Below are 138,941 nucleotides of genomic sequence, written 5' to 3'. Positions count from 1 at the left end.
GGGAGATCTACGGAGATCAACTACGGAGATCAGTGCCACCATCAAGGACTTGAAGATGCAGGGGTGGTGATTCCCACCACATCCCTGTTCAACTCTCCCATTTGGCCTGTGCAGAAGACAGAGGGATCTTGGAGAATGATAGTGGATTATCATAAGCTTAACCAAGTGGTGACTCCAGTTGCAGCTGCTGTACCAGATGTGCTTTCATTGTTTAAGCAAATTAGCACATCTCCTGATACCAAGTATGCAGCCATTGACTTGGCAAATGCCTTTTTTCTCCATTCCTGTCCATAAGGCCCACCAGAAGCAAGTTGCCTTCAGCTGGCAAGGCCAGCAATATACCTTTACTGTCCTCCCTCAGGGCTGTATCAACTCTCTGGCTTTGTGTCGTAATCTTATTTGGAGAGCCCTTGATTGCTTTCTGTTTCTGCAAGATACCACACTGGTACATGACGTTGATGACATGCTGATTGGATCCAGTGAGTAAGAAGTAGCAAACACTCTGGACTTATTGGTGAGACATTTACATGCCAGAGGATGGGAAATAAATCCAACTAAAATTCAGGGACCTTCTACCTTGGTAAAATTTTTAGGGGTTCAGTGGTGTGGGGCCTATCGAGATATTCCTTCTAAAGTGAAGGATACGTAGCTGCATTTGGCCCCTCTTACAGCCAAGGAAGAGGCACACTGCCTAGTGGGTCTATTTGGATTTTGGAGGCAACATATTCCTCATTTGGGTGTGTCACTCTGACCCATTTATCGAGTGACCTGAAAGGCTGCCAGTTTTGAGTGGGGTCCAGAACAAGAGAAGGCTCTGCAACAGGTCCAGACTGCTATGCAAACTGCTCTGCCACCTGGGCCATATGACCCAGCAGATCCAATGGTGCTTGAGGTGTCAGTGGCAGATAGGGATGCTGTTTGGAGCCTCTGGCAGGCCCCCATAGGTGAATCACAACAGAGGCCTCTAGGATTTTGGAGCAAGGCCCCGCCATCTTCTGCAGATAACTACTGTCCTTTTGAGAGTCGGCTCTTGGCCTGTTACTAGGCCAAGAGCCTAGTAAACATGTGGAAACTGGATGTTTGACTATGGGTCATCAAGTCACCATGTGACCTGAACTGCCAATCACGAACTGAGTGCTTTCGGACCCATCTAGCCATAAAGTGGGTTGTGCACAGCAGCATTCCATCATCAAATTGAAGTGGTATATACGTGATTAGGCTCGAGAAGGTCCTGAAGGCACAGTAAGTTACACAAGGAAGTCGTTCAAATGCCCATGGTTTCCACTCCTGCCACCCTGCCTTCTCTCCCCCAGCCTGCACTGATGGCCTCATGAGGAGTTTCCTATGGTCAGTTGACAGAGGAAGAGAAGATTAGGGCCTGCTTCACAGACAGTTCTGCATGATATGCAGACACCACCAGAAAGTGGACATCTACAGCACTACAGCCCCTTTCTAGGACATCCCTGAAGGACAGTGGTGAAGGGAAATCTTCCCAGTGGGCAGAACTTCGAGCAGTGCCCCTGGTTGTGCACTTTCCGTGGACGGAGAAATGGCCAGATGTGCGATTATATACTGATTCATGGGCTGTAGCCAATGGTTTGGCTGGATGGTCAGGGACTTGGAAGAAGCATGATTGGAAAATTGATGACAAAGAAATTTGGGGAAGAGGTATATGGGTAGACCTCCCTAGTGGTCAAAAACTGTCAAGATTTTTGTATCCCATGTGAGTGCTCACCAACAGGTGATCTCAGCAAAGGAGAATTTTAATAATCAAGTGGATAGGATGACCTGTTCTGTGGACACCAGCCTCTTTCTCCAGCCACCCCTGTCATCATCCAGTGGGCTCATGAACAAAGTGGCCATGGTGGCAGGGATTTGGGTTATGTATGGGCTCAGCAACATGGACTTCCACTCACCACGGCTGACCTGGTTATGGCCACTGCTGAGTGCCCAATTTGCCAGCAGCAGAGACCAATACTGAGCCCTCGATATGGCACTATTCCTCAGGGTGATCAGCCAGCTACCTGGTGGCAGGTTGATTACATTGGACGTCTTCCCTTATGGAAAGGGCAGAGGTTTATCCTCACTGGAATAGATATTTACTCCAGAAATGGGTTTGCCATTGCATGCAATGGAGAAAGCATTGCATGCAATGCTTCTGCCAAGACTACCATCCATGGACTCATGGAATGCCTTATCCACTTATCTGTGTCATGGTATTCCACACAGCATTGCCTCTGACCAAGGCACTCACTTAACAGCTAAAGGAGTGTGGCAGTGAGCTCATGCTCATGAAATTCACTGGTCTTACCATGTTCTCCATCATACTAAAGCAGCTAGGTTGATAGAATGGTAGAATGGCCTTTTGAAGTCACAATTGCAATGCCAACTAGGTGACAATACTTTGCAGGGCTGGGGCAAAGTTCTCCAGAAGGCCATGTATGCTCTGAGTCAGAATCTAATACATGATACTGTTTCTCCCATAGCCAGGTTTCACCAGTCCAGGAATCAAGGGGTGGAAGTAGAAGTGGCACCACTCACCATCACCCCTAATGATCCACTAGCAAAATTTTTGCTTCCAGTTCCTGCAGTGTTACATTCTGCTGGCCTAGAGGTCTTAGTTCCAGAGGGAGGAATGCTGCCACCAGCAGACACAACAATGATTCCATTAAACCGGAAGTTAAGATTGCCACCTGGACACTTTGGGCTCCTCCTATCTTTAAGTCAACAGGCTAAGAAGGGAGTTACAGTGTTGGCTGAGGTGATTGACTCGAACTATCAAGATGAAATCAGTCTACTACTCCACAATGCAGATAAGAAAGAGTATGTATGGAATACAGGAGATCCATTAGGGTGTCTCTTAGTATTACCACCCTGTGAGTAAAGTCAATGGGAAACTACAACAACCCAATCCAGGGAAGATTGCAAATGGCCCAGACCCTTCAGGAATGAAGGTTTGGGTCACTCCACCAGGAAAAAAGCCACGACCTGCTGTGGTGCTTGCTGAAGGCAAGGCAAAGGGAATACAGAATAGGTAGTAGAAGAAGGTAGTCATCAATACCAGTTATGATCACGTGACCAGCTGCAGAAATAAGGACTGTAACTGTCATGAGTATTTCCTCCTTTTGTTAAAAACATGTTTGTACACACTTGCACTAAGAAAATATAATTTTATTTCCTTTTTCCTTTATCAACGTGACATAAGATTTATTCACTTCATATCAACATTTAAGTATTGCTAACTTTATTTAACAGTATTTGGGTTGGGGATTGGTGTGTTTCCAGTTGTACAAAGGATAGCTGTATTGTGCTAGGTGTAATTATAACCTTATTATTATCTTTATCTGAAAATTATGTATGATCTCAGGAGATGCATATGGGTTCAAGTCAACAAGGGGTGGACTTGTGATGGTTAATACTGAGTGTCAACTTGATTGTATTGACGGATGCAAAGTATTGGTCCTGGGTGTGTCTGTGAGGGTGTTGCCAAAGGAGATTAACATTTGAGTCAGTGGGCTGGGAAAGGGAGACCCACCCTTAATCTGGGTGGGCATCATCTAATCAGCTGCCAGCATGGCTACAATATAAAGTAGGCAGAAAAACGTGAAAAGACTAGACTGGCCTAGCCTCCCAGCCCACATCTTTGTCTTGTGTTGGATGCTTGCTGCCCTCAAACATTGGACTCCATGTTCTTCAGTTTTAGGACTTGGATTGGCTTTCCTTGCTCCTTGGCTTGTAGACGGACTACTGTGGGACCTTGTGATTGTGTGAGTTAATATTCCTTAATAAGCTCCCATATCTATATATCTATACATATATATATATATATAGATAGATATATATATACACACACACATAAATAAATATATATATATAAAATCCTATTAGTTCTGTCCCTCTAGAGAACCCTGACTAATACAGGGATAGAATGCAATAGCAGCCTATTTTCAGCTGGCACAGAATTTTGAGTTCATTTTTGAACCAAGCACAGGTTTTTCCTCCTAATTTAGCTAGGATGCTCCCCATAAGGCTATGAGTGTAAACTGAGGGAGACATTTCAATGCATCACAAATAGGTGACATGGGGGTCTAGTTCATCTCTTTGTGTAACTTACTTGTGTCTTCAAGACTTGTCATAATCCAGTTCCAAAGTATCACTTCCATTGAATGATGGATTGCTGTTTAGTCCAATTGAGTCTATGACTTGGTGAGTCTGACTAAATATCTACCTTATGATAGGAAGCTCCAGTTTCTTGGTCACTTGATGTTTTGTGGTCTGGCACTTAGTTTCCTTTAGGGTTTAGTAGTGTGTCAGGAGTTGCTTTTCAAATAATGTAGTTTCTTTGCTGCAGATGGTATGATCTTGCTCCAGAACTGAGAGATCTACACTGTGACTCTCTAGGTATGACATATCAGAGACTCTTTACAACATTTTAATTAACCATGGCAAACTCTAGCACCATGGTATTTGCCAGGTCATATATCCCAGGTGACAAGGCTGCTTATACCGCAGCCTGACTCCATCTCTTGACAGGAGGAACTGCAAAGTATTGCGGTCATTTTTGCAGTCTGTCACAGAGGTCTTTATGTATTAAACAACACCTTTTGTTATTCCTTTGTAAATAAACTGGTTGAGTAATACAAAACTCTTGAATTAATGGTATGGAATCAGAAAATTGCTAAGCAACTCATTTGGTGAAATTTGCCCTAATGGAAGGAACTTTACCACAAGGGGGGTCTGTAAAAGCAAAAACCAACACTCTACCTTACTTCTAATGCCCAAGTATTTCCCCATGGCATAGTCAGGGGATTGATTCCAGAAATAAACCAAAATGTAACAGGGGCATCCTATCTAATTGTGATACCAAACTAATAAAACTGTCAATATTCCTGCAAACCTAGACTTCAAAACAAAACAAAAATGATTTTGTCTCTTAATTTTACTCTGCTGATATCTCAATATATGTTATAACCTTTGTGAACATGATGGTCATGTGAGAAAGTTGCTGTGTTCTCAGTTTGAACAGACTCATTTAAGCCTGGTGATCTTGGTAATTTTATGGCATTTTTTCCTTTAAATGCTCACTGTGTAGGTTTGACGAATCAATTCTTCTGAGGTCTGACTTTCTCGCACCCTACAAAGAAACTTATTTATTTTTTAAATGCATTTATTTCTGAATCTTCCTTTGTCACTCCTATTGGCCATTTGTATTTCTTCTTTTGTGCAGCGCCTTCAAGGTATCTGCCATATTGTGAGTGATTTTCAGTTCTTTTGATATTCTGAATACTGGTTTTTAATTGGTTATGTGTGTTGCAAATATCTCCCCCCACCATGTGGCTTTTAATTTTTTCCACAAATTTTTATGGTGCCTTTTGATGAACAGTGGTTCTTAATTTAAAGGTGTCACATTTATTAATCTTTCTTCATGGTCAGTGTTTTTTGTATCTTGTATAAGAAATAATTCTTTACTCCATGGTCATGAAGATATTTCCTTATAACCGGCGTCTTATTGATGAGAATTTACATTTTTTTAAATGGTGCTTTACTATTACAAACAGTTGCTGCAGGGCCTTGTTATATATATTTTGGCATACTTGGCATGTTTTCTGAAAGAATATCTGTATAGAATAAACCAGCAGAGAAATTACTAGGTAGGATGTTATTTTAAATGTTGATAGTCACTGAAAAATTGGCTTTCAAAAGATATCGAACATGTCTTTCATTCAAGATACTTATCATACTGTATTACAATTATTGGTTAATCTGTTCATCCACCTATGAAGAGATAATCATAGCTTCCCATATGGTTCTGGATGCTGAAAAAAACAAAGCAAGTCTGTTCTTTAACATGGTTGTAATTGGGTTGAATTCATCAACTGCACAGGAGAAAAACAGCAGAGATTGTGAAAAATGTTGCCTGGACATGGCTTAAGATCTAGAACTTGGATGTTGAGATCGGACTGCAGCAAAGAATGTTTCTCCTTCAAGGAAATAATATACAATGACTTCAAAAGAAGTATTCTAATACGTTTTGAGATAAACAAAGGTTGGATCAGTAAACCTAAAGATGACTAGAAAAGATGGCAAATTGTACTCTGATGGTGATTTTTTTAGCTTTTTTAGATTTTTAACAGAATATATTGTTATATGAAAAAATGGGCTCCAAAATATGTGCCCAATTGTGAAGATAATGAGATTTCCCTCTTCGGTTTGCTTGTTTTTTTCTTATTTTTCTACAATGAAAATAACTTGCCTTAATAATAATAATATATTGCTAATGTTTATATCAGATAGGCTAATTGGTTTTAGAAGTGTATATTCTGGGGTCAATATTAGACAATAACAATACTGTATACAAACTTTTATCTTTATTTCTTTTGTTTTATTTTGAGACAGGGTCTCACTTTGTTGCCCAGGCTAGAGTACAGTGGTGAAATCATGGCTCACTGCAACCTCGACATCCCAGGCTCAGGTGATCCCCTCCACCTCACCCTCCTGAGAAGCTGGCACTACAGGTGTGTAGCACCATGCCTGGCTAGTTTTTATTTTTTTTGTAAAGAATGGGTCTCGCTATGTTGCCCATGTTGGTCTTGAACTCCTGGCTCCAGTCATCCACCCATATCAGCCTCCCAAAGTGTTGGGATTACAGGTGTGAGCCACTGAGCCTGGCCAGATTTTTATACTATTAAAGCTTTATGATTGAGTGTGTTGTTTTATAAATTAAGTTTAAAATTTTTTTTGAGATAACTTATGAAATTGAATAGATCCACATGCAATTGTAAGAAATAATAATAGAGATCCTCTATACCATTTACCCAGTTCCTGCAGTGGTAACATCCTGAGAAATGATAGTACCACATCACAACCAGGATATTGACATTGATACAATCCATCTATCTTACTCAGATTTCTCCAATTTTACTTGTGCTAATTTGTGAGGGTGTGCAAGTCAAGATGTATGTATAATTCTATCCAATTTAATCATATGTGTGAGTCTCTACCACCATAGTCAAGACACAAAACAATTTCATTACCAGAGTATTCCTTGTATTGCCTTTACAAAACCATGCCTACCTCCCTAACTCTGGACAATCACTAATCTACTTTTCATTTCTCAATTTTTATCTTTTCAAAAGTGTTATATAAATGGAACTATACAGCATGCAACCTTTTGGGATTGGCTTTTTTGATTCAGCATTATTCCCCAGAAATTCATTCAAGTTGTTGCCTCTATTGATATTTTATTCTATCTTTTGCTGAGTAGTATTCTGTGGTATGAATGTACCACTATTTGTTTAACTGTTCACCCACTGAAGGACATTAGGGTTTGTATTCATCTCCTATTATAGCTGTAATAATTTACCATAAATGTAGTGGCTTGAAACAACTCAAATGTGTTATCTTGTAGTTTAGAGGTTAGAAGTCCTAAAATCAAGGTGTTGGCCAGCTGTCTTCCTTCTGCAGGCTCTAGGGGAAAATCTGTTTCTTTGCCATTTCCAGTTTCTAAAGGCTGCTGCATTCCTAGGCTTGTGGCCCCTTTAACCTTTGCAGTCAGCAGTATAGCATCTTCAAAACTCTCTCTCTGACCTCTGCTTCTGACATCACATCTTTTTTTCTGACTTTGACTCTCTTTCCTCCCTCTAGGATACTTGGTATTACATTGAGCCCACCAGGATAATCCAGAATAATCCCCTGTCTCAATATGCTTGATTTAATCACATTTTTTAGCCATGTATGGTAAAATATTCACAGGTTCCATGGATTAGAGTGTGCTCATTTTTGGGAGGCCATTATTCTGTTCATTACAGGATTGTTTCCAGATGTTGGCTATGTGAGTACAGATACTACAAACTTTTATACAGGTTTGTGTGTGTGAACATCTTTATTTCTCTGGGATAAATACCCAGAAGTATAATTACTGGGTTGTATAGTAATTGCTTATTTTGTTGTATAAGAAACTGCCAATCCGTTTTCCAGAGTGGCTGTAATAGTTTATATTCCCACCACAATGTATGAGTGATCCAATATCTCTGCATCCATGCCAGCATTTGATGTTGTCACTATTATTTATTTTAGCCAGTCTGATAGGTGTGTAGTGATATCTCATTGTGGTTTTAATTTCCATTTTGTTATTGACTCATGATGTTGTTGACAGTTGTTGTGATACTTTGGTTCTTGTCTTCTTAGTTTAAAAAATTTAAATAAGAGATGCATAACAAAGGAGATGGAGCATAGAGTAATTTATTGTAAAGGGAAAAGAATATTTTGAAAGTTAAGTGCAGAATAGACAGTACACCCTGAGAGAGAGATAATTCAGAGTGGTCTGCTTATAAGGATGAGACAGTGAAGACTGGCACTAGGAAGACTCTCTTTATGGGAGTATTACATGGTTATTTATAAGGAGTGGAAAGAGGTGTTATTAGTAAGCATGTTCTGGGTGGTCCTATGGGTGTACATGCACAGTAGCTGTGCATACTTGTTCATACATCGCACGTCTCATCAGCATCTGAAATCTACACCCGGGGTGTGCTTTTTACTGTGATAATGAAAGAAGGGTCAGTTTGAGAAAGGTAAAATCGAAGTGTGCATGCACTCTACAGGGGAAATTTCTTGCTGAAGATAGCTTTGCTTGAATGAGCTCAATTACAATGCGAATGCTGAGGTTTATGGCGTTGATTGTGGAAAGGTCATCACGGCTGCTGCGTCCCGAGGACATGGTCTATCTATCCTGCCTCAATGTTGAACATCTTTTCATGTGGGTGTTGATTTTCAAAAAGGTAGCAGTATCGTCTCTAACGCAGTGGTTAGTAATGTTAAGTGCAACATGCATGTTAAAGAGTTTTAAATTTTATTGCAGACAAATAAGGGAGGGAGACTCTGGTAAAGTCCTGGCCTGGAGGAAGCTCTGCCGTAGAGTAGTGGACGCGTCTTTGTAGGAACAAAGGGCTGGACCGCTGCCACTCTGAGGCCAGGGACCTAGGCCAGGAGACACTGAATGCCAGGGAGGTGCCAGATGAGGTGGAGGGACCTGAGTCCACGGAGAGCTGCGAAGAGAGGACTCATCTGAGTCAGGACTGCACGGCGCGACCCCGCCTAGGCCCCGCCCCTCGGACGGTCGGGTGTCCCGGCCCCTCCCCCTCGTCCCTCGCGGGCGCTCCAGGCTCCAGCCAGAACGCATGGCAGGCGTGGAAACCGCTGCGAGGCGGCGCCACCACGGAGGCTGAGGTTGCCGGCAGTATCCATGGCGTCCCAGGGCGGCAGCTCCCTCGGGCTCCTGGCCTGGCTCTTGCTTCTTCAGCCATGGCTCGACGAGGCCCGGGCGGGCAGGGCGGGTGCGCAGGGAGGCATAGCACTGTTCTTCCCCTCCGCTCTCCCCTCAGGGCCAGGTGGCCAGGACCCCGGAGCGAGCAGATGGGAGCCGCCACCTGTAGGGGCTCCAGGATCCCAAGCGGCCGGTCAGTCCAGACGGAAGACAGTGACCCCCGCTCCGGTGTTATTTCCCTCAGGTGAGTCTGATTTCTTACCAGGCTCTGGCAATTCCACACACCATCATCAACATGGACCAACGGGACAGTAGCATTAAACGTCAGGTGACGCTTCTGGGCCATGCCCAGCCGCAGAGAACTGGCCTGGTTTGAGGGGGAGGGGACCTGCCCTAGAGGAGGAGGGGCTCAGGGGACACGATCTGTCCAGGGGCGGAGCGGCTCCCTGAGACCTGGGAGGATACAGCCATTTTCCGAAGAGCCTCAGGGGATGCAGGCCTTGCTTTGAGGGTTCTGAGGCTCATGGTGAAGGTGCTACAGCAGCGTTACTTTTAGTCCCTTCCTTTCATTGACCTGCCCCAGCCTGCGGCAAGCGGTTTGCAAGGATAATTGGAGGATTGCGGAGCCCAGATAGGAAGTGGCCCTGGCAGGTGAGCCTGCAGACCAGCAACAGACACATCTGCGGAGGCTCCCTTATTGCCAGGCGCTGGGTGCTTACTGCCGCCCACTGCATCTCTAGGTGAGTGTTTGGGGCTCAGAGCTTGGGCCCTGATCAGGCTGCGGGAACTGGAGCCAGTCTGTCCCCCTTCCTCAACCTCCTCTTCCTCATCTGTAAAAGGGGGTGACAGCCCCATAGTTTTTATCCAGTCTGGGTGAGACCTGATGATTAGCATTTCTAACAAGTTTCTAGGTGCTGCTGCTGCCGCAGCTGATCTGGAGACCACCGGCTAAAGTGGTCAGGGGTCCTGGAGGGATGTGGTTTGGAGAGAGGGAGGTAGCTGCTGGCTGGCATAGGAAGATGGTACCAGGTGGGAAGCACCTGGAAGGTGTGGAAGCAGAGTGTAGACCCTGGAGGATCTTTCTGCAGTCATCTGGAATACAGAGTGAAGCTGGGAGACACAAATGTGCATCATCGCTCCGAAACAGCACTTGTAGTCCCAGTTCGTGACATCGTTATCCACCGATATTTTATGTCTTCTGGAATAATTGAAAATGACATTGCCCTTGCTCTGCTTCACTTCCCTGTGAATTACTCCACGCACATCCAGCCTGTGTGCCTCCCTGAACAGGCTTTCATGGTACAAGCTGATACGAAGTGCTGGGTGACAGGATGGGGCAAAGTGAATGAAACAGGTGAGACTATGAAGCAAGACTACAGCAGCCCCAGACCAGGGAAAATGTTGCTTGGTGCCCTGGGGTTGATCTACAAGCTAAAGGGAGGGACAGGGAGGCAGATTTTTTTTAGTAAGTCAGGGAGGAGGGTGCAGTAGATGCTGCCAGGGAATAATTTTAACAACGGGTCTATGAAATTCTTTTGGTTTGTCAGGACCTGGGGATTTGGGTGCCAGGCATGGTGGGTTCTCTCTCGGGTGGATTTTAACTCTGGGGGTGATGAGCTAGCTGTCTGCCCTTTTAAGGTGTCCCTCCCAGGAAGTACCTACCTTGATAGATAAGGAGCTTCCTGTGTATGAGAAGAGGCCAGAGACCTGTCAGTGAGGTGTAGGGCCTCCTACCCTTGGGGAGAGGCTGGATTTGGTACCTTCGGGCCATTACCTGTCTGACAGTCTGTGATCCTGCTCTAGAAAGTATAGATGCTTTACTGATGTACAGGATACTGTGTCACTATTAGTACTACTATTCAGAGTGACAGATGCTTGGTTTTGGTTTCTCAGGGTGGTAATGCCTTGCCTTCCCTTTCCTGTCTGTTCTTATTTCCCCTGTTTTTGTTTGGATCTTATGTCCTTGTCTCCCCATGTCAACATTGGGCCTCATATCTTCCTTTGTCAAATGGGACAATATCCAATGCCTAAGAGGGTGTCTGTGTGTGAACACACGGTATTGAGACCCAGAGTGGGTAAGGGGTTCTCCTGTCCTGTCCCACTTATGCAGACCCACTCAGTTGTAAATTGTCTCTCTGCAGATTCATCAAAAAAGATAGTAACTGAGCTTCAGGAGGCTGAACTAAGCATTATGCTTCATGAGAAATGTAATAAGGTATTCAAGGAAAAGATGAGAATTAGGAATGAAATGGTCAAGAAGGGGACCGTCTGTGGCTATAATGACCAAGGGAAGGATTCCTGTCAGGTCAGTTCATGGGCCTCTTGCTACCTCAGCACTGTAGTTGTCTCCTTAAAGCTTCCTCATCCCCAGCCAGTAGGGCCTGGGTTATCTCCTAGCCTCTCCGTTACCCTTATTCATGGTAATGGGACATGAGGACAAGCCACCAAGGCTCTCCTGGGCAGCCTACCTGATCCTTCAGGAGAGAGCAGCTGACACAGCCTGGAGTGGGCGGAGGGGTGAATCAGGCAGGTCCCACCAACGATACATGCTCCATGTCTTGAGCCCCTTCTGTGTGGCAGGCAGTGTACTCAGGTAAGCACCTGACTCATCATTGTCTCAGAGTAGGCACGATTTCATTATGTATATTCTGTTTTTTGGAACACACCTTTTTAGTAGGTACATGATTTTGGTTTATTGGAAATTGTCAATTCTCAGATCTCATATTGACAGATACCCAAGGCTAGGGAGGGTCTTAGGGGTTCCTGGGGAAGCCCCCTGAGTGCCTAGCTCTGCAGCCCATTGCAGTGCAATTAGCCTGCTCTGATGTGGATGCTATTTCTTTCCTACAGTGACTATCTTTCTTTTTCCAGGGAGATTCTGGGGGGCCCCTGGTCTGTGAATTAAATGGCACATGGTTCCAGGTGGGAATTGTGAGCTGGGGCATTGGCTGCAGTAACAAAGGATATCCTGGAGTTTACACAGAAGTTAGTTTCTACAAGAAATGGATTATTGATCGCTTGAGACAAGCTTCCTGTCTGAATTCAGCAGACTCCCTCATCCTAGTCCTGTGTCTGATGATGCCCCTGGGCATCCTGGTGACCCGGTGATTGGATCCCATTCTACTTTCCCTGTTTCTGAGTCTCACACTTAGGTATCTCCTCTGACCAACCTCCCACTCCTTCTGAATGCCTTTTCCACAAATCCCAGTTGGAATCCACGGGCCCTCTGGAGATCCATACAATAGAGCATGGCAGGGAGACTGGGCCTTGGAAAGTACCCCTGCCTTGTGCTCTGGTCACCTGCCTCAGCCATGCCTGCACCAGGGCTGTGCTCTGGCTGGTGGGAAGGAGGGAGTGAACTGATTGCAGCTAGAGGGCCACCCGCCCTGCCAGGTGGGCCACGGTGACTCATCAATATCTGGGGGAACATCTATCAAAGAAGAAACATCATCAACGGTGAAGCAAGCGTTCAACGTGGTTCTGGTGTCAGGGCTCCCACCTGAGACTTTGAGAAACTAACCAGCTGGGTGATTGCTCAGAGAGTGAAGGAGGCGTTACCAGGTCCCTGCAGAGGTGTGAGGCCTGGGACTTCCACTGTGGCTCCACTGTCTGGGGCTGGAAGAAGATCCCCTGCAGCCCAGTGTGGATCCATCTGCGAGTGGACAGCCTCTGCCACACCAGCTCTCTTGGGGCAACCCATTCTTGCACCTCTTTCCTCAGTGCCCTAGTGGCCACTTTCAGGGACACTACAAGTTGTGTTGGGTCTGTTACGGAGTGTGGAGTTTTCAGAAATCAACTAAATAAATGTTTGGAGAGTCTCCTCTGTTTCTGAAGCTCTGCTCACTGGGGTGTGAGGTTGTATGTAACATACTCTATAAAGAATTGGCTTCCCATTTATTAGGAAGATATTCATGGTTTTTATTAAACTCTGGCAGAGCCAGGGATGAGGAGTTTTCTGCGCTCATTAAGTCTGACAGGTGGCTTTACCCAGTGGGTTCTGCTGCTGGTTTTTTTTTTTTTTTTTTGCCATCGGCCTCTCTGTAGCTGGGAATGTGGCACTTGAGTTTAACAAACCCTGCATCAGGAGCATCAAGAGGGACAGAGACTGAGGTGTGGCACACTCAGACATCTTCCTGCTTCTCCTTGCTGCCCTATAACAAGTGTGGGAGGGAGGGAGAGAGAGAGGGGGAGAGAGAAAGAGAGAGAGAGAGAGAGAGAGAGAGAGAGAGAACCTGCTGCCTGAGGGAGCTGGGGCTCAGTGGGTGAAAACACTCTGCTTTTCAAACTCCACCTGGTTACAGCTAAACCCAGCAAGTTCTAGGTCATGACCTACAGAAATGCCCGTGAAGAAGAGTTGGATGCCCAGGACTTGCCACCTATTTCTGTTACTTGCATCTTTCTTTCAGAACAGACTGACCCTTTTCCATGTTCCATCTGCTGGGAATGCCAGTATGGCTTCTCATTTCCTTCTTTCTTCTTCCTCATCAGTTCAGCCCCAATATATGCATTACCCCTTTCCACAAACCACTCCTGTGGACTCTGCTGGGCTGTGTAATGTAATGTGCCTTCTTCTGGGCTCCCTGGACTCTGCAGTCTCTGTGCCTGTTAATTTCTCTGTTTCCACTGGTTGACATGTTGTTCTTCATGGCTGTGGGACTCTGTCTAATCTTTCCTTATCTTCCATCCTCCAGCTCCAGGCTTGAAACAGAGCAGGAGTTTAGGAACTATTTGGTGAGTGAGTGAGTGAATGAATAGATAATTAGGTGCTCATATATTCTCTATTGCCTTACTCTTTTCTCTCACTGCCCTTTCACTTCATTGCTTTGTCCCCTTTTTGCTTTCCAAGTTGCCTTCATCATGGGGAAAAAACACAACTGGGTAGGCCAGGGTTACAGCCGCTGCAGTGGAGAAAGTCCCAGGCTCCAGGAAGTTTATGGTTCCGGATGGGGTGCCCTTTGGTCTGCCAATATTAGAGCATGTTTCTTGTTACAGGAGAATAGAAATTCCATTCAAGCATCTTGGCTACTGAGGAATAGCCTCAGGCTACCAGAAAAGATGGGCATGGCCCCCCAGGGAACAAAACATCAAGTGCCAAGTAAACATTAGTTGATTTTACTCTTTCCAACAAATACTTGTGCATTATCTTTTATGAATCAGGCACTGGACTTCATCCACAGATAAGATGTAGATGGCAGGTGGGGGACAGAGGTGGTCATTACAAGGACTCCTAGGTAAGGAGCTTGGTGGCTGGGTAGAACCTGAAAGAGATAGATGACACAGGGAGAGGAGTTGTTGACTGGCAGGCACTCAGTTTTACTAAAAATGCGAGACTTGAACAAAAAGGAAGTAAAAACAAACAACAAAAATCTCTATGGGTTTCTAGTCATAAGGGGCAAGTGACATAGAGCGCAATAAACATTTTTAGTGGTCTTGAAATACCATTTGCCGACTGGCCATGGTGGTTCACGCCTGTAATCCCAGCACTTTGGGAGGCCGAGGTTGGTGGATCACCTGAGGTCAGGAGTTCGAGACCAGCCTGGCCAACATTGTGAAACCCTGTCTCTACTAAAAATATAAAAAAATTAGCCAGGCGTGGTGGCGGGTGCCTGTGATTCCAGCTACTTGGGAGGCTGAGGCATGAGAATCTCTTGAACCTGGGAGGCGGAGGTTGCAGTGAGTTGAGACTGCTCCATTGCACTGCAGCCTGGGCCACAAGAACAAAACTCCATCCCCCGCCCCCCACCAAAAAAAGAACAACAACAACAACAACAAAAAAGGAAATACCATTTGCCACCAAAAGAAACCAGGGCTTCTTGGAGAAATGGCTTGAAAAATTTACAGGTATGAAACAGGAAAAGTATAAAATAAGCCTGAAATTTCTTGTCATACTAGATAGCAAGGAAACTATCGTGTCAACAGGACGCAGAACCAATCAGAAGAGGCACCCTGTGTTCTGACATGTGGCGTACCTGCTAGATCCCATTGCAGAGAAATCACAGCCATCCCTCAGCTTCTGAAGATACTGATTCACAGCTGCACCCCTCACAAAATGGGCAGTCAGTCACAGGGAACTGATTCCCTCAGGATTAAGTCTCTTCACAGGGGTATTCCATAGCAAATAATTGCTATGCAGAGATATAAAGGCCCAGCCTTCTTCCCTCTATTTGGGACAACTTGGAAAGTCCTCTTGCAGGATCAGCTGAGATGTTAGTTGCAACGGCCTTCTGTGAGCAGTTCTCCTATGAGCACTCCTCAACAAACCACTGGACAGAATTCTCTCTCAGAGTCTGTTCTGGGAACCCAATCTAAGCCACCCTGCCTGGCAAAAGATGTCTTTGGTGAGTTTTGGGATTCTATTGCTGTGTAACAATCACCCCCTACTCAGTGGCCTAAAACAACACATTGTATTACGGTCAATTCTCATTATTCAAGCATTCAGACTTGCAAATTCACCTACTTGCTGAAATTTATTTTAACCCCCAAATCACTCGGAGTGATTTGTGGACATGCACAGGGCAGTGGAAAAATTTGAGTTTTCTGATGCCTATGTTCCTAGCTGAGGCTGTACAATGTGCTATTTTGTCTGCTTTCATCTCTCTTACTGTAAACAAGCGTCTTTTTTGTCATCTCTTAACTGTCACTTTTAATAAAACATTTTTTGTGCTTGTTGTTGGTTATTTTGCTGTTTAAAAGGGGCTTGGTACTTCCACTTGTGTGCTTTCACAAACTTTGAATCAGTTGTGTAACCTTTCAAGTTTGAGCTCCTTGTAAGAAAGGCAGTAGTTGAAAAACATGTAAGCTGCCAACAGCGTAGAAACCCTGAGAGTGCTCCCTTTCTTCACTTTGACATACTTGTAATACCAGTAGTGGCTGTGTTGAAATGCCCCAACGGTGCCTTTAGGGATGAAATCTCACATCAGTATCCAGCGTGTCATCCCTCTATTTTGACATCCATGAGTACAGTTCTTTCCCTAAACTGGTAGAACTGACACCATCTAGGAGTCTTGGATGTCCACTGTCCTAATGTTTTTGTTATGATTAGCCTGGAGTTACGGGTTTTGGGGGAAAATACCACAGAGATGAAGTACCCTCCTTGTCACATCATATCAGGAGGTTACATGCTATCAACATGGCATCACTGGTGATCTCAACTTTCATCTTTGATTAAGATTATATTTGCTAGGTTTCTGTACTTTAAAGTTACATTTATATATATAAAAACTCTTTCAATATCCAATTGTTTGGAAACAAGTTACTAAGTCTTGCCAACACCGGAGTGGGGAAATTAGACCTTTCAGCAGACAGAGCTAGGATATATATACTAACCCAAGTATACACACATACATATTATCATTTCTGTATTTATCTATATACAGTCATGTGCTGCTTAATGATGCGGGTACATTCTGAAGAATGCATCGTTAGGCAATTTAGTCATTATATAAGCATCATAGTGTACTTTCACAAACCTACTACATACCTAGGCTATCTGGTGTAACCTATGGCTCCTAGGCTGCAAATCTGTGCAGCATATTACTGTACTGAATACTGTAGGCAATTATAACACAATGGTAAGTATTTGTATATTTAAACTTATCTAAGTATAGAAAAGGTACAGTAAAATATGATATAAAAGATAAAAAATGGAAAACCTGTATAGGGCACTTACCATGAATGGAGCTTGCAGGACTGGAAGTTGCTATGGGTGAGTCAGTGGTGGGTGAATGTGAAGGCTGAGGACATTACTGTACACTCTTGTAGACTTTGTAAACACTGTACATTTAGGCTATACTAAATATATAAAAATATTTTCTTCAGTAATAAATTAACCGTAGCTTACTGTACCTTTTTTTTTTGAGACAGGGTCTTGCTCTGTCGTCTAGGCTGGAGTGCAGTGGCGCGATCTCGGCTCACTGCAACTACTGCTTCCTGAGTTCAAGCGATTCCCCTACCTCAGCCCTTAAGTAGCTGGGATTACAGGCACCTGCCATCATGGCTGGCTAATTTTTCTAATTTTAGTAGAGACGCAGTTTCACCATGTTGGCCAGGCTGGTCTCGAACTTCTGACCTTAGGTGATCCACTCATCTCGGCCTCCCAAAGTGTTGGGATTACAGGCATGAGCCACTGTGCCTGGCAAGCTTACTGTAACTTTTTAACTTTGTACACTTTTAAATTTTTAAAAACTTGATTCTTTTGTAATAACACTTGGCTTAAAACACAAACCCATTGTACAGCTATACAAAAATATTTTCTTTCTTTACATCATTATTCTATAAACTTTTTTCTATTTTAAAAATTATTCATTTACTTTAAATTTATTTTTCTTTTTTATCTTTTTTGGACAGGGTCTTACTCTGTCACTCAGGCTGGAGTGCCATGGTGCCATCTTGGCTCACTGCAGCCTCCACCTCCCAGGCTCAAGCGATCTTCCCACCTCAGCCTCTCAATTCCTGGAACCACACAGGTGCCGCCACTGTGCCTAGCTAACTTTTTTGTATTTTTTTGTAGAGACGGGGTTTAGCCATGTTGCCCAGGCTGGTCTCAAACTCATGGGCTTATGTGAACCACCCGCCTCAGCCTCCCAAAGTGTTGGACTACAGGCGTGAGCCACCACACCTGGCTAACTTCTTTATTAGTTTTTAAGCTTTGTTGTTGTTGTTGTTAAAAACTAAGACACAAACACACACATTAGCCTAGGTCTACGCAGGGTCAAGATCATCAATATCACTGTCTTCTCCCTCCACATTTTGTTCCACTGGGGCAATAACAGGCATGGAACCATCACCTACGATGACAACGCCTTCTTCTAGACACCTCCTGAAGGACCTAACTGAAACTGTTTTACAGTTACCTTAAAAAAATAAGTAGGAGTATGCTCTAAAATAATGATTAAAAGTATAGTATTGTAAATACATAGACCAGTAACATCATTGTTTATTATCAATATCAAGTATTAAGTACGGTACACAATTGTATGAAATATATATATTTATATATATAATATATAATATATATAATATCTATCTATCTATCTATCTATCTATCTATCTATCTATCTATCTATAGAGAGAGAGAGAGAGAGAGAGAGAGACGGAGTCTTGCTCTGTTGCCCAGGCTGGAGTGCAGTGGCGCGATCTTGGCTCACTACAAGCTCCACCTCCCAGGTTCACGCCATTCTCCTGCCTCAGCCTCCCAAGTAGCTGGGACTACAGGCGCCCGCCCAGCTGAGATTTTGTATTTTTAGTAGAGACCGGGTTTCACCATGTTAGCTAGGATGGTCTCGATCTCCTGACCTCGTGATCTGCCTGCCTCGGCCTCCCAAAGTGCTGGGATTACAGGCGTGAGCCACTGCACCTGGCCTGTATGAACTATATTTATAATGACTGGCAGTGCAGTAGTGTTTTTTTAATTTTTAATTTTTAATTATACTTTAAGTTCTGGGATACATGTGCAGAACATGCAGGTTTCTATAGGTATACATGTGCCACGGTGTTTTGCTGCACCCATCAACTAGTCATCTAGATTAGGTACTTGTCCCAATGTTATCCCTCCCCTTGCTCCCAACCCCCCGACAGGCCCTGGTGTGTGATGTTCCCCTCCCTGTGCCCATATGTCCTCATTGTTCAACTCTCACTTATGAGTGAGAACATGCAGTGTTTGGTTTTCTGTTGCTGCGTTAGTTTCCTGAGAATGATGGTTTCCAGTTTCATCTATGTCCCTGCAAAGGACATGAACTCATCATTTTTTATGGCTGCATGGTATTCCATGGTGTATATGTGCTACATTTTCTTTATCCAGTATATCATTGATGGGCATTTGGGTTGGTTCCAAGTCTTTGCTATTGTGAACAGTGCTGCAATAAACATATGTGTGCATGTGTCTTTACAGTAGAATGATTTACAATCCTTGGGGTATATACCCAGTAATGGGATTGCTGGGTCAAACGGTATTTCTGGTTCTAGATCCTTGAGGAATTGCCTCAATGTCTTCCACAATAGTTGAACTAATTTACACTCCCACCAACAGTGTAAAAGTGTTCCTAATTCACCACATCCTCTCTAGCATCTGTTGTTTCCTGACTTTTTAATGATCACCATTCTAACTGATGTGAGATGGTATCCCATTGTGGTTTTGATTTCTATTTCTCTAATGACCAGTGATGATGAGCTTTTTAAATATGTTTGTTGGCTGCATAAATGTCTTCTTTTGAAAAGTGTCTGTTCTATCCTTTGCCCACTTTTTGATGGGATTGTTTGTTTTTTTCTTGTAAATTTGTTTAAGTTCCTTGTAGATTCTGGATATTAGCCCTTTGTCAGCTGGGTAGATTGCAAACATTTTCTCTCATTCTGTAGGTTGCCTGTTCACTCTGATGATAGTTTCTTTTGCTGTGCAGAAGCTCTTTAGTTTAATTAGATCCCATTTGTCAATTTTGGCTTTTGTTACAATTGCTTTTGATGTTTTAATCATGAAATCTTTGCCCATGCCTATGTCTTGAATGGTATTGCCTAGGTTTTCTCCTGGAGTTTTTATGGTTTTAGGTCTTACATTTAAGTTTTTAATCCATCTTGAGTTAATTTTTGTATAAAGTATAAGCAAGCGGTGCAGTTTCAGTTTTTTGCATATGGCTAGCCAGTTTTCCCAACACCATTTGTTAAATAGGGAATCCTTTCTCCATTGCTTGTTTGTGTCAGGTTTGTCAAAGATCAGATGGTTGTAGATGTGTGGCATTATTTCTGAGGCCTCTGTTCTGTTCCATTGGTCTATATATCTGTTTTGGTACCAGTACCATGCTGTTTTGGTTACTGTAGCCTTGTAGTATTGTTTGAAGTCAGGTGGTGTGATGCCTCCAGCTTTGTTCTTTTTGCTTAGGATTGTCTTGGCTATATGGGCTCTTTTTCGGCTCCATATGAAATTTAAAGTAGTTTTTTCTAATTCTGTGAAGAAATTCATGGTAGCTTGATGGGAATAGCATCGAATCTATAAATTACTTTGGGCAGTATGGCCATTTTTGTTATATTGATTCTTCCTATCCATGAGCATGGAATGTTTTTCCATTTGTTTGTGTCCTCTCTGATTTCCCTGAGCAGCGGTTTGCAGTCCTCTTTGCAGAAGTCCTTCACATCCCTTGTAAGTTGCATTCCCAGGTATTTTATTTTCTCTGTAGCAGTTGTGAATGGGAGTTCACTCATGATTTGGCTTTCTGTTTGTCTATTATTGGTGTATAGGAATGCTTGTGATTTTTGCATATTAATTTTGTATCCAGAGATTTTGCTGAAGTTGCTTATCAGGTTAAGGAGTTTTGGGGCTGAGATGATGGGGTTTTCTAAATATACAATCATGTCACCTGCAAACAGAGACAATTTGACTTCCTCTCTTCCTACTTGAATACACTTTATTTCTTTCTCTTGCCTGATTGCCCTGGCAAAAACTTCCAATACCATGTTGAATAGGAGTGGTGAGAGAAGGCATCCTTGTCTTATGCCAGTTTTCAAAGGGAATGCTTCTAGCTTTTGCCCATTCAGTATGATATTGACTGTTGGTTTGTCATAAATAGCTTTTATTATTTTGAGATATGTTCCATAATACCTAGTTTATTGAATGTTTTTAGCATGAAGGGATGTTGAATTTTATCGAAGGCCTTTTCTGCATCTATTGAGATAATTATGTGGTTTTTGTCATTGATTCTGTTTATGTGATGGATTACGTTTATTGATTTGCATATGTTGAACCAGCCTTGCATCCCAGGGATGAAGCCAACTTGATTGTGGTGGATAATATTTTATTGTGCTGCTGGATTTGGTTTGCCAGTATTTTATTTAGGATTTTCACATCGACGTTCATCAGTGATATTGGCCTGAAATTTTCTTTTTTGTTGTGTCGTTGCCAGGTTTTGGTATCAGGATGATGCTGGCCTCATAAAATGAGTTAGGGTGGAGTCCTTCTTTTTCTATTGTTTGGAATAGTTTCAGAAAGAATGGTACCAGCTCCTCTTTGTACATGTGGTAGAATTCAACTGTGAATCCATCTGGTCCTGGGCTTTTCTTGTATTAATTACTGCCTTAATTTCAGAACTTGTTATTGGTTTATTCAGGGATTTGACCTCTTCCTGGTTTAGTCTTGGGAAGGTGTGTGTGTCCAGGAATTTATCCATTTCTTCTAGATTTTCTAGTTTATTTGCATAGAGGTGTTTATGTGGAATCAGTGGTGACAATCCATTTATTATTTTTTATTGTGTGTATTTGATTCTTCTCTATTTTCTTCTTTATTAGTCTGGCTAGTGGTCTATCTATTCTGTTAATCTTTTCAAAAAACCAGCTCCTGGATTCATTGAGTTTTTGAAGAATTTTTCATGTCTCTATCTCCTTCAGTTCTGCTCTGATCTTAGTTGTTTCTTGTCTTCTGCTAGCTTTTGAATTTGTTTGCTCTTGCTTCTCTAGTTCTTTTAATTGTGATGTTAGGGTGTTGATTTTAGATCTTTCCCCGCTTTCTCATGTGGGCATTTTAGTGCTTTGAATTTCCCTCTAAACACTGCTTTAGCTGTGTCCCAGACATTCTGGTACATTGTGTCTTTGTTCTCATTGGTTTTAAAGAACTTATTTATTTCTGCCTTAATTTCGTTATGTACCTAGTAGTCATTCAGGAGCAGGTGGTTCAGTTTCCATGTGGTTGTGTAGTTTTGAGTGAGTTTCTTAATCCTAAGTTCTAATTTGATTGCACTGTGGTCTGAGAGACTGTTATGATTTCCATTCTTTTGCATTTGCTGAGGAGTGTCTTACTTCCAATTATATGGTCAATTTTAGAATAAGTGCTATCTGGTGCTGAGAAGAATGTATATTTTGTTGATTTGGGGTGGAGAGTTCTGTTGATGTCTATTATGTCTGCTTGGTCCAGAGCTGAGTTCAAGTCCTCAATATCCTTGTTAATTTTCTGTCTCATTAATCTGTCTAATATTGACAGTGGGGTGTTAAAGTCTCCCACTATTATTGTGTGGGAGTCTAAATCTCTTTGTAGGTCTCTAAGAACTTGCTTTATGAATCTGGGTGCTCCTGTATTGGGTGCATATATATTTAGGATAGTTAGCTCTTCTTGTTGCATTGATCCCTTTACCATTATGTAATGCCCTTCTTTGTCTTTTTTGATCTTTGTTGGTTTAAAGTCTGTTTTATCAGGGACTAGGATTGCGACCCTTGCTTTATTTTGCTTTCTATTTTCTTGGTAAATATTCTTCCATCCCTTTATTTTGAGCCTATGTATGTCTTTGCACATGAGATGGGTCTCCTGAATACAGCACACCAATGGGTCTTGATTCTTTATCCAATTTGCCAGTCTGTGTCTTTTAATTGGGGCATTTAGCCCATTTACATTTAAGATTAATATTGGTTATGTATGAATTTGATCCTGTCATTATGATGCCAGCTGGTTATTTTGCCCATTAGTTGATGCAGTTTCTTCATAGTGTTCATAGTCTTTACATTTTGGCATGTTTTTGCAGTGGCTGGTACCGGTTTTTCCTTTGCATATTTAGTGCTTCCTTCAGGAGCTCTTGTAAGGCAGGCCTGGTGGTGACAAAATCCCTCAGCATTTGCTTGTCTGTGAAGGATTTTATTTCTCCTTAGCTTATGAAGCTTAGTTTGTCTGGATATGAAATTCCGGGTTGAAAATTATTTTCTTTAAGAATGTTGAACATTGGCCCCGACTCTCTTCTGGCTTGTAGGGTTTCTGCCGAGAGATCCACTGTTAGTTTGATGGACTTCCCTTTGTGGGTAACCTGACCTTTCTCTCTGGCTGCCCTTAAGGTTTTTTCCTTCATTTCAACCTTGGTGAATCTGAAGATCATGTGTCTTGGGGTTCTTCTTCTCAAGGAGTGTCTTTGTGGTGTTGTCTGTATTTCCTGAATTTGAATGTTGGCCTGTCTTGCTAGGTTGGGGAAATTCTCCTTGATAATATCCTAAAGTGTGTTTTCCAAGTGGTTCCATTCTCCCCGTCACTTTCAAGTACACCAATCAAATGTAGGTTTGGTCTTTTTACATAGTCCCGTTTTTCTTGGAGGCTTTGTTCGTTCCTTTTCATTCTTTTCTCTCTAATCTTGTCTTCACACTTTATTTCATTAAGCTGATCTTCAATCTCTGATATCCTTTCTTCTGCTTGATCGATTCAGCTATTGAAACTTGTGTATGCTTCACGAAGTTCTCATGCAGTGTTTTTCAGCTCCATCAGGTGATTTATGTTCTTCTCTGAACTGGTTATTCTAGTTAGCAGTTCCTGTAACCTTTTTTCAAGGTTCTTAGCTTCCTTGCATTGGATTGGAACATGCTCCTTTAGCTTGGAGGAGTTTGTTATTACCCACCTTCTGAAGCCTACTTCTGTCAATTTGTCAAACTCATTCTCCATCCAGTTTTGTTCCCTTGCTGGCGAGGAGTTGTGATCCTTTGGAGGAGAAGAGGCATTGTGGTTTTTGGAACTTTCAGCCTTTTTGTGTTGGTTTTTCCTCATCTTTGTGGATTTATCTACCGTTGGTCTTTGATGTTGGTGACCTTCGGATAGGGTTTTTGAGTGGGCATCCTTTTTGTTGATGTTGATGCTATTGCTTTCTCTTTGTTAGTTTTCCTTCTAACAGTCAGGCCTCTCTTCTGCTGGTCTGCTGGAGTTTGCTGGAAGTCCACTCTAGACCCTGTTTGCCAGGTATCACCAGCGGAGACTGCAGAACAGCAAAGATTGTTGTCTGCTTTTTCCTCTGGAAGCTTCATCCCAGAGGGTCAGCCACCACAGGCCAGCCAGAGCTCTCCTGTATGAGGTGTCTGTTGACCCCTGCTGGGAGGTGACTCCCAGTCAGGAGGCATGGGGGTCAGGGACCCACTTGAGGAGGCAGTCTGTCCATTAACAGAGCTCAAGAGCTGTGCTGGGAGATCTGCTGCTCTCAGAGCTGGCAGGCAGGAATGTTTACGTCTGCTGAAGCTGGCAGCGCAGTAGTTTTGCTTGCACCAGCATTAACATGAACGGGTGAGTTATGCATTGTGCTATGATATTATGATGGCTGTGACATCACTAGGCAATAGGAATTTTTCAGCTCTATTATAATTTTATGGGATCACTGTCACATATATGGTCCATCCTTGACCAAATGGTTGCTCTGCGGTATATGACAGTATTCATTTTTTCTACTCCATTGTACATGTAAAGCAGTTTCAGAATTGTAACCAGCACCTCTGTGAGAAAAACTTTACAAACTAGTGTTAACTCTGTAGAGATTCTAGTCACATACCATTTTTCCTAAGTTCCTTAAGTCAGTTACCTTTTCCCACATCCTCTTCCATAAGATTATGTTAACATTTTTAATATAGTTAGATTATTTCATCACAGTCTGTATTTCAGACCAGAACCTCCTGACTTCTTGGTTGAATTTTAAAATGTTCCCACTTTCAAATTTGCTCCTTGTGGATGTACAGTTCTACATGTAGAGCCTGTGTATCAAACACTCTGCACCATGTAGCATAGTGTTATCACTCTAAAAATTTCCCTATGCCATCCTTTTTCATAGTCAACCACACATAGCCACCAACCCCTGGAAACTACTGACCTGTTTTTCATTTCTATCTTTTAAAAATTAGTAGCCTCTATATTTGGGCAGTTTTAGTTTTTCAGAAAAAAATGAGTGAAAGTACACGGTTCACATATATTCTTTTAATCTCCCCATCCACTTTCCCCTTTTATTAACATCTTGCATTAGTGTGGTACATTTGTTACGATTGATGAGTGAATATTGACATATTGTTGACTAAGCTCTTAAATTAGAGTTTGCTCTTTGTGTGGTATATTCTATAACTTCAGATATATGTATAATAAAATGTATCCACAATTAGAGTATCATGTTGTGTAGTTTCACTGCCTTAAAAATACCCTCTCTTCCCTAACCATCTCACCTTCCCTCTTCCCCACTCCCCGAATCCTGACAACAACTGATCTTTTTTATTGTCTTCATAGTTTCGCCCTTTCCAGAATGTCATATGGTAGGAATCATGCAGTATGTAGCCTTTTCAGATTGGTATCTTTAACTTAGCAATGTGCATTTAAAGTTCCTCCATGTCTTTCCATGGTTTGGTAGCTCTTTTTAAAATTGCTGAATAATATTCCATTGTATGGCTATCCTACAGTTTGCTTACTTATTTACCTATTGAAGTATATCTTGGTTGCTTCTAAGTTTTGTCAATTATTAATAAAAATGCTATAAACATTTGTAGGTTTTTGTTTGGACATAAGCTTCCAACTCACCTGATTAAAAAGACTGAGTGCAATTGCCAGATCATATGGCAAAATATGTTTAGTTTTATAAGAAACTGCCAAACTGTCTTCCAAAGTGGTTATACCAGTTTGTGTTCACACCATTAATAAATGAAGCTTCCTGCTGTTCTACATCTTTGACAGTATTTGGTGTTGTATTTTGGATTTTAGCCATTCTAATAGGTGTATAGTGGTATCTCATTATTGTTTTAATTTGCATTTCTCTGATGATATATGATATGGAGTATCTTTTCATATATTTATTTTCTATTTATGCATTTTCCTTGGTGAGGTGTGTGTTCAGATCTTTTGCCTGTTTTGAAATCTATTTGAAAATTGTAAATCTAATTGTTTTCTTATTGTTGAGTTTTAAGAGTTCTTTGTATATTTTGGATGCCAGTCCTTTATCAGATATGTGCTTTGCAAATATTTTTTTCAAGTCTATGGCTTCTTGTCTTTTCATTCTCTCAACAAGGTCTTCTGCAGAGCAAACATTTTTCATTTTAATGAGATCCAACTTACCATATTTTTTTTCTTTCATGGGGTCTTGCTTTTGGTGTCTCTAAAAAGCACTGTCAAACTAAAGGTCCCTAGATTTTTTCCTATGTTATCTTCTAGGAGTTTTATAATTTTGTATCTATGATACATTTTGAGTTAATTTTTGTGAAAGATGCAAGGTCTGTGACTGAATTCTGTCCTCCCCCATATTCTCCTTGTGTTGGCACGTGGATATGCAGTTGTTCCAGCACTATTTATTGAAAAGACTATCCTTTCTTACTTGAATTGCCTTTGTTCCTTTGTTAAAAATCTGTTGATTATATTATTTGTATGGGTCTATTTCTGGGCTTACTATTCTGCTCTATTGATCTATTTTCTATCCATTCACCAGCATCACACTGTCTTGATTAATGTAGCTTTGTAGTAAGTTTTGAAGTTGAGTGGTATTGATCCTGACTTTGATCTCCTTCAATATCGTGTTGGACATTCTGGGTCTTGTGACTCTCCATATAAATTTTAGAATCAGTTTGCCACTACAAAATAACTTGCTAGGATTTTGGTCGGAATTGCATCAAATCTGTAGGTCATGTTGGGAAGAACTGACTTCTTGACAATGTACAATTCATACATGTACATGGAGCATCTCTCTCTGTTTTTAGATCTTTGTTTTTAACATGTATTTCTTTCATCAAAGTTTTGTAGTTTTCCTTATATGCATCTTGTAGATATTGTGTTAGATGTATACTTAAGTATTTGATTTTTGAAGGGTGCTAATGTAAAAGGCATTACATTTTCAATTTCAAATTTTGGCCAGGCACAGTGGCTCACACCTGTAATCCCAGCACTTTGGGAGGCCGAGGTGGGCAGATTGCCCGAGGTCAGGAGTTTGAGACCAGCTGGGCCAACATGGTGAAACCCTGTCTCCTGAGGCAGGAGAATCACTTGAACCCAGGAGGCAGAGGTTGCAGTGAGCCAAGATTGCGCCATTGCACTCCAGCCTGGGCAACAAGAGTCAGACTCCATCTCAAAAAAAAAAAAAAAAAAAAAAAAAAAAAAATTCCAATTCCAATTGTTTATGGCTGGTATAAGAGAAAGAAATTGACTTTAAAAAAAATTCTTTTTAAAAATTTTTTGGGTCTTTTTTCAGGCCCAAAGAGACACAAGTATGACTTTTGTTTATTAGCCTTGTAGCCTGCAACCTTGTTATAGTCACTTACTACTTCCAGGAGCTTTTTTGTTGATATTTTGGGATTTTCATTACAGATATTCATGGCATCTGTGAACAAAGACAGGTTTATTTCTTCCTTCCCAATTTGTGTATTTTTCATGTCATTTCTTTTCTTATTGCATTTACCGGGACTCCCAGAGGGATGTTTAATAGGAATGCTGAGAGTGGACCTCTTTGACTTATTCTTGATCTTAGTGGGAAAGCATCTAGTTTGTCACCATTGAATATGATGTTTGCTGTAGGTCTTTTAAAAAATAGATGTTCCTTATCAAGTTGAATAAGATCTCTTCTATTCCCCGCTTTCTGAGAGACTTTTAAAATCATAAATGAATATTGGATTTTGTCAAATGAGTTTCCTACATCTAGTAACATAACTATGAGATTTTTCTTCTTTAGCCTGTCAATGTGATGGATTACATTAACTGATTTTCTGATTTTTCATATCTGGGATAAATCTCACTTAGTCATGGTGTATAATCTTTGTCCACATTATTATATTATGTTTGCTAATATCTGTTGATTATTTTTGCATCTATGTTCATGAGAGATATTGGTCTGTAGTTTTCCTTTCTTATAATGTCTTTGGTTTGGATATTAGGGTAATGCTGGCCTCACAGAATGAGTTAGGGAGTATTCCCTCTGTTTCTATTTTCTAGGAGAGATTATACCAATTACAGTTGGTATAATTTCTTCCTTAAGTATTTGGTAAAATTATCTTATTAACCCATCTGGGCCTGATGCTATTTTGGAAGTTTATTACTTTTTTATTAAATTTATTTAATAGAGCTATGGCTAAAATACGATTTGTTCTCACCGAAACTCATGTTGAGGCTTGGTTGAGGCTGCCCAATATGGCAGTGTTGGGAGGTGGTTCCTTTAAGAGGTGATTAGGTCATTAAGATGGATTGATGTGTTTCGCCTAACACTGTGTTAGTTCTCTTGGGAATGGATTAGCTCCCATGAGAGTAGGTTGTTATAAAGCGCGGTTGCCTCTCATGTTTTGCCTTCTTTGCACACTCCTGCTTCTCCACCATATTATGATTCACATGAGGCCCTCACAGAGGCTGTCCAGATGGGGCTGCCCAATCTTGGACCTTCTAGCCTCCAGAATTGTAAGCTAAATAAACCTCTTTCCTTTATACATTACCCAGTCTCAGATATTTTGTCATAGCAACAGAAAATGGATTAAGACAGGAAATTAGTACTGAGACTGGAGTGTTACTATACAGATACCTGAAAATGTGAAAGCAGCTTTGAAACTGGGTAATGGGTTGTAGCTGGAAGAATTCAGAGGAACAGGCTAGAAAAAGCCTGTATTCCCATGAATGGAGTATTAAGGGTGATTTTGGTGAGGGTCCAGTAAATGGGAAATGAGACTAAGGAAAGTTGGGAACTTTCTAGATATTGGTTAAGTGTCATGACCAGAATGCTGATAGACATATGACCAGTAAAAGCCATTCTGATGAGTTCTTTGATAGAAATGTAGAATAGTTTACTGGAAACTTGAGTAAAGGCCACCCTGGTTATACAGTAGCCAAGAACTTGGCTGCATTGTGTCCATGGCCTTTAGCTTTGTGGAAGGCTGAATGTAAGAGTGATGAAACAGCAATCTCAGAGAAGACATTTCTAAGCAGCAAAGGACTTATTTTTGACTTCTAATAGTTATTAGGTATTATGTATTCTGGATATGAAGTCTCAAAAACAGTGAGGCCTCCAATTTTGTTATTCTTTTTCAAAATCGTTTTGGTTGTTCTGAGTCCCTTGTGTTTCTTTTCTTTTCTTTTTTTTCTTTTTGCTCTCAGGTTTATTGAGAGATAACTGACAAAAAAAATTGTATATATCCAAGGTGTACAACCTAATGATTTGATATACATATAAATTGTAAAATGAATGCCACAATCAAATTAATTAACATATCTATACACATAATTACCATTTTGGGTATGTGTGTAGTGACAACTCTCTTAGTAAATTTTAAGTGAACAATAGAGTATTATTAACTATAGTCCCCATGCTGTACATTAGATCTACAGAGCTTATAAATCTTAGAACTGAAATTTTAACCAACATCTTCTCATTTATCTGGGGCACCCTCCACCCATGGCAATTCATTGTACTTTCTGCCTCTTTGAGTTTGACTTTTTTAGATTCCACATGTAAGTGAGATTATGCAATATTTGTCTTTCTGTGCCTGGCTTATTTCACAGTATAATGTCTTCCAGGTTTATCCATGTTGTCACAAAGGACAGTATTTCCTTTTTTTTTTTTTTTTGGATAAGATAGTACTCTGTCACCCAGGCCGGAGTGCAGTGATGTGATCACAAGCTCATGGCAGCCTCATCCTCCTGGGCTCAAACGATCCTCCCACTTCAGTCTCCCAAGTAGCTGGGATCACAGGCATGCACCACCACCCCCAGCTAATTTTGAAATTTTTTGTAGAGATGGGGTTTCATCATGTTGCCCAGGCTGGGTTCGAACTTCTGGGCTCAAGCAATCTTCCCAAAGTGCTGGAATTACAGTGTTAGCTACCATGCTCGGCCATGGATTTCCATCTTTTTTTTTACTGAATAATATTCCATTGCATATGAGTCTGTGTGTATTTCAATGTATATATGGGCCTATAAAATATACATACATAATGTATAAATATATGTAATATGAAAATGTGTATACGTGTGTATGTTTGTGTGAGTGTGTGAATAATACATTTTCTTTATCCATTTATCCATTGATGTACACTTAGGTTGTTTTTATATTTTGACTGTTGTAAATAGTGCTGGGGTGAACATGGGACTGTAAATATCTCTTTAAGGTACTGATTTCATTTCTTTCTGACACATATTTAGAATTAGGATTGTTAAATCATATGGTAGTTCTAGCTTTAATATTTTGAGGAACTTCCATACTCTTTTTCATATGACTGTACCAATTTACATTCCCACCAACAGTGTCCTAGGGTGCCTTTTCCTCAGCTCCTTTGCCAACACCTGTTATCTCTTGTTCTTTTGATAATAGCCAGCCTAACAGGTATGGAGTAATAGCTCATTGTGGTTTTGACTTGCATCTTCCTGATGAGTAGTGATGCTTAACACCTTTTCATTTCCTTATTGGTCATGTGGAAACATATCAGGTCTTTTAACTAATACTTCCCCCACCCTTGACCCCTGGGAATTGCCATTGTACTTTCTGCCTCTATGAGTTTGACTATTTTTAATTGTATTATTATTATTATTATTAAAATAGAGATGGGATCTTCCTATGTTGCCCGGGCTTGTCTCCCAACTCCTATCCTCAAGCGATCCCCCTGCCTCAGCCTCCCAAAGTACTGGGATTACAGGCATGAGCCACTGCACCTGGTTTTGCCGAGTTTTAAAATTGGGTTATTTTTTAAACTGTGGAGTTTTCTGAGTTCCTTATATATTTTGGATATTAACCCCTTATCAGATTTATGGTTTGCACGTATTTTCTCCCATTCTGCAGGTTGCCTTTTCATATAGTGATTATTTCCTTTGCTGTGCAAAAGCTTTTTAGTTTGATGCAGTCCTACTTGTTTATTTTTGCTTTTGTTGCCTGTGCTTTTGTTGTCATATGCAAAAAATCATTGCCAAGACCAGTGTCAAGGAGCTTTTTTGCTAATTTTTTTCTAGGAGTTTTATGGTTTCAGGTCTTACATTTAAGTCTTTAATCAATTTCTAGTTGATTTTTGTATATGATTTAAGATAAAGGTCTAATTTTATTCTTTTGCATATCAACACCCAGTTTTCCCAACACAGTTTATCAAAGACATTATCTTTTTCCCATTGAGTATTCTTGGCATCCTGGTCAAAGATTAGTTGACTCTTTATGAGTGGGTTTATTTCTTGGCTCTCTGTTCTTTTCCATTGGTCTATGTGTTTGTTTTTATGCCAGTACCAGACTGTTTTGATTACTATAGCTTTGTAATGTAGTCTGAAATAAGGATGTGTGATGCCTCCAGCTTTGTTCTCTCTTTCTCATGATTGTTTTGGTTATTCAATGTCTTTTGTGGTTCATATGACTTTTCAGATTGCTTTTTCTATTGCTTTGAAAAAAATGACACTGAAATTTTGATAGGGATTGCACTGAATCTGTAGATCACTTTGGATAGTATGGACATTTCAACAATACTAATTTTTCCAATCCATGAACAAAGAATAGCTTTCCATTTATTTATGTCTTTTTCAATTTCTTTTATCAATGTTTTCTTTTATCTATAATTTTCCATATATAGATCTTTTACTTTGTTAATTTGTTCCCAAGTGTTTTATTATTTTTGGTGCTATTGTAAGTGGGATTGTTTTCTTAATTTCTTTTTTGGATAGCTTGTTGTTAGAGTGTAGAAAAATAACTGATTTTTGCATGTTGATTTTGTATCCTTCAACTTTACTGATTTCCTTTATTGGTTCTAATCGTTTTCTTGTGGCATTTTTAGGGTTTTCTATATGTAAGATTATTTCTTTTCCAACAGAGAAAATTAACTACCCCCTTTCCAATTTGGATGTCTTCTATTTCTTTTTCTTGCCTAATTGCTCCAGCTAAGACTTCCAGTACTATGTTAAATAGAAGTGGCAAGAGTGGGCAATCTTGTCTTATTCCTGATCTCAGAGGAAAAAGACAGCTTTTCACTGTTGACTGTGATGTTAACTTGTCATATATGGACTCTATTATGTTGCATGCAGTACATTCTTTCTATGCCTAATTTGCTTTTTTGTTTTGTTTTGCTTTTTGAGACAGAGTCTTCCTCTGTCACCAAGGGTGGAGTACAGTGGTGTGATTATAGCTCACTGTAACCTCAAACTCTTGGACTCAGGAGATCCTCTTGCTTCAGCCTCTTGAGTAGCTAGGACTACAGGCACGTGCCACCATGCCCGGCTAGTTAAAAAAAAAGTTTTTTTAGAGATGGGGTCTTGCTGTGTTGCCCAGGCTGGTCTCAAACTCCTGGCCTCAAACAGTCATACTGCCTTGGCCTCCTAAACCACTGGGAGTATAGGCATGCACCATCATGCCTGGCTTCCCTAATTTGTTGGGAGAGTGTTTTTTTAAAATCATGAAAAGATGTTCAATTTTGTCAAATGCTTTTTCTGCATCTATTGAAATGATCATATAATTTTTATCCTTAATTCTGTTAATATGGTGTATCACATTTATTAACTTGCTTATGTTGGGCAATCCTTGCATCCCAGGACTAAATCTTACTTGATCATGGTATATGATTCTTTTTAATGTGCTCTTGAATTTGGCTTGCTGGTATTTTGCTCAGGGTTTTTGTGGCTATGTTCAGTAAAGATATTGACCTGCACTTTTTTTTTCCTATAGTGTCTTTATCTGGTTTTAGTATGAGGCAATTCTGCCTCATAAAATGAGTTTTGGGAGTATTCCCTCCTCTTCAATTTTTTTGGGAGAGTTTGAGAAAAATTGGCATTAATTCTTCTTTAAATGCTTGGCAGAATTCACATGTGAAGCTGTCTGGCCCTAGGCTGTTTCTTTATTGGGACTTTTGCTGATGGATTCAATCTCTGTACTCAGTCTGTTCAGATGTTCTATTTCTTCATGATTCAGTCTTGTTTGGTTGTACGTTTCTAGGAATTTATCCATTTTTTCTAGGTTATCCAATTCATTGGCATATAATTGTTCATAGTCTCTTATAGTCCTTAGTATTTCTGTGGTATCAGTTGTCATGTCTCTTCTTTTATTTATAATTTTATGTATTTGAGTTCTCTCAGTTTTTTCTTGGTCATTCTATTAATAGCTAAAGGTTTGCCAATTTTGTTTATCTTTACAAAAAATCAACTCTTAGTTTTGTTGATCTTTTCTATTATCTTTCTAGTCTCTGTTTCATTTATTTCTACTTTCTAATCTTATTATTTCCTGCTTTGTGTTGATTTGGGGCATAGTTTGTTCTTTTTATAGTTTTTTAAAGTATAAAGTTAGGTTGTTTATTTGAGTTTTTTTTCCCCTAATGTAGACATTTATTGCTACAAACTTCCCTCTTAGAACTGCTTTTGCTGCATTCTACACATTTGTATGTTGTGTTTCAATTTTCATTTGTCTCACTTTTTGATTTCCGTTTTCATTTATTCTTTGACCTATTGGCTATGTAGAATCCACATATTTCTGAAATTTCTAAAATTTCTCTTGTTAATGATATTTATTTATTTATTTATTTATTTAGAGATGGCGTCTCACTCTGTCACCCAGGCTGAAGTGCAGTGGCTTGATCTTGCCTCACTGCAACTTCTGTCCCCCAGGTTCAAGCAATTCTCCTGTCTCAGCCTCCCCAGTAGCTGGGATTAGAGGCATGTGCTGCCATGCCTGGCTAATTTTTATATTTTTAGTAGAGACAGGGTTTCGCCCTGTTGGCCAGGCTGGTATCGAACTCCTGACCTCAAGTGATCCACCCACCTCAGCCTCCCAAAGTGTTGGGATTACAGGCATGAGCCACTGCTCCCAGCCTTGATATTTAGTTTTATATCTTTGTGGTCAGAAAATACATTTGATATAATTTAAATCTTCTTCTGAAATTTGTTAAGAATTGTTTTGTGATCCAATATATAATCTATCTTAGGTAATGTTCTGTGTGTGCTTGAGAATAATGCGTATTATGCTGCTGTTGAATGGAATATTCTGTATTTGTCTGTTGGATCTATTTGGTCTATTAGGTTTGTAGTATTATTCAAGACCACCATTGCTTTATTGTTTTTCTGTGTGTAGAATCTATCTACTATTGGCAGTGGGGTACTGAAGTTCCCTACTATTATTGTGTTACTATTTACCCCTCTATTTTGTTAATATTGCTTTATACAATTAAGTGCTCTAAATATTGGGGCACATACATACATAGGTAGAAATATATTTTCCAATTGTTATACCCTCTTAATGAATTGGTCCCTTTAACATTATATAGTGACCTTTGTCTCTTGAGGCAGTTTTCAAATGAAATTCTATTTTGTCTGATGTAAGTATAGCTACTTGTACTCTCTTTTGGTTACATATGCGTGGAATATCTTTTTCCATTTCTTCACTTTTCAGCTTATGAGTGTCCCTAAGGCTGAAGTGAGTAATTTGTAGGTAGCATATTGTTGGATCTTGTTTTTAAATTTGTTCAGCCATTCTGTTTGTTGATTGGAGAATTTAATTCATTCACATTTAAGGTAATTGTTGATAGGTAAGGACTTACTATTGCCATTTTGTTAATTGTTTTCTATTGTTTAGTTTTTTTTTCCTCTCTTGCTGTCTTCCTTTGTGATTTGTTGATTTTTTTGTAATGGTATGCTTTCGTTTCCTTTCTATTTATTTTTTGCAGGTCTAGTAGAGGTTTTTCTTTGTGGTTACTATGAGGTTTATATAAAATATTTTAAAGTTATAACATTCTATCTTAACCTAATAACAATTTAATTTCAATTTTATGCAAAACTGTACACTTTTGCTTCTCCCCCATCTCCACATTTTATGCTATGTCACACTTTACATCTTTTAATGTTATGTACCCATTAACAAATTATTGTAACTATAGTTATTTTTAATCTTTTTGTCTTTTACTTTATATTTTAGATTTCCAAGTGATTTATACACCATCATTACAATATTTAGATTTGATGTTATACTTACCTTTACCAGTGAGTTTTATATTTTCATGTTTTCATATTGCTATTTAACATTCTTCTGTTTCAACTTGAAGAACTTCTTTTCCTTTTTCTTTTTTCTTTCTTTCTTTTTTTTTTTTTGAGACAGAGTCTCGCTCTGTTGGTCAGGCTGGCGTGCAGTGGCACTATATCAGCTCACTGCAACCTCTGCTTCCCAGGCTCAAGCAATTCTCCTGCTTCAGCCTCCCGAGTAGCTGGGATTACAGGGTTGTGTCACTAAGCCCAGCTAATTTTTGTATTTTTAGTAGAGACAGGATTTCACCACATTAGCCAGGCTAGTCTTGAACTTCTGACCTCAGGTAATCCACCCGCCTGAGCCTCTCAAAGTGTTGTGATTACAGGTGTGAGCCACTGGGCCCAACCTTTAGCTTTTCTTGTAAGGCAGGTTTGTGGTAATGAACTCCCTCAGCTTTTGTTTGTCTGTGAATGTCTTTATTTCTCCTTCATTTCTGAATTACAGCCCTGCTGGCAATCGTATTCTTGGTTGGCAGCTCTTTTTTTTCTTTTAGCACTTTAAATCTTTCACCCACCACCCCTTAGCCTACAGGTTTTTACTGAAAAGTATACTGATATCCTTATGAGGGTTCTGTCATGCTATGGTTTGAATGTGTCCCCACAAAAGCATGTGTTAGTAACTTAATCCCCAGTGCAACAGTGTTAAGAAGCATGACCTTTGAGAGGTCATTAGGCTATGAAGACTCCACTTTCACGAATGGATTAATGCTGATTATGAAAGGGTTTGAGGCTTCTAGTTTGATCTCTTTTGCTCTCTTGCTATGTGATGCCTTCTGCCATGTTAGGATGTAGCAGAACGACCTTCCCAGCTGCCAAAGCACCTTGATGTTGAACTTCCCAGCCTCTAGAACTGTGGGAAATAAATTTCTTTTCTTTATAAATTACCCAATCTGTGGTATTCTGTTATAGCAACACAAATGGGCTGAGACACTTTGTGATTAATCTCTTCTCTCTTATGCTTTCATGGTTTTTTGTCTTAGGCATTTGATAATTTGACTACGCAATCAAGCCTTCAAGTTTGTGATTTCTGCATCCATGGATTCAACCAACCACAGATTGAAAATATTAAAAAATAAATAAAATAATAATGCAACAGTAAAAGCTAATACAAATATAACAACTATTTACATAGCATATACATTGTATTAGGTATCATAAGTAATCCTGAGATAATTTAAAGTATATAGAAAGTTGTGCATAGGTTACATGGGAATACTATGCATTTTATTTAAGGGACTTGAGCATCCATGGATTCTAGTATCTGTGGATGGTCTGGAACCAATCTTCCATGGAGACAGAAAGACCACTGTAATGTATCTCAGGATATTCTTCTTTCGGTTGATCTTGCTTGGGATCCTTTAGGCATCAGGAATCATTAATTAAACTACATTTAATTAAACCTTCTGCCCCTTTCTCTTTTTATTCTTCTTTTGGAACTCCCATAATTCATAAATACATACCTTGATGGTACCCCATAGATCTCTTATTTTTTATTTTTTAATTTTTTTAAGATGAAGTCTCAGTCTGTCACCCAGGCTACAGTGCAGTGGTGCAGTCTTGGCTCACTGCAACCTCCACCTCCTGGGTTCCAGTGATTCTCCTACCTCAGCCTCCCGAGTAGCTGAGACTACAAGTGTGCGCAACCATGCCTGGCTAATACTTATATTTTTGGTAGAGTCAGGGTTTCACTATGTTGGTCAGGCTGGTCTCGAACTCCTGACCTCAAGTAATCCACCTGCCTCGGCCTCCCAAAGTGCTGGAATTACAGATGTGAGTCATTGCACTCAGCCCCTTTATTCTTTTTACTTCTCTTGTATTTTTATTTCTCTAGTGGCTAATTTCAAATGACATATCGCTGAGTTCACTGATTTTTTTCTTCTACATGATCTCTTCTGCTGTTAAAATTTTGTATTGACTTTTCAGCTCTGTCATTGTGTTCTTCAGCTCCAGGACTTTTTATCATTTTAATTTCTTTATTAAATGTCTAATTCTGTTCATGCATGATTTTGTTGAGTTGTCTCTCTGTGCTCTCTTGCATCTCACTGAGCATCTTTAAGATGGTTATTTTAAATTATTCGTCAGGCAATTCGTAGATCTCCATTTTTGTGGGGTCAGCTACTGGAGCTTTATTAGTTTCCTTTGCTTGTGTTAGTCATGTTAGCCTGACACTTTGTTATCCATGCAGAATTTTCTGTAGAATTCTGTAAAAATTTCTGTGAAATTCTGTAGAATTTTCTACATACAAGATTCATCTTTGTATAGAGATAGTTTTATTTCTTCCTTTTCAATCTGGATGCTTTTCATTTATTTTTCTTGTCTGTTGACCTTGCTAGACCTGCCAGTACAATGTTGAATGGAAGTGCTGAAAGGAGACATCCTTGACTTTTTCCTGATCTTAGGGTGAAAGTATCCATTCTTTCACTATTAAGTATGATTTTACCTGTGGGGATTTCATAGATGCCTTTTTATAAAGTTTAGGAAATTTCTTTCTATTCCTATTTTGTTGAATGTTTTATCATGAAAGGGCATTAGATATTTTCACAGGTCTTTTTAAATCCTATTAATGTGGTATATTATACTGATTGATTATCGGATGTTATACTAAAGTTGTATTCCTAGGATAAAGTCCACTGGTCATGGTGTTGATAGTGTGTAACCTTTTATATTTATTGTTGCATTCAGTTTGCTATTATTTTATTGAGAATTACTACGTCTAAATTCATTCTTAAGAAATACTGGTCTATATATTTTTATTTTTATTTTTTGAGATGGAGTTTCACTCTTGTCACCCAGGCTGGAGGGCAATGGCATGATCTTGGCTTACTCCACTTCCCGGGTTCAAGTGATTCTCCTGCCTCAGCCTCCTGAGTAGCTGGGATTACAGACACGTGCCACCATGCCCAGCAAATTTTTGCATTTTTAGTAGAGGTGGGGTTTCACCATATTGGTCAGGCTGGTCTCAAACTCCTGACCTCAGGTGATCCTCCAGCCCTGGCCTCCCAAAGTGCTGGGATTATAGACGTGAGCCACCACGCTTGGCCTGGTCTATATTTTATTCCTTTCATTTTTATTTTTTCCTTTCTCTTCCTCAGACTCAATAATTTTTTTTTTTTTTTTTTTTTTTTTTGAGACAGGGTCTGGCTCCACCCCCTCAGTGGCACAATCTCAGCTCACAGCAACCTCTACCTCTTTGGCTTAAATCATCCTGCCACCTCAACCTCCCAAGTAGCTGGGACTACAGGAGCATCCCACGACGCCTGGCTAATTTTTGTATTTTTTGTAGAGATAGGGTTTCATCATGTTGCCTAGGCTGCTCTCAAACTCCTGGGCTCAAGTGATCCTCCTGCCTTGGCCTCCCAAAGTGCTGGGATTATAGGTGTGAGCCACCATGCCCAGCTCACAGTTGCTTTGAAATGTCTGGATCCTTAAACGTCTGGCTCTCCAATGGGAAAAAAAGGGAGAAAAAGAAATACAAACAAATACGCAGGTGCTGTTCCTTTAAATCTCCTGAAAGCTGTGTCAGCCAGTGGCAGTTGAATCAATGGTGGCTAGTCTGTGTGCCTACACCTCAGTGATCAAAAGCAGCAATAAGCTACAGAACACTGACTCCTGTTACTTGGAGGAGAAGGTTGTTATTGCCCATTCTGGCTCCAGTAAGCTGCACCAGGAACATGGGCATAGTTGCCTGCTGTGAGACTAGGAGTAAGGGGTGTTTAGCTGCTATCATGTTTAAAGCTTAAATTGGTAGAAACTAACTAATCTACCAGCCAAGTTTTCTCCTTGAAGCTGTAAGGGTTTAAATAGACTCCAGACTCTAGTTACTTCAAACAGTTCCTGCCAATACAATTGTCATCTAGGTAAGGAGTTATATTCCTGGAATTTCCTACTCTGCCATCTTCCCTGACATAACTCCCCATATTTTTTATTTTTAAAGGATACTTGAGTTGCATATAGAATTCTTGGTTGACAGTCTTTTTCTTTCAGAACTTTAAATGTGTCACCCAACTGCCTTCAGACTCCATACCTTCCGATGAGAAGTCAGCTCATAATCTTATTGGGGATTCCATGTATGTGATGAATTGCTTCCCTGTTGCTGCTTTGAAGAGTCTCTCTTTGTCACTGTTATGCAACTCTTTGCTTATAAAATTCTGAAATGTGCATATCTTCAAGTTTATTTGGAATTCATTGATGTGTAGATTCATGTTTTTCATCAAATCTGAGACATTTTAGGCAATTATTTCTTTAGCTATCTTTTCTTCCCCCTTTCTCTCCTCTTTGTATAGAACTTCCATTATATTATGTTGACATACTTAATGGTGTCCCACAGGTTTCTGAGGTCCTGTTTATTTTTCGTCATTATTTCACTTGTCTGCTTTCCAGAGTAGATAATCTTAAGTGACCTATCTTTAAGTTCACTGATTCTTCTGCCAGCTCATGTTTACTTTTGAGCTCCTCCTGTGAATTTGCATTTCAGTATTTGTAATTTCCAACTCTAGATTTTCTATTTAAAAAAAATCATTTCTCTTTGGTAGTATTTTTATTTTGTGAGATGGCATTTTCATACTTTCCTTAATTCTGTAGACAGCATACTTTAGTTCTTTGAACACATTTAAAATAGCTTACTTAAATTGTTTGTCTAGTAAGTTCAGCTTCTGGGCTTCCTAGTGGCAGTTTCGTTTGACTTCTTTCCCTATTCTCCCACCCTTGGTACAGGCCGTACTTTTTTGTTTCTTTGCATGTCACATAATTTTTTTAACAGAACAGTTTAAATACTATATGTTGTAACTATGGAAATCACATTCTCACCTTCCTCAGGTTTTGTTATTGTTACTATTTGTTGTTGTTGCTGCTGTTTGTTTCATTAGTGACTTTTCTAAACTAACTCTGTAAGGCTCTTCTTTGTCATATATGGCCATGAAATCTCTGCTTGTTAGCTTTAGTGCTCAGCTAATAATTAGATAGAGATTTTCTTAAATGCCTTGAATCAACAAATTTTCCAGCCTGTGCTAAGGAGGTCTGTTTGTTGGGGCATGTCTACAGCACTTCAGTTTGCCCTAGCATTCTTAGCTTTCATTTCTGACATGCATAGACACTCAAAGCTAGCTGGAGGTGAGAGATTAGGGTCTTCTCAGGTCTTTCCTAAATATATATACAGTTCCAACATCTACGTCATATCTGAGTCTAGTACTGATTATTGCTTTTTCTTAGACTGTGGTTTTTTTTGCCTTCTGATTTGCCTTGTAATTTTTGTTGAAAGTTAGACATTCTCCATTTCTGTTACTGTATCAGGAGATAACTAATATAAATATTTTCTATGCTTGGAGAAAAACACAGGCTTCCTTCTGCTTGGTGGTTATTACAGAGATTTGTGATACTCTAATAAGGAATGGGCTGTGCTTTAATTTGTTGTTGTAGCTACCAGAGTTGAATTTTTTTGTGGCTATGGGCACCAGAGATTTAAAATTCTGTCAGTGATACCTTGCTTTTGCCTCTTCCACTTGGCTTTTGGTGTTCTCTTTGTGCTGTTATCCTGGAGAACTTTGTAGTTCTTGCAGCTGCATGTGATACTATACCACTTCACATTTAGGATACAAAACTTATGACATATTTCTTTTTTCTTTCTTTTTTTTGTTTTTTCAATTAGTTTTCTCAGATTGAAAACAACATATTTGCCAGGCACGGTGGCTCACGCCTGTAATCCCAGCACTTTGGAAGGCTGAAGTGGTGGATCACCTGAGGTTAGGAGTTTGAGACCAGCCTGGCCAACATGGTGAAACCCTGTCTCTACTAAAATACGGGCACCTGTAATCCCAGCTACTCGGGAGGTTGAGGCAGGAGAATTGCTTGAACCTGGGAGGCGGAGGTTGCAGTGAGCCAAGATTGTGCCATTGCACTCCAGCCTGGGCAACAAGAGTGAAACTGCGTCTCAAAAAAAAAAAAAAAAAACCACACACACACAAAAACAACATATTTATATTTCTCTCTCTCCTGATCTTTGTGCTACTGTCATACATCTTCTTGCATACATGTTACAAACCTCACTGTACATTGTTAGTCTTGTTTAAATAGTCAATTCAATTATCTTTTAAAGGTATTTACATAAAAGAAAAGTATCTTACATATTTCCTGTGTAGTTATCTTTCCCAGCACTCTTCATTTCTTTACGTAAATCCAGATTTTCATCTGGATTAGTGTTCCTTCTGTCTGAATGATTTTAACTTTTTTATAGTGCAGGTCTGCTGGTGATAGTCTTTCATCTTATGCATGTCTGAAAAAAATCTATATTTTACCTTCATTTTTGAAATAAAATTCTACAAGTTCTTTTCTTCCAGCACTTAAAAAATGGTGCTCAACTGTCTTCCTGCTTGTATAGCTTCTGATGAGAAATCTACTGTCATCCTTATCTTTGTTCTTCTGCACTTACTTTATCACTGGTTTTAAGCAAGTTAATTAAGTTGTGCTTTGGTTTAGTTTTACACACACACACACACATATATATACTTTTTTTTTACATATATATACACACACACATAGATACTTTTTTTTTTTGATGGAATCTCTCTCTGTCGTTCAAGCTGGAGTGCAGTGGTGCGATCTTGGTTCACTGCAACCTCCGCCTCTCGGGTTTAAGCAATTCTCCTGCTTCAGCCTCCCGAGTAGGTGGAACTACGGGTGCGTGCCACCACATCCAGCTAGTTTTCATGTTTTTAATAGAGACAGGCTTTCACCATGTTGGCCAGGCTGTTCTCAAACGCCTGACCTCAGGTGATCTGCCCACGTCGGCCTCCCAATGTGCTGGGATTACAGGCACGAGCCACCACTCCCGGCCTGGTTTAGTTTTCTTCATGTTTCCTTCTTTGGTGTTCATTGAGCTTACTAGATTTGTGGGGTTATAGTTTTTATCAAATTAAAAACGTTTGAACATTATTTCTTTAAATATTTTTGTCCAAATACTCACACATTAGGACACAGCTCACTGATGTTCTCTCTCTCTCTCTTTTTTCCTGTTTCATTTTGAATTTTTTTCTTTTTTTTTGAGATGCAGTTTCCTTCTTGTTGCCCAGGCTGGAGTGCAATGGAGCAATCTCGGCTCACCGCAACCTCCGCCTCTTGGGTTCAAGCAATTCTCGTGACTCAGCCTCCCAAGTAGCTGGAGTTACAGGCATGCACCACCATGCCCGGCTAATTTTTGTGTTGGTCAGGCTGGTCTTGAACTTCCAACCTCAGGTGATCCACCCTCCTCGGCCTCCCAAAGTGCTGGGGTTACAGGCATGGGCCACTGAGCCTGGTCAAATTTTTTTAATTGTTAGGTTTTCAAGTTTACTAATCTTTTCTTCCACAAAGTTTAATATGGTACTAATCCCATGAGTGTATTTCTAACATACATGGTAGTTTTCGTTTTTAGAAGTTTGATTTGGGTCATTTTTCATCTTAGATATCTCTCCTGAACTTTTTGAATATATATGTATATGTATAACTTAAAGTTATAATGACTGTTTTAATGCTCCTGCCTGAGCATTTAACATCTGTGTCAGTTTGGAGAAGATAAAATTAATTGATGATTCCCATCATTATCAGTTATATTTTCATGCTTCTTGCATGTTGGGTATTCTTTGATTGGATATTGCATATTGTGACTTTTACCTTGTTGGCTGTTTGATATTTTCATATTCTCATAAATATTCTTGAGCTTTGTTTTGGGATGCATTTAAATTACTTGGAAACTGTTTGATCTTTTCAGATCTTGCTTTTAAGATTTTTTTAAGCAGGACAATTCTCAGTCTAGGCCTAATGATTCCCCATTGCTGAGGCAAGACCTTCCTGGATACTCCACCCAGTGCTCTGTGAATCTTGAGTTATTTTGTCCAACTAATGGAAGCAGGCTCTATTCTTGGCCCTGTGTGAGCACCAGGCATTGTTACTTCTAATTCTTTTCCGTGGTTATTTCTCTAGCTTCAGGTTGTTTCCTCACAGACATGCACTGACCAATACTCAGTTTAATACTTAAGGGGGAGTATTTCTGTTGCTATAAAGGAATACCTGAGGCTGGGTAATTTATAAGAAAAAGAGGTTTATTTGGCTCATGGTTCTCTAGGCTGTAAAGAAGCATGGTGCCAGCATCTGCTTCTGATGAGAGCCTCAGGCTTCCTCCTCTCATGGCAGAAGGCAAAGGGGAGCTAGTATGTAGAGATCACATGGCAAGAGAGGAAGCAAGAGAGGGGACGTGGATGTGCCAGGCTCTTTTTAACAACCAGCTCTCTTGGCAGCTACTATAGTGAGAACTCACTCACTCCTCCTCTTCCAAGAAGGGTATTAATCTATTCATGAGAGATCTACCCCTGTGACCCTGACACATACCATTAGGCCCCACTTCCAGCACTGGGGATCAAATTTCAACATGAGATGTGGAGGGGACAAACCTCCAAACTACAGCAGGGAACCTCTGCAAATCTTTGTGTTCTTTCTTTGTGCGACTCTCTCCTCTGCAGTATTTTGTCAACATAGTTGCCTCCGTGTCCCTGGCCTCTCAGCAATACCTGCTCACATCCAGGAGCCTGCTGGATTCTGCCTGTGTTCTCCCTCTCTGTACTGTGGCCTGGAAATTCTCTCAGTCATAAACCTGAGACAATCATAGGGCTTACTCCATTTGTTCCCCATCTATTAGGGATTCTATTTTTTTTTTGGTTGGTGTCCACTGTCTTAAAAACTATTGTTTCAGATTTTTGTCCATTTTTGGTGGTTTCAGGTGGGAAGGTCAGTCTTTTTATATTCCACCGCCAGAAGGAGAAGTCAGCATTCAATAACTTCTTTCTTTCTTCTCTCTCTCTCTCTCTCCTCTCTCTCTTTTTCTTTTTTTTTTTTTTTCGGGTCTTGCTCTGTTACCCAGACTGGAGTGCAGTGGTACAATCATAGCTTACTATAACTTCAACCTCCTAGGCTCAAGTGATCCTCTTGCCTCAGCCTCCTGAGTAGCTAGGACTACAGGCATACACTACTATGCTCAGCTAATTTATTTTATTTTATTTGATTCAGAGACAGGGTCTCACTATGTTGCCTAGGCTGGTCTCAAACTCCTGGGCTCAAGCAATCCTCCTGCCTCAGCTGCCCAAAGTGTTGGGATTATAAGCATGAGCCACAGTTTCCAGCCAATATTCCTTTATAGTTAAAAATATCTATCATAGGTAATTAAAAAATATCTCTTTAAGTTGCTTTCCCTTTTTCATTTTGTATTTTGCTTTTTTTTCTTTTATCTTAATCTTACTAGAATGTTGTCTATTTTATTAGGCTTTTCAAATAACAAAATTCTGATTGTGCTAATTCTCTCCATAATTTTTTCTCTATTTATTGATTTCCTTTTTTTTTTTTTTTTTTTTTTTTTAAGAGAGAGGGTGTCACTCTATCACCCAGGCTGAAGTGCAGCAGCCTGATCATAGCTCACTGTACCCTTGAACTCATGGGTGCAAATGATTCTCCTGTCTCATCCTCCCAAGTAGCTGGGACTATAGGTGCACGCCACCATACCTGATGGGTTTTTTTTTTTATTTTTAGTAGAGACAGGGTCTCACTATGTTGCCAGGCTGGTCTTGAACTCCTGGGCTCAAGCAATTCTCCCACCTCAGCCTCCCAAAGTGTTGGTGTTACAGGCCTGAGACACTGTGCCGGCTACTTTATTGATTTCTGTCTCCTTTTTCCATTATTTTCTCCTTTGTCTCAAATTCTTTCTTTGAGTTTACTCCATTGATCCTTTTAACTTTCTGAGTTGGATGTTTAGCTCATTTGCTATCAGTCTTTCTTTTCTGATCTTGTCAAAGCTGTAAATTACTTTCTGGGACTGGTCTATCTGCATCACATATGCTTTGATATGTAGTGTTTTCATTGGCAGTCACCTCTAAATGTTCATTATTTCCCTCATGATTTTCTTTTTATAGGAGAATCACTTAGAAGGGTTTTGTTTTTGTTTCAGAAAGATGGGATTTTTTGATATGTTAAAAACTGATTTTAATATTATTGACTTGTTACTCAAGAACAGAATCTATATGCCAATGATTCCCTGGAGTTTATTGTTCTCTGTGGCATCATTTCTGAATGTGCCCTTTGTGGTCATTGAGCAAGGGTTCTCTGTCGGTAGTTGTAAATTTTATTATACAGCTAAGGTGTAATAGTCAAATCTTCTTTATCTTTGCTTAATTTTGTCTGTGTAATCCAGCAGTTTCTTAAGGGGAACATATCAAAAACTCCAGTCTCCCATTAATTGGTCACCTGTTTCTTTGTGTATTATAGGCTTTTCTCTGCATCTTCTTGATCATTTCTTATTTTTACTTTATATAATAAGATTCCTCTTTGTCCCTTTATCATGATCTTGCCTTAAATACTATGATCTAGGAAGAAAATTGCTATACCACTTACTTTGTGTTTCAGATTTGCTTCGTATTTCTTTTTCTATCCCCCCTTTCCAATTTATCTGTATCTTTTTGTTTTAAATTTGTCTCTTCATATAGTATATTTCTGGATGATATCTTTTTTCTCTAATTATAAAGTCTTTGTTTTGTTTGTTTTTTTTCAACACATTTACATGTAACACAATTGCTATTGTATTGATTATAGCCATCTTGTTTTGTGTTTTCTATTTATCATACTTTGTTCTGTTTTGTTTTGTTTTAAAGAGATGGCATTTCAATATATTGTCCAGGCTGTAGGCAAACCCCGGGGCTGCAGAGACCCTTCCGCTGCAGCAGCCTTTGGAGTAGCTGGAACCCCAGGCAGCAGGCCAGCAGGCTCTTTCTGTTTCACTTGAAATCTTCCACTGGGTACACTGTATTTTCTGCTGCTTTGAAGGGTATCCAGTGATTAGATTACACTCAACTTGGGCCGGGCGCAGTGGCTTACCCCTATAGTCCCAGCACTTTGGGATGCCGAGGCAGGAGGATCACGTGAGGTCAGGAGTTTGAGAACAGCCTGGGCAACATGGTGAAACCCCGTCTCTACTAAAAATACAAAAATTAGCCAGGCGTCGTGGCCCGCGCCTGTGATCCTAGCTACTTGGGAGGCTGAGGCAGGAGAATCGCTTGAACCTGGGAAGTGGAGGCTGCAATGGTCTGAGATCATGCCACTACACTCTAGCCTGGGCGAAAGAGCGAGACTCCATTGAAAAAAAAAATTACACTCAACCGGATAATCCAGGAAAATCTCTGTCTTAAGGTTCACAAGACGAATAACATATTGAAAGCCGCTTCCTTCACAGCACTACCCGGATTCGTTTTTGCTGAGTGACTGGGGATCGCGAGAGCCGCCTCAGGTCTCTGCTGGCACACCGGGTTCCGGCCAACACCAGGACCAGGGCGCAGCCGCCGCCAGGCGTGCTGACTGTGCCCATGGCGTCCCAGGATGGCCTACGCAGGGGCCGTGGAGGCACACGCCTGAGCCTCCATTTCCTGATCTGGCTTCAGCTTCTTCAGCCCCTGCTCAGTGAGGCCGGGAGTGGACAGGGCAGGGCAGGGCGGGGCGGGGCTGCGCCCACACTGGGTGTGGGGTGGCAGTGGGGGTGCTGTGGGAACAGGCAGACGCGGAGGAGGCGCCGCCAGGCCAGCTCCTGTTTGCCACGGGTCCCCGTCTTCACCAGGTGAGCCATACAGACCCGAGGAGGATTCCAGAGTGAACCTGGCAAGCCCAGAAGCCCAGACGCCTCCTGTGCACCCGAAATTCCCCAAAATTCCAGAAACCTCTGTAGCTCCAGGGACTTCAGCGCCTGCAGGGCCTCCAGGATCCTGGGTTACTTCAGCATCTACAGTGGGAGAAGCCTTGGAATCCGACGGGATCTCTGACCTTGGAAGGCAATTTTCTCAGGGTATTGTTTCTGGTGCTAGATCTGTCCTGGCCTGCCTGGGAGGTCAAAGGGGACGCAGCCTGGCTCAGGGAGGTTGAGGGTAAGACCCTGACCTACAGGATTTGAGAGAGAGGATAACCCGCCTCCGCCCTGGGCAGCCTGGTGGGGGTGGGGGGAAGGTAGTGGCTTCACTTCCAGTCCCCTCTCTTTACTGAGCCCACCAGCCTGTGGCCACCGTGTTTCAAGGATAATTGGAGGATTGCCAGCCCTAAACAGGAAGTGGCCCTGGCAGGTGAGCCTCCAGACCGAGGACAAACACCTCTGCGGAGCCTCCCTCATCGACAGGCGCTGGGTGCTCACTGCCGCCCACTGTGTCTTTAGGTGAGTGTTTGGGGCTCAGAGCTTGGGCCCTGATCAGGCTGCGGGACCTGGAGCCAGTCTGTCCCCCTCCCTGAACCTCCTCTTCCTCATCTGTAAAAGGGGGTGACAGCCCCATAGTTTTTATCCAGTCTGGGTGAGATCTGAGGATTTGCATTTCTAACAAGTTTGCAGGTGTTGCCACCGCCACCGCTGATCTGGGGACCACCGGCTAAAGTGGTCAGCGGTCCTGGGGGGATGTGGTTTGCAGGAAGGGAAGTGGCTGCTGGCTGGCATAGGAAGATGGGACCAGGCTGGGAAGCACCTGGAAGGTGTGGAAGGGGAGCATAGATGCTCCCCACCCCCGCTCCCCAGCATCTCTGTGAAGGCCATCTTTTCTCTTAACAGTGATTTGGAATACAAGGTGAAGCTGGGAGACACTAACTTGAATGCCGGTTCCGAAAACACACTGGTGATCCCTGTTAAAGACATCATTTTTCCTAGCAATTTTGATTTTGCCAGTTTGACAAACGACATTGCCCTTGCTCTGCTTGCCTACCCTGTGAATTATTCCTCACACATCCAGCCTGTGTGCCTCCCCAAAGAACTTTTTGAAGTGGAAACTGGGACAGAGTGCTGGGTGACTGGATGGGGCCGAGTGTCAGAGAGTGGTGAGACAGACAGGATGCTGAGGTGGGACAGCCTGGTGGGCTGGGCTTGATCTGCAAGCTATTGGGAGAGGCAGGGAAGCCATTTTCTAGCATGTGGGTGAGGGAGGAGGGTGGAGAAGATGCTGCCAGGAAGTAATTTAACAACTATGCTATGAATTTCTGTTGTCACATTGGGACCTGGGGGCTTGGGGGCCAGGTGTAGTGGGTTCTCTTCAGGGTGAATTTCAGTTCAGGGTGATGAGCTGTCTGCCAATAGGAGCCAACCCCCACTAGAAGTTCCTGCCTTGATGGGTCGAACTTCTTCACCCTAGCAGTGTAGGCCAAGCCAGAGCAACCCTGCCAGTGAGGCTGTGGGGGCTTCTATCCTTAGGGAGAGGCACTACCTGTCCAAGAGTCTGTGATCCTGTTCTAGAAAGTAAAGATGCTTTACTGATGCACAGGACAGCCTGTCATTTCTGCTGATACTCAGAGTGACAGATACTTGGTTGTCATTTTTCAGGCTGACAAGGTCTTGCCTCTCTCCTGATCTGTTTTTCCTTTTACTGTCTTGATTTTGCTTCTTGTCCTTTCCTTTCTCCATGTCAACATCAGGCTCAAGTTTCCTTCTGTGTCAAGTGGGGCCAATATCCACTGCCCTGACTTCCTTTAATTTGGGCAGTTGTGTTAAACACACTGATCAGGACTCAGAGTGGGCACTAGGGGCTCCTGTTATATCCCTTTGTGAAGATCCACTCTCTTGTAAGTTGTCTCTTTGCAGTTTCAGGATCAGGGCCATTTGTTCTTCGGGAGGCTAAGCTAAACATTCTGCGTCATGAGCAATGTCGTGAGACAATCAAGAAGAGGAGTGCAGCCAAGAGTAAAATGGTCACGAGGGGGACCGTCTGTGGCTATAATGACCAAGGGAAGGATTCCTGTCAGGTCAGTTCATGGGCCTCTTGCTACCTCAGCACTGTAGTTGTCTCCTTAAAGCTTCCTCATCCCCAGCCAGTAGGGCCTGGGTTATCTCCTAGCCTCTCCGTTACCCTTATTCATGGTAATGGGACATGAGGACAAGCCACCAAGGCTCTCCTGGGCAGCCTACGTGATCCTTCAGGAGAGAGCAGCTGACACAGCCTGGAGTGGGAGGAGGGGTGAATCAGGCAGGTCCCACCAACGATACATGCTCCATGTCTTGAGCCCCTTCTGTGTGGCAGGCAGTGTACTCAGGTAAGCACCTGACTCATCATTGTCTCAGAGTAGGCACGATTCCATTATGTATATTCTGTTTTTTGGAACACACCTTTTTAGTAGGTACATGATTTTGGTTTATTGGAAATTGTCAATTCTCAGATCTCATATTGACAGATACCCAAGGCTAGGGAGGGTCTTAGGGGTTCCTGGGGAAGCCCCCTGAGTGCCTAGCTCTGCAGCCCATTGCAGTGCAATTAGCCTGCTCTGATGTGGATGCTATTTCTTTCCTACAGTGACTATCTTTCTTTTTCCAGGGAGATTCTGGGGGGCCCCTGGTCTGTGAATTAAATGGCACATGGTTCCAGGTGGGGATTGTGAGCTGGGGTGTTGGCTGCGGTCGCAAAGGATACCCTGGAGTTTACACAGAAGTTAGTTTCTACAAGAAATGGATTATTGATCGCTTGAGACAAGCTTCCTGTCTGAATTCAGCAGACTCCCTCATCCTAGTCCTGTGTCTGATGATGCCCCTGGGCATCCTGGTGGCCCCGTGATCAGACCCCATTCCACTCTTCTGCTGTTTCGGAGTCTCACACTTAGGTGTCTTCTCTGACCAACCTCCCACTCCTTCCCAATGCCCTTTCTGCAAATCCCAGTTGGAATCCACGGTCCCTCTGGAGATCCATACAATAGAGCATGGCAGGGAGACTGGGGCCTGGAACATGCCCCTGCCTGGTGCTCTGGTCACTTTCCTCAGCTATGCCTGCACCAGGGCTGTGCTCTGGCTGGTGGGAAGGAGGGAGTGAAGCGATTGCAGCTAGAGGGCCACCCGCCCTGCCAGGTGGGCCACGGTGACTCATCAATATCTGGGGGAACATCTATCAAAGAAGAGACATCATCAACGGTGAAGCAAGCGTTCAACGTGGTTCTGGTGTCAGGGCTCCCACCTGAGAGTTTGTGAAACCAGCCAGCTGGGTGATTGCTCAGAGAGAGTGAAGGAGGCGTTACCAGGTCCCTGCAGAGGTGTGAGGCCTGGGACTTCCACTCTGGCTCCACTGCCTGGGGCTGGGAGAAGATCCCCTGCAGCCCAGTGTGGATCCATCTGCGAGTGGACAGCCTCTTCCACACTAGTTCTTTTGGAGCAACCCATTCTTGGCATCCCCTTCCTCAGTGCCCTAGTGGCCACTTTCAGGGACACCACAAGTTGTGTTGAGGCAGTTATGGAGTGTGGAGTTTTCAGAAATCAACTGAATAAATGTTTGGAGAGTCTCCGGTTTCTGAAGCTCTGCTCACTGGGGAGTTTGGTTGAATATAACATACTCCATAGAGAACTGGCTTCCCATTTAACTAAGGAAGCTATTTATGGTTCTTATTAAAACGTAGAAGGACAGGTGAGGCTCTGCCTCCTCAGACATGAACTCTAGGGATGGTTTTAGCCAATGGGTCTTGTTCCCTGTATGCCTGTTATAGCCATCAGCATCTCTGCAGGGAGCTCTGTAGTTGAGTTTAACAGTCTCTACAGTTAGGGATAGGGGATCAAGAGACACTGGAACTGGGCCCAGGAGTGAAGTTCGGGTGTGAGAAATATTCCTCCTCATCTTCTGCTTCTCCTTGCTGCTCCCTCCCACTTGGCTACCAAAGATGCGATCCCATCGGGAGAAGGGCAAGAGAGATTCACTGTAGTATACACAGGTTCTCTCTTCTCGTTACAAAGTCTGGTGTCCTGGAGTCTCTCTGTCTAGCTGCTGATCAACCCCCTCCCAACCTCTTGCCCTTTGCCCTTCTAGGGTTGAATGTTTAACCCCCAGGTATGGGTGGGCTTCAGTGGACAGTCTGTATCAGTCCCTTCTGTTGCCTGAAGAAGGCTGAGGCCGAGAGACTGAGAGCTTACATCAAACCCAGTCTCTTAATGAATATAGCACCACCTGCTTTAAGAAACCACTGATTTATTCATAGATTAATAAAACAAATTTAACTTTTTTTTCCCTAGAACATCCCATTACAGCGTTCTTGGTCAGCAGATAGCTTTCTCCATCTCGTGGCTTGCTCTCCATCCTGTAGTTAACGCTTTACCTGCATCAGAATCCCCTAAGGCTTGTGAAATACAGATTACTGGCCGTACAGTGGCTCATCCCTATAATCCCAGTTACCTGGGAGACTAAGGCAGGAGGATCCCTTGAGGCCAGGAGCTTGAGACCAGCCTGAGCATGTAGCATGTCTCTTAAAAAAAATTAACTGGGCATGGTGGCCTGTGCCTGTAGTCCCAGCTACTCTGGAGGCTGAGCAAGAAGATGTCTTGAGCCCAGGAGTTTGAGGCTGCAGAGATGTATAATCACACCACTGCCCTCCAGCCTGGGGAACAGGAGGAAACCTCATCTCTTAAAACAAAATTACAGATTCCTGGTTCCTGGTTCCACCCCTGGAGTTTTCAATCCTGTAGGTCTGGGATGGGGCCTACATTCTCTGTCTTTCAGGTAGAAAGACCTTAAAAGAATGTAAATTTACCCGAAAGACCTAAAGAATGTCCATTTCTAAGTTTCTGGCTGATGCTAATACTGCTGGTCTGGAGACCTCACTTTGAGAAGCAATGCTCTGCATTAACAAGAATAGAAAAGGCAACTTCCTGTTGACTGCCTTGGCATGGAAGTGGCACACATCACCTCTATTCATGCGGACCCACTTAAGTGCCAGGCTGGGGAGGGAATGTGGCTCCAAGTCTAGCTGATCACCTCCCAATCTCTGCCATGCCTAGCAGATCCAAAGACAGCATCTTCTGCAAAAAATCCCTGTGGAAGCCCAAGGCCTGGCACAAGCCACCCCATTCCTTTTAGCTGCCACGATCTTACTGGTTATCTGTGGAAGAGGACACATGCCTTTCCTTTCTCTGGTCTCCCCCAAGAGTCCTTATTTTATAGTGGTCTTAGATCCAGCTCAAATACCACTTTTTCAAATACATCTTCTCTGATTCCATAGCCTTACCATTCTTTTCCTTATTTGTGCTTTCTCCATCTTTCCAGATTCTCAAAGCAAGAGTAATTGTGAAACTCTCCAGTGCACTGGGTGCAGGGAATCAAGGGTGGAGTCAGAGGCTGGGCAACAAGATGCCATTAGTAGTCCAGGGATGTGGCGCACCTTCACCGGCCAGGTTCTCGGGGCATTGTCACCAACTTAAAACCCTTGGGGGTACTTTCATGAGGCCCGCCACGCTGGGAGCAATCACAGACACAGGGCTCCTCAAGAACAGGCAGGAGGTGGAGGTGAGGGAAATGCATCAGTTTTGTGGGGAGCTGTCAGGAGTTCCCGGCGCCATGACGTGCTACAGTGCGGTCACGTGTGCCGACGCCAGGCACGTGCCGGGCTCTCGGGAACCGTCTCCGCAGCCGCCAGGTGGCACCTCCCCAGCCTCATGGCCGTCTCGCTGTCGAGCCTCGGCGTGGGGCCCGGAACTTCCAGGCCCTCGGTCCTGAGCCGCCACGTCCTGCTGCCGCTGCTGCTTCTGCTGCCGCTGAGCTGGGGTGAGGTGGGCGCTCCTCCGCAGCTCTACCTTCCTTCTCCCCGGCCCCCAGCCCTGCTCCGCCTCCGGCTCCGTGCCTGGCCTTGGAGGCGGGGGACTGCCCCTTGGGTGTGGCTGCCTACTCCTGGGTCGGGGATTTTTGCGGCCCACGCACCCCTCGATCAGCTTTCCTCTACTACTCGCTCCCAGGACCTCGCTAGGGCAATTCCAGGATCTTAAACTCCTGCCCCCTCTGGCCTCCTCCGTCAGGCCACACCTGTCCTACAGTCCCCTGGACCAGCGTTGTGGGGAACCCCTGCCTTCTCTTCTCCACTGGCAGTCTTTTCCTTCTCTCCCAGTCTGGACATCGTGGCTAATGTCCCTACCAACCGAGCCGCCCTCAGGCCTCTCATAGGCTCCCCCTCCACCCCCCGGCTGTGATCTTCGCACGGAGCTGAGCCCCACTGGAGACCCCACTTGGACATGCTCTTTGGCCCAGGAAAATTCTTGGTCCCCATCACTACAGGAGTGTTCTAAAATTCACCTTCTTCCCAGATCCTCTATTCCAACCCAGCTTACCTCCCTAGTAGCCCATCATTCCCTCAGGAAACACGGGATTCAGGTGCTGTCTTCCTGAACCCAATCCCCAAACCCACAGGGGCTCCTCCAAGCTGGACTGCTCAGCACCACCCTCACCGACTTCTTTAGGAGTCAGAGACCTGCTTCTGGTGCAGGGCCAGCGGCTCACCTGTGCCCTGCTGTGTGGGCTCTCCCTGTACGACACTCCCTCCACCATCCTCTCTCATAGGTACCCTCTTGTTTTCGCTTTGCTGATTTTCCTCCCCCATCTCTTGCCTCTTCACTGCCAGACCTCCCAATTGTCTTCACTCCATGCTTCCCACCAGTGCCTCCTCGCTCCCCACTTAACCCTTAGCTCCTTCCTGGGCTGTCTCCACCCTGATCATCCCTGACCTTTGTACCACTCCCTCCTCTTTCATTTTCTGCAGTCTCCTGATTCTCCTCTACCTCAAGGGTAACTCCCCCTCTCCTCTGTGTCTGTCCCATGCCGCAGACATGTTCCTCCCTGACGTGTTCGTGCCCCCTAAGCTGCTCTCTTTTTCCCGCTCCTCCCCTCTTAACTGCTCACTGGGTGAACTCACTTGAGTTGCCATGTATGTGATGGTGCCTCATAAAACATGTCTGGATGTGCAGCTGCCTCCTAGACATCTCTACCTGAAAGACCTAGAAACATCTCAACCCCTTGGGGTCAGTGCTGAGGTCTTCTTCTTCCTGCCAACTGGCTTCTCTCATTGTTTCCTAACTAAGTGGATGGCAGCCACTTTTCTCCAAAACCAGAAACTGGGTGTGATCCTAGACCCGCCCATGTGCTTAAGTCCCCCACACCTTAGAACACCTGTGAGAACACTGTGTCTGTTCTCACAGCCACTTCCTCATTCAGACCTCCTCATTTCTTGCCTTGGTTCTGCAGAGCCTCTGGTGGGATCTCAGTGCCTCAGTCTTGTCATCTTCCTGTCTAATATCTATACTGCTTTCACAATACAAGCCTGGCTCAGTCATACCTCTGTTGATCTCCCTTTTCCCAGAGGGTCTCACCCTGGCTTCTTGGCTCAGCTTTCGAGGCCTTCATGACTGATGCCTGACTCTCCTCCCCTGGCTCATCTCTTGCCATCACAGGCCTTGCCTCTCTTCCTCTGGAGTCTCTGGCATACAGGACGAAGTTCCTCCTGCAAGGAATGTGATGATCACTTTTCATTTCTGTTTCACCTTCTCATCTTTAACACCTGGCACAGTAAGCCCTCCTACCACTGAAGTGGTCTTTTCTGTCCACCAGTTCTTCTGGGCTCCCCTGAAGCCTGCCGCCCTGTCCCTGCACTGATCTCATGCAGGTGGTTGTGTGTTTACCTCTGTCCACGCTGCTGGACACTGTATTCCTTGAGAGTAGGCTCTATTTGACACGCCTCTGTCTCCCTGGCCTCTGGCTCCAGGCTGGGAACAGAGGAGAGATTAGGACCTATTTGGTGAATGAACGAATGAACTAATTTTAAAATGCACGTCTTTGCTGTCATCCTGTCATGAATGCTTGCTTCATCTCTGTCCCTCTTTTCTCCTCCAGGTTACAAACAGGACACAACCAATCCAGGTAGGTAGGGTGAGATCCTGCTGCAGGAAAAGCTGAAGCTCTTGGGAGGGTATGTCTGAAGGGAGTCACATAGACAAGTGGTTCTGTGTCTGTAGGAAACAGACATTTGGTCTAAGGGGCCTGTTTTCTAAAGAATAGCCTGCAGCTACCAGAACACACAGACCTGGCAGTCTAGAGGAAAGAAGATCTTGGCCTGCCAGAGGAATGCTGAGCCTCTTGGAATTCTGCCTAGGCCTCATCTCAGACCCTTTTGCACACAGAACCTTTCGAGCTCTAAGCCGTGCAGTTGCAGATAGAGCTTCCCGGACCTTGTGGCAGTGTCAGCAGAGCCCAGCTCTTCTGGGTTTCCTGTCCTTTTCCTTACACCTTAGGCATGGAGGGTTGGGTTACTTCTGTTCTTCAGTTTATGGGCCTCCATTCTCATTGGTCCTGCCAGAACTCTACCCTGATTCATTATAGATTGGATGACTGATGGATTAAGTTAGTTATCCTTGTTTCTGTCCAGGCTCCACTTCCATCCCCCCTTCTCCACCCGCTTAATCTTTCTGGGGGATCATTCTGTTTGTGTGTGCTATTGTAAAAATACATATTGCTGTCTTGGGTGCATGTATTTTTAATTTACATAAATGGTATGTTCTCTGTATCTCTTTTTGCTCTCCCCTCTTTTAATTCAGCCTCATTAAGACATTTTTAAAATTTGGAAATAATTTTAAACTTACAAAACACTGCAAAAATACAAGTAGTACAAGGAACACACACACATATATAATTTTTTTCAGAATCAGTGGAGGGTAACATACAGCATGGCTCTTTATTGCTAAATACTTTGGTATGTATTTTCTAAGAATATTCTCTTCCATAACCACAGTACACTTAACTTCAAAAGTGTACATTGATACCATACTTTTATCTACCATCCATATTCTAATGTGGTCAGTTCTTCAAACTCCTGCTTCAGCAGTGCATGAAGGTGTATAGGTTGGCACAGACCTACCAACCCTTAGTGTGATCCTGCTTTTACGTTTTTTGCCAATCTAATAGATTAAAAAATCACTTATTGATTTAATTTTCATTTTTCTCATTACTGATGAGTTTGATCATGTCTCAATATGATGTTGGCTTCTTGAGTTTCCTCTTCTAATAAATTGCTTGTCTCTATCTTTTGCCTATTACCTTTTGTTTTTTTTCTTGTTGGTTTCCTAAAGTTTCTTGCATATTTCTAATAAAAGTCTTGTGTTCATTTTAGATATTGCAAATATTTCCTCCCTATCTGTCCTCTGTCTGTTAACTTTGTTCCTGGGCTAAAACCCCTCGATTTTGATATAATCAGGTTTATCAGTTTATGCTTTATGGTTTGTGTTTGAGGTTTTAAGGAGTCCTTTCCTACCTCATGTCACATGATTTATTAATTTTACAGTTTTACCTTTCACCTTTAGATCTTCAAGTGCTTTTAGCAAGGAATCCAGTTTTGGTTTCCTTATTTCTCTTATAGTGAGCCAGTTTTCCCAACACCATGTACTTAACAGTCCTTCTTTTACCCACTGATTGTGGTGGCTCCTTTATTTACATCAAGTTTGTGCAGCACACGGGACAATCTCAAGTTCTCTATTCTTTTCCATTGTCACTTTCCATTGTCTGTCCTTGTGACAGTACCACATTGTTTTTATTATTATGGCTTTCACATGTGTCTTAATATCTGCTAGGACAAATGGCCCTTCTTTGCTGTGCTTTTTCAAAGACTGAGCTATTCATAGAACTTTGTTTTTCTGTTTCAGTTTCAGAATAAGTTTATCAAGTTTCTTAAAAATTCTAACTTACAAAATGAATTTATAGATTAATTTTGGAAAAATTACATCTAAAATATTTAGCTGTCTTTTTTTCTTTCTTTTTTTTTTTTGAGACAGAATCTTGCACTATTGCCCAGGCTGGAGTGCAGTGGTATGATCTCAGCTCACTGCAACCTCTGGCCCCCGGGTTCAAGCAATTCTTCTGCCTCAGCCTCCCGAGTAGTTGGGATTATAGGCGCCCGCCACCACGCTCAGCTAATTTTTTGTATTTTTAGTAGAGATGGGGTTTCACTATGTTGGCCAGGCTGGTCTCGAACTCTTGACCTCGTGATCTGCTTGCCTCCGCTTCCCAAAGTGCTGGGATTACAGGCGTAAGCCACCGCGCCAGGCCTTAACTGTTCTTTTAAGAGCAGGGACTGTCTTGCCATTTATGCTGATCATTTTCTGTGTCCTTTATTAGAGTTTTAAATTTATTACCGCAGGAGTCTTGTATAGTGTTAGGTAAGTTAATTCTATGAACGTTAGCATTTTTTGCTGCTGAAAATGTATCTTACTTCAGTATATTTTCTAGTTGGTTGTGCTGGGATAGAAAAACATTATCGTTTTTAAAACGAAATTGTTTTATTGAAGTATTATATGCATTCCAAAAAGCACAAATTATGAAGGTCCAGCTGAAGGAATTGTCACACAGTGAGCACACCTGTGTCATCACCACCCAGGTTAAAAAGTAGAATAAGTATGTAGAGAGGCTGAAGTGTGAGGATTGCTTGAGCCCAGGAGTTTGAGACCAGCCCTGGCAACATAGCAAGACTGTCTCTATAAAAAATTATTAAAAAATTAGCCAGGTGTGGTGGCAACCGCCTGTAGTCCCAGTGACTCGGGAGGCTGAGGTGAGAGGATCGCTTGAGCCTGGGAGGTCAAGGCTGCAGTGAGCAGTGACACTGCACTGCAGCCTGGGTGATAGAGTGAGACCCTGTTTCAAAAAAAAAAAAAAAAAGTAGGCTAAACCAGCACCCAGCAGCCCCCTTGCGTTCTGTCAGTTATTTCCTCTGCCCTCCTTCCACAAAGTGTCCTTATTCCTGGTCTCTGGTGGGATAGGGTCTTTTCTGCCTGTTCTTTAGTGTTGTATGATGTTTGTTGTAAGTTTGGGGTATATCTAACTTTTGTAAAGTTAAGGATTTTCTGTCTGTTTCTAGTTTAATAAGAGGGTTTTTTTTGTAAGTCATAAATATGTGTTAAATTTTTCAAATGCCTTTTTCTGTGTCCATGGAGGAAAGCACATGGTCTTTCTGTCTTCAGATTGTTAGAGCCTTTTATGTGGAGAATCCACTGAGAATTCTTCTAATGTGGAACCAGCCCTGCACTCCTGGGCCAATCCTTAATCATCATGGTGCATTGATTTTTAAAAAATACAATGTTAGCTACTATTTTATTTAGAATGCTCGCATCTGCGTTTCTTCATACATTCATACAACCGTATAACTTGACTGATAGAACTGTGTGCAAACTGAGTGTGTGGCCTGTGAGTGAGGGGCCTCTGGGGTCTCTCTGCTGGCACTTTGAATGTTCAATGTGAGAACTTCTGACACGGAAGTCAGGAGCTTTTCTTGACTCTGAGCAGTGTGGGGGACGGAGGCCTTCTGCATCTAAGAAATGCGGCAAGCATTATAGCTTTTCACAAGTGGGAGGAACTTCCCCAGATGCAAGAAAACGCATTTCTTGCCTTGGGGCTCCTTCTCTGCTTGCCTTTGTTTTGAGGTCCTGGGCTGAAGACTCCCTGTGACTCAGAATCTCTCTCTCTCCATGTGTCTGCCTTGATGCTTTTTACCTCTGTCATTGTCACTTTCCATCAAGCTCTTGGGCAGAGGCCACTGCCCTTTTCTCACCCTCACTCTCCCCATCGCTGAAATGGGAAGAGCCCCTGACTTTACAGCTTTGTGCACATTGGCCCTGTAGGGCATCTAGGTCTCAGTCTTTCTCATTCTTCTCTATGTGGTTGCTGTGTGTCTCCCCGGCACACTTCCTGAAGTTTGTGGTGAGCCCTGGTGGTCGGAGGATTTGGAAATGACCCGCCATTGGCCCTGGGAGGTGAGCCTCCGGATGGAAAATGAGCACGTATGTGGAGGGGCCCTCATTGACCCCAGCTGGGTGGTGACTGCGGCCCACTGCATCCAAGGGTGAGTGTGGCCCATGTGTCCAGGGCTTGGAGACCCCGAGCTACCATGGGCCCAGTCCAGCTTCCTCATTTCCTGAGTGAAACAGTGTGGGAGGGAGGGAGGGAGGAAGTGGGAAGGGCATCTGGGATAGGTGAGAATTGTGCTCGGGGTCTCCTGGGGACCAGGGACTGAGCTAGGGCAGGAGCCCCAAGCAACGAAGATTACACCCTCAACTGAGCAACAGGAAAACCCAGAACATGCCCCCTACCCCATCACACATGAAAGCATATGTGTACACCAACACTTCCACACCTGCACGCACAGCACACAGACCAGGCCACCTTGAATCAGTTTGAATGATGAATGAGGAGGCAGGCAGCTCTCCGAACTTCAGTGCCCTCAGGCTAGATTAGGCAGATGGGGTGGAGGCAGGACTCCTGCTAAGGGGGTAGGGCTGCGTCCCCACTGGAGTAGGGTAAGAGTGTGTTCCTGCTTGGGAGTCTGATACCTACCAGGTGGGGCTCTCTGTCTCCCACAGCACCAAAGAGTACTCAGTGGTGCTTGGCACCTCCAAGCTGCAGCCCATGAACTTCAGCAGTGCCCTCCAGGTCCCTGTGAGGGACATCATTATGCACCCCAAGTACTGGGGCCGGACCTTCATCATGGGTGACGTTGCCCTTGTCCACCTTCAAGCACCTGTCACCTTCAGTGAGTATGTGCAGCCCATCTGCCTCCCGGAACCCAACTTCAACCTGAAGGTTGGGACACAGTGTTGGGTGACTGGCTGGAGCCAGGTTAAGCAGCGCTTTTCAGGTGAGCAGGATGGGATGGGAGGTGGGTGCGGTACCACCGAGAGCACGCTCCTTTCCTTCTGGGGCCTTTCCTGCTGGGCCTGGTTCTCTGAATGTGTTAGGACCACTCCTCACGTGGTGACCATTGTCACTGTTTATGTGGACACCTCATTCAGGCCTGGTAGTGCCTGGGCTGGGCATGACCATCTGTGTCTTACAGAAGCTCAGAACTGGGCATTCACTCATTCATTCACTTGACACACTTTGAGTGTCAGCACCCAGCCCTTGGGATTAGAAATGCATGCCCTGCCTGGAGGGAAGTCATGTTTGGGTGTGGGTGTGGGCACAGGCTGAGGAAAACAAGGCAAAGTTCTTGTCTGGTGGTCTTGAGATCCAGCTGGGAGGGATCCGGAATGAGCTCTGGGCAGAGGGACTGCCTTGAGGCCCTGGAGGAGGAGCGAGTGTTAACGAAGGTGGAGAGAGCGGCCATGCCGGCAGAGCTGACAGTCTGCAGGGAAGCCGCGTGGGGCTGGGCACCAGACTGGAAGCAGCTGCAATGAGACTTGAGTTATGGCTGGCTTGGTTCAGAAGCAGAAGTTTCCCAAGAAGGGGATCTGGACTCAGCCTTTGAGGGCGGGGACTTCTCAGACAAGGCCTGCACTGCAGGGGGAGGGGCCGGTAAAGGAGGGGAGGGCTTGGAGGTATGACAGGGGGTGGCTGGGCTGAGTCTCCAGAGTGAAGGGGACAGGACCCTGGACAGAGGTCAGGGTTGGGTGGAGTGAGAGGTCACTGCTCACCCTGGTGGGCTCCACAGCCAACTCCACGCTGACCCCAGAGCTGCAGGAGGCTGAGGTGTTTATCATGGACAACAAGAGGTGTGACCAGCATTACCACAAGAAGTCCTTCTTTCCCCCAGTTGTCCCCCTTGTCCTGGGGGACATGATCTGTGCCACCAATTATGGAGAAAACTTGTGCTATGTGAGTTTCTGAGAGGTTCTGGTAGCTCCACTTCTGTTGGGAATCACTCCCGGGTGGAGGCAGTTCCCTGGGGCGGGGTTGGCCCGGCCTCCCTCTGTCACCATCACCTGGCGGTGCTCTGCTCCTGTCTTCCTTCCCCTGTGATGCTGACTTTTGCCCCGGTTCTGGGGTATGGGTCCCAGCTGAGGAGCCGAAAGAGGCCCCCAAGTAGTGAGGCCCTGGGGGAGTGAAAAGCCTCCCAGCAGAGCTCAGAGGGTGGGCATGGGTCCCCAGGGCCCCACAGCCCCAGCTGGACCCACAGCCTCCACCACTCCTCTCTTTTTGCCTAGGGGGATTCTGGAGGGCCATTGGCTTGTGAAGTTGAGGGCAGATGGATTCTGGCTGGGGTGTTGTCCTGGGAAAAGGCCTGCGCCAAGGCACAGAATCCAGGCGTGTACACCCGCGTCACCAAATACACCAAATGGATCAAGAAGCAAATGAGCAATGAAGCCTTCTCAGGTCCCTGCGCCTCTGCCTGCCTCCTGTTCCTGTGCTGGCTGCTGCAGCCCCAGATGGGCTCCTGACCTCCCTACCCCCTCCTCCTCCTGCCTTGCCTTTGCTGAATGGGGCCAGATGGAGGTTTGACCACGGTCATGTGTCTATCTTCAACAAGAGCCAGGGTGGGGAAGAGTAACTCCTGGGAGAATGGGTCTGGCTTTGGCATCCTGGTGAGAAGTGTGCTGGATGACTAGGCCTTGGGTGAGCAGGAGAAGGGAAGTGCAGCCTGGAAGGATTCTGGAATCTGGGACCAGGAGAGCAGGGATTAAACATGTGTAAACTTGAGCTGACTCTTTTCTCTTTTCTGGGGTAGTCCTGGAGGTTGGCTGTGGGTGGGATGGCAGAGCTTCCTGGAATTAAGTCTGCCAGGAGCCTCTCTGGAGTGCGGACTGCTGGTTTTTGCTGTATCATTAGTGCTGGGGCTTAAGAAAAAGGTCTGGGCCTGTGACCTCAGTTTCCTTGTCTGTAAAGTAGGCGTGCTGTTGAGGGAACAGCTGAAACAGGCAGGCTTTTAGGCTGCAGCAGGAGTGACTCACGATAGTACTCCAAAAGCAGCTTGCTTTCTGTTTTTAAACAGATTATAAAAGTAGTGCATGTTTATTGTAGAAAATTAGAAAACGCAGTTGAACCTAAAGAAAGGAGACTTCCCCTGGAGTCCCACCACGTAGAGACATCTGCTTCTCATTTTGGTATATTTTCTTCTACATTTTTTTCTTAAAAAATATTGCTCATAATCCTTTTTTTTAAAGAAAAAAAGTAGAAGAAAATGTACCAAAATGAGAAGTGGATGCCTCCATGTGGTTATTTTATTGCTCTTTTTGTAACCTCTTGAGTAGTGTGTTTAGTTCATTATTTTAGACTTCCTTGTGTTCTAGTATTTTCAGTTAATTCCATAAATTTTCCTCTGAGTCCCACTTTAGCCATATTTCACAGGATTTGATACGTACTGGCCTCATTGTCATTCATTTCTGTATTGCTTATAATTTCACAGTATATTTCTTATTTAGCCCAAGAGTTATGTAGAAGGGTGTTATTTAATTTCCTGGTGGTTAGTTCTGGGGAGGAATGAGAGTTTCTTTTTCTCTATATCACTACAGTCATATGCCACATAATGACATTTCAGTCGATTACAGACCACATATACAAGAGTGGTTCCATAAGATTATAATGGAGCATATATAGAAAACTGATATATGGTACTTGATAGTGGCATTGCAGACAAGTAAGGGAAATGACTGATATTCAGTAATGGTGCTGGGACATTTGGTTTTCCTGATGAAAAAATACATATACATAAAAATATATATGTACCATCTAGGCGTGTGTAAGCACAGTCTTATGTTTGCATGGTGATGAAATTGCCTAACAATACATTTCTCACACTGCATCCCTGTCATTAAGTGATGCATGACTGAATATGAATTTAATTATTTCTGCATTTTTGAATTTTTTGAGGTTTTACTTGTGGCTTAGTATTTGATTAGTCTTAGTGAGTATTACTTGTGCATCTGAAATGAAAGTGTATGTTTTCAGGAATGTTCATTGCAGCACTATTCATAAGAGCCAAGACATGGAATCAACCTAAAGGCCCATCAATGATGCTGGATAAAGAAAATGTGTTACACAAACACCATGGAATACTATGCAGCCATAAAAAAGAATGAGATATGTCTTTTGCGGGAAAATGGATGGAGCTGGAGGCCATTATCCTTAGCAAACTAATGCAGGAACAGAAAACCAAATACCGTATGTTCTCACTTATAAGTCGGAGCTAAATGATGAGAACACATGAACACATAGAGGGGAACAACAGCAGCATTGTTCCTGGGGTCTCCTTGGTTTTAGTGATCTAAGAGAGGAGGGAGAGGAGCAGAAAAAATAACTGTTGGATCCGAGGCATAGTATCTGGGTGATGAAATAATCTGTACAACAAACCCCCGTGACACAAGTTTACCTAAGTAACAAACCTGCAAATGTACTCCCGAACCTAAAATAAAAGTTAAAAGTGTGTGTTTTAGAACAAAGTTTGAGGCATAACTGATTGGATCAGGCTTGTTGATTGTGTTATTCAAATTATCTCAACACCTGACATATTTTAGGGCTACATAGTTTGTTGATTTCTAAGAAGTTTACTGCAAAAATTAAGAATTTGTCTATTTCTTCTTGCACAATTCTTCCTTTCTATGTTTCAAAGCTGTGTTGTGAGGAATATAGGGTTCATGCCTGCTGTATTATCTTAGTGGGTTACACCCTACCAATAGAAAACATGCCCTTTGTCCCATGTAACATTACTTGTTTTTTCAAAGATCCAGATCGGAGTTCATTCTTAATTTTGGCGGTTCTTCTAATTGATTAAGGTACAATTTTATATTTTGTACTTTTTTTCCTTCAGATTTTCCTCTGGTTTATTTTCTACTTTTTACAGTTTTTTGATTTGAGTGTCTAGGTCATTTATTTTCATTCTCTGTTATTCAATAATAAACATCTTTAAGGTTATAAATTTGCTCGGGCACACGCAATACGGTTTTTAAATAATGTATTGCTCTAATTATTAGTATTATTTTATTAGTAGTTGTATAGCTATTCCACCTCTCAAGGACAGAGTGAGTTGGAGAAGACTGTCCCACTGCAAGAAAGATTTTCCCATTTCTCATGTTTTGCTGATTGATTTTGTTTCATATGTTTGATGTTATTTTATTGATGGACAGAACTTTATGATGTTACATATTGCAATTTGTGCCTTTTTCAACACAAAATAGCTTTCTTTTTCTGTTTAAATCATTTGTCTTGAATCATTTTTAAAGATTAACATTGCCATTGCCACTTTGGCTTGCATATAAATACATTTCTGCCTATCTTTTAAAAATTTAATTAATTTCTAATTTTTTAAATTAATATTTTTTTGAGACAGGGTCTCACTCTGTTGCCCAGTCTACAGTGCAGTGGCGTGATCTCAGCTCACCACAATCTCAGCCTCCCGGGTAGCTGGGACCACAGGCGCATGCCACCACACCTGGCTAATTTTTAAAATTTTTTGTAAAGACGAGGTCTCACTATGTTGGCTAGGCTGGTGTCGAACTCCTGGGCTCAAGCCATCCGCCCGCCCCAGCCTCCCAAAGTTCTGGGATTGCAGGTGTGAGCCACCAAGCCCAGCCACATCTTTTTATTTTCACCTTATTTATGCCACTTTGTTTTTGGTGTGTCTCTAATAAGTAGTATGTGGATGGGTTTTTTTTCTACCCAACATGAGGATCTTTTTATTTTAAAAGTAGAATTCTATGCATTCACATTGGTTGTGATAACAGATATGCCTGATCTTTTATTCAGTCATCCTGTTTTGTTTTATTGATTAGTTGTTTCCCCCAAAGAATTATTTTCTGCAAAGAGAGAAGAGTGATCGCGTTTCTCTTCTCTGAAGTTTCTCTTTTCTTTCTCCTTTCCCTTTCTATGTCTTTCCCCCTGGAGGGAATCTGATTGTACAGATAATAATTTCCTTGATTTTCTACCATATATCTCTAAAATTAGTTTGTTTTGCCTGTTTTTGAATTTCATACAGTACACAGACTGTATCCGACTTCTTTCGGTCAGAATACGGTGATGAGAGTCACCATCTAGTTAGGTGTAGCAGCAGCTCATCCATTCTCACCGCTGCTGAAGATTCTGTGTAGCTGTTGCACCTTGGATGGCAGTTGGGTAGTTTCCAGCTGGGACTCTTCCCAACAGCGCTGCTAGTGAACAATCTCTTGCACCTGTCCTGCTGCATCTGTGCAGTTTCTAGGGCATGAAGCCAGGAGTGGAACGGTGGGTTGTGGGGTAGGCACACTTTCTGCTCTGCTAAATGATTCCAAACAGTCGTTTACAGTGGTCGTGTCAGTTTATCTCCCCAGCAGTGTGTGAACTACCTCATCACTCCGTGTCTTTGGCAGCACTGGCTGCAGGGTGGAGCAGGAGCTTCCTGCATGGACAGTGTGAGGAGCCTGGGATCCTTGGGAGGGGAGACCTCAGGGGAGTGGTGATGAGGTGTCCCCAGATGTCATTCATTCTGCTGATTTGTGAAGACCCAAGTCTGCAAGCAGCTTCCTCTCAGGAAGCCACCTTCCCAGGTTAAACATACCTAGATTTCCTCAACCCAGGAGCTCTTCTCTTGAAAATACAGACCCTGGGCTGGGCACAGTGGCTCATGCTTGTAATCCATGGAGCTTGAGACCACTCTGGGCAGCACAGTGAGACCTCGTCTCTAAAAAAATTTTTAAAAAATTAGCCAGGCATAATGGTGCATACCTGTGGTCCTAGCTACTCAGGAGGCTGAGGTAGGAGGATTGCTTGAGCCTGGGAGGTGGAGGCTGCAGTGAGCTATGATCTCACCACCATCACACTCCAGTGTGGTGACAAAGTGAGACCCTGTCTGAAAAAAAAAAAAAAGAAAGAAAGAAAAGTAAAGAAAATACAGACCCTGAGGGAAAAAAGAAACCTCCAGTTCCACCTCAATCACATCACATACTACAGGAACTAGTTATCTTCCTCTCAGTGCCTCAGTTTCCACACCTCCAGGGGGGAATGAGAGGGGTTCACAACGAAACCTGGGCTGGGCACTAGGGTGCCTCATGGGCCAGGCACCAGGCACTGTCACAAGCCAAGCATGTCGTGCTGTCACAGGCTCAGAACTATGCACCGGGGGCACCATCAAGGCCAACGCTGGGGTACACTGCAGAGAACTGGGCCCAGGAGGCACTGTCATGGACCGAGCACCAGGAGTACCGCTCCAGGGAGGTTCCTGACAGCAGCATCACCTTGTGGCCCTGGCAGGGCCTTGCCATGACCACACTGCCTCCTTCTCAGAGTCCTGTGACTGCCACAGCCAGGTAGGTCCCCAACCCTGGGGCAGATGCCTACTCCCCACAGTCATAAACACACAATCCATGAGTTCTAGAATCTTGGCACAGTGGAGGTGCCACACCCCCTCTGCCTCCACATCCCATTAGAAGGAGCATTGAGGAGTAGGTACCAGCTTGCCATGGCCTGTGGGCCGGGGTATCTTCAAGGCCTTACAGCTCCACTTTCTTCTGCCAGATTAGAGAATCAGCCATATATTGAAGGTAAGCTTCAGGGACATGGGACAGAGGCTGGAGGGTTTGCTGGGAGCCTGTGTCTGGCTGTCCTCATGCCTGAAGGGCCTTGGTGTGTCCATGTCCTGGTGGGTAGTACATCTTCAGCAGACTGAGAATCCAAACGGTGTCAGGGCAGTTCCATTTTCCAGGGTGACCATGAACACAGGAGGGAAGAGCCTTATTAAAAATGGGGGAACACAGTGGGCGCAGTGGCTCATGCCTGTAATCCCAGCACTGTGGGAGGCCAAGGAGGGTGGATCACTTGAGGCCAGGAGTTTGAGACTAGCCTGGCCAACATGGCAAAACCCGGCCTCTACTAAAAGTACAAAAATTACCTGGGCATGGTGGTGCACATCTGTAATCCCAGCTACTCAGGAGGCTGAGGCATAAGAACAGCTTGAACCTGGGAAGTGGAAGTTGCAGTGAGCTGAAATCACACTACTGCACTCCAACCTGGGTGACAAAGTGAGACTCCATCTCAAAAAAAAAAAAAAAAAAAAAAAAGAAACAGACTAACACTAACATCCATGGAACGATTGAGTTTGTTTGGGAGGCACAGTCATAGGAGACTCCATCTTGCAATGATGAGGAAGTGAGGCTTAGTGCCCAGTCTGTATCAGCCCAGCTGAGACTGAGTGAGGTCGCAACACCCTGGGAGGCGAGCTTCATCAGCATCCCATTTCACAGTGGGAAATTGAGGCTTATAGAGCTTCAGTGGTTTGTGAGTGCTGCAGCCAGAATTCAATACTGTGTTCAATAGACTCTTTGGGGGTGAAAAGAGGATGACATGCAAATTCGTGAAGCATTCCATATTAAAAAAGAAATTAAAATTTTTTTAGAGACAGGGTCTTGCTTTGTCACCCAGGCTGGAATGGAGGGTGCAATCCTAGTTCACTGTAGCCTTGAACTCCTGGGCTCAAGTGATCCTCCTGCCTCAGTCTCCTGAGTAGCTGGGACTACAGGTGTGCACCATCGCACCTGATTAATTTTGCTTTTGTAGAAACAAGATCTCACTGTGTTACTTAGGCTGGCCTTGAACTCCTGGCCTCAAGCCATCCTCCCTCCTGGGCTTTCCAAAGCTCTGTGATTACTGGTGTGACTTTCTCCCTTTCTTGTCCTTTGTGATGTTTAGTTAGTAAGTACTTGTACCAATCCAGACTGGGCCCATTTAAAATCTCCATCTCACACCTGGTTCAGTGCAGCCTGCTCTCTTCTCACCCCTGCTGCTGGGGCCAGTGAGAGTCAAGGAGGGAATGGACGCATCTCTACTCACTTCCTCACACGGTCACATGGGTGGCCCCTGGAGCAGTGCAGTATGACATTACTGTTCACTGGGGACAGGCAGCCTGGCCAACTAGTGCCCCATCACCAATCCCTGGGCTGGCAGCTCACCCCTGCAGTGATTCTCTCTTCTGTTTCTCTCCCCCAACCATCTGGATAAACTATGGGCAAGGATGAGTCCTGGCTGATGGCTTATAATAAGCCCAGGAGGAGTTGTCTCATCCTCATTGTTTGGGAACTCTAGAATATGGGGTACCTCCTGCTGACCCTGGCCTTTGGTTGCCCCCCCCATTTTTTTTTTTTTTTTTGAGATGGAGTCTGGCTCTGTCACCCAGGCTGGAGTGCAGTGGCATGATCTCGGCTCACTGCAACCTCCACCTCCCAGGTTCAAGTGATTCTTCTGCCTCAGCCTCCCTAGTAGCTGGGATTACAGGCATGTGCCACCATGCCAGGCTAATTTTTGTAGTTTTAGTAGAGATGGGGTTTCATCATATTGGCCAGGCTGGTCTTGAACTCCTGACCTCAAGTGATCCACCCACCTTGGCCTCCCAAAGTGCTTCTCATATCCATCTTGTTTGCTGGTTATCCTGAGGTACCCCCAAATTCCTGAAGGTCTGGCCCTTGTTGGTGCTCTCCTTGGGTCCTAGAATCTGGGAGGCTTTGTGGGGGCCTGCTTTCCAGGGGGTGCCATCTTGGGGCTCTAGGGTTTTGGCACCTTGCAGGTGGCCATGGGTCAGAGCCATGGGGATTATAGGTGTGAACCACTGTGCCCGGCTGGTTGCCAGTTTTGAGGCAGTGGAGAAAGCCCCTTCCCACATGTGCATGTGGCAGTAGCTGCTTACGACAGGGCTGGAAGGCGGCTCTCTCTGTCTCAAATCTGCTGTGTCCAGGGGTGTGAGGGCTGCCCTTTGCTGCCTGAGATCCTCTTTCCTCAGGGCCCTGGCTCCGGGCCTGCGGTCAGACCAACGTGTCCTGCAGGGTGGTGAAGGGGAAGCTGGTAGAGGTAGGCAAGTGGCCATGGCAGGTGAGCATCCTGTTCCTGGGCACGTACATCTGCAGTGGCTCCCTCATCCACCACCAGTGGATCCTCACGGCTGCGCACTGCTTGCAGAGGTCAGTCAGTGGGGCCTGGGGACTTTGCTTTCTGGCCTCGGGGGTCCCTGGTGAATCTAGGGATCTGGGAGCAGGGGGCCTGGCTGGGTGGTCCTGAGCTCAGGGCCCGTCTCCTCCCTTACTTATGGCCTTACCATTGGCGACCTGCCTCCTACCCATGGTCCTGCAGATCCAAGGACCCCAACCTGTACACCGTGATGGTGGGAGTCCACCACCTCCCAGAAAACGGCACTCAACTCCCGCTCATTCGCATGACGATTCATAAGGATTTCAGCAATCTTGTGTCTCAGGACATTGCCCTCCTAAAGCTCAGAAACTCCATCCCATGGACCCCCCTCGTCCAGCCCGTCTGCCTCCCTAACATCAAATTCAAGCCATCCATTGGAAGCATGTGCTGGGTAATTGGCTGGGGAACTACAGGGAAAAAAGGTGAGTGAAGGCCGGCAGAGGTTACAAGACACTAGCCTCTTCAGAACACAGCGGGCTCCTTCATTCATTCCTTTATTCACTCATTCACTCAGACAGCAAACATTTCCCGACCTCTTGATACAAAGATAGACCCAGTGCTCCAGTGTAAAAGACGCATGTGGCCTGCATGGACCTCAGTTCCCAAAGTTAAGTTAAATGAAATGCCAAGTGCTTACCCTGCAGCATTGCAGGAAGTGAATTCTTGGTTATTAATGGAGTTCCCATTAACGGCATGAGGGCCATGATCTCAGGACATACTGAGGTATTGAGGCTTCTCTATCCATCTTGTTTGCTGGTTATCCTGAGGTACCCCCAAATTCCTGGAGGTCTGGCCCCTGTCGGTGCTGTCCTTGGGTCCTAGAATCTGGGAGGCTTTGTGGGGGCCTCCTTTCCAGGGGGTGCCATCTTGGGACTCTAGGGTCTTGGCATCTTGCCGGTGGCCATGAGGCAGAGCTCAGCTCTTCACCCTCATAGAACCTGAATTACTGGAGAAATCCCCTCTTGTCCTTTGGTGCCTGGATATCACTCCAAGCCCCCTGGGACACTTTTGTGTAGTCTTTTTTATTTTTTTATTTTATTTATTTATGTTTTTGAGACGGAGTCTCGCTCTGTCACCCAGGCTGGAGTGTGGAGTGCAGTGGTGCGATCTTGGCTCACTGCAAGCTCCGCCTCCCAGGTTCATGCCATTCTCCTGCCTCAGCCTCCTGAGTAGCTGGGACTACAGGCATGTGCCACCACGGCTGGCTAATTTTTTTTGTATTTTTAGTAGAGACAGAGTTTCACCGTGTTAGCCAGGATGGTCTCGATCTCCTGACCTCATGATCCGCCTGCCTCGGCCTCCCAAAGTGCTGGGATTACAGGCGCTGAGCCACCGCGCCCGGCCTTGTGTAGTCTTTTTTAATGAGCTGGGCTTTTTCAAAAGTTAGACTGTGGGCTGGGGCCTTTATCAATCACCATCCCAGGAAATGGCCCTCCCTCCTACCTTAGCAAATATGGACAACTGTGATGGAGATGTGCCGAAAAGCTGAGGGGATGACAAGGCTGGCTCTCTGTTTCCTCAGTGACCCCAAGTACTCCCTACAGTCTTCACGAGGTGGCTGTGAGGATCGTGAACAATGACATCTGCAGACAGCGGTACCAATTCCTCTTCTTGAAGGACAAGAAGAGCTTCATCGGGAATGATGTGCTGTGTGCCCGCTCTGAATGGGGCTTGGACACTTGTCAGGTGCGGAGCGTGTGGAGTGGGGCAGGAGAAGACTTTCATGAGTCATGCATTTTCTTTTCACATGGCACTGGGACCCCTTATGAAAATCTTCTGGTTCTAGATCCTTGAGGCATCACCACAATGTCTTCCACAATGGCTGAACTAATTTACATTCCCACCAACAGTGTAAAAGTGTTCCTATTTCTGCACAGCCTCGCCAGTATCTACTGTTTCTTGACTTTTTAAATACCATTTGATCCAGCAATCCCATTACTGGGTATATACCCAAAGTAATAAAAATCATTCTGCTATAAAGAAACATGCCTGGGAGGCCGAGGTAGACAGATCACGAGGTCAAGAGATGGAGACCAGCCTGGCCAACATGGTGAAACCTTGTCTCTACTAAAAATACAAAAATTAGCTGGGCATGGTGGCGCACATCTGTCGTCCCAGCTACTTGGGAGGCTGAGGCAGGAGAATTGCTTGAACTCAGGAGGTGGAGGTTGCAGTGAGCCGAGATTGTGCTACTGCACTCCAACCTGGGTGACAGAGTGAGACTCTGTCTCAAAACAAAAAACAAACAAAAAACAAAACAAAAAACAAAACAAAAAAACACATGCACACGTATGTTTATTGCAGCACTATTTACAATAGCAAAGACATAGAACCAACCCAAATAGCCATCAATGATAGACTGGATAAAGAAAATGTAGTACATATACACCATGGAATACTATGCAGCCATAAAAAGAATGAGATTATGTCCTTTGCAGGCACATGGATGAAGCTGGAAGTCATCATCTTCAGCAAACTAACACGGGAACAGAAACCTAACCACTGCATGTTCTCACTCATAAGTGGGAGTTGCACAATGAGAACACATGGACACAGGGAGGGGAACAACACACACCCCGGCCTGTTGGGGGTCGGGGACATGGGGAGGGATAGCATTAGGACAGATACCTAATGCATGTGGGGCTTAAAACCTAGATCATTGGTTGATGGGTGCAGCAAACCACCATGGCACACTATACCTATGTAACAAACTTGCATGTTCTGCACATGTATCTGAAACTTAAAGTAAAATAACAAAAGAAAAGAAAATCTCCTTCCCCTGGCCTTCCATTTAGCCTGTAAAATAAGGGTGAAATACTCTTGTCCCTGTCCACAATGAAGGTAGCGATGGCAGTCCTTCTCAGGTTAGTTTACCACTTCTGAGCATCAGCTACGTGCCCAGATGTGGGTCATGTGTGGGCAGAACCTGTTTTGCATAAGTGACATTCATTCTGCAAGCATAGAATGAAGACTTCTGCCACCTGCCACTTGCACCTTCTATTCAACATTGGTTTTGAGATTTATTCATATGGATACATGCAGGTTTTATGCATTAACTGCTCTACAATATTCTCTTTTGTGAGCATGCCACAATTTACCCAAGCTCTTGTTTATTAACATTGAGGGAGTTTCCAATTTTTTCATATCACAAACTCTGCTGCTGCTCTAAGTATTCTCACACACATCTCTCTATGTACATGTTCCACAATTTCTCAGCAAGATGTATCTGCGCAGGAGTGCTAGGTCATAGGCTGTATTTACCTTTATCTTTAATAGTCATGGTCAAATTGTTTTCCAAAGTGATTGTATTAATTTATATTCTTTTTTTTTTTTTTTTTTTTTTTTTTTGAGACGGAGTCTCGCTGTGTCGCCCAGGCTGGAGTGCAGTGGCGCGATCTCGGCTCACTGCAAGCTCCGCCTCCCGGGTTCACGCCATTCTCCCGCCTCAGCCTCCGAGTAGCTGGGACTACAGGCGCCCGCCACCACGCCCGGCTAGTTTTTTGTATTTTTAGTAGAGACGGGGTTTCACCATGTTAGCCAGGATGGTCTCGATCTCCTGACCTCGTGATCCACCCGCCTCGGCCTCCCAAAGTGCTGGGATTACAGGCTTGAGCCACCGTGCCCGGCCTGTATTAATTTATATTCTAACAATAGTATTTGAGAGTTCGTTGCTCCATTTCTTGCCAGCGTTTGGTACTGTCAGACTATAAAATGTTTTCCATTCCGATGGATGGGAAATAGTACCCGTTGCGGTTGTAGTGTGCATGTCCCCAGTTACTAATGTGGTTGTGCAGTTCTTATGCTTATTCACTATTTGTGATTCCTCTTCTATGAATCACTTATTCATATACTTTGGACATTTTACTATTGTTTGCCTTTTCCTTTTTTTTATTTTTTAATATTCTGGATACAATTCTGTGTTCATTGTGTATACTGCAAAATCTTCTCCCAGTTTTCCATTTATCTTTTTATTTTGTTTGTACTGTCCTTTGCTGAACAGCAATTTAGGTTTTATTTTAGTCAAATATGTCACGTCTCTGATTTATGCTTTTTGTGTCTTATTTAATCATTCCTTTTCCCAAGGTCATAAAGACATTCTCCTATATTTTTTTCCTCAGAATTTGGAAATTTTGGTTTTCATGTATTGAAACCATGTGGCATTCATTTTAGGAATGGTGTAACATAGGAATCTATTTTTATTTATCTTCTCATGTGGACTACCAATTTTCCTAATGCTATTTACTGAAAAAGTCATTTCCTGCACTAGCTGTCCCTACCTCTCTCATATATCAAGGTTGTGTAAACACAAGGGGTAGTTTTTTTCAGTTGGACACTTACATAATTTATTTTTGTTCTTCCTTCTCAATACAAATTTTTGAGGCTACATATTTCCCTCTGAATATGGCTTTAGTTTCATGCCACAATATTTTATAAAATTTCTATTTTGATTTTATTTTGACCTGTGCATGGTTTTTTGTTATTGATTTCCACCTCAGTTTCCTTGTCTTAAAATTAGTTCTAAAGTGGTATCAATTATATGGAATATGCTGAGAAGGTTTACTCTTTCTAGTTTTGTGTTGAAAGCATTTAAGATCATAAAATCACTTTTGATTTGAACTTTGTATTCATTTCTTAAATTTTCACTGTTGTGATTCCATCATCACTAGTTTATTTTAAAATATGTTCTGTGATTTTGAAAAAAATGCTATAAGATTTTGTTTAAAAAGTAATACATACGTGCAAAATTAGAAAATGAGACTTTCCTATAATCAAATTACCTAGGAATTTCTACACTAAGTTGTTTGGTTTATATTCCTAACACTTCTTTCTATACATATAAAATTCTACATTAGCTTTTTTTTTTTTGGTTTTGATTTTTTTTTCTTTTTTTTTGAGACTGAGTTTTGCCTTTGTTGCCCAGGATGGAGTGCAATGGCGTGATCTTGGCTCACTGCACTTCCACCTCCCGGGTTCAAGTGATTCTCCTGCCTCAGCCTCCCAAGTAGCTTGGATTACAGGCATGCACCACCAAGCCCAGCTAATTTGTATTTTTAGTAGAGATAGGGTTTCACCATGTTGGTCAGGCTGGTCTCAAACTCCTGACCTCAGGTGATCCACCCTCGGCCTCCAAAAGTGCTGGGATTACAGGTGTGAGCCACCGCGGCCAGCCTCTGGTTTTGATTTTTAATAAAGGACTGTTACATAATTTTATTCTCCAACTTTTAAATTTTTACTTAAAAGATATCTTGGACTCCTTTCTATGTCTATACATATAAATGTGTTCCATCTTCCTTAACTGATGAATAATAATTTTCTCATATGGCTATGCCACAATCTACTTAACCATTCTTCTATTGACAGATATTTGAGCTCGTTTCAATATTTTTTTTACTATGCCAGAATAAAAAAATTGAATACTTTTTCACATTTGTTCAAACATTTATCTACAATAAATTTTTAGAAGTGTAATTACAAAATCAGTTGTATATATATTTAAAATTTCAATAGATATTTGCAAATTAGCCTCCCAAAGATTTAATCCATTTATATTAACACCAACAGTAGATAAATGACTTTTCTTGCATCATCACCAGAATTAAGTATTATTTTTATTTTAACTTTTGTCCTTTTGGTAGACTAAAACTTATATCATGTTTTTGTTTTAATTTTATGACATTGAGAAATTCTGTAAATTGCTTGTGTAATAGGATAAGTAGGAAGTTTCAATAAAGATATCAAAATATAGTATCAGAATTCAAAGAGAGTTGTGTGACTGATACTCGGCTACATGTCTGTATCAAAGGGTCCAGAGGGTAGGGTTGGAGGTGATTTTGCGAGGAGAATTTCTCTGGAGAGAACTGCATCTATGAGCTCACCTTTCTCCCTTTAACAGGACAAGGATGAGCAGGCTGGAGGTGCCTGTTCCACACTGCAAGTCTACTGGGAGTGGTACCTGCAGGATCACTCAGAAAGCCTGATGTGTACTCCTCAAGGGAAGGGGACAGTCAGCTCTAAATCCGTCCAGGCTCAGGGAGCTCACAGTGGCCTGGAGGGGAGAGTTGTGGGGAGGTTAAGACAGTTCTTTCACCCTCACTCTGCTGCTGTTACCCTGGCAGGTTAGGAAGATCAGGTTAGTAAGATGAGGGTAGGAGGAGTGGAAGCTAGAGGGAGGGAAGCCTCCTACTTGCCAAAGCCCTGATGCCAATGGGGAGAAGTTTTACTTTAAATCAAGTCTAACGTTGTGATTATTACATGGAAATGAATATTCTGATTTCTGAAGTGAGACGTTCATATGACACTTGGTATAATCATGGCAATTGCGATTACGTGAACCACAGTAGGCAAAATGTTCAGGTTCTGCCCAAGGTTTTACCCGGGGTCAAGGAAAAAACTCACCTTCTAAATCAATTTTAAAAGAACAAAGGAAGTCCAAATAAAATGCTTGCTTCTTTTAGTGTACCATTTACACTTTTCCATGTCCTTTGCCCATGTTCGTCTATTAAACTACTTTTGTTTTTGTTGATTTATAAAAACTCTGGATATTCTGTTCTGTAGTAACTAGTGGTAAAGAAGCATTATGCCTTTTTCAGCTTAATTTCTAATGGCTCACAAGCATTTATATATACATGTATATGTATATATATATACATTTGGAGACATAACATAAAACATATGGTAAAACATCAAAATTAGTGAATCTGGGTAAAATATTATACTTGCAACTTTTCTGAAAGTCTTAAATTATTTCAGAATACAAATTTACCCCAAAACTTTGGGTACTGGAAGTTGTAACCGATTGTAAAATGCTTTACAATATTTTACCCTATTTGTACCTCATTTACCCTTTTTTCTGGTGTAGGTTTTTTTTTTTCCCGTAAGGTTATGTAAAATTTTTATGTGTTTATATCTATCATTATTTTCCTCTATGATTTTAGGGTTTTTTTTTTTTTTTTTTCCTATCCTGGCCGGGTGCAGTGGCTCACGCCTGTAATCCCAGCACTTTGGGAGGCCGAGGTGGGCGGATCACGAGGTCGGGAGACCGAGACCATCCTGGCTAACACGGTGAAACCCCGTCTCTACCAAAAACACCAAAAAAAAAAAAAAAAAAAAATTAACCGGGAGTGTTGGCTGACGCCTGTAGTCGCAGCTACTCAGGAGGCTGAGGCAGGAGAATGGCATGAACCCGGGAGGCGGAGCTTGCAGTGAGCCGAGATCACGCCACTGCACTCCAGCCTGGGCGACAGAGCAAGACTCAAACAACAACAACAACAACAACAACAACAACAACAACAACAACAAAATACCTTTCATATCCTAAGATTATTAAATTATTTACTCATCATTTTCTATTTCTTTTCTTTAAATACTTTAAATTTTTTTTCACCTGGATGATTGAGAGAGGAAATTCAGTATTATTTTTCTCCAAATGGGTAGCCTGTTACATAAAAATATTTTGTTGAATACTTGTTTTTTTTTTTTTGCTATGAATCAGAAATGCTCCCTTTATCATATTCTAAATTCCCACCCTATTTTGGTGTCTTCCTGCCATTTACATCTCTATGCTACCACCACTCTGAAAATTATTGTAGCTTTAGAATTCTTTTTTATGTGGTAATGCAAGTTCTCTTTCATTCTCCATCTTTTAAAGAATTTACCTGCTGTTCTCCCACGTTCCTTTCCACAGTTTTAGAATAAAGTTGTCAAAAAGAAAATCACATGGGGGTTTTGGTGGAAATTAATAGATCCTTTTAGGGAAATAAAGACTTTTTATTTTGCACTATTTCTTTATGTCTGTAGAGCAGGAGTTTGTAGCTTTCTCCATGTAGTTACTGCATGCTGCTTCCTGAGTCTATTCCTAAACATTATATATTATGTCCTTATTGTGAGTGGTGTGTATATATATATATATTTAATGAATTAATTATTTTCAGACAGAATCTCGCTCTGTGGCCCCAGGCTACAGTGCAGTGGCACGATCTCAGCTCACCGCAACCTCCGACTCCCGGGTTCAAGCGACTCTCCTGTCTCAGTCCCTGAGTACCTGGGATTACAGATGTGTGCCACCATGCCCAGCTAATTTTCGGTATTTTTAATAGAGACAGAGTTCCACCATGTTGGTCAGGCTGGTCTCGAACTCCTGACCTCAGGTAATCCGCCCTCCTCAGCCTCCCAAAGTGTTGGGATTACAGGCATGAGCCACTGTGCCCAGCCTGGTATATTTTCTTTTGTTGTATTTTCTGTTTTTTATTTTAGATTTTTGTGTATTTACTTTGTAATAAGCAACCTTCCTGGACCTAGCTGATTCTCTTCAATTGAGTGGGCCACAGACATACCACCTGCCAATGTGTATGTGCATGGCATGAGGAATCTGTTCAGGGAACTGACTGCAAATTGAGGTAGAGCATACGGTCAGAAAACACATTTATAAAGCTGAGTGTTCTTTCCTAAAATAAAATCCTGTAAGTCTTCCTCATTTCTTTTTCTTGTGTAATTGCAAATGTTCAGAACCACATTCCAGAAAAATTATTATTTCCCACAAGACAGTGTGTCATTTAGTTTTAGATGTATCTCTTGTAAACAACACAAAGCTGGCTGCTACTATTTTTCAACACATCTGAGAAATTGTTCTTTAATCTATTTACCAAGAAGATTGGGGATTTTTTTTTTTTTTTTGTTCCCTCACCTTACATTTTGGTTTGATTTTTTTTTCTTCACTCTACTTTTATCCTCTAGCGGTTTAGAAGTTATGTATGTACATTTCCTTCTGCTATTGGTCACCTCGTATTTTCCACATATATATTTAAAATTGAATTATCACGTAGTTAATCAGTGTCTACAGCCTCCTTAGCAGGGGCCAGAGACTTCCTGCATTTTCGCTTTCTTCATTTCCATCCTCCAGACTCCTCCTCTTGTTGAAGACATCTGGGAGTTCATCTTGCTTGACTCTTTTATTATATCTAAGAATTTTTAGTGGACTCTTGGGCTTTCTAGGCCTACGCTCATATGACTTGTAATTAGTAATGATTTCACCTCTTTCTCTTTTATTTGTGTTTTCCTTTTTTCATTGTTTTGAGTCCTCCTCTCTCCCCAAAACAACCTAGAGTCATAGCTGTGTTTTCTCTTGCTGCCCACATTCATGGAAGTGCTTCTTACACTTTACGCTGAAGCATGCCATGGTGCCAATTTGGCCTGTCATCTGTTGAGGGGAGAGTCATTCGTTTCTGTTTGGCCATGGCATTTGATTTCAGGAAAGAACGTTCTCCTTTATACACGTGTTTTCTGACTCTGCTCTCAGGATGCCGAGTCCGTTCCCTGAACAGATTCCTCGCGTCCATGCGCCCTGCATTCCAAGATCATTCCTCCCTGCTTATGGTGTACTTTTGTTTCATTCATCTGTTGGATTCAGATTCCTAATATCTTTTTGTGGAGCGTGCTTTCATTTATTTATTCATTCAACAGACACCGTATGCTGGGCTCTGGGCCAGACATGGATAACACTGAGTTTAAGAAAGGTCTGGGCCCCGGGGAACAAATAGTACCACGTGGCACAGTCCACACAGCACAATGCACATAACCTTTTTACTTTTTCCTCCAGTGACACTGGGCTCCACTTTAAGGTATGTAAAGAAAGGCACCCCTTTGTCAAGTGATAGTATCGGGACGATGCTTCACTTGAAAAATATTTGTTCATGTTCTGGAACATTTGAAATAACACAAATTATCTCCTCCTTGAACGCTGGATAGCAGTTGCCTATGAAACCACACAGGCCCGTTTTCCTTTGAGTGGTTGCTCTCGGGGAATATTTTAAGTTGTTTTGCCCATAGTTATTGGACTTGTCGGGCTTTCTGTCACTCTTTAAATTTGTTTAAATGATTTCTGTTTCATAGAAAAAGGTCGTTTCATCCAGAGTGTAAATCCACAAAGAGGAAATTGTCAACAGTCTTGAGATTCTGAGAAAGTATATTTTCCCTGGATGTGTTCTAGTTTCTTTTCTACTCAAACCATGAAGTGTTTCCATTTTTCCTTCTCTTTCTGTTTTTCTTGGTAAGAGTCACAAAGTGCTTATCTGTTTTGTTGTTCTTATTGTTGTTTTGTTTGAAACAGGGTCTCACTCTGTTGCCCAGGCTAGAGTGCAGTGCTGTGATCGTAGCTCACTGTTACCTTGAACTCACGGCCTCAAACGATCCTTCTGCCTCAGCCTCCTGAGAAGCTGGGACTACAGGCGTGTGCCACTATGCCCAGCTAGTTTTTAAAATTTTTTGTAGAGACAGGATTTCACTGTTTTGCCCAGGCTGGTCTGGAACTCCTGAGCTCAAGTAATCCTCCTACCTAAGTCTCCCAAAGTGCTGGGATTACAGACGTGAGCCACTGTGCCCAGCCTTGTTGTTTTTTAAGAATAAGCTATTGATTTTTATTTCTCAAGTCTATGATTTTTCTGCTTTGTAACACATGAGCTGTCTTCTTTTTGTCTTTATTAATTGCTTTTCAAGTGTCTTGAGCTGAATGTGTAGTGATAATTGATGATAATAACAAATAATTTATTTTTATTCTCTCTTGTTTGATATTAAAAGTACTTTAGACCATGACAATCTGTGCGCAGGTTAGGCCCACATCCTGTGCAATACGTGACGTTCTCATTACTCTACATTCTAATTGTAGATTTTGTTTTTACTTTAACATTTTGAAAGTTATTTTTTCTGTTGATGGAGTGACTCACATTTTGTTTCTGAACTCTGGTTTTATTTCACTGAGGTGAGAGAATGCTTACCTACAGTGGATCTCTCTCTCTCTTCTTCTCTCATGTTCTTGCTTTCTGTGGGCCCCTACAGTCCCATCAGTCCTATCTCAGGCAAGGGTCCTCACGCTATCATTGCTGGTGTGATTATCCCCGGCTTCATTTTCTCCTTCATCTTCCATTTGCCCTCCTCCGCAAAGGAACATCAATTCAAATCTGTCTAATATGTGTAATTAGGCCAGGCGCGGTGGCTCACACCTGTAATCCCAGCACTTTGGGAGGCCAAGGTGGGTGGATCACCTGAGGTCAGGAGTTTGAGACCAGCTTGGCCAACATGGCAAAACCCCATCTCTACTAAAAATACAAAAATTAGCTGGGCGTGGTGGCAGGTAGCTGTAATCCCAGTTACTCGGGAGGCTGAGGCAGGAGAATCACTTGAACCCAGGAGGTGGAGGTTGCAGTGAGCCGAGATCATGCCACTGCACTCCAGCCTGTGTGACAGAGCAAGACTCTATCTCAAATAATCATAATCATAATCATAATAAAGTGTAATTAAATATATCTGTGTCTTTGAAGAATGCATAGTGTTGCTGTGTGTGTTTTAGTTGGTATAAATTATATTGTGCTGCATATCTCCTCCTGTAATTGTTTACTAAGGCATCTGAATTTGTTAAGGTATTCACATTAAATGGTTTTATTCTTTCAAATAATTGCCCCCACATATCCTATGTCCTTCCTTCTCCAAATGTCATTTTGGGCAGAGTTCATAATTTTTAGTCACTTTCAGTTATGAAATGCCTTGTCCCATTAAAAGTTTTTATTTAAATTTAAACTTCACTTCAGGAGCCTCCCATCCCCCAATCTCTGGTGCTCCTGAGGATGGGGTTCCCTGCGCTGCCAGGAGATCAGGAAGCTGGCCTGGCCTAATCTCCATGGTGAGGCCATGGAAGCCTCACATCTCCCCGCAACTCACTCTGCTTGTGATTTTCAAGAGTTCCTTAGATATGTTCAATATTGACCTCTGGTTGGTTTTGGATAGAGCCCTATCTTAATTCCTCAATCTTCAGTGAGATTTGCTATCCTTTACTGAACAGATAACCTTAGTTTTGGTGTAATCAAGCCTAACACATTTCTTCAGGTTTGTGAGTTTTGTTTTTTGTTTTTTTTGAGACAGAGTCTTGCTCTGTTACCCAGGCTAGAGTGCAGTGGCGTGATATGGTTCACTGCAGCCTCAACCTGAGCTCAAGCGATCCTCCTACCTCAGCCTCTTGAGTAGCTAGTTTTTAAATTTTTTGTAGTCATGGGGTGTCACTATGTTGCCTAGCCTGATCTTGAACTCCTGGGCTCAAGCAGTCCTCCCACCCCAGCCTCCCAAAGCGGTGGGATTACCCCTGTGAGCTACTGCACCCAGCGGTTTGTGGGTTTTGAATCTTATTTTTAAAAATATGCTTCATCCCAAGTCATTAAAAACATGGTCCTATATGCATTTTGGTTTTGGTTTTATTTTTTATTTTAGAGACAGGGTCTGTCTCTGTTGTCCAGGCTGGAGGGCAGTGGCATGATCATGGCTCACTACAGCCTGGAAATCCTGGGCTCAAGCGATCCTCCCGCCTTAGCCTCCAGAGTAGCAGGGACTAAGGTATGTGCCACCATGCCTGGCTAATTTTATTTTTGTGAAGACAGAGTCTCACTATGTTGACCAGGCTGGTCTTGAACTCCTGGGCTCGAGTGATCCTCCTACCTTAGCCTCCCAGAGTGTTGGGATTACAGGTGTGAGCCACTGTGCTGGTCCTATATGTTTTAATTGGCTTTATTATTTTTACTTTTCACATTCAGAGTTTTAATTCCTCTGAAGTTTTGTTACAGTAGGATACAACTTCCTTTCTCCTTCTGGTGAGCCAATGTTGCCACCATCTACTGCAGAGCCCTTATTTCCTGCAGACATGATGCTTTGTATAAAGTGTGTCAAGTGTCCTCCTGGGTAGGCATCAGGTTACAGGCTCTCCACCGCCCCCACTGGGCTATTTTTTTGTTTCCATGCCAGTACCCCACTATTTCTATAATTATAGCTTTCTCATCTTTAATTATATTTCTATAATTATAGCTTTAAAATATGTGTAACTATCTGGTAGGTCAAATCTGCCCCCAACCTGACTCTCCAATTTTCTCTCCTTTCTCAAAACCATCCTAGAATTTAAGGACTATTATCCTTCAATATCAATTTTAGAATCAGATTGTCAAGTTCCTGAGAAAACCCTGCTGGCTTTTTAATTGGAATTGCTTTGAGAGATTAATGTAAGGAGAATTGACATTGTTATGATTTTTAATTGCTTTAACTCTGTATTGAATAGACAAAAGGATATTTATAAAACATATATGGAGAATAAAGAATAACATTAGCAACATCCATGTACCCACCAGCAAACCTAAGAAAGTGTGCCCTCACAGGCATGTTAAAGCATCCCCGTGGTCATTCCTGTATCTCAAGCCTCAAAGGCTCTGCCTGCTCCCATTTATTTTGCTGGCTGACATTTGCTCATGGTGCCTCAACTTCCTTGTGTGGTGTGCAATGTTTTGAGTAGCGAGGACATGCTCCTTAGAGTGTTAATTGTAGGACTACTCTAAGGTGTGGCTTGAAAGATAGGTTCCTCCAGACAGAATCCACATTTGCTTCAGCCAGGTGCCTGCAGGTATGACCAACCCAGCATCACTTTATTTATTTACTTATTTTTAACTTTTAAGTTCAGGGGTACAAGTGCAGGTTTGTTACACAGGTAAACTTGTGTCATAGGGTTTGTGTGCAGATTATTTCATCACCCAAGTTTTGAGTCTAGTACCTATTAGTTGTTTTTCTTGATCCTCTCCCTCCTATTACCCTCCCCCATCAAGTAGGCTCCAGTGTCTGTTCCCTTCTTTGTGTTTATGAGTTATCATTTAGCTCCACTTATAAGTGAGAATATGCGGTGTTTGGTTTTCTGTTCCTGCGTTAGGTTGCCAAGGATAATGGCCTCCAGCTCCAACCACGTCCCTGCAAAGGACATGATTGTGTTCTTTTTTTTTTATGGCTGCATAGTATTCCATGGTGTATATGTACCACATGTTCTTTATCCAGTCTATCATTGATGGGTATTTAGGCTAATTCCATGTCTTTGCTATTGTGAATATCCTAGCACCACTTTAAACCACATCCATCCTTGGCTCAGATTTTTTGAACCACCCAGTGTGAAGTCATGTTGTGAGTTCATACGAGAGTGTTTCCAGTTCACCCTCACTCTGAGGGTGTGGTCATTTTTTGAAGGTATAACTTTTCGTAGGGTATCTACTCTGAGGCTCCTCCCCTTAGTTAGGCCCTGGGTTTTTGTCCTTTGTCTCCTGAACCCATGAACAAGGCTATGAAAACTGAAGCTCAGTTTTGCTGGGTTTGACAAAGGGCCTTGGGACAAAAGCTGTCTTCTGGGCTCTACTGACATCTCTATATTCTAACCCTCATTTCGGTTTTGGACTCTGAAGAGTCTTTATTTTCTTGCTAGCTTACCCATGCATTTAAAATCATAATTTAAAAAAACCCCTCACATTTGTAGGTATCTTTAGCAATAAAGTTGGTTAGGGTATCTTGTCTTCCATACTGCAGGAAGCCAAATGCTTAGAATTGACATTTTCACATTGTTTTAAGTTGTCTCAGCTTTGAACAACAGTACATGTGTACACTGATGTAGGTTTTTTTATGTTCTTAGGCCCAGTTTGTTACTTTTTCCCTTAAGTGTCTTTTGCATTCTTCATTAGATTATGTCCTGTAAATCTTGGTGTTCATTACGTTTTAAAAATAAATACAATTGAGTGGTTTTTCTGATTTATAAAATTTTCCAACATTACAGAAGAGTGTAAAGAAAGTTTTAAAAAACCATAAGAAACCCACTATCAGCAGAAATAACAGCTATGACCTTTTGATATATGTCATTGTAAACAGTATTCTTATCTGTAAACCCATGTCTGCACAAAAAGAGGAGAATGGGTTTGCATTTCAAACAGCTCACTCCGCAAGCAGGATTTCAGGAAAGAAAAAGACCAAAGGCAACGCCTTGGAGGCGCACCAGGATTTAAGGGGAAGGCAGAGGAGGGGATGGGGAGTTAGGGTCAAAGTTAGCAGGAAAATGAAGACAGAGGCTGGTGTGGTCCGGTGCAGAGCTTATGTGTCACAGAGCTCATCCTGAAGGGCGGGCTCAGGTCAGGGATGCCCTCCTGCTGCCATCCTTATGCCCTTCTTCCTTTTCTCTACAGGTTGACTCTGGCAGCTCCCTTGTCTGCCAAATGAACAAGACCTGGATTCAAATAGGAGTGGTGAGCTGGAGCTTTAGCTGTGGCCGGCGCCACTTCCCAGGTATCTACACCAGCACCGCCCACTTCACCCAATGGATCAGTACTGAGGTCGCTGACATGAGGTTCATCAGTAGGGCTGGCCCTGCCTTCCCGTGCCCAGTTTTCCTCACTGGCTACATTCTGCTGGGCTCCTTGGGCTCCCTGTGGCTCCTGTGAGCAGTGTTTCAAGGACAGTCCCTCCTGGAGGCTGCTTCTCCCTCCCCTCTGTTCTACCCTCAGAAGTGGAAATGAGAGGTTGCATAGGATGGCAGGGCAGAGTGAGGGGGAGGGTCTAAGAGCCACTGTTACTTTCTGTTGTTCAATGAAGATGCTTTTGAACTTTGAGCCACTCAAGTGATCATCTTTCTTCCTGACTTCAGTCAGAGCCCTTCACAACCTTCCTAACCCCCAAGCAGTTCTGGCTGTTCTCTCAAGCTCAGCCTTCTCTGATAGCTTTATGCCATGTCTGTCTTGTGCTTGTTGTGTGACCCTGGGAGACTGTTCCCCTCCCTCTTCTTCCAAATGTGGGACTGCAGCCCCTTCTTAGTCATCCCAGCACTCCAGCAATCCCCAGGTCCCCATGACCCTCCCCTGGGTATGTGACAGACACTTTCCCTCAGGCCTTCCTGCAAGGCCTGGCCTCTTCCCAAGTAACTCACCATGGTCAGATCACAGACCCAGACCCAGAATCATGGACCATGTTCTAGAACCCACTAGCCTCTCCTAACCCCTCATATCCTTCTATGGGTCTACAGAGCCTGACCAATTCTTCCTCCCTCTCTGACAGAGGTAGGTGATATGGGGACAGGGCAGAGTGCCTGCCTGGGTGATGAATGTGTGAGGTGACTGCGCCTTGAGCTCCCGAGCTGCCTTGATGATTTCCATTAGACTCTGCAGTGCGAGCAAGGCTGGCTGGAGGTGGCCAGGCTGAGGACAGAGCCCTGCCCCTGTGTGAGGAATGGGGGGCTGTTCAGACCTGGTGGTCCTCAGGTGCAGAGCAATCAGCCTCCCCTATCTCTCAGGGCACCTGAAGGGTGTGATTTACTGTCTTTTCAGATATTGGAGCATGGAGTGTCCAGCTCAAGGGTGTATCCCAAGACCACAAGCCCTGACACATGTTAGAATATCCTGGCCTGATTTAACTTTCACCTTATCTTAGAAAAAATTATTTTCTTGTAGAGATGGGGGTGCTATATTGCCCAGGCTGGACTCGAACTCCTGGGCTCAAGTAATCCTCCTGCCTCAGCTTCCTGAGTAGCTGAGAATAGCTGGGACCGGGGTATGCTACAATGCTGGATCACCTTATCTTCTATAAGGCTAGAATTTTCCAACAGCTCTGAGTCCCCCACGTGACTTTTTAAATGTATTACCCTCCTGCGTCACTGAACCATCAGTGTGTTCCCCAAATTGTAACGTGCAAAGTGACCTCCTCATCCCACAGTGTCGCAATGGTAAGCACCAGTGTTCCTCTGTAGAGGGACCCTTCGCCTACGCTCTTTCCTAAGCAGATGGATCTGTGGGGCAAGGGCGTCTGCTGAATGGTGTGGGGGTGGGGTGTAGTTACTTAGAATGAAGCACTCTTTCAGAATCGTTATTTAAAACACATCTATCTGCTTGATTTCAGTTCCTTGGGCAAAGCCCCACTGGAGGGGCTGGAGGGAAAGTAGGGTCACTTGGAGATCCTGGATGCCAGCCCCTGAGGTTTGGTCTTCATCTCACTGCGGGAGGGGTAACGCCATGAGCCAGTCCAGGGCAATGGGCTGCAGGGGTGAGGAGGTCTGAGAATCTGCGGAGATTAAGTTGAGGGACTCCAGGAGACTGCTTGGACCCCCGGAGTGAGGAGAGGGAGGGGCCAAGGAGGGAGGTCAGCTGGGGCGTACCCAGCCCGGGAAGCATAAGGGAAGGCTGTCACTAGGGGCGCCCTTGCGGGTCAGACACCAGGAGCGCCGTGGCGGGTGGCCCCTGGGGGGCGCCACGCAGGCGGGGCACTAGGAGCATCCCTACCCAGCTCACCAGAGGCCGCGGCATGCGGTCAACAGGGGGCGCCGTCGTGGGGGCGGCACTGGGAGTGCCTTCCGGAGAGACGCAGTCGGCTGCTACCCTGGGATGGGTCCCTGGTTCCAGAGCCCGGCCTGCGGGCAGCGCCCCCGGAGGTCTGCCCCCTCCCGCGCTGGTTCCCTCCTGCTGCTGCTGCTGCTGAAGCCTGCGGGTGAGTCCTTCCCGATGCCTACCCCACCCGCCCAACATGGCCCTCGCCTTCCACCTCTAATCCTCTCGGCGTCCTCCGCAGGTTGCTGGGGCGCAGGGGAAGCCCCGGGGGCGCTGTCCACTGCCGATCCCGCCAACCAGAGCACCCGCTGTGCCCCCAAGGCCACCTGCCCTTCCGGCTGGCCTCGCCTTCCCCAGCAGGCCCCGACCACCCAGACACTGCCCTCGACCACCCAGACACTGCCCTCGACCACCCAGACACTGCTCTCGACCACCCAGACACTGCTCTCGACCACCATAGCGACCCAATCCCCAGTTTCTGAAGGCAAAGTCGACCCATACCACTGTGAGTACCGTAGACTCCGTGGGGCAAGGAGGGTGACAGAGGAGTCTTAAGGACCTTGACTGGGGCTAGGGGAGCAGAAGGGACGGGGGACGGGGGGAGCAGGATAGAGGAGCGCCTCCTTCTACAGGTGTTCGCTGAGCACTAAACACCTGTGGGCCAGGCCTGGTCCTGTCTGGAGGCCCAGAGCTCTGGGTGTCTTGTCCTCACGGGCCTCCCCTCCTGCTGAGGTAGGGGGCTGGAAATTCAGAGGGGCCTGGGGCCCGCTGTGTGTTCCCGCCCCGTCTGAGCTGGCTGTGGGGCAGGTGGCCTCTCACCCTGCTCCAGGCCCTGACCCATCATGCCTCTGACCCAGGCTCCCAGCCAGGGATTTCCAGGATCTCCAGCACAGCTTTCAGGGCCAGGCTGTGTGAGCCTTCTTGTGGTGTAAGATGTTCTCTTGCCCAGTGGCTTTCAGAGACCCACGTAAGAAAGGCTTATTATTTTGGGACTCAGCACATAGCATTTAACTGCCACAGAAAGTCGCCCAAACAGGACTTACGGTACCCTGTGCTGTGCATGCTGACATTTTCTTGCCTATGGTATCCTTTAAAAAGGCTGGTCACGGCCCACTTACGTTTACAATCCACGAATCCATTTGGAAAACACTAGGAGTGGGACTCCTGGGATGTTGGATATGTGCATCTTCAATCTAGAAAAACTGTTTTCCAAAGCGGCTGCAGCAATGAGCGCTCCCGCTGCCGTGGGTAGGCGTTCTGGGTGATAATCCTCACAGACACTCGCTGTCACCGATGTTGCGTTTTTGCCAGGCAGGTGGTACAGAGCAGAATCTCATTGTGATTGAAATCTGCATTTCCAGACTGGAGGTAGTGGGCCATGCCTGTAATCCCAGTGCTTTTGGAGGCTGAGGCAGTAAGATCACTTGAGGTCAGGAGTTTGAGACCAGCCTGGGCAACATAGTGGGACTCTATCTCTCCAAAAAATTAAAAAATAAAAAAATTAGCTGGGTGTGGTGGTGTGTGCCTGTAGTCCCAGCTGTTCAGGAGGCTGAGGTAGGAAGATCATTTGAGCCTAGGAGTTTGAGGTTACAGCGAACAATGATCATACCACTGCACTCCAGCCTGGGTGACAGAGCAAGACCTCATCAGAGGAGGAGGAAGAGGAAAGAAGAGAGAAGAGGAAAGAAGAAGAAGAAGAAGGAGAAGCAGTCTGCATTTCCTTGCAGACTAAGGGCGGAGCAGCTTCTGTGGTCATTGGCTGCTGGGATTTCCTCCTTGGGCTATGCCCATTTTTCTGTTGGGGCATCCACTTTCCTCTCACTGAACCACAGAAAGGGGTTCCCAGAGGAGGGAGAGAGCTCTGCTTTGGCTAAAGTAAGGGACATGGTGAGGGTGGAACCAGGTGGAAATAGGAACAGGTTAGTGAAGGATCTGATTAGAGCTAAGAGTGTGTTGGGGACGGCAGAAGGGCCAGTGGTGCACTAGGCTGGTCAGCTGGGGATGCTCTAGGGCCCGGGCAGCGGGAACAGGGAGAGAGATATCTGGGCAGTGCTTGGGCCCTTCTGAGGCATGAGACCCTAGTCCACATGTGGACAGCATCATTCCATGGTGACAGGTGAAAAGGGAGCACCCCTGGATGGGTGCAGGCCAGTGGTTGGAGAGGCAGGGGGTCAGGCTGGGGAAGGGGAGGGACAGGGAAAGATCCATCCCTCATCAAGCTCTCACCTTCCTCCTCAGCCTGTGGCTTTTCCTACGAGCAGGACCTCACCCTCAGGGACCCAGAAGCCATGGCTCGACGGTGGCCCTGGATGGTCAGCGTGCAGGCCAATGGCACACACATCTGTGCGGGCACCATCATTGCCTCCCAGTGGGTGGTGACTGTGGCCCACTGCCTGACCCGGTAAGTCGAGGTCGAATCGGGGTGGGTGGAGAGGCATTTGGAGCTGCTGCGGGCCCAGTCACCTCCTCCCTGCCAGCTGTTCTGGTGGCAGTGGCAGTAGTGGCAGCTCTGCACTCTGCAGAGCCCCACAATCCCAGCCCCTGCCTTACCTGGGCTCCAAACAGGTGGAGGCTAAGTCCTGAAAATTCCTTCAGGGCTCCAGTCTTTTGAGTGTCCCACCCTTTGCTCGCCTCGCCTGGCCTCTCAGTCCCGTGCAGTCATTCCGCAGATGGGAAATGGAAGCTCAGAAGCCATTTGTCTAGCCTCATGCCTTCTCTCCATGAGAAGAAGCTCCTAGTTATTTCATTTCACCCTCTTTGCACACACATCCTCTTTCTTCCCTTCAATCAACCGTCTCTGACACTTCTTTGAGCAAGGCCCTGACCTGGGCACTGGGGGCAGAGGAGGGATAGATCATTCCTCCCAGCTTGGTGGGGGAGACAGAAAGGAAGACAGATACTCACAAGGGTGCCTGGTTGGTGTGGGGACAAAAGAGGACGTGTTCTCATGTTTTGGGGCCAGGAGTGCTGGCTGTGAGAACTGACCAGTGAAGTGTGTTCCAGGCCTAAGGGCCAACATACAGACTCCAAGGGGTACCCCAAGGGTGCGCAGCTAGAAAGCCAGGCCATGGTGCATTCCATGGAGCTGGAAAGAGTGGAATTGCCCCCTCCAGGGCACAGCATGGGGTGAAAGAGTCCGTGCTATAGACTGAGAGTACAGTTTGGAACCAGAGAAAACTGGGTCCACATCCCTTCCACTGCCTCCTAGCTATGCAGTCCTGAGTGCTTCATTGGGCTTCTCTGAGCCTCAGTTTCCCCCTCCATAAAGTGAAGGGTCGTGAGGACTGGATCACACAGTGAGTGTGCAGGGCCCTGTTCACGTCTGTGGTGAGGAGTAGGCTCAGGGGGCTTGAAGTGGGTGGGTGGCCCTGCCTGGATCTTCTCGGGGGGCAGCAGAGTGGGGGAAGGCCTAGGGCCGGAGGCTGGGGCAGGGGGCCTGGAGCTGATCGTGGCCTCCCTTCATGGCCCCCCAGGCGTGATGTTATCTACTCAGTGAGAGTGGGCAGTCCGTGGATTGACCAGATGACGCAGACCGCCTCCGACGTCCTGGTGCTCCAGGTCATCGTGCACAGCAAGTACCGGGCCCAGAGGTTCTGGTCCTGGGTGGGCCACGCCAACGACATCGGCCTCCTCAAGCTCAAGCAGGCACTCAAGTACAGCAAGTACGTGCGGCCCATCTGCCTGCCTGGCACGGACTATGTGGTGAAGGACCATTCCCTCTGCACTGTGACGGGCTGGGGACTTTCCAAGGCTGATGGTGAGTCAAAGCAGCCCCAGACCAGGGCGGGTGCTGTGAGAAAGGACGTGGTTGCAGGCCAGGGTGCCACCACAGATGGAAGTTTCTGAGGTGCCTTCCCCAGGGAGCCCGCCACTCCCGGGACCTTCCTGCCAGGCTCTCATCTCTGAGGTCTCCCTTCCCTTGAGGATCTCACAGGGAACACCTCACTGCTGCTCTAGCCTCAGGGGACCGTGATTGCCTTTGAATCCTGAGCCAGGCCAGGGCACGTAAACAGAACTTCCTTGAAGGCAGAGAGGCACAAAGTAATACCTCACAGTCCACACCCGCTGCCCAGGCATCGGCAGCTTGCAGCAGAGTACCTGAGGTGGGGGGAGCAGTCTTCTGTGCTGTAAAATGCTGCCCAGAAGGCTCACATGGCCGGCTCGGGGCGGTCTGCACCTGGAGCTCATAGTTTCCGCTCCCCTCAGTGGGCCTCAACTCCTTGTCGTCCCAATTCAGGAGCAAGGCCCAGAGAGCAGGTGTGTCCTCTCAGGGACATCCAGGGGACCCTAGAACTGTCCACTTCCTTCAGGGGGTCCCCAGCCCATAAGAGAGATGTCCTTCCCTGTGGCCTCAAGGAACCAACTTACTCTCAAAACAGCCCACGGGGGCTTCAGCCCATGTGGGAGGACCTGGGGGTGACTTTGTCATCCTGCTGTGGCCTGTCTCCTGTCTCCCAGGAGCTTAAGCCAGGGACAGGGACACACTAGTCAGAGAGGCAGGAGGAAGCAGTGCCTGGGCTCCATGGAGGGGTCTGGGATGGCTCAGCAGGGAAGAGGCCTGTGGAGGAAGGGATGCTTGAAGAGAAGGAAGGTTTGGTCCCTGAGAGACTTGGCAGGCCCTCAGGACGGAAGGAGGGGCAAAAACCAAGCGGCCGAGTGTGGTGGAGGGAGTGTGAAGGGTCCCAGTGGCCTGGGCTCTGCAGGAAGCCAGAGCAGGCCCAGCAAGGCTGAGCTGGAGGCAGCCTGCTCCAGGGACTCTGTTGAGGGCCCTAGATGGGTACGGGCTAGAACGAGGGTGGGGGTGCATGGCTAAAGCAGAAAAGGTGGGACTGGGGAAGAGTGGAGAGAGGACGAGGTGAGGCTGGCGGCAGCGGGCAGCAGTGAGTGGCCGCGCCTAAAAGGGGCCCTGTCCCACAGGTATGTGGCCTCAGTTCCGGACAATTCAGGAGAAGGAAGTTATCATCCTGAACAACAAGGATTGTGACAACTTCTACCACAACTTCACCAAAATCCCCAGTCTGGTTCGGATCATCAAGTCCCAGATGATATGTGCGGAGGACACCCGCAGGGAGCAGTTCTGCTATGTGAGCGGCCTCTCCTCGCTCACTCGCCTTCAGGGGCACCTGGGGGAGAGGCATCTGGGGAGGGAGAGGGGAGGGGTGGAGGATGGGTAAGGGAAGGGAAAGGGATGGGCAGAACTCAGGGGTGTGGGGATGGAGGATGTGGGGGGAGACTGGGAGGAAACAGATGGGGGCTGGGAACGGGGATGGCGGTTAGAGGTGGGAGGAGTAGGGGGTCCGTGGGGAGCTGGAAGGTGGGTGTTAAGAGGTAGGGGATGAAACTCTTTGAGGAAGGTCTCCTGGGTCTGGAGCACTTCTCACCTATGTTGGCACTGGGGGACTGTGGAGGTGTGGTGTGAGGACATCCTGCCTGTCCTGGAGCTGGGTCATGTCTCTGGCCTCACCTGGCCTCCCTGACCCTTACTCCCCCAACCCTTCCCGCAGGAGCTAACTGGAGAGCCCTTGGTCTGCTCCATGGAGGGCACGTGGTACCTGGTGGGATTGGTGAGCTGGGGCGCAGGCTGCCAGAAGAGCGAGGCCCCGCCCATCTACCTACACATCGCCTCCTACCAAAACTGGATCTGGGACTGCCTCAGCGGGCAGGCCCTGGCCCTGCCAGCCCCATCGAGGGCCCTGCTCCTGGCACTCCCACTGCCCCTCAGCCTCCTTGCTGCCCTCTGACTCCGTGTGCCCTCCCTCACTTGTGGGCCCCCTTTGCCTCCGTGCCCAGGTTGCTGCGGGTGCGGCTCTCACAGCCCTGAGAGTCAGGGTGGAGATCAGGTACTCAATTAAACATTACTCTTTTCCATGCCTCCTTATTCCTCGGCCTCGGAGGCCCCGCCTTTCCTGGACCTGCTGTCGTGGGAGTCCACAGGTGAACCAGATGAGGATGAGGTGGGGAACTCCAGGCAGTTTACACTGAAAATTGCAGAGCCTCCAGGATCTGCCCCCATTCAAAGGTTTGGGGTGGTTCCCACAGAAGGTGGAGGGGGTGTGAAGGGGTAATATTAGGGTCAGATGAATATCTTCAGGCTGAAGCTGGGGCTGCCAGGACCCAGCTGGGGTGCAGCTGTCTGGGCTGGAAAGTGGGTGCTCTTTCTAGGATAACTGTGGGAGTCAGGCTTTCCTTAACTTTGGCTGATTTCTGACAGGAGGCTAGAATATAGCCTTTCATTGCCCCAAAGAGCCATAGAGAACTTTGACCCTTTATCCCCGTCCCCTGTCTGGAGACAGTGGAGTCAGACGTTATTCCAACCCTCAGCAGCCAGGCCTGCCCATAAAAGGCTCGTGGTGGCTCCATGTCAGGGGGAGGGCAGGCGGAGCCCAGGCCTGGACTTCCCCCAGTCTTCAGCAACTGCTGCTTTGTGTGACCCTGAGTGGCCCCTACCCCTCTGGACTTCTGCTGCCTGGTCACACAGGAAAATTCTGCATAAATAGAATGGCCTTTGTCACCCCTAGGTATGAGAAGCCCATGGGTTGGACTCCAAGGGCAGAGGTCAGTCAACTGCCTCCATCTGGTGTCAGAGTCCTCAGCTTCCATAGCGGGGCCTTTTGCCATCACTCTGCCCCTCACTGCTCCTAAGACCCCATGTTATATATATGCTTTCCTCATCAGCCTGGATCACTGTCCTCCCTGTACAATGATGATCCAGGTCCAGGTCAGAAGCCAGGTTTGACTCTTCTGTGTCCCCAGCACTGGGCACAGACCATCACAGGTCTATTGAAAGTCATGAACGCAGCCTTGTGAACTCAGCACCCAGAGAGCTGGCGGCGTCCCTCCCGAGTCCTGTGCCTGCCTCCGGGGTGGGCCCAGGTGACTGCAGCTGCCCCTCAGCCTCTTGGCTCCCATTTCTCCCTCTATCTCATCCTAATTCAGGCTGGGAGAAGGGTCAGGGAGGGGGCTTTAGCCTGGTCTGAGCCATCTATCATTGACTGCTCATCACCCTCCACATAAATGCCCCAGGAATAGCGCATCCTGAGGGGTCATCTCAGGAGGCCGTTTTCTAGGCCTGGCTCTGAGAAGGCACTCAGCTTTATTCACAGATCTCTGTAAGGCTGCTTTTCCAGCAGGCTCCCCTGGCTCAGGAACCTCTGGTGTCTCGAGACCTTAGTGTTCAGGCCTAGGTTTCAGAGCCTTAGTCTGTTCGATGCCATCTGGAAGCACCTCTGTGCATCTTCCCTCCCCCAGGTGCTATTTGGGCCTTTGTCTTCTGGTCAGAGATGCTTATTTTAGGTGCCCGTAGTGGGAAATAGTAGAAGAGGAAGCTGCAAAGAAGCTGGCACTGTTATGGTCAGCAGGTGGAAGGCGCTGCTGTGATCTCCCAGGGCCCTGGGACCTCCCAGAACAGTTGGGCATAGAAGGGGCCGCCAGAACAGCCCGAGGTCCCCCTTGGCTTCTTAAATATACTCTGATTCCCAGGAGGGGCCCAGACCCCAGCTTTCTTTCCTGCACCCTCTAGCCCACCGACCTTAGCTCTGTGTACCCCTGACCCAGCCCTGCAGCCCACAGCCCCGAGCTCGAGCCTCTGGGCCTCATGCCGGGCCTGGCAGCAGCCTCAGCTTCATCACAACGTGTGAAATGACGGTCTCCCATTGCCTTGAGCTTGGTGTCTGCTGGGCTGGGGGTTCCATTTCTCAAGCCACCTCTACTCACTCCCTTGAGCTGTCCTGGCCAGACAGAGTCCCTCCTGCTGCCACAATGTCCCCCAGTGACCCTCTCTGCCTCCTCATGGCCAGTCTGGGTGTGGCCTCACACCCTGACCCATGCACTTCAGCCATTTTGCGCCAGAAAGGGTAGCTAAAGTAACCCCTTATCCTGTTACTCCTTCACAGCCACCGCCATCCCTGGCAGAAAGGGTGGGAGAGAGGCAGGTCTGGGTGGGGAGAGCAGTGTATCTCCAGAGGGACAGTGGCACCATACCACCTCTGCCGAGGCAGTACCCATGTGGATGGGGCGAAAGGAGCCAAGTCTGGGCTGGGGGACAGGACACCTACTAGATTGTCTGGTTCCTGCCCCTGAGGGGCCATGAAGATGTAGCCATGGGCCTCAGCTTCCCTCTATGACCACAGCCTCTGTGGTCCCCAAATGAGCTCAGAGTCCAACATTCCTGGACCCTGGCCACGGCTTGAGCTCCAGGGCCTGCTGCCCAAGCTGTCCAGGATGTCTTCATTTCTCTCCTTTCTTCTTCTTGTCCTCATTCTTCTCATCCTCCTCTACCTTGATGGCCACTGTGTCCACACTGTCCTTCTTCTTCTTCTTCTTCTTATCCTCTGTGGGGCAGGGGAAAGAGACCATGTGATGGTGGTGAGACAAGGTCCTGGGGTCTGACTGTCCCGAGGGGAAGGGCCCCAGAACCTCCTACATCTTGCCTTTTCCTTCCTTCTTCCTACCGGGGAATAGGCTCATCGTTCTATTTGCCTCATGCCAACCAATTTCTGTGCTCTGGTCTCCAGGGGCAAGGTTGGGGCCCCTCCCTGAACCTGCTGTGGTTGGAGCGGAGGAACAGGGTGACTCCAGGCAGCAGGACTGAGGAACTGGCTGGCATAGCAGGGCTCGAGCCAGGGCCAGCTCACCTCCTGGGACTTCTGTGAGCTCATTGAGGGGTGGCACAGTCTCCAGCTTGTCTGTGTACATCTTGGCTGCCTTTCGCTGCAGGTACCGGGCTTCGATCTCCTTCCGGGTCCGTGGCACACGACAGTTGAAGACACAGCACAGGGTGATGACTGTAGGGAGGACAGAGCAGGCTTGGCTGGGGCTGGGGTTCAGACACCCCAGGAATGGCACCCACCTGCCTTCAGGCCCGCCCCCATCCACCCACATGTGTCTCACCCACCAAACTCTGGCAGGAGGCTCAGCATCTTGACAAGACCCCTGTGATGACCAAGGTGGCTTTCCTAAGCAGGGCTGACTTCATGGAGCCGCACAGGCCCCCATGCTTGGAAGGGCCCCTGGCTAAATTATGTCACCAGTCCTGGTCTTGAGGGTCTTTCTGACTAGACTGAGAGTCACTGGAGGGTAAGGCAGAGGTCTGCACCATGACTTAAGCCATAGCTTCCTGGGGGCCATCCAGCACTTCCAATCCAGGCCTCTGGGTGTGCAACTTAGCTTCTCCTCCCCATGCCACTGAGAGCTGGGCCAAAGCTGCTTCAGTCATGAGAGGACGTGGCTCTGCGTGTCCTCCTCAGCCTCCCAGGACATCCCTGGGCTCTCCCTGGCTAGGGCGGGAGCCCATGAGAGGGCACAGACCCTGCCCTGGGGCGTTCACCTCAGACAGAGTTATTTCAGGAGTGGTTTTCCGGCTGAGGGCAGCTGCACCCACGCCAGTTGGTCCAGGGCATGGAGCTGGCCTGTCTAGTGATGGGCAGGGCAGGTCAGGGTTGCCAGGACCTGGCTGCACTGAGTTTATTTTTCTAAGGCCCCCACAGCCTGACCACCTTGGCCCCAGTCCTAGGGGAGGGGATGGAGCTGGTTCCTATTATAAATCAGATGACCAGACATAAGTTCCTGGCAGACTCCTGGGGGCAGAAAGGCCCAAGGAGGATAAGCCAGGTCTATTTTGGGGAATATGGATCAGATCTATGTAGTCCGGACTGGAGTACCTTCTGGGGTCATTTTATGCAACCAAGGCAGAACCCCTTCAGACAAATACTGTGGTCCCACTAGGTCTCACCCAGGCTCAGAATAAAAGAAAAAAAAAATCAATGAATGAATGAATGGGATGATCTCAAAGCCTTTGCTTCTGGGAACAGGACTGGACTCTAGAGTGAATGAACTGGGGAGCCAACAGCATCCAGGCATACACTTGGAGGAGGGTGCTGCACAAGGACCCCAGCTGTAGATCTGACTGTCCGGGGGTGGACCCGAGTAGACAGCAGGTCTTATCCAAGAAGCTGGGTCCTGGATTTCTCCAGAACCTGTGTCCATGCCTAAGTCCCAAAGCTGGTACCCAATCCTAACCCTTTTGGCTTAGGCCACCTCTTCTAGCCACCCACCAGGAACCTCCTTGGGACCATGCCCACTCAGGCTCCATGCAAGCTGGTCCTAGGCCCTGGGAGGCTGGGGCTTCCAAAGGCACTCAGTGGGCAGCTGATGGCAGCCAGAGCAGGGCTCAAACACCGCCTCTTACTTCAGGCCTGCCCCACACAGCCTGGCCTGGTCGCTTCTTTTCAAAGAAGCGAGACACAAAGAGCTTTGGGTCAAGTTCCAGGGCCCAGGCAGAGGCTTGGGATATAAGTCCCTGGGTCTGGAGGAGACCTCCAGGGGCACCCCATCTAGCCCCATCCCCTTTTCCTGCAGGGCTTTGAGGGCGATGCTCCAATAACAGCCTCACCACGTAGGCCCAAGCAGACTGGGAAGCAGGAAAAATGTTTTCCCCCAGGAGAGGGAGCTGTGTTATCCCCACTGCCTAGATCCGGCAATGGAAGGTAACAAGTGCTGCCTGCTGCTCAGGCGTCTTGGGACTATCCCTTACCCTTTCTAGGAAATGGGGTTAGAGATGGTCTGTGTGGTTGATGTCCGAGTGCTACCTGGGGTCTGACACTGCAATTTTCTCATGTGGCCCCAGGCACCTTTGTTGTGTCTTGAGGCCCACAGCGCTCTCCCCGCTGCTCCCTAGACCTGCGTCCTAGGCTGTGCCTGTGGCTCCTGTAGGGCAGATGACCTCCCAGCCCTGCAGCGGGCTGTTTCCCTCTCTGAACACCTGGCTGAGGTTGCAGGCACACCTGTCTGTCTGTGGGGCCTCCACGAAGATGCCTAACTGGTTTTCAGCCTCGGCTGGGAACAAAGCACAGGCTCTTGCTCAGATGGGGGGCAGGAATTTTCTGCAGGGCAGATATTTTCTCTTGGGATGGCACTTCTGGTGCCAGGAGAAGCACATGCAAATCAGATGTCATGTGTTCCTTGGAGCCCCTCACATCTGGGTGGGCTCTCTGTCGACCACCCAGCTCTCTGGGGCTCCCCATCCCGGGACAGCTTCGGCTGGGACTAAGTGCAGCTTTCGACTCCCCACCCAGGTTGCACTCAGCAAATGTCCAGTTGGGGTCATTTGAGACCCTGCGCGAGGCTGCATCTCCTCCAGTCTCTGCTTACAGTATTCCCTCTGCCCAGAATGCCTTTCCAGCCTCCCCTCCTGCAAAACCCCATCCACCCGCCCACCGGTCTGCAGCGCAGAGGACCCTCCTCTGTGACGCCTTTGCAGGGGAGCAGGCTGCTTCTCCCTTTACTGCCTGCATTCCCCCACGCTCTGCTTTTGCCTCGTGGGAACCTCTGTCAGACTGTTTTGTGCCATGGCAGCCTCCCCACTCGGCCTCTGTCTCCTGTGCCTTTCTGTCCCCTTCCCCACCTCCAGACCTCCACCCTGAAGGGAGGGCTAAGGGGAGCAGGCCAAGCCCATTTCTGCTGTGACTTTGCATCAAGAAGCTCCCAGAGCCCAGGAGAGGAATGGGTTTCCTGCTTTTAATTGAGGCGGGTGTGAGTCATTCCCGGAAAATGGTATTTGACAAGGCAGGGATCGAAGCCTGGGAGCCACATCTGCTGGGCGTCTGGGGAGCCTCTAGTGGAGGATGGCTTTGTTGGGGCCCCTGGGTGTGGGCCTTTAAGCTGGCCAAACTGCAGGAAAAGCATCAGGAGGCCAGCCATAGGGAAAAATGACACGTCCTCGTCCTAGTCCTCAGTTCAGTGGAGTTCCCTGTAATTACCGTAATTGCCATGTGGCTACCTCCCTAGGTCCGGCAGAACACTTCAGGTCACCACCGGCCTGTCAGCCCTCCACAGGGAGTTTGTGAGGAACAGGAGGTGCCAGAAACCACTGTGGGTCTCCTGTGGGTGCCTGGCCTACTTGCACTGCCCGGAATTGCTGCTCCGAGCCCTCTGGGGGGCAGGCGGTGCTGCGTTCCCACTGCAGTGTGGCGGAGAGGGAAGGGAACAGCTACTCACTGATGGACAACACGAACAGTGAAAAGATGCCCACCACGTGCCACAGGCGCATGTCCCAGAACACCACTGTCTCCTTGGTCAGCGGGGGCGGCTTGGGCTTGGGCGGGGCCGTGCTGGGCTGTGGGTCAGGAGAGAGGGGAGTGAGTTAGGCAGAGGCCAGCTGGCTGGAACCTGCTGAGAAGGGCCCAGGTCTCTGCAAACACTCAGTCCAAGCATATCAGAATCTCCTAGAATCAACTCTCTTAAGCATGCACTACCAACACCCTAGACCTAGGAAAGTTTCAGATTTAGAGCAAGAGAACTGAGCAGAGCCAGGGATTTGAAGTGGGAGGGTGGTTGATGCTTGGGGAAACCAAGGCCTGGAGGAGCAAACATGGATGGCTTGTCCTGGCCAGGTTCAAGACCCCTACGAACACACCCTCCTACTCCAGTCCTGGGCTCCACCCAAGCAGATGGGGTCTCAGGACCAAGGCCAGAGACAAGGTAAGGCCTGGGGGGTGCTGGTTGACTGGCTTTGCTCTCACATCTCCCCAGTGAGGGTGAGGTGTGGAGCTAGGAGTCAGGGCCTCATCGTTCTGCCAGCTGGCCTGGACCCCTGCCAGGCGGCCTCCTTTGGTCGCCTACCCTACTAGGAGTCACTCTCTGAATAGAAGGCTGCCAGAGTGTCCACAGGACAGGCACTGAATAAATAAAAGGCCTGCAGTGCTGCGGCGACACCTGGAGGCCAAAAGGCAGAATCGTGGCTGTAGCAAGCCTGAATAGAGCACAGCCAGACACTCCCACTTTCCAGGGGGATGTGACCCTGCCCTGGGGGACTGAAGGGATAGGACACTGCCCCAGGGTCTAGAGGACACAGTCTTGCCCCAGGTCTGAGAGGACACAGCCCTGCTCCTGGGTGTCTAGGGGACAGAGTTCTGCCCAGGTCTGAGGGGAGACAACCCTGCTCCTGGCTGTCTAGGGGACATGATCCTGGCCCTGGGTGTCTAGGGGACATGGTTCACCCTGGGTGTCTAGGGGACATGGTTCTGCCCTGGGTGTCTAGGGGACATGATCCTGGCCCTGGGTGTCTAGGGGACATGATCCTGGCCCTGGGTGTCTAGGGGACATGATTCTGCCCTGGGTGTCTAGGGGACATGGCCCTGCCCTGGGTGTCTAGGGGACATGATCCTGGCCCTGGGTGTCTAGGGGACATGGTCCTGCCCTGGGTGTCTAGGGGACATAGTCCTGACCTAGGTGTCTAGGGGACATGATTCTGCCCTGGGTGTCTAGGGGACATGATTCTGCCCTGGGTGTCTAGGGGACATGATTCTGCCCTGGGTGTCTAGGGGACATGGCCCTGGCCCTGGGTGTCTAGGGGACATGGTTCACCCTGGGTATCTAGGGACATGGTCCTGCCCTGGGTATCTAGGGGACATGGCCCTGCCCTGGGTGTCTCAGGGACATGGTCCTGCCCTGAGTGTCTAGGGGACACGGTCCTCCCTAGGTCTGAAGGGACATAGACCCACAGAGTGGAATTTGAGTAGATCTGTCCCTGACCAGAGATGGATATGACCCCATGTCTGTCATTTAGTGTGGCTGAGGGGTAGGGAGAGGGGTCTGTCCTCTGAGGGAGAGAGAGCCCTGGGGCATATGAACGAGATGTTGTCCCCTGATTACCAAATAAGGACAGACACGAGTAGTCCCTTCTGGTTTTCTGAGAAGAAAGGCAACCTGCAGTTTGACCATCCAGTCCTTCTTCCCCAGGTCCATAAACATGGATTAGGCATCTGTCATGAGCCAGGTGCTTCTTCATCTAGTGCATGCCACCCTTCAGAGGTTGCAGAACTCAAGAGAGGATCAGCAACCTGTCCCAGGTAACCCAGAGGATCTGTGGTCTGGGATTGGTACCTGATTCTCAGGCTCTTTTCTCCTTGCCAGGGTGAGCTATTGACAAGATGACACCATTCCTCAGTACTGTCCCCTGGATATATGTGAGGGGTCAGACATGTATATAAAGTTGGGGAACATGTGTGAGGTTGGGCACACGTGTAGTTGGCGTGCATGTGGGTGTGGTCAGGGACATGTCTGTGCCATTAGGGTTAGGGGCTTGGTGGTGGCAGCTGCCCTAATTCTAAGGCCCAATGTGTTGGCCCGATTGGTTGTATGACTGGAAGACTCTGAGGGCCATGGCAAAGTTCTCAGGTTCTGAGCCAAGGCAGCTCACTTCCTACACATTCTTGCCCCAGCCCTGATGTGGGTGGAGCTGGGCCTACTCTCACTGATAGGGGTCTTGGGTGGACGACAGCAGGTAACAGCTGGTCTTCTCCTCATGGTGGGCCCTGCTGGGGTCTGACTTCTGGAGCATGGAGGCTCCCACCTCCTTCAGGGCCTCATGGGCTGATGGAGGGTGATGGTGAGCCATGCAGGGCTGAGGTGGGTGGTGACATGGCCCCCAGCCCTGCCCATGTCTCTGCTGCTTCCGTGAGGGAAGAGCTAGGGCTTTGCTCAGGCTGTAGGCAGATGTCAGGCAGATGGCCTCCAAATGCAATTTCCTGTGATGAACTGGGAGAAGATGAGTTCCTGGGGGTGAGGGAGAAGGGTCCTTGGCTCAGAACTGACTTAACCCCGCCCCCAGCTTTCTGTCTGCACCTAGGCCAGCTCAGTTTCTGTACCCAGGCCTCAGGACAGCCTGTGAGGGGCCTAAGTATGCCCCATGGGGCTAAAGCCAGCATAGCTCTCCTTACAGGGACACTGGAGCTGACACCTGACTCTAGCCCAGCTTCGTGGTCACGCCCTCTGGGCAACAGCAGGGACAGGCTACATCTGGATTCAGGGCTCTGTCCCTATGTCCCCATCAAACCCTCCAGTTCAGGGCTGTGTCCCCCCAATAACGACCTCCTCATGGCTCTGTCCTCCCCATCCCACACTGTTCCCAAGCCCCTGCCACTCAGGACTTCCCTGGGCACCTCTAACTGCCTCTACATTTCTGTTTTCCTGCTCCTCTGGTCCGCCCCTGCCTGCACAGCCTGCATCCCCTACTCCTCCCTTGCCCGGGCTCTTGGGCCTTCTCCTTCGGGTCTCACAATCCAGAACTCTAGGTCTGGTCTGCCAGCTCCCTCGTTGGCTCCCCTTTCAGGCTCAGCAGGAGTGGGGTACAAGGGGGTTAGAGAGGCTACAGATGGCCCCACCCTTCCTGGCTCCAGCCAGGCTCTGTCCAACCACCCAGCCGTCCTCTCCACCTGCTGCTGTGCTATCTCAGCAGCTCCTCCCACCTCTCCCACTGTGTGCCTGCTTCCAATTTACCCTCCTTTCAACCCAGAACTCATCCTGACTCATCCCTGAGCAGAAACTTTCTAAAGCTCCCGGTTATCACCAGGACCAAGTCAGACTCCCCAGTCCCTGGATCCTGCCCTGCCTGCCCCTCTGGACCTAGTGCTCCACATGGCTTCTCTGTAAAGGGTCTCCTCATCCTGCTGCCCCCACTCTCCAACTTGGAATGCCCTCATCTCTATCTTAAGGCTATATCTCCCCCTCCATTAGACAGGGGTCCCTGGAGCATCTCTGGAGATAGAGGCTGTTGCCTCCAGAAGACCCTAAATTCAGGGTCTAGATCTGCTCCATCAGACTAGAGGTCCAGAAAACCCAGGGCTGTGTACCTCTGTGCTAGTGAGACCAAAGGCTGGAGGATGGGGACCCAGTATCCCCCATCAGTCTGGGCAGGGCTGTGTCCCCAGTCAGACTGGGAATCCCTAAAGTCAAAGTGAGTCTCCCTCGTTCAGACTAATGTTCCAGAAATCGGGGACTGTGCCCTTCCATCAGACCAGGAACCCCAAGAGTGGGGCTGAGTCTCTCTCACAGCCTGGCAGGGTTTGGGGCAGGGCTGCATCGCCCAGGAGACTGGATCTCTCAGGGCAAGAGGAAGGGATCAAACAAGCTCCGGATCAGAAAGGCGCCCTCTCTCCCCCAGCGCCCTGCCTGGAGGGTGACAGCCTCCCCAGCCCCTCCGCGCGGCGGCCTCACCTCCACCAGCTGCCCGGCAACCCCCGCGAGGCACACCCCGAGTGCGGCGCCGCCCAGCACCCAGAGGGTCCCCGCGCCCGGCTGCCCCGCCATCTTCGCGCCACAGCGCCGCTTGCGGAGCCCAGGGACGAACGGGCCGGCCGCCGGTCACTGCCCCTGCCAGTCGCCGCGAGCTTTGGCCACGGGTAGTGAGCGAGCATCATTTATTCATCGTCGGTGTCAGGTTCCCGCGCCTCCCGCCCCCGCCATCGCTCCGGTGGAGGGCCCGCCCCCTCCCTCCCGAGAGATCGGGCTGCAGGCTCCCCATCCCTGCCCCCACCTTCCGCGCCCCCAGGGACACTGAGGTGGGGGTGGGCGGCAGGGAGGACAGGCTGGGGCCAGGTCCCTAATCAACAGGTCCCCCTCCCTTCTGCAAATGGGCCTCAGTTTCTCCATCTGGGACAAGGGGGTGGGGCTGGAATCTGCTGATCTAGGAGGCCCTTCCCATTCTGTCATGCTAGATTTGAAAAATATACTGGATTTGAGTTTGGAGGGGGCAGAGCGGGCAGGTTGCCATGGTGACAGGCACTCAGGGATGTCCTGGTCTTTCTGGCCTGGCTTCCTGCCCAGAGGCGGCTCTGGTCACCCTGGACACCAGAGCCGGAGAGCAGGAGATGGTATGGTCAGAGCTGCCAGCCGGCAGTGTTATGGAGAGTTCCAGAAGAAGCCAGCATCTTCAGCCCCACAGGACAGAAGTGGGCCGCCCCTGGAAGGGCTGGAAGACTATTTTCTGACTCTGACTGCCCTCAATCTCTGCCCCAGCCCGAACGCTGACTCTGACTTCAGTCTAAGCGCAAGGACCCCGACCTCATGCTGAAGTTGACCCACACTGCACTCTGGCCCTGACCCCATGTTGAGCCTTGACAACTGAGGGACAGAAGGAGGTTCTGAGGAAATGTACAGACCTGGGGGAGGGGCTGAAGACTTAAGAAGAGGAGTGGGGAGGCCTGGAGTTGGTAGACTCCTCCTCCCTCCCTCCCTCCCTCCCTCCCTCCCTCCCTCCCTCCCTCCCTCCCTTCCTTCCTTCCTTCCTTCCTTCCTTCCTTCCTTCCTTCCTTCCTTCCTTCCTTCCTTCCTTCCTTCCTTCCTTCCTTCCTTCCTTCCATTCTTGTCCTGCTGCTGAGTGTTGGAAGAAGCAGTCCAGGTGTTGGGCCCCTGGAACCCTTATCACCAGGGACACCGGTGAAGGTCTGTGCAGGCTGGGGATGGCCCAGCAAGGCCTGCCCTGAGAACCGGGGAGACCTTGTGGCTCCAGAGCCCCGTGAGGTTCTGGCCTGGACATGCCATGAATGGGCAAGGACCACAGCAGGTTGCAGCAGGGAGCAGAGGGCCACCTGCAGGCACCTGCCAGTGTCAGGGCCTGGAGATGACAGCCAGGCAGGAAAACGAGAGCTGCTGGAGAAGGACTGTGGCCCAGGAGACCCATCGAGGAAACACTCAACAGCAGGAGGCAAAATCCGGGGATTGAGTGGGCTGGGCCAGCCAGTCCTCCCCAGGCATGCCCTGGCCAGGCAAACAGGAACTCTGCTAAAATCCAGATCACTTGTTACATCACTCCAATCCCCACTTCCTCATGCTGCTGCTCACAGGCCAGGCTAGGGAAAGCCACACTGACCAGTCAGGGAGGTCACCCTCGGGACATGGGGTCAGGGAAGCTGGACAGGGTGAGGACTAAGTGAGCCTGTCAGTGATGCATTGAGCAAAGCGTTACTCCTCTGTTTCTGTTTCTTATCCATGGAGTGGGGAGGGTGAGGCTCCCAGGACTGATGATGTGAGGATGATATGAATTAATGAATATGGGAGTGCTGGCTGGCTCTCCTTAGCAGGACAGGTAGCACTCTGCTGCTTACAGGCTCCCAATCACAGCTCAGCCAAGGGGAGAGCTATTTCTGTTTTCTGTAAAGTTCATCCATCCATCAAGAAGTAGGGCAAGCCCAGTGAATAAATCTGAAAGAAAATACAATCACATGCATCTTCCGGTGTCCCCTGAGATGGCCCCTGCTCTGCGTGGGTTCCACTTCTCTGCAGACTCCTGAACACAGCTGAGATCTCACTGTACACTATTTCTGTGTACTGTACACTGGGTACACTTTTGTACCCAGAACTTTTTTTAACCAACTCAAGTACTCTAGATCCTCCTTGACCCCACCACAGCCAAATACTATCACACGGGCTTCAAAGTCAAACTGATTGAACTTAAATAGCAGGGTGCCCCAAGGGTCTCAGTGCAGTTTTAAGCTTTAATAACCTCAGAAGTATAAAATACAAATGTATAAGAGACACCATTTAGCCAGGTGCTGTGGCTCATGCCTGTCATCCCAGCACCTTGGGAGGCCAAGGTAGGCAGATCACCTGAGGTCAGGAGTTCGAGACCTGCCTGACCAACATGGAGAAACCCCATCTCTACTAAATATACAAAATTAGCTGGGCATGGTGGCGCATGCCTGTAACCCCAGCTACTCATGAGGCTGAGGCAGGAGAATCGCTTGAACCTGGGAGGCAGAGGTTGCGGTGAGCTGAGATCGTGCCATTGCACTCCAGCCTGGGCAGCAACAAGAGTGAAACTCTGTCTCAAAAAACAAAAAAAAAGCACCATTTGAAAGTTTAAGTTTCCTTTTGTGCCTCTGAAGATAGTCAAAGTTGACTGAAAGAAATTTAAGTCGGCTGAGTGTGGTGGCTCATGCCTGTAATCCTAACACTGGGAAGTTGAGGTGGGAGGAATGCTTGAGATCAGGAGTTTGAGACCAGCCTAAGCAATATAGTGAGACCCCTGTCTCTCTAAAAATAAATACATAAATAAAAACAAAAAAAGAAAAGAAAAGAAAAAGAAACAGGTCATTCAAAATTCACAAAACTAAAGTAGCATAAAGAGAATTTAAACAAACTTTCAAAACATTTTTTTGGGAAATTTGTAGCTTTATATGTTCTAACTTCTGAAGTTATTAAAGCTTAAAACTGCACTAAGGTTTCTGGAACATGAGCATACTGACAGCTGTGAACCCTCAGGTGGGCTACTTAACCTCTCTGAGCTTTAGTCCCTCATCTGTAAAACAGATAAAATTCAGGATCATGGGCCAGGTGCAGTGGCTCACACCTTTGGGAGGCCAAGGTAGGAGGATCATTTGAGCCCAGGAGTTCGAGACCAGCCTGGGCAACATAGCAAAATGCCATCTCTATTTTTTTAAAAATTCAGTATCATGCACCAGCATATCACAAGCCTTCATTAAATGCTAGTCATTATGATTATTATCACTCTTGTTAAAGGCTGTGTGATACTACACTGTATAAAAACTCAACAAGGACCAGGTGTGGTGGCTCACGCCTGTAATCACAGCACTTTGGGAGGCTGAGGTGGGTGGATCACGAGGTCAGGAGATCGAGACCATCCTGGCTAACACAGTGAAACTCCATCTGTACTAAAAATACAAAACATTAGCCGGTAGCACGTGCCTGTAGTCTCAGCTACTCGGGAGGCTGAGGCAGGAGAATTGCTTGAACCCAGGAGGAGGTGGTTGCAGTGAGCTGAGATTGCACCACTGCACTCCAGCCTGGGTGACAGAGCAAGACTCCATCTCAAAAGAAAAAAAAAAGAAAAGAAAAGAAAAGAAAAAAACCTTGTTGGATCTCTGTCCTATTGTTGGACATTTCCATTGCTTCCAATTCTCTAGTATTAAACACCACGTTAAGGCGAACATCCTGAAAGTTGAAAACTCTCTCAAACTGTATCTTTTCCTCTGCACATACACCAACACAACAATCATCCACACAGAAGTCTTCTGTGATCAAATGTGTGGGTTTTTCCCCTAAACGCCAAGCAGCAGACACCAACTGAGTGCCTTCCAATTCAATTCTGATAGGATCTACCTGGAGATAGTGTCAGATCCCACAGATTGAGGCCTCAGTTCCCAAGACTACCCACCCAGCCCCAAGACACTAGTCCAGTCTGGCCTCTGGAACTTCTGACCAAGCGGCTTCACGTTGGGGTTCCTACAACCTCCTCTTTGGGCTTCATTTGCTGGAGTAGGTCACAGAACTCAGGGAAGCACTGACTTACTTTTACTGGTTTACTGTAAAGGGTATTACAAAGGATACAGGTGAAGAGATGCATAGGGTGAGATATGGAGGAAGGGATGTGGAGCTTCCACACCCTCCTGGGCATGCCACCCAGCCTCCGCATGTTCAGCCATTTGGAAGCCCTCTGAACCCTGTCCTCCTGGGGTTTATGGAGGCTTCATGACATCTGCATTCCTTCCTCCCAGAGTACAGGACAGGACACTCTCTGCGGAGAATCTTAAGATTCACAATCAGAAAGGTGCAGGAAGATTAGGGTCCTGGCTTGGGGCAGGCGAAAGCAGGGCAGGAGAAGGTCAGAGAGATTCCGTTTCCTGGGGCCTGCCCTGAGGCCCAACACGTTATAGCCAAAGACTGTAACAAGGGCAATGGGAGCTATGAGCCAGGAGCTGAGGATGAAAATCAGTACCTAACACCACATGGGGTTTTTTCCCCCCATCTTTGAGGGACTTTACATCTCTGAGGGCTTTTCAGTAAGGAATTTAAGTTCATAGAGGGTTTATGCCCTGCCTATGGTCACACAGGAACTATGGCCTCCAACTCAGCCTTTGCCTCCAACCCAGGGCACTGCCCAGTGTCCAGTGCTGTTTCTGCTCTTAGGAGGACCTCATCTTAGGAGGCCCCCACATCCCTCTGCACCCCAAAATCAGTTGGGCCCATCATATCTGGAGTTGGGGAGCTCTGGACTCCAAGTCCTCCAGCCTTGATCCCTGGAAGACAGTGTCCCCTCCATACATGGTGCTGTGAATGCTGGCCTGCAGAACCCTGCTTCTCCCTCCTGTACTATTTTTAGCTCCTGTGAGTTTCCTGTAGGGACCCAGTCCAGCCTCCAGGGCCTCTGGATTGGAAGCTGTGAGCAAGGCAGGGGGTAGTGCCCAGAGGACCCTGTGGAATGTTGTCTCCTGGAGCCTGAAACTCCAGGGCTTAAGGTTTAGCTCTGGGGAAGCTGGGGGTAGGAAATGGGGACCCCCTAGTCACAAAGCTAGGCTAGGATCCAGGGACTCAGCCTAGGGTGGGGGCGGGAGCTGGGCAGCCTAGGCCTGTGCCACAGCAGCTTGGGCCTGCTGGGAGTTGGCTATCCCTGACCTCACTGGCCCCAGGCTCAGCTCAGAATAGCTGTGGGGCTTGGCCAGGCCTGCACCAGACCTGCGTGTGCTTGAGCATGTGCCTTGTGTACTAAGGCACTGGTGCACACGGGAGTGCGTGTGCATTATGCATGCAGCTTTGTGTGTGACTGGGTGTGAATCTCGATGGCTCCAGAATCACAGGTGCCATTCACATACGTGTGTGTTCCCTGGAGCAGCGTGCAGGTCTGTGTCCCTGCGGATGGGCACACGATCTGCACACACGTGCCTAGGGCCGCCACTAGAGTTGTGCAACTTGGAGTCCTTACCAGTGGGTTCAGTGGTAGATGGGTTCATGTGGACTGTGGAATTGTATCTGTGTGCAGTGAGTGTGGGTCGGTGTATACACATCTGTGGTAGGATTGGCCAGGGGCCCTTGGCTGTGTTGCAGGGGACTGAAGGCAGGTGGACTCAGCAGAGGCTGTCCTTTGGGCACTACCAGAGGCCTTACCTGACCCCAAGCCAAGAATGAGCTGGAAGAGAGGCTGGGCAGGTCTTGCCCCATTTAGCAGATAGGAAAACTGGGCTTGCAGTGTCCATGAGGTCACACAGGGAATGGGGGAAGGACTGGCCTGCTGCCCAGAGCTCAGTCAGCCTTCCCATACCCCTAGATGTGGCTGAACAGGAAGTCTGGACTCTAGGGAGGAAGCCGTGGGAGCCCTTCCCTTCCTGCTTGAGCCCAGGCAGCACTGCCTTCCCTCAGCTGCACGTGCAGATGATGAGAGTGAGGCCCAGAGACACCTAGCGTAAGATCAGATCTGTCCTGCTCAGGGCCCTGCCCCACCTGCCCCTATCTGTCACAAGCAGTGAGGCCATATGCTCCTCCTGAGGCCATGGCCTCTCTCCAGCCCTTGCCTCCCTCCCAAGCCCCAGGGATGCCTGGTGGCCCGTACCCATGCTCTAGGGGACCCATAGATCCTCTAAACCGTGCTCATCCCTGAAGGAGCCCCTTGAACCCACCATACCCCTCCTCTGAGTCCCACATAACCTGAGAAGGAGGTGCAGGTAAGATATTTCACCAGCAGGGGCACTGAGCCACAGAGAGGCCGCACACTGCCTGTGATCACACAGTAAGAGGAAGGCAGCACAAGGCCCCATACCAGGTCTCTTTCCAGAATGTTCTGCTACCTCCCACTGCCCCACAGGCACACAGAGTCTCCGAGGCCTGTTTAGAACCTGAAGCCTCAGTTCATTCCACCTGCTGGGGTGGTGGCTCTGCCAGGCTGTGCTGTAGACTCAGAGAGCCAAGTGCCCCAGCAGACAGTCCTGCAGGCCATCAGGGCTGTGAAGGGGGGTGGGGGCCAAGGTCCGGAGCCTGGGGGTGGAGGGCATGGGGAGGGGAGGCTTTCCCAGAGGGCCAGAGGGGACACCTCACTCACCAGAGGCCTCCTTTGTGGCAGCCCCCAGCCACCAACACAGCAACACCTCTACCAGAGGAGCAGGGCCTTTGGGAGTGGAGCCCCTCAGGCAGCAGGGGGTGCAGGAGGGGGCAAGAAAACAAGGCTGAAAAGGGGGAGGCCAGAGCTAGGGCGGGCCTTGGCTGTGTGCGGAGGGATGGAGAAGCAGGAAGGGGCGGCTCTGCATGACGGGGACCCAGGAAGAGAGCAATGTGGGGTAAGAGGGTGAGGTCGTGCGGCCTGCAGTCACTCAGGCAAGGGTCCCAGGCCGGAAACCCTCCAAACCTAGCGTGATGGGCAGCTTGGCAGATGGTAAACTCCCACCTGGCAATAACCCAAGGGAGCCAGGGGATGAGGTTGGCAGGCCCCAGGCCCCCATTTACCTCCACTGGGGGGGTCTTCAGCCTGGCAGGATGGGGGATGCCTCCCACCTCCTCAGTAGGGGGCTGAGTAGGGGGCTGGTGGGCCACCCTTTCTGCTTTTCCACAGCCGTCTTGGACCCTGAGCCTTCTCCTCATTGGAACCTGGGTGCCACTGACAGCAGTGGGTGACTAGCCTGGTGGCCAGAGGGGGACCAGGCCGCTGACGGGGTCCTTCTTTGTTACAGGTTTCAACTATGCTCCCTCCCGCTCCCGGGGAGTCTGTCCCAGACCAGTCTTCAGTCACCCTTTCCAAGGTCTCAGCCCTTCGCACAAAACACACCCGGCCGGCTTCATGCTCTGCTAGGCCTGTTCAGACTCAGGAGTGGGGAGGAAAGGGGACTTCCCCAAGGTCGCACAAGAGGGGCGGCACCCAGGCCTCTATCGGCTCCAAGTTCCACGAACCCACACAGCGCTCCGCGTGTGCCGGCTTCTGTGACTCAGGGCAGACCGGGGAGGTCACGGGGCTGCACCACAGGCTCGCAGAGCGACTGACTGGCGGGGCGAGGTGGTGGCGCGGCGGCGGCCTCAGAGCCTTGCAGGGGAAGCGGGGCGCGAGAGGCGAGCCTGAGTATGCGCGTGGGTGCCTAGGGGGCGGAGGGGTCAAGTCTCCCACTTTTCCTCCCCGCGCCGGATCCCAGGGGCCTCCGCATCCCGGGGGACACCAGAGGGAGACCTCAGGAGAGACTTGGGGCGGGGGACGGATCAATGCCGCGCGCCACCTCCTCCGTGGCCCGCCGGTGGCCCCCGCAACTCCAGAACAGCACCCGGAGGCGGGGCGGGGCGGGGAGGGGCGGGGCTGGGCTGGGCTGGGCGAAGGGGGCGGGGCTGGCAGGGGGCAGGGTGGGGGTGCGAGCTAGGAGCCGCGCGAGCACTCCAGGCGCGGGGCGACCACAGCGCTCAGGTAAGGGCGCGACGGAGGGCGCGCGTCTGCGGACCGGTGTCGGTGCTCCACGCTTAGCCAGTCCAGGTGGGGGCTCCCGCCTCTTGGCTGCCGCGGTCCCCGCCCAGCTCCTTGGTCCCAGCGGCAGTCATCCCCCGGCCGTCCGAATCCCTCGTAAGACCCCCCTCGGTCCCCGCGGGGCTCACAGCGTCGTCCTCCTTACCTGGCTGCTAGCCGGCTCGGGTTTGGGGCAGCGCCCCAGGCCTGACCTGAGCCATGGTGCCAGGGCCACGGGGCCCCAGCCAGCAGGAGAGACTGCCAGGAGGAGGTGACGCCGGCTGGTTAGGGCGGAAGGGCCCGACCCGGGATTCCAGGAGGTGGCCTTTTCGCATGGGAGTGGCATGGCAAATGCCTGGCGGCTGGAACAGGAGCTCGGGTCTGGGAAACTCCAGCGACTGAGTGTGTGCCTGGGCAGGGAGAGGAAGGGAAGCTGGGACATATGCGACAGCAGGGAGGGGTGCTTGCCTAGGACAAGAGGCTTGGAGCCACCGAGGGGCCGGGGAAGGGTGCAGCGAGGAGAGGCGAGCATGAGACTGAGGGATCAGGTGTGACAGTTCAGTGCCCCCTCCCTTGGGCAGTGCGTCTCTCTACTGTCCCCCACTGGGCACCAGATAACGAAGGGGCTTCCACAGCAGCCCATGAAAAAGCCTCCACAGAAGGCAGAACTTCCCTGCCTGTTCAGACCAGGAAATACCAGAGTGAGTGAGTGTCATGACAAGGTGTGTCAGGGACCTGAGGAGCCAGGCCTGGGAGAGGACAGGGGAGGCCCCAGTGACCCTGCCCCGGAGGGACCTAGCGTGGACAGAGGCCAGGAATGCAGAGGAGAGACCAGGTCTGGCTACTGGTTAGAGTGCCACAGGGGCAGCCACTGACTCACCTGGGCACGCCGTGACTGGCCAGTTCTGTCCTCACCCCGCCCAACCCCACCCCACTCCGTGGGGAGCATCAGGGCTGCCTGAAGATAGCTATGAGGCAGGGCCCTGCCAGGATCTTGCTGTGTGCCTCAGGTGAGTTGCCCAACCTCTCTGAGCCATCTAGCTAGCTGAACCTGGTGGGCTGGAGCCAGAGGTCTGGGTCTGAGCCCTGCACAAGTTCTACAGATACGGTCTCTGGGCCCTCCCATTGTTCCTGGGCCTCTGTTTCCCTGTCTGTACATTGGGCACAGCCTGCCACTAAGGAACTTTTGAACTGGAGAGAGGGAGAGGGTGAGGAAGTCATGCCCTTGACTGGAAGGGGGAAGCTTAGGGATGGGACATGGGTTGGGGAGGGGGTACTCCTGCAGGACCCTCCTCATATTAAGGTTCAGCACCTCCTTGGCCCGGCGCGGTGGCTCAAGCCTGTAATCCCAGCACTTTGGGAGGCCGAGGCGGGCGGATCACAAGGTCAGGAGATCGAGACCACAGTGAAACCCCGTCTCTACTAAAAATACAAAAAATTAGCCGGGCGCGGTGGCGGGCGCCTGTAGTCCCAGCTACTCAGGAGGCTGAGGCAGGAGAATGGCGGGAACCCGGGAGGCGGAGCTTGCAGTGAGCCGAGATGGCGCCACTGCACTCCAGCCTGGGCAACAGCGTGAGACTCCGTCTCAAAAAAAAAAAAAAAAAAAAAGGTTCAGCACCTCCTCCTCCTGCCCTGCAAATGTGCACACTCATGCACATTCACGCTGCCTCACCCCTGCACTTACGCTCTCCTCATCACTTTCAGGATGAAGCCCCAGACTCCCTAGCCTGGGAGCTGGGCCCCTCAGGGTCACCTAACTAGAATCCCAGCTTCCACCACAGCCTTCCCCCCACCCACTGCCTTACCAGCCAGGCTTAACTTCTGCCCATTCCTCTGGGTGGTGTGACTCAGTTTCCCAGGGTTAGAGATCCCTTTGGGGCCACAGATGTGGAAGACTCCCAGATTAACAGTTGCCAACTTGAGTCTGGAGGACTCACCCCAGTAGTCGTAGGCTGCTTTGTGGGGTGCGGAGTCTAAGGACCAGATCCCCACACCCAGAGAAGCCCCCTTCCACCTGTTTGTCCTTTTGAGGGGAGACTTAAGTAGTTTGAAAAGCTGTGATCTGCTTTGGCTGGGTGCAGTGGCTCACGCCTGTAATCCCAGAGCTTTGGGAGGCCAAGATGGGATGATCACTTGAGGCCAGGAGTTCAAGACCAGCCTGGTCAACATAGTGAGATCCCATCTCTAAAAAAACAAAACAAGACAAAATAGAAAGAAATACAAATAATAAGAAAAAAATGCTGTGATCTTGTTGAACTCCCATTTCATAGAGGGGTGGCTGACGTACGGAGAGGAGTAAGGCTGTGGATAAGTTGAGGCATGACCAGGGCTGAGCAGCCAGGTGAGGGCTGCTCCTGGGGGAGCAGCTGAGACTGAGCAGTGGGGACAAGGGACAGGAAGCCTGAGGAGGAGGGGCTGTCTCCAGGGTCAGAGAGCTCCTTGCCAAGGTATGGTGTCAGCTGGGGTCGTGGTGCTGGCCTCCCAGAGAGTGTAGGGATGTTGGTGTTCAAGTCTTCCTAACAGCGAGTTATTTACTGCAGTATCTTTTCAACTTGCACTGATCTGGTTCCTGGTCTGCATCTCCCATCCTAGCCTCACCCTTTCTTCCACCTCCCCAACCAGCCTTGGATATCCTCACCTCTTAGCTTAGACCCCAGCTGACTGCCAGCTAAGAGTGGAAAAGTCATGCCCAAAGGGCCTTTCCATTCCAGCACTTTCGGGAGACATGGGTGAGAGTTAGGTGGGCCTGGCTGCACCCCTGTTCCCTTGGTTGGGCTTTCATGGTCTGCCTGAACTGACCTGGAGCCCCCTGTGTCCTGGGGGCCTGGGTCTGCCTCAGGGGCCCACAGAGGGAGAAGAAGCTGCAGCACAGAAGTTGCAGCTGGGTGTCTGGTGGCTTCCACTTCCTGCCTCTCCCTCTGCAGCCTCACCCTCCGAAGCAGCAGTAGCAGGAAAGGTGGGGCAGGAATGCCTGGCCTGGGCCCTTGGCCAGAGCTCTGAGGGACCCGCCCCACTCCATTCCAGAGCCAATTCACTGGGAGTTGTAGGCTCTGCCAGGGGCCTGGGATGCCCCCATGGCACTCTCGGGGCGGGCTGGCGAGGGGAGGGCTGAGACCCCTTCCCATTCACCCTTTTAGGTCTGCCTGTGCCACCTGCCCATCATTGACTGCCCTGATTATGTCCCCTGCCCCACACAGATTGGCTAACTCCAAAGCCCAGCATGTCAGAGACAAGGAGAGAGACAGGCTGTGGGGCTTGGGCTAAAAGACCCTGTAACTCTCCGCCCCAGATACCTGATCAGGTCATTTGGGCAGATGAACTTTGCCAAGTGAGGGTACCAGGGTCTGGTGGGGGAGGGCTTTGTGGAGTAGAGGCTATAGCCTGGCTGTGGGGGTGGGTTTGAGCCCAGGCCTCTCTTCGCCCCTTCTTTTAGGCAGGACACCACATTCCCAGGTGATTCCTGCCTAACTGGAAGGTCCCTCTCACTCCAGGGCAGAAAATCTCAAGGCTCAAGCCCACCTGCCCACCCCAAGGGCCCCCATCCATCCAGCAGGCACCCCTTCAGGGTGGATGGTTGTGATCAGTGATCCCTCTGTCTGGTTGGGGGACCATGGAGGGTCCAGGCTCCTATCCACATTGAACTCTCTCTCACTGCCTGGCACCATCTCCTCTGCAACTGTCATATGTTTATTCCCCCAAATGTTACTTTGGATCCCATCATTACCTTGCTCTAAAGTCTTCCATGGCTGTCCATGGGCGACTGAGGCACAGCGAAGCTGTGGTCCTTTGGGGTGCTGCTTGGTGGGCCACCCTCAGAGTCTGGTCCCTCACACCCATGAGCCTTTACTCTCAGGGTTCCCCCACTTGCCTGCTGGGTCCTCCCTTCCTTTTCATTTCTTGACCATCCTTTGTGGCTCTAGCAGGAGGCCTCCAGACTCCCCCATACCTCCAAAACTCTCCTTGCGTACACAGCCCTGTTGGGTGACAAGGAGTCCTGAACCACGGGCTAGAGGACAAGGCTGGGCTCCTCTGACAGCCTGGCCCTGTTTATAGAGACTGCAGAATCCCTGAGGGGAGACTTGATGGAAAGGGGCCAAGACCAGGGCACCACTAACACTACCCTGGGCACTTGGGATCCATGGTGGGTATTTGAGCAGAGGAAGGAGCAGGCCAAACTGGGCTTAAAGAACATCTACCCTTTGGGGAAGAAAGGGTTGCTTCCCTTGGCAGCTCTGAGCTCTGTCTCTCCTTTACGGACCCCTCATCTTTCATCAGCTGGGCCCAGGCAGGGAGCAAGGCAGGGGTCAGTGGCCAGTCTGGGAGCTCCCCTTTGTGGTGATATGGGCTCACTGCTGAGTTCTGATATGGGTGGTCATGGACCTTGCTTCTGGGCACCCTGCCTGAGAGGATGGGCACTGGCCTTGCTCCTGCCCGTGCTATCTAGCTGTAACCTGTGCCCTACACAGGAGGCCCTGAGTCTGACACCCGGCCATGTGCAACCCTGAGGAGGCAGCCCTGCTGAGGCTGGAGGAGGTCTTCTCAGCCACCCTCGCCCGTGTCAACAGCTATGTCCTCCAGCCCCTCCTCCCAGCCGGTGAGTCTAGGCTCTGTAGTGGGGAGGGAAGGGCACTGAGGAATGATCCCAGGGACAAGAGTCCTACCTTGTTGGACTCGCTGAGCCACAGCTTTCTCAACCTCAAATAGGAGTGGTGACACCTGGTATCAGCATCTTCTGGTGGAGGTGGTGCGATCTCGGCTCACTGCAACCTCTGCCTCCCAGGTTCAAGCGATTCTTGTGCCTCAGCCTTCTGAGTAGCTAGGATTACAGATGTCTGCCACCATACCTGGCTAATTTTCATATTTTTAGTAGAGACGGGGGTTTTACCATATTGGCCAGGCTGGTCTCGAACTCCTGACCTCAAGTGATCTGCCCGCTTCAGCCTTTCAAAGTGCTGGGATTATAGGCATGAACCACTGCACCAGGTCAGACTGCTCCTTTCTTAAAGGAACCCTGAGGGGCCAGGCCATGAACCTACCTGTAGCCCAGACCAGGCTGTGCAAAGAGATGGAATTCCTCCTCTCCCAGGGTAAAAGACTGGAGACTGCCGTTTGCTTGAATTTTCCTTGCTCCCACCTAGGGCACCTGGTGGTGCTGGGAGGGGAACAAGACTGACTGGAACCCAGAATGCCTAGGTTTTACTTCCAGCTTAGGTCTCACTTGTGAGGCCTTGGTCAGGTGCCTCTGTGCATCTGTGAAATGGCAGAGGACTGTGTGACCCTGTGGACTCCACATTCTGGATCTGAGGAGTCCAGGATGAGGAATCCCAGAGCTGGGGAGGAATTTGTGTATGTACTTAGTTCCCTGAGGATGTCAGGTCAGCGGTGTCCCTGTTGAGTGAGGAGGTGGGTATGCACCCCTATTTCCTCCTCGAGGGTGCTGCCCACTGCTCCAGCCTGCCCTTCCCCTGCTCAGCTTTAGGCTTCACCAATTCTGTCCTGTGGATCCCAGGGATGCAGACCCGGCCACAGCTCCAGGGCTGGCCGGGGCTGGTGGCCCTCATGTGAACACCTGGGGCTTCTGCATGTTCCCCGGGAGATAGAGCCCACGTCCTCCACTCACAGTGTGCCTGTGCTCCTGCCCCAGCTCCAGAGCCCTCAGATCCCTGGGGCAGAGAGTGCCTGCGGCTCTTGCAACAGCTGCACAAGAGCTCCCAGCAACTCTGGGAGGTGACGGAGGAAAGTCTGCACTCACTGCAGGAGAGGCTGCGCCACCCCGACTCCACCGGTCTGGAGTCCCTGCTGCTGCTGCGAGATGCTGACCGTGTACTGCAGGCCCACATAGAGTAAGACCACTGGAGGTGGGGCTGGGGCTCAGCCCTGGTGTCAGAGTGCCACCTGGCATTAAGGTTCACCTGGGGGTGGGGCTCACATGGATCAGGGTTCAGGCAAAGGTTTGGGCTCGGTCCGTTGTTGGTGCTCACCTGGGGTCAGCCTCACCTGGGCTTGGGTGTTCACCTGACAGCAGGCTCAGACACTCCAGACCTGAGGCTTGGGGCCTCCCAGGGAAGAGAGACTGTATGTTAGAATTGTCTTGTTGGCCCAGGAGTCAAGGTCTCCAGTGCCCAGAGCCAGGCCACTGTCTGGGCCCTCAGGGCTGCAACTGATTAGTGGGTGGGATCTGGGGATCCCAGGGACCAGGGGCTTAGGTCTGGGGCTGAGGACTGGGTTTGCAGGGTGTTCCCTGTGCTGCCTGCAGGTACATCGAATCCTACACAAGCTGCATGGTGGTGCAGGCCTTCCAGAAGGCAGCAAAGAGGAGAAGGTGAGCACAGGGCTGGTGCAGTGGCCCCTGATGGGGCGGGAGTGCCTGAGTGAGCGTGGGGTCAGGGAAGCCCCCTCCCCAGAGCAGTGGGTGTCACAGTCCACGACTCATCCTGGAGGACTCCTGGCTCTACAAGTCTGCACAGATCCACACTGGAAGAGAAAGAGGGAAGGCCCAGTGAGGCCAGGAACAGAATCCAGACCCACTCCGGCTGGGCTGGCCTTGGGGTGGGGAAGGAGGGGTGTCCCTTCAGGGTGGATGGTTGTGATCAGCAATCCCTTCATACTCTGAGATATTGCTCCTAAACCTGTGAGGGTAACTCGGGTACTGTGTTCATCTGACAGGGTAGAGGTTTTTGAGCCTGGGGCTGGCCTTGGGGTCTGGGGGGATTAGCTGGGGCAGGGAGGTGGTGGTGTGGATGCAGGAATGGAGGAAGGGGTGAAGGTGGTGTGTGGCCCTCTCTACACACAGCGAGTATTGGCGGGGCCAGCGGAAGGCGCTGCGGCAGCTGTTGTCAGGTGTGAGCTCAGAGGGCTCGGTGGGTGCGTCGCTGGGCCAGGCCCTCCACCAGCCACTCACCCATCACGTGCAACAGTACGTGCTCCTCCTGCTGAGCCTCGGGGACACCATTGGGGAGGTAGGTACCAAGGGCAGCAGCATGTGGGGAAGCCGAGGGAAGGGAGGGATAGAGCCCAGACTCAGGGGACTCAGCCTGTACTCAGGAACCCTAGTACAAGAAGGACTCAGCCATGCTGGGGGATGGGAGAGAGTTGAGGGGGTTACAGTCCTGTCCTGGGGTTTCCAGGGGACATGGGGGACATGGTCCAGCCCTGAGGAGGGGGTCCGAAGACATGGTTCTGCCCGAGGGAATCTTAGTGGGTGACAGCACTGCCCTTCCCTGCGGTGTCTGAGGCACGTGGCCCTGCCCTGGTAGAGCCAGCAGAGACCCAGAGAGCAGGGGTAGAATCATGTCCTGGGAGTGAGGACACGTGGGCCCAGGGCTGAGCTGGGGAAGCACCTTCGTATTCTACCCACTGCCCCACCAGCAGAAGAGGAGCTGTCAGGGAGAAAAAGGCAAAGTCTGGCCTAGATTCAGGCCTCTCAACCAGCCGGGACCAGGACTGGGCTAGGGAAGATTCCAATAAGCTCCCCGCTCACTGGCTGCCCTGTCCCCCTTCAGCATCACCCAACCCAGGAGCTGGTGGTGAACGCAGTCACCCTCTTTGGGAACCTGCAGTCCTTCATGAAGCAGGCGTTGGACCAGGCTGCAGCCACACAGGCTCTCTGGCACACCCTGAGAGGCCGGCCGAGGGTGAGTTGGGGGCCTGAGGGGCAGTTAGGGAGGGGGGTCCTTTTTGGGCATGGAGCTGTTGGGGGCCTTGAGCTGCTTGCTGTATTCTCCGGGTCTCAGTTTCCCCATATGGAAGGGGGAGTGATGGCTGAAGCAGGAGGCCGTAAGGTCCCTCTGTCCAGCCATTCTTATCTGTCTGCTGAGCATGTCCTGGGCCAGGCCCTGACCTGGCCTAGGGAAGAGGCAATCAGCAGATTGCCTCTCGCCTGGGGATGTCACCGATCACACCCTTGCGTCGCTGCCCACCACAGCATGAATTGCCCCTGCAGGGAGGAGAGTCCCCTGGGCCCTGAGACTTGGACCTGGTGTGGAGAATTAGGAGACTAGGTGGAGGAATGAGAATTGCGGAAGGGAGGCAGGGGTGGCCGAGTACTGGGAGAGGACTGATAGGGGAATGGCTGGGGCCATGGCACAGAGGTGTGGGAGGGGGACACTGAAGCTTCATGAGAGCCAGGAATGTATAATCAGTGCATTTCTGTCCATCACTGACCCAGTGCATTTCTGTCCATCACTCCAGGTCTCCTGGAGGGGGTCTGTCGGGGGTGCCTGGGGTACAGGGGGAGGTGGCAGAGTGGCTGCCAGTTTGCAGGAAGAGGTGCCTAAGCCTTGTACTGTCCTCTTTGCCCCACCAGGATGTGCTCTGCACCCCTGCTCACAGACTCCTTCAGGACAGCCAGGACGTACCCGTGACGGTCGCACCGCTGCGGGCTGAGCGTGTGCTGCTCTTTGATGATGCCCTCGTCCTGCTGCAGGTTGGGGTGGGGCTGACCCGAGGTCTTAGGGCCACAGTAGGGTTCTGGGGTCTGGTGGGAAAAGGAGCAGGAGAGGGGCACGCTACTGGGACTGAGAACGTGGGCTTGGAGGGATAGTCAGGGACAGAAAGGCATTGTGTTGGGGAGGGGCAGTCCACTGGAGCTGTCCCCAGAGGAGCATGGGCTGAATGGTCCAAGGTTTGTCCCGGCTTCAACCCTTCCCATCTGGTGTCCTTGGTTACATGTCTTCACCTTCGTTTTCCCATCTGGAATGTGGGGGTCATTATTAGTGAGTTTGTTCTACAGTAGACACCAGAAAACTCTTAGTTCCCATTGTACTCAAATAAGAGAGGAACCCCAGACAGGAAGTCATGGGTGACTGAGGGGTGACTAAGGAGGGCTGGATGAGAAGGCTTCTAGAGAAAAGTACCCCACAGGAGCAGTGCCTGGGCTTTCAGCATTGTGGAAGTCAGGAAGGAGCCAGGCCTGGGGCTGGGAATTGTTACACGGCCAGTCACCAACTCTGGCTCATCCCCCTGAAATCATGTTGTCCTGGTGAGGTCCACAGCACTGTCTTCTCTGCCCCTTAGAAGGTTGGCCTGGAGCCCACTTGCAGACAGGTGGCGGGGGCCCGGCAGGAAGCTGCTGCCCAGCTTAGACCTGTGTCCCCTGAAGCCTGATTTTGGGGTTGGTTCTGATTTAGTTTGAATTCCCCTCCACTCCCAACTTCACACTCTGCTCCAGTACACTGATGAGCTACTGTCCCTTCCCTGTGCTAGCCCTCTCCGACCGCTGGACCTTTGAACATGCTGTTGTGTCTGGTGGGCCATCTCTTGTCCATGGCCTGCGGCTGGCAAGCTCCTCCTCACCCCTCAGGCCTGGGCTTCCCACCTCGTCCCTGTCCTGGTATGGAGCAGTGATTGGCCTGACTGGGCCGGGCAGGAAGTTGCTACACAAAATCTTCCCATAGGAAGGGGCTTTTTTTCTGGCTCTCAGATCAGGATGGCATTCCAGGTAGAAGGAACAGCAGGAGCAAAGGTTCACAGTGAGGAGAGGTCGGGGCAAGCTCGTGAAGGTGTGATTGCGGAGTGGCCGTGACGGCGTGGTGGTCTGTGAGGTCTCAAATGTTAGGCTCAGCAGTGTCTCAACCCCCAGGTAGTAGGAGCCATAGAGAGGTTTCCAGCAGGGGTTGACCAGTTCCCAGCTTCATTTCCAGACCACTCTGGTGGCCACAGGGGGCTAGAGGCTGTTTCTGAGTTACTGGTCAAGCCCTGGGGTGGAAGGGACATGGAGCAGCTGTCCCTGAGGTGGGGAGCAAGCCAGGGGGGAGAGGGACTCAGTGCTGGACGTGCTGGGCAGAATAGCCTCGGTGGCCATGCAGGGTTGAGCTTGGGGCAAGCCTGGGCCAGAGGATAGGTAAGCATCTGGCCTGGGCTCCAAATGACGCCTGTGTCCGTCCTCTTCCAGGGCCACAACGTCCACACCTTTGATCTGAAGCTGGTGTGGGTGGATCCTGAGCAGGACGGGTGAGCGACCCCCTTGGCTGACACCCCAGACCTTCCCTTTACCCCCATGACACCTGCCCACACCCTGGTACTCTGGCTTGGGCCCCTCCACCTTTCTGGACAGAGCTGGGGCCTACTCGTCACCTCCATCTGTCTAGGTGCACATTTCACCTCCTCACGCCTGAAGAACAGTTCTCCTTTTGTGCCAAGGACTCCCAGGGCCAGGTGAGTGTGGGTGAGCTGCGAACTGCGGGAGTGGGGTCACAGGACAGGGTAGGAAGAGGGCAGAAGTGTGCAACCCTGCAGGGCCCCACAGGAGTGCTGGCGAGTGTCTGGCAGGCCTCTGGGGACCTGGTGAGAGGAAATTGGGGTCAGGCATTAGAATGCCAAAAAGAACAGGGTATTTTTCTTTCTAAAGACAGAATTTGGTCCTGTGTTGATCCCTACCCTGAGGTCTTGTTTGTCCTCTGGGCAGGCCCTGCAACTGCAGAGGAGGATCTCAGGCTGGGTGGGGGCCCCAGAGGGCAGCAGGGAGCAGTTGAAGGGCCCCCCAGGTGACAAAACGGAGTGGGGGTGGAGGGTGGAGGGGTGGTACCTGGAGCTACCCCAGAAGGCTTCTTGGAGGGAAAGCCTCCAGCAGCAGTGATCCCTTCCCCGTGTTCCCCCTCCCACCAGGCAGTCTGGCAGTGGAAGGTGACCCAGGCCATTCGCCAGGTCCTGCGTGGGAAGAAGGACTTCCCTGTGCTGGGGGCTGGCCTGGAGCCCTCCCAGCCTCCTGCCTGCCGCTGTGCAGAATATACCTTCCGCGCAGAGGGCCGGCTTTGCCAGGCCACCTATGAGGGCGAGTGGTGCAGGGCCCGGCCCCACGGCAAGTGAGTGGCTGGAGCTCTGGGTGGCAAGGTGGGGCTCTGTGGGGGCGGGGGCAGAGAGCAGCACACAAACCTGTCTCAGGACACGCACCAGGAGCAGTTACTCTCTGTGGACAGTCAATTCTCAGACTGCCTCGTAAGTCGCCTCAGACTAGGCCTGGCCCAGAGACGGTCTGTGCCAAATAAAGTCTTGATGGTGACACTAGAGGACAACGGGCAGCAACCATGCCCTGGCCTTAGAGCCTGCAGGTGCCATTCCATTCTTAGGAGGGTGGGAGAATAATTCTCACATCCGTACCGGATTGTCTGGTGGTGGTGAAATGGCTTGCACACATTCTATCGCCGTCGGTCCTCATAAAGACGCTCTGTATGGAGTGCTTTTACCCATTTCATAGGTACAGACACTGAGGCCCAGTGATAGGCATGACCTGCCCAAGGTCTCAGGGCAAATGATGGGGTCAGTCGGCCTCAATCACAGGTCTGTGTGACCCCATAGACAGGCAAGCCTTTACAGAGCATGTGGCCCCACCCCATGCCACAGTTGGAAAAACAGACCCAGAGAGCAGAAGGGACTCACAAGGCTACACTCTCAAGCACCTCTGCTAGTTTCTAATACCCTGCCTCCTTTCAGAAAGGGCTTGAGACGACTTATGAACAGAGGGACAGAAAAAACACAGAAATGGGGAGAAGGATGGTGGAAACCCCACTGACTAGCATTAAACTTGAGCTTGATGCTTAGCTCTGAGCTTCCTGTTGGTCAAGGGAAAAAGGGAACCTAGATGTCTCCAGGGCTTTCCCTATGGGATGTGGTGAGTGTGCCCCATGAGGCTGCTGGTACAGTTAGGCCAGGAGTAGAAAAGGGCTAAAGGGGCTTTCTGCAGGGGATGTTTGGAGCTCAGACAAGAGGGCTGGGCTGGTGCAGAGAGCCCAGTCCAAGGGAAGAGAAAGGGAGGGTGTCTGAGAAAGTAGGTGGCTGAGGTTGCTGAGGGATGGGTTCCACTGTGTTCCAGGGGAACCCTGAAATGGCCGGATGGGCGGAATCACGTGGGGAATTTCTGCCAGGGCCTGGAGCATGGGTAAGGCTGGCTGGGGCTGCTGCTGGGAGGCTTGTGGTGGGGGGTGAGTGCTTTCCTCCCCTGCTGTGGTCGCCAGCCCGGCCCCATCCTGAATTCCCAAACCTCAAGCAGGAACTTAGAGACAATCTGGTCCGGCCCGCCTCACTGTACAAAAGGGGAACCGAGGGCCTGAATAGGGGGCCGGTCTGAGCTCAAGGTCATGAGGGAGTGGTACAGGCCAAAAGGTGCTCTATGGTGCCCGGGGACAGGCTGAAGGGAAGGGTCCTGACAGGGGACCTTTGAAGAACAGGAAGACTGAGGGCCTCTGAGAGTCTCCCTATTGTCCGGAAGGCTCCTTGGGGGCCGGGATGCTCCTGGGTGGCATGGAGTAGGTGTGATGGGCGTCTCAGGTCAGGGCTGATCCCCATCCCCACAACCATGCTGTCAGCTTCGGCATCCGCCTGCTGCCGCAGGCCTCTGAGGACAGGTTCGACTGTTACAAGTGCCACTGGCGAGAAGGCAGCATGTGCGGCTACGGCATCTGTGAGTAAGTGACCCTGGCTGGGGGCTCGTGGGATGGGCCCATCCTCTGGGCCGAGCTCCATGAGGCAGAGTTCGCTGTTGATGGCCCTCCCCAGGTACAGCACCGATGAGGTGTACAAGGGCTACTTCCAGGAGGGCCTGCGGCACGGATTTGGGGTCCTTGAGAGTGGTCCACAGGCCCCCCAGCCCTTCAGGTACACGGGCCACTGGGAGAGGGGCCAGAGGAGCGGCTATGGCATCGAGGAGGATAGTGACAGGTGAGCGCCCTGCAGCCCCCACTCCCAGGGCGGAGGGATGGACAGGGCCCTCACAGACCAGATTGTTGCAGGACACAGGCTCCCGTTTGTCCTCCGCTGTGTCTCTCTTAAGCCCCTCACTTCCCCTCCAGTCCCTCGGTTGCCACGGAGGCTCAGGCTGAGGGAATCCTGGTCACGCTGACTGCAGGGTCACCCCCGCCCCTCACCCCTCCTCATGGTGTTGGACAGGCATTTCTGACCCCCTACTCTGTCACGTCTAAAAACTGCAGCCCTTGCTGGCTCTCTGGGCTGTGTGATAAAGCCCTGGATCCTTGGCCTGGCAATCACGGCCTTGCCTGCTTCTCTAACCTCACCCCAGCTGTGTCTCCTATGCACCCCTCCAGCCTTTCTGGACCACTGAAGTCCCCACGTATCCATCACATGCTCCTGCCTCCATGGCTTTGCATACACTCCTATTCCACCTGTCCTTCCTGCCGCCTCCACAGAGAAGCCTCCCAGATGCCCTTCCCAGGCTGCCTGCCTCCCTCCTCCACCCTCTGTTCCTCTTAGGGGTCCTGACCCCTCTGACCTTGTGTCTGTTGAGTGGATTCAGGTGATGTCACTGCCCCTTATCTGCACTCCCTGCCGCCCCGTGCCAGCAGAGTGCCCAGGAGGTGCATGGGAATGAGTCTGATCCAACTCTGGCCACATTCCTCTCCCTGCAGAGGCGAGCGCTACATCGGCATGTGGCAGGCTGGTCAGCGCCATGGCCCGGGGGTCGTGGTCACCCAGGCAGGTGTCTGCTACCAGGGCACCTTCCAGGCAGACAAGACGGTGGTGAGCAGAGTGTGTCCTGGGCTACCCCTCTCTTTGCACCCCACTCCCGCTGGGGGCCCTGAGGCTGAGCTGAGGCTTTTCAGGGAGGGATGGGAAAGGGGGCTGTGTTCCTGGGTGCTGGAGGGAGCCAGAACCTGGGCAGGAAGCCAGCTCTGCCACCCCCCTCCCCTGGCCCTGGCCAGTCCCTGCTCTGCATGACCTTGGTTTCCCCATCAGCAACTCAGGTTAAGAATACTTACCATAGACTCAATGAACTAGCAAGAATCGAGTGCTTACTCGTGATGATGCATTAGCTGACATTCATAGAGTCCTAACTTGACACCTGGCTCTGGGCTAAGCTCCCACCCTGATCCTGTGGGATCCTCCCAAGAGCCCTGCAGGTTGATGTCATTATTATCCCCAGTGTGTCCCTAGTGAATGACAAATGAGAGGCTCAGAGGGATCAGAGGACCTGCTCCATGTCACCTTCACTGAGTGGCAGAGCTGACACTCACACCCTGGTCTGCTGAGCCTCGCCGCTGAGCCTGGGACTCCCACGTTTGCCTCACCCATACCCTTCCAGGTGCTTGGGGAATGTGGGGCTCTGGCTGATGGCTGCTCTTGTTATTACTGTCTGTTGGTTTGTTTATGCTCTACTTCATTCTCGAAAGGATTGAAGGAGGCCTTCAAGGAAAGAGGAAGAAAAGGGAAGAATAAGTACGCAAAATAGATTTGGAAATAAGCTGAATACTAATTGTATCCCTTTCGGCTCTGAGCTTCCTAGCAGCCCATGGGGCAAGGGAGCCTGGTCAGCTCTGCCATTCCCAGGGCCAGTGACAAGCAGGGAAGCAGGAATGTTTCAGAGAAAGCCCCACATTTCTTGAGCTCCCAAGGGCTTCCTGAAGAAGCCACTGGGGTGAGGAACCAGGGTAGAGGGTGTCATTTGGGGAAATCCACGGATGGGGTCCATGGGGCTGGTGCTCAGCAGGCCAAAGGCTAGAGTCCTAATTAGGTACAGTCCTGTGGGGCATGATGAGGCTCAGGGCCCCTTTCCCCATGTGTCAGGGCACACCTCCCTTCTTTTGCCATCTGTCTCCACCCTGAGTTTCCTGGCCCTTCCTCACCCACTGTTTCTACCCTCCCTGGCTTCCTCTTCCCAAGGGTCCAGGCATCCTCCTCTCTGAAGATGACTCCCTGTATGAGGGCACCTTCACCAGGGACCTGACCCTCATGGGGAAGGTGAGGACCACCGAGGCCCCGCTCCACACCCTGCTGAGGCCTTGGCTGGGGTCTGTAATCTCCCCACTCGGACTCAGGGCTGGGGGTACAGGCAGATGGGGGAGCAGGCAGGGGAAGGCCTGTCACACCTCCCTGAGAGCCAAGGTGTGAGCACAGTGACTGCACCCTGCCACAGAGTTGCGATTGATTCTGGAGTGAGGTGAGAGGGGACCAGTGGCCTTGCCTGCTATCCAGAGGGTACTGGCTGTGTCCCCATGTACCCTCCTAGTTCAGAATACATGCCCTCCACCAGCACCAGTGACTGGAGCAGCTGTCCCTGGAGGCACTGGCCTTCATTGTGTGCCTCCCTGAGCTGACCCAGGAGAGGGCAATGTGTCCCCGCTGGGGCCTTTGGAAATGTAGGGGTCGTTTTGGTTTCATAATGACTGGAGCAAAGGGGTGGAGATTGGGTTGCTATGAATGGCACAGCCCCATGCGGCGAGACACCTCCCTCCTCAGGCGTTGCCTGTCCCTGGGCTTACTCCCACCCCAGCCCCTCAGTGGTGGTCTCCCCACTCTTGCCTGTGAATCCTTTCTCCATCCCTCTCCTCTTCCTACCTCAGAGGCGAGCTAGCCCCTGAGACGTGGGCACAGCTGTTGGTATGGGGGCTGTGGCAGGCGTAGAGGATTATGAACCCCTCAGTGTGGGGCAGCTTGAATGGATGGCAGGAAGCCTGCTCCTCAGTCTTTAGCCTCTCTGACACTGATGGACAGGCATGCGGCCTGTCACGATTGACTGGAAGGGTAACTGGGCAGACAGACATCCCTGCTCCTTCTCCTGACTCCCAGGGCAAGGTCACCTTCCCCAATGGCTTCACCTTGGAGGGCTCGTTTGGCAGTGGGGCAGGGAGAGGACTGCACACACAGGGTGTGCTGGACACAGCTGCCCTCCCACCGGACCCGAGCAGCACCTGCAAGAGGTGAGTGCCTGGCCCCTGTGGCTCTGGGCCTATCTGGGGATATGTCTGTGTTTCTACCCCAAGGACTCACATCTCATCAGAGGGGCCTTTTTGCACCCCCCTCTTAGCACTCTAGAGAGTCCAGAGACCGCAGGGTGTACAACTCCAGTCAGAGACTTGGAATCAGGGGCTGTGTGGATATAATGCTGTACACCACAAAACTGTAGGAAAAATATTATTTGTAGGCTTTGCTTAGGTACTGCTTTTTTTTTTTTTTTTTTTTTTTTGTCTCGAAAGAATACAATACGGTTTACAAACCAAACATACAGGAAAAAAAATATAGAAAATAAGAGCATGTGTTAACCTTAAAAGAAAGGGATAGGCAAACATGTCCTACAGCATTTACAACTGATCATTAAGCCTGGCTCTGAGTTTCCTGGCAGCCAAGGTAAAGAAGGAAACTCGCTAAGTGGAATCACAGGCATTATCAAGGAGTATTTGAGAGGAGGATAGATTTCTTTTCCTCTAGGGACAGAGTTCCTTCTTGGAAAACGGTTGCTGTTGTTGCATCTATTGAGGAAGACTCAGTATTGCACAGAGGAAGGAATCTGTGTGGGTGGCAGTTCTAATGAGAAGTGGTCCCAGGCAGCATTTCAGGTGTAGGGAGGGAGTATAGTTGACTACTTGGCCCGCTGTCCCTGCATGCTGCTTCTCCCTGACAGCAGGAGCTGAGAGTGGACAGCAGTCCCTAGGGGCAGGCCCCAGCCCAGGTGTGGGTGTGGGCTGCGTGTAGCCTACAAGCATGACACTGGAGTGCAGGGCTCCATTAGACACATGCAGCCAGGCCCCAGCCTGTTGGCCATGGTGGGAAGGAGCTGGCTGTAAGGGAGGGCAGAGAGGGATGTCTTGGAGGGCAATCCCAGACTTTGGGCGCTGGTCTCTCTTGGGCCAAGACCCACTCTCTGGCTTGGCCTTCAGATCTGCGCACCTTTCTGTCTCCATCTTTCCAGGATTCCATATGCTTCTGTGTCTCTTCTGGTCGCAGGGTAGATTCTCTCTGTCCCTTTCTCTGCTGCTCTTCCTCCTGCAGCTGTGGAGGTCAGCCCCCTCTGCATGGTTCAATCCATCCACCCTTCCTGGGGCTTGATCCTGGGCCAGGCTGGTACCCCACCCCTCCAAGGGCCTGGGCAGAGTCCTGCCTACCTCAGCTCCATCTCTCCCTGCCCCATCACCCACCCTCCATCCCCATCACAGGCAGCTGGGCGTGGGTGCCTTCCCTGTGGAAAGCCGCTGGCAGGGAGTCTACAGGCCCTTCCGGGACTTTGTGTGTGCTGGCTGCCCCAGGGACCTGCAGGAGGCCCTGCTGGGCTTCGACGTGCAGAGCTCCAGGGAGCTGCGCAGGTCTCAGGATTACCTGTGCTGCGAGAGGTGAGGCCGAGCTGCGTGCACATGCACAGGTCAGGGTGGGCTGGGGAGGGCTTCCTGCGGGGAGGGAGCTGGGCGCAAGTGTGGGTAAGGGACGCTGTGTGTGGTGCCCAGGACCCACCCCGAGGACAGTGTGGGCAGTATGGAAGACATCCTGGAGGAGCTGCTACAGCACCGGGAACCCAAGGCCCTGCAGCCGTACCTCAGGAAGGTGAGAACCCTGCCAGGGTGGCCAAGGGGGTGACATTCTCACTGCCCCTGGTGGGGAAGGGCTCCGATTTTTCATAGCAGGGTGCTGACTGAAGGGGACAGGCCTGTGGGTCCCTTGTCCTCAGAGGGCCTCGGTGTTCCCATCTATGAGATAGGAGAAGTGTCGGGAGGCTGGTGTGGGCATGCCGTGCTCCAGACCCTGGCACTTAGTCTCTCTCCATTGTCTACGCACTGGCCCAGGCTCTGAGCAACTCACTGCACCCTCTGGGAAAGCTGCTCCGGACACTGATGCTAACCTTCCAGGCTACCTATGCGGGTGTCGGGGCCAATAAGCACCTGCAGGAGCTGGCCCAGGAGGAGGTGAAGCAGCATGCCCGCGAACTCTGGGCTGCCTACAGGTGAGCTCGGTGGCACATGGGACAGCCACTGCCCTGTGACACCAGTCCGCCCTTTCCAGGCATCAGTTCTGCCTTGAATCTGGGAGGAATGCCAGGTGTCTGATTCAACAACAAACCAGACCCTTGGTCAGTTGGAGCTGCTGAGCAAAGGGGTTAGAGGGTGCAGCAAAGGCCTAGCTGCAGCCCTCAGCTAGAGTCCAAGTCCCAACCAGGCCCTGGGCTGACTCTGACCCCGGGCACTCTCACCCCATTGTAGGCTGAGCTTGACCCTAGACTCGGAACACACCTGCAGTCCCAGGCTGGGCTGTGACCCCATGAAACACTGCAAATAGAAGCCTTAGATGCTATAGTTCCTTCTGCTGCCGGGGTTCCAGGCTTCTCAGGCTACCATCCTGGAGCTCCAACCTTCTAACTTCTGTGGTTTGAGAGGATGAACCCTACAGGCCGTGTCCACAGTTCTGAGACGCTGCCTGCTCTTGCCTTTGTTGACTGGCAGTGGAGCTCCAGTTCTGTGGGAGGTGGCAGCCACACCATTTCTCTCTCCTTGGCTCACAGGGGTCTGCTTCGAGTTGCCTTACAGCGCAAGGGCCAGGCCCTGGAGGAAGATGAAGACACAGAGACAAGGTGACTGGCCCAGGCCTCCTTGAGGCCTGCCGAGTCCAGGGAGGCCTCACGCGTCTGCTCCTAGGACCTCCCTTGGGGAAAGAGGTGCTTCTGGGGAAGTGCTGGGCATTCACTCTATTGACCAAGCACTCTGCATTGATCGTTTGTGGATTAGAATGACCCATGACCTCTGTTCTGTGAGGAACCAGAGGGAGGGGGCACTGCTACAATACACTGAATGCATCTTTATTCTAAATGTATGATCCCAATCTCATCTTTCCCATGCAGAGGGTGAGTAGCTCCCCGAGGCACCCTCTTCTCCCTGCACACAGATGGGGAAACCAAGGGCTGGTAGGGATGAGTCTGAGGTTATATAGGAGTTAGGTGGGTCATTAAATCTGTCTCCCCCTATCCCTGGAGCAAACCTTACAATTTGCCTTTAGGTTCCAGACCTGAAGATGTTCCTGATCAGAGAGGCCTTCCTGTCACTGCATTGCAGGAGAGGGGAGATGGGGTTAGACATTAGGGAGAACTCCCCGCCTGGAGTCCTAGCACAGCAAACCAGGAGGTGGAACTGAATCAGCCTGGAATGGCTGCTGAGAGCTTGGCTGCAAGTTGCTGGCCCATCTGGGGCCCTGGTTTTTCTTTCAGTCAAATGGGGATCAAACTCCTGTCCCACCTGCCGTCTTGGTTGTCAAAGTCAAAGGAGGGAATGAAGTTATGAATTGAATTGGGCAAATCATGGCTGAGAACAGGCTTGGAAAAGGTTTTCTGGGGAGGAGGAGGCTGGAGAGGAGGCTAGAGGCCGGGACACTGTTTGTTGTGGAGCTAGGAGCTCTTTGAGAGGTGACTCCTAGTAGTAATCCTAGACCCCACCTTGCTCATCCCAACCTGTTCCGGTCTCCCCATCAGAGACCTCCAGGTACATGGATTGGTGCTGCCCCTCATGCTGCCCAGCTTCTACTCAGAGCTCTTCACGCTCTACCTGCTGCTTCATGAGCGGGAGGACAGCTTCTACAGCCAGGGCATCGCCAACCTGAGCCTCTTTCCCGATACCCAACTGCTGGAGTTCCTGGATGTGCAGAAGTAAGCCTTCCTTCCCCCTGTGCCGTGTTAGCCAGGACTCTGGCATAGCAGATGACACAGACTCGACTCAGATTGTCTTCAACCTAAAGGTGGGGCTGGGGTTGATAAGTTCATGTACCCACCAAGTTCTAAGCTTATGCATTCAGCTGTGGCTGGATCTAGGTGTTCAACTGAACGACAGAGGGAAGCACTTTCCATTTCTCTCTGTTGGTCCTTCTCAGGCTGCCCCTTGTGGTGACAAACACCATAAGCACCAACCTCTCAAGGTTTATACCCTCCCAGCTCCACTCCCAGAGTCCCCACAGAGGAGCTGGCATTGCCTTCCAACAGCTTCCACAGAGCCCCTGAGGTCCCTTGCTGGCTCAGCTTGGGTCTTGAGCCCACCCCTGAATGCCAGCTGTGATTGACCAGGCCTGCCTGAATATCCACTGCTGAGGCTGGGGCAAGATCACCTGCTCTGAGCACTTGGGCTGAGAGTAGGGGAGAGGAGGTCCCTCAGGGGAAACCGAAGACTGCTCTGGGTGCAAGTCGGGAGGTGTTTACCACACCCCAGGGCCTCCCTTCCACCCTCAGTCTCCAAAATGTCCTTTCTCTTCAGTGTCCCATCTATCCATTGATGCCACAAGTGACCCCACTGTCCCCATTAGAGGGCACGGGCACTCTCTCTGCTCCCACATCCAGGTCTCCTTTGTTACACAGGGATGGTGCTTCCCACCCACCCTGCAAATCCCTGTTTCTTCCTCTATCTTAGTGACTGTGTCCTGCATCTGACCAGCCACCAGCCTAGAGACCTGGCTGCCAGTGCTTCCCAAGCGTGCCCCACCTCCCTCACCGCCTCAGTGTCGCTTCCCCACACCAGCCTCCAGCTCTGCCGTGTGAGGGCTGCATCCCCCTGCTCACGGCCCTGTGCTGGCTCGGCAGAGCCTCCTGGATGGAGTGCAGTCTCTTCAGCCCTCCCTCTCTGCTGGTCACCATGACCTGGCTCATACAAGCCCCTGGGCCACCCTTACCTCCCCGGAGCTTCTGGAGTGCTGCCTTCTCCAGGAATCCTTCCATCCTTCCCATGACCTGAACTGACCTTCCCCTTTCTAGGACCCAGCTCTGCTGGGGGACACAGTGGCACAGGGAATTTGCCCTCTGACCTCACATTCTGCCCCTTGTCCAGGCAAAGCTTCCTGTCTCACTTTTTCGATTTCAGGCACCTGTGGCCCCTCAAGGACCTCACGCTGACGAGCAATCAGGTGAGAGGGAGGCCAGAATCCCAAGCCGGGGGCCCCCAGAGGTCCTGCAGGCTTTGAGGAGCCCTTTGCCTCATGATTGCTGGGCGGAGGCTGCAGAGGAGCTGGGGAGGGGCAGGGTGGGTTGGGAGGAGACACCGTCATTCTGACTTCCCAGTGTGGTGGAGGTAAGCTGTTGGCTTATAACCACCGGGCTCAAACATAGGTTTTTACCTGGCTGTGTGACCGTGTGCAAGAGGCTCGTGCACTGTGCCTCAGTTGCCTCATCAGTAAAAGGGAGCCAACACTAGAACAACTTCCAAATTCTTAATTACTTTATTTATGTTTCGAGAAAAAGTCTCACTTTGTCGCCCAGGTTAGAATGCAGTGGTGTGATCTCGGCTCACTGCAACCTCCGCCTCCTGGGTTTAAGTGATTATCCTGCCTCAGCCTCCTGAGTAGCTGGAATTATAGGTGTCCGCCAGGTGCCCACTACCATGCCCAGCTAATTTTTATATTTTTAGTAGAGACAGGGTTTCATCATGTTGGCCAGGCTGGTCTCAAACTCCTGACCTCAAGTGATCTGCCTGCCTCGGCCTCCCAAAGTGCTGGGATTACAAGCGTGAGCCACAGCACCTGGCCTTTATTTATTTATCTTTTGAGATGGAGTCTTGCTCTGTCATCCAGGCTGGAGTGCAGTGGCATAATCTCGGCTCACTGCAACCTCTGCTTCCCAGGTGGAAGTAATTCTCCTGCCTCAGCCCCCCGAGTAGCTGGGATTACAGACACGTGCCACCACGCCTGGCTAATTTTTATATTTTTGGTAGAGACAGGATTTCACCATGTTGGCCAGGCTTGTCTCAAACTCCTGACCTCAGGTGATCCGCCCGCCTCGGCCTCCCAAAGTGGTGGGATTACAGGCGTGAGCCACGGCACTTGGCCAGAACCACCTCAAAATTGTTGTGAGGGTGAAGTGGGCACATGAGGCAGCTGTTTTCAAAATTTGTCTGCCAGGCTGGCAGCATCAGGATCATCTGGGAACCTGTTAGGAAAGCAGATTCTTGGACCTGCCTCAGACCTACCGAGTCAGAAGCGCAGGGAGTGGGTCCAGGAGCCTATGTTTCACCAAGCCCTTGGGTTTGAGAACCATCAACATAGGCACTCAGAACTGGGCGGCACCCAGCGGCCAGTGCCTGTTATGATTATTATCTTCTTCTCCGTTTGGATCCTCCCAACCTCCTGGAGACTATTCCCCCCGGTTTTATGGTTGCACAAACTGAAGCCCATAGTGGAGCTGTGATCTGGCCTGGGTCACTCAGGCCTCAGGGTGGGGCTGCACTAAAGCTGGCAGTGAAGGGGAGGGTGGTAGGGGACTCAGGCCCGGCCCTGGGAAGGAGGGGATGTCAGAGCTGGGGGGCCATGGCCTCATCCAGCCCACTCCCTCCACCATGCAGAGGTACTCCCTGGTCAGGGACAAGTGTTTCCTGTCAGCCACCGAGTGCCTGCAGAAGATCATGTGAGTGTGAGCCGTAGTGGCTTGGGGATCTGGAGGCAGAGTGTGGGGTGCTCCTGGTTGGGACTGAACCAAGGTCCTTGACCTGGAGCCAGCTACCCTGCTGCAGGACCACGGTGGACCCACGGGAGAAGCTGGAGGTGCTGGAGAGGACATACGGGGAAATTGAGGGCACGGTGTCGCGGGTGCTGGGCCGGGAGTACAAGCTGCCCATGGACGACCTGCTGCCGCTTCTCATCTATGTGGTGTCGCGCGCCCGGTGAAGCAGACAGGCTGGGAACTGGGGGTGCAGGGCAGGGGCAGGGTCCTACCCCCACCATGATATCCTCTGACACCTCTGAACCCCAGGGTTGTTTATGGATGCAGCTTCTCTCAGTACAGATGGGGAAGCTAAGGCCCAGAAAAGGGAGGGTCCCAGCCAGGGTGCTGGGGTGCTAGAGGCGGAGTGAGAACCACGCCCCAGGTGTCCAGCCATCCTGGCCAGGGCTCCTTCCCCAGCTGCCTGTCCATGACAGCCCTCTTCTTGTCTCCCTCGATCTCTTGGTGGGACGGTATTCTCCAGAATTCAGCACCTGGGAGCCGAGATCCACCTGATCCGTGACATGATGGACCCCAACCACACAGGAGGCCTGTATGACTTCCTGCTCACGGCCTTGGAGGTGAGGCACAGGGGCTGTGGGCCGAGGTGGAAATGCCCTGGCCCTGGGGCAGACCCTTTTCCCTTCCCAGACATCATGGCACCATCGTGGGAGGGAGCTCAAATTCACAGCTCATGTGCGACTCTGGGAAGGGTCCTCACAGTGTCCCTGATCCTGCTCTTATTAAAGGAGCCAGGGAGGGGTCCCACAGTGCATCCCAGCCCTGGGGACCCTGCGGCCATGATTGCTCCAGGCTGCGTTCCCAAGTACAGTGGGAGAGGAAGGGCCCCATTTTCCTCGCAGACCGTGGCTGAGGAATGAGTTGGAGACACGCCTCCTCTGGGTTGGGAGGTGGGTGCACATAGCTATTGGGCCCTAGATCCTGTGCATGTGGTTGGGATCAGGCAGGTCAGCTGGCCCCAGCCTTGCCTCTCTCCCGCCAGTCCTGTTATGAGCACATCCAGAAAGAAGACATGAGGCTGCACCGCTTACCTGGCCACTGGCACTCCAGGGAGCTCTGGTAGCTTGGCCTTTCCTGGACAGACTGCAGAGCTGAGCAGGGCATTGCTGGCCCATCCCTCGTTACCCAAGGCAAAGGGCAGGACAGGCCCTTGGAAGTAGCTCTTGGAGGAGATGAGTATTTTGTTTTGCACAGGAAGATGCTGCTGCTGCCCTGACTGGGATGAGGGTGAGGGGTGATGGGTGTGGCCCTGGACGTGGTGGTTTTCCCTTGGCCACTAGCCCATCTCCAATGACCCCTAAATCTGCAGCATGGTGCTGCAGGGGTGAGGAGCCCCTGGCTTCTCTTAGCTTGAGCCTTTATCCCAAGTTGCAGAGCCTCTCTGGGCCTCAGTGCTGCCATCTGTAAATGGTGGAGTGAGTACGCTGTAAAGGACCTTCTATCCATTTTGCTGAATTCCAGAGTCCTTTCGGAAGACTGACTTCAGTCTGCTGGGCTGTCCTGACCTCTGGCAGGCTCTAAGCCTCGCTGGGTATGCAGTCAACAGGGTGGGCCTGGAGGTCCGTGAACTGCAGGCCGTGTACCCATGACATAAACGGCGGCACCGGAGCAAGCTGGGGCAGGGGGTGGGCAAACTCTCACTGCCAGCACGCCCCAAGTGGCCTGTGAATCATTCACCTGTGACCTCTGTGGGCCTGCGGGGGGACAGCAGGGGCACATGACATCTGCCTGGGCCCTGACCAATAAATCCTCAGACCCTGCTGTGGATGGGGAGCAGGGGTACCTTTGGGAGGTGAGGACTTTATTTAAACAGCGGTTCTAGTGTGGGACCAAGAGAGGCAGCAGCTGGGTCTTGGGGCAGCTTCATTCCTGTTGGGCCTCAGTTTCTCTTCCCCACATTGAGGGACTTGTGCCGCGTGACATGCAGGGTCTCCCTCTGCCCTAACAGGATATGCATGATGACAGGCAGTGTGATGTGTTCTGAAAGGGTCCAGGGCAAAGCACAGGGAGAGGGTGGATTTGTGTAGGGTGCAGCTCTGGAGAAGCTGGATCATTCCCGGTCCCACTCCCTAGGCCCTGAGCAAGTCAGGCTCCTGGCTCTGGTTGTGGCTCCCCCAAATGAAGTACTGACCTCAGCCTATGAGGGGAGGGTTGAGGGAGGCTCTGGAAAGTCCAGCCACACCTGAGTCCCCAGCAGTAGCCTTGGGGCAGAGGGCACCCACAGAATCCCAGAGATGATGTCAGAAGTGGGCAGAGAGAGCCTGGTGCCTCTGCCACCACCTCCCCAGGAAGGAGGGAGAGCCTTTCTCTGGCTGATTCCACTAAATGTGCCAGCCCAAATGCAGGGCACGGGCTCTGGTTCTGCCAGGAGCCTGCGACACCCCCAGGAAGGGGATGGAACTGCGGAAGAGCGAGGACGTGCAGGGTGCACAGGCACTCATGCTTACTGGGACTCGGCAGCTCACTAGGATTCTATCCTTTCCAACCGGCATCAGCCAGCTCTTGTCCCCTGACAAGTGAGGACAGCCTGACCCTGCCCTCAAATGCAGCCCGCCCTGAGTTCATGGGATGCTGATGGAACCCCACCATACTTCCCTGCCTCCTTTGAGATTTGCGAGCCCTTGCTGCAGTTCAGATTCAACAAGGCCCTCTGGCCACCCTCTCACTAGGCCTCACCCAACACCGGTGGAACTGGAGCCTCTGGCTGGGCACAGTGGCTCACTTTGGGCGGCTGAGGCAGGAAGATTGCTGGAACCTGAGAGTTCAAGACCAGCCTGGGCAATATAGTGAGACCCTGTCTCTACAAAAATAAAATAATTAGCTGGGTGTGTTGGTGTGTGCTTGTGGTCCCAGCTACTCAGTAGGCTGAGGTGGGAAGATCCCAGAGCCTGGAAGGTCGAAGTTGCAGTGAGCCGAGATGGCATCACTGCACTCAATCCTGGGTGACAAAATGAGACCCTGCCTCAAAAATAAAAATAAAAATAAATAAATAAATAAATAAATAAATAAATAAGAGCCTCTGGACACAGCCTTGGGGGCTGCAGTGTTTTAAAAGGGTCCTGGAAGAGTCCAAGGGCAGACAGGGCTCTATCAGACCCTTACAACAAAACTCACAGAGCAGGCAGGCAGGAGTCCTTCCTGTAGGTGAGCCTGACTACTGCAGTGAGTGCTTCATGTACAGAAGACCCGCCCAGTCCATACTCCAGGGGTGACCTCTCCCAGCTGCTGCAAGAGCACCTGGCTGCCCAGAGAGCACGTTGGTGCCCAGTCTCTGGATGGTAGGGTTGGCCAGCAAGGACCCTAGCACCTCAGTGATCTCACTGATGTTCAGAGCAGCCTGGCAGGGCCCAGCTCTGGTCCCTCCACCATTCCAGTTCCCACCTCCTTCCCAGGATGAGGAGTCTCTCTTCAGTCATGATCTTGAGGAAGTGTAAGATTCTTCCTAATCAGTCCCAAATGGCACTTCACAGTCACCTGGGACAGGGTGGAGCGAGGCCCAGGGAGACACGACACTTCACAATCACCAGGGACAGGGTGGGGAGACGCCCGGGGAGACACGGCCCATTCACGGACTCAGGCAGTTTCCTCCCCTGTAAGGGCTGAGTCCCAGGCTACAGTGGAACTCAAACACACTGGCCCTGCCCTCGGGGGCCAGGATGTGGGGCTGAGAATGACAGATACCCAAGGGGCCAAGGGCCTTTCAGTGAGCAGATGCGTCCAGGTTGCACAGCCGAACCACCCACTTATCCTAGATAGCAGCACTGGCCCTGGACACCCGCCCCACCCCCACCTGCATCCGGGGCCCTCATGCAGTCAATCATGCAACCTCTAGCCCTGCTTCTCCCAGGCCCACTACTCCATTCACCCGTCAACCCCATCTGCTGCCCCGTCCTGCCCTGACCTCCTGCTCTTGCCCCTCTCACTCATCTTTCTTCCTGCAGAAATGCCCTTCTCCAGTCCCACTAGGTCCCAGGCGGATCCATCCTTGCAGGCCTAGCTCATATGAAGCCCCCGTTCCCCTAGAAAGAAGCCTCCTCTCTTCACAGCCCCTTTCCAGACACAGGCCCATGTTTCATCGCTTTGGCGGGGGCTGTCTTGCCTCCAAAGTCAACAGTCCTCAGTGGTGTCTGCTTCCCATCCATTCCCCGGGCACAGTGCAGGCCGCCTTGCCAGGGGCCCGTGCTCCACAGCAACTGGGGACGAGGACAGAACACAGGTTGACACGGCAGGGGTTGGACTCTGAAGGGCCTGACTCCCAGAGCAGGTCAGCATCTCAAACTGGCTGGAGAAGCATCTGTGCAAACAACCCCTCTGGTGTGTCCAGGATGGATGGGCCCCAGGGAAATGGAGCCCCAGGCAAACTCAGGCCAGGAGTAGACAGCAAGACAGCAAGTTGATGCCGATGCCTCAGGAGAAGGGGAAGAAAAGATGGACACCCTCTGTGCCTCACTCCATAGTCACACAGGGCACCAGAGGCTCAGGCCTGGCCCTCCTGGGGCCATGTGCCCACACCAGGCAGCTATGATGCCAGTGTGGCAGGACACTTCCAGGCACTGCTCTGCTGCTTGGTGTGGAGCTCCAGCTGAAGGAAGGCCACGGAGTGGCCAGGCCATAGCCAGTGACCCAGATGTGGTGGTTGATGGAGAGGGTGTCCTGAAAGGGACCAGAGCACGGCATGGCCCCATGAAGTCCTCTGAAGGGACTGCTGACTTCTTTGTCAGCGAGCCTCCCCAGGGGCCTCCTGCGTAGCAGCCCTGTTCCCTGTCTGGAGTATGGTCTGGAACAGCTACCCCACAGTGGGAGCTGGCAGGCATCCGAGGGACCCAAGTGCTGACCAAACCTCTGTTCATTCACACCACCCCCAAGGATGCTGGAGCCAGTGCGTGATCAGGGTGCTCACTGTGAATGCCCCTTGCCTGCTGTAGCACCAGAGAAGGCTGGAGGGATGCTGAGGCCAGAGGAGTGACCAGGGGCTGCTGGAGAGGCACTTAGTGTCACTGTGTGAGTGAAGCAGGTGCTCACTAGTAGGGCCCTAAGGAGGGCCCCAGGACCTCAGCTGCCACTCTCTCAGAGGGATGGCTGACCACTGAGGCCCAGCAAGGGACAGGGGCTGCCCTCTTATGGGCACCTGGGAAAGGATAAGGTGAGGGTCTGGGTTAAAGTCAGTGTGAGGGATAGAATTAGGGATTAGGGTTGAAGTCAGGTCAGTGTCAAGTTAGATTTACGGACTGGAGTGAGAGTGAGCGTCAAGGTCAAGCTCAGATCGGGTCAGGGCTTTTCTGGTTGGCTTTGTCAAGGGTTGTACAGACACGTACTCTGGCATTTACTCTTGCTGCGGGCGAGAACCTGGGATGGGGTCCTGGTTGTCAGGTCTTGGTCTCTCTGGGACCTTGGCCAAGTCCTTTTCGTAACTGGGTCCTGTTTGTTGTCTGTAAATGAAGGAGCTGTCCAGACACCCCTGTTCTGCCATCAGGAGTCCCCTCTGCTTCGAAGGGCAGGTAAGAGATGCAGCTTGGGCTCTGGATGCGTTGAAGAGGGCCCACGTGCGGGCTAAGCACTTTACGGACTTTATCTCAACTCTCTGGTGACCAAAGCCTCAGGAATCACAACCCAGGAAACCTAGGCCCTCAGGGGCAAGCAGAAGCACACACTCTGTCCCCGGTAAACAGGGGCTGAGTAGCTATGGGGGACTGGACCCGCACGGCCTCACGTCAGAGCCCAGGTGCCAGCCGGGTGACTGCACGACTCTGGCACTCCCAGGTGCAGAGCTGGAGCCCAGGTGTTTGGCCACCTGTCCCTGTTCCCTGCCCTGGAAGAAACTGCTTCAAGACAGGCAAGTCTCTCCCAAAGTGATCTTCACATATGCCCCCTGGCTGAGGCCTGGCCCCTCACATCCAAAAGTATTTGGAAAGAGGTGGAAGTGAGGGGGTGCGGTCCAGTCGTCAGAGTCAGGTGGAGGGTGATAGGTCCAGCGGCCCATTAAATTCAGAGCAGTAGCTCTGATCTGTGAAAAGCACACAATAGAATGTTTGGTTTGTTTGTTCGATTATTTGTTTTGGCAGTAGGATACCAGCAATAATGAGATGAGGCTAAGGGAGGCCTCATCAGTGTCTGGAAAACTAATCATGTTTCATTGCTTTGGCAGGGGCTGTCTTGCCTCCAAAGTCAACAGTCCTCAGCTGAGGCTCTCTTGAGAGAATGGGTATCCAGGAGTTAGACTGAAGGCAACGGTAATGGTCTGGGACAAGGTGACCACAGCATTCTGAGACGACAGGTGGGCCAGGTGTCCTGCAGGCAAGAGCCAAAAGACACTAATGGTCTGGCCTCTCTTGGCCTCCAGGAGCCTAAGGTGTTCCTTCTCCTGCAGTGGAGCTACTCCCCTTTTCGAAATCCTCACTATTCCTAACCCACACTGTCCAGCTGGGTTCTTCTGGAGGTGATTGCCATGTATCATCCTAGACGTGCGGACTGCGCCAGCAGCACCATCTTAGGAGTGATCCCTCCTGAGATAATGATCATGATCATTATCATCAATATCCACAGCTGCCCAGTGCTCGCACACAGAGCCAGGAGCTAAGAGTGACCGGATTGGCATCTCCCACACCAACCCCCGCCTTGGTCAGTAGCCCGGGTTCCTCCATGCAGGGATGGAGGTGGGCAGAGAAGAGTGAGGAGGGTGAATTACACGGCAGGGTCTCTCACAGCTAGTGTGGGTCTTTTCTCATTCCCCCTCCCTGCCTCATAACTAAATATTTTATTTAAATGAGTGGTACCTTCCCGGAGAATTGCCACAATTAGACTCCACTTATCCGTTCAGGTTTTTTTTTTTTTTTTTTTTTTTTTTTTTTTTTTTTAGTTCATCTTTTAAGGCACCTGCTGTCTGTGGGTGGTAGAGGACATGAAACGTTCCACACAGCAGCCCCCAGATAGCTGCCTATGGCTGGTTCTCTTGGCTATGAGGGCGGTACCATTGTCCAACTGGATGTGCTCCAGGAGTTCAGATATGCAGCAGTATGTTTAGGAGTTGTCAAGCAGCACGGCCCACATTCCATGCAAATGGGAATTGCTGTGTCATACCCAAGAAAGGCATCTACTGTCATCAGCACCCAGTGGGTACTGCTGGCAGGAGGGGAGGGGGTCCGTGGAGTCTGTTTTCCAGAACTGGCCAGGTCAGTGTACTGGAGTGCACAGTTCACTGTGGCAGTCACCTTGACTGTGGAGCTGGTACACTTGCAGGCTTGCTTAGCCTCGTGTGCTGGCCTCACT

General features: G+C 48.6%; 6 protein-coding genes across 23 annotated transcripts; 5 read left to right on the top strand and 1 right to left on the bottom strand.

Moving 5' to 3' along the window:
• The first annotated feature begins 9,147 nt into the window (after window positions 1–9,147).
• On the top strand, window positions 9,148–13,080 carry LOC102115705 (serine protease 44). 3 transcript variants are annotated; one of them, XM_065540505.1, is made up of 5 exons: window positions 9,148–9,506; window positions 9,846–10,002; window positions 10,366–10,616; window positions 11,404–11,567; window positions 12,134–13,080. In XM_065540505.1, the coding sequence occupies exons 1-5, from the start codon at window positions 9,242–9,244 to the stop codon at window positions 12,368–12,370; spliced, it is 1,074 nt and encodes a 357-aa protein (XP_065396577.1). In that variant the 5' UTR covers window positions 9,148–9,241; the 3' UTR covers window positions 12,371–13,080. The 3 variants fall into 3 exon arrangements, with proteins under 3 accessions (XP_065396577.1, XP_005546982.2, XP_065396578.1); XM_005546925.4 differs by having other exon boundaries at window positions 10,351–10,616; XM_065540506.2 differs by having other exon boundaries at window positions 10,351–10,616; window positions 12,113–13,080.
• A 33,483-nt stretch (window positions 13,081–46,563) lies between these two features.
• Window positions 46,564–62,880, top strand: LOC102116336 (putative serine protease 45). Of its 5 annotated transcripts, XM_074031923.1 has the most exons (8): window positions 46,564–47,148; window positions 47,533–47,795; window positions 48,553–48,713; window positions 54,590–54,616; window positions 58,433–58,580; window positions 59,098–59,372; window positions 60,165–60,328; window positions 60,658–62,880. In XM_074031923.1, the coding sequence occupies exons 5-8, from the start codon at window positions 58,468–58,470 to the stop codon at window positions 60,889–60,891; spliced, it is 786 nt and encodes a 261-aa protein (XP_073888024.1). In that variant the 5' UTR covers window positions 46,564–47,148; window positions 47,533–47,795; window positions 48,553–48,713; window positions 54,590–54,616; window positions 58,433–58,467; the 3' UTR covers window positions 60,892–62,880. The 5 variants fall into 5 exon arrangements, with proteins under 5 accessions (XP_073888024.1, XP_073888025.1, XP_015301274.1 ...); XM_074031924.1 differs by having other exon boundaries at window positions 47,533–48,713; window positions 58,433–58,491; XM_015445788.4 differs by having other exon boundaries at window positions 47,533–48,713.
• Window positions 62,881–69,827: 6,947 nt separating this feature from the next.
• LOC141409759 (serine protease 46-like) lies at window positions 69,828–83,778 on the top strand. The gene is made up of 3 exons (XM_074033701.1): window positions 69,828–69,837; window positions 69,897–70,060; window positions 83,389–83,778. Exons 1-3 carry the CDS (start codon window positions 69,828–69,830, stop codon window positions 83,641–83,643), a joined length of 429 nt encoding a protein of 142 aa, XP_073889802.1. The 3' UTR covers window positions 83,644–83,778.
• A 1,646-nt stretch (window positions 83,779–85,424) lies between these two features.
• On the top strand, window positions 85,425–91,376 carry PRSS50 (serine protease 50). The gene is made up of 6 exons (XM_005546916.5): window positions 85,425–85,675; window positions 85,757–86,020; window positions 87,754–87,916; window positions 88,989–89,272; window positions 90,433–90,599; window positions 91,020–91,376. Exons 1-6 carry the CDS (start codon window positions 85,573–85,575, stop codon window positions 91,254–91,256), a joined length of 1,218 nt encoding a protein of 405 aa, XP_005546973.1. The 5' UTR covers window positions 85,425–85,572; the 3' UTR covers window positions 91,257–91,376.
• Window positions 91,377–92,574: 1,198 nt separating this feature from the next.
• On the bottom strand, window positions 92,575–109,766 carry TMIE (transmembrane inner ear). 3 transcript variants are annotated; one of them, XM_045384978.3, is made up of 4 exons: window positions 109,665–109,766; window positions 97,510–97,627; window positions 94,149–94,298; window positions 92,575–93,845 (listed from the first exon to the last, which is right to left on the bottom strand). In XM_045384978.3, exons 2-4 carry the CDS (start codon window positions 97,559–97,561, stop codon window positions 93,742–93,744), a joined length of 306 nt encoding a protein of 101 aa, XP_045240913.2. In that variant the 5' UTR covers window positions 97,562–97,627; window positions 109,665–109,766; the 3' UTR covers window positions 92,575–93,741. The 3 variants fall into 3 exon arrangements, with proteins under 3 accessions (XP_045240913.2, XP_073888021.1, XP_073888022.1); XM_074031920.1 differs by lacking the exon at window positions 109,665–109,766 and adding an exon at window positions 101,509–101,685; XM_074031921.1 differs by lacking the exon at window positions 109,665–109,766 and adding an exon at window positions 101,509–101,685 and having other exon boundaries at window positions 97,544–97,627.
• Window positions 109,392–134,501, top strand: ALS2CL (ALS2 C-terminal like). 10 transcript variants are annotated; one of them, XR_012431075.1, is made up of 26 exons: window positions 109,392–109,462; window positions 113,965–114,092; window positions 115,143–115,341; window positions 115,755–115,820; window positions 116,292–116,457; window positions 117,001–117,132; window positions 117,804–117,923; window positions 119,391–119,449; window positions 119,587–119,653; window positions 120,104–120,300; window positions 121,308–121,373; window positions 121,801–121,899; window positions 121,991–122,152; window positions 122,857–122,968; window positions 124,109–124,186; window positions 125,015–125,145; window positions 126,379–126,552; window positions 126,664–126,760; window positions 127,000–127,157; window positions 127,713–127,781; window positions 128,673–128,846; window positions 129,598–130,087; window positions 131,518–131,579; window positions 131,686–131,835; window positions 132,139–132,235; window positions 132,658–133,120. XR_012431075.1 is itself a non-coding variant. In XM_074031915.1 (26 exons), the coding sequence occupies exons 11-26, from the start codon at window positions 121,320–121,322 to the stop codon at window positions 132,736–132,738; spliced, it is 1,716 nt and encodes a 571-aa protein (XP_073888016.1). In that variant the 5' UTR covers window positions 109,392–109,462; window positions 113,965–114,092; window positions 115,143–115,341; window positions 115,755–115,820; window positions 116,292–116,457; window positions 117,001–117,132; window positions 117,804–117,923; window positions 119,391–119,449; window positions 119,587–119,653; window positions 120,104–120,300; window positions 121,308–121,319; the 3' UTR covers window positions 132,739–134,501. The 10 variants fall into 10 exon arrangements, 7 of the variants coding, with proteins under 7 accessions (XP_073888016.1, XP_005546977.3, XP_045240911.2 ...); XR_012431076.1 differs by having other exon boundaries at window positions 127,713–127,865; window positions 130,045–130,087; XM_074031915.1 differs by having other exon boundaries at window positions 121,826–121,899; window positions 130,045–130,087; window positions 132,658–134,501.
• The last annotated feature ends 4,440 nt before the right edge of the window (window positions 134,502–138,941 follow it).

Source organism: Macaca fascicularis, chromosome 2, assembly GCF_037993035.2.
Source record: "Macaca fascicularis isolate 582-1 chromosome 2, T2T-MFA8v1.1".
In the NCBI taxonomy this organism is placed as follows: Eukaryota; Metazoa; Chordata; class Mammalia; order Primates; family Cercopithecidae; genus Macaca; species Macaca fascicularis.
The sequence above is the reverse complement of the archived record's forward strand: the minus strand, read 5'-3'. Positions and strand labels throughout refer to the sequence as shown.

Excerpts from the sequence above, each read along its gene's own strand:
- ALS2CL (XM_005546920.5), top strand. The coding sequence starts at position 113,990 with ATGTGCAACCCTGAGGAGGCAGCCCTGCTGAGGCTGGAGGAGGTCTTC. Across the intron at positions 125,146-126,378 it reads CCGAGCAGCACCTGCAAGAG|GCAGCTGGGCGTGGGTGCCT; the intron begins GTGAGTGCCTGG and ends TCCCCATCACAG. Across the intron at positions 128,847-130,044 it reads GAGTTCCTGGATGTGCAGAA|GCACCTGTGGCCCCTCAAGG; the intron begins GTAAGCCTTCCT and ends TTTCGATTTCAG.
- LOC141409759 (XM_074033701.1), top strand. Across the intron at positions 70,061-83,388 it reads GGGGCTTGGACACTTGTCAG|GTTGACTCTGGCAGCTCCCT; the intron begins GTGCGGAGCGTG and ends TTTTCTCTACAG.
- PRSS50 (XM_005546916.5), top strand. The coding sequence starts at position 85,573 with ATGGGTCCCTGGTTCCAGAGCCCGGCCTGCGGGCAGCGCCCCCGGAGG. Across the intron at positions 87,917-88,988 it reads GTGGCCCACTGCCTGACCCG|GCGTGATGTTATCTACTCAG; the intron begins GTAAGTCGAGGT and ends ATGGCCCCCCAG. Across the intron at positions 89,273-90,432 it reads GGGACTTTCCAAGGCTGATG|GTATGTGGCCTCAGTTCCGG; the intron begins GTGAGTCAAAGC and ends CCTGTCCCACAG.
- LOC102116336 (XM_074031922.1), top strand. The coding sequence starts at position 54,553 with ATGCTTGCTTCATCTCTGTCCCTCTTTTCTCCTCCAGGTTACAAACAG. Across the intron at positions 59,373-60,164 it reads GGTTAAGCAGCGCTTTTCAG|CCAACTCCACGCTGACCCCA; the intron begins GTGAGCAGGATG and ends TGGGCTCCACAG. Across the intron at positions 60,329-60,657 it reads ATGGAGAAAACTTGTGCTAT|GGGGATTCTGGAGGGCCATT; the intron begins GTGAGTTTCTGA and ends CTTTTTGCCTAG.
- LOC102115705 (XM_005546925.4), top strand. The coding sequence starts at position 9,242 with ATGGCGTCCCAGGGCGGCAGCTCCCTCGGGCTCCTGGCCTGGCTCTTG. Across the intron at positions 9,507-9,845 it reads TCCGGTGTTATTTCCCTCAG|CCTGCGGCAAGCGGTTTGCA; the intron begins GTGAGTCTGATT and ends GACCTGCCCCAG. Across the intron at positions 10,003-10,350 it reads GCCGCCCACTGCATCTCTAG|TCATCTGGAATACAGAGTGA; the intron begins GTGAGTGTTTGG and ends ATCTTTCTGCAG.
- TMIE (XM_074031920.1), bottom strand. The coding sequence starts at position 101,601 with ATGGCGGGGCAGCCGGGCGCGGGGACCCTCTGGGTGCTGGGCGGCGCC. Across the intron at positions 97,628-101,508 it reads TTGCCGGGCAGCTGGTGGAG|CCCAGCACGGCCCCGCCCAA; the intron begins GTGAGGCCGCCG and ends CCTGACCCACAG. Across the intron at positions 93,846-94,148 it reads GCTCACAGAAGTCCCAGGAG|AGGATAAGAAGAAGAAGAAG; the intron begins GTGAGCTGGCCC and ends CCTGCCCCACAG.